Raw genomic sequence first — 121,896 nt, forward strand, 5'->3', positions numbered from 1 at the left:
TATGAAAGATCAAATACATTTTTTTTTATCCACATTTGCTCAACTTAATCACTACATGGATTATTAAAATAAACCAGTCTCCAATTAGGCCTCTCAGTAATAATTAGAGGCTGGTGGTTTAGCAGATGATTAGGGTAGACAACCTCAACAGGATATAAATTTTAACTTAATAAGCGCACACTTGGGTTGGTGGCCACTGGAGGGCGACAAATCACCAGATCCAGATGCAGGTCTCTCGTTAAAATGGCCGAATGAATTTAAGCCTGACATTGACGGACTAATAAATCTACTCTAACGACATACACTTTATCACACGGAGTGCTTAAACGCATTTTCAACACGCGCTAATAAATACACATCACACTTTAACAATGTTATGCCCTTTAAGATATTGTAATAAATCAACATTTGTACGCATGGCAGCTGTGAAGTACATGCACACATTCAGATGGTTGGAGTTAGAATAAGTTAATGCTTATACACACATTTACTGCCGCTGTATTAAACAAAGAAAGTAAGACAGAGCAACACAAGTTTAATGTTAACTACACAGGCCTTAAAATGGTATTATATAAATAATATATACTTTTTCCGAGTGGCTAACTTATGTACAAAGGAACTGGACCAGCCAGGTGTCAGATAGTGTAATCATTCACAGTTTGCATTACGTTATGCTACGTTCAAGTCGAGCCAGCAGGTGTTGAGGAAGCTTCTGGTAAAGTGCTTGAAACAAATGTTATCATTCCTAGCTAATGGCTGTCATGGCGACGGGTTTCAAGGGGGCACGGTGAGCTACAGAGAGAAAGGCGAAGGACGTAACGTTAGTTAATTCTCAATAAAACACCCTCACGTCTTTGCATAAGCCATGTAACGTTAGCGCATACAGCTAACATTAGCTAAACGCATGCAAGTCTTACCTGAATTGGCATTTTGACGACAGGAGAGGTGTGTAGCAGCCTTACGCACTGGACGACACGGCTGCTCTTGATGACAGCGGCTGTGATGGAAAGCATTGTAGCTGGCTATTTCACTAGCTAGCGTTAAGTAAGCTATTATCTTGCGACAACTTTGTAGGATGTGGTGTGTCGTCTGTTGCGTTTCTGCTTTCTGACGCACCTCAACCTACTTAACTGTCACTGTAATTTACAACACTGTTACGTTCAGTAGTGTCCCACATTGAGTTTGGCTGTTGGGAGTTAATCTAGCATCCAGATTTGGGCCTGCTAAATCTTTATTTACTGCGCCATCTGCTAGCAAGAAGCCACATGTCTAATGTAATATTTGTGAGACTGATTGATACAATTGTGGACTGAAGCCAAACCGGTTTTCTCATTTGAAAGCTGCAGGCAGACATGACAGTTCTGATAAAGAAATTAACTTGCTAAGTCCTCTATTAATATATATATATAGTTCGGGAAACCTACATTAAGGTGGAGGAAATGTAAAAGCACATATATATATTGTCACAACTATAGTAAAGTTAGTGCTATTTGCAAACCCTTGTTGGCTAATTCTGAGCCCATGCAGCTCAAACACACTCTGGCAATCCTACAGGATAATGTTGCCGCAGAGGGTAAAGCTTCCTGTGTTGTTTCACAAAACGGACAGAGGTGATGCTGAGCTGCAAAAATTAACACACAAACACATGAAGGCAAATAGTTTATAATGGTGGTATGGTCAGGTATACAATCAACTACTACCATCTATGGATTGTTTTTATTCTTGAGTATTCATTTCTCATGCTCAGTAACTGCATGTGAAGTCTGTCCAGCATTTATGTTTTGCACAACCTTTGAAGGACTGTCCCTCATCATCACTTATGAGTGATGAGATATGTGCACTGCATTGTCAAAAATATGAATCATGAAGTTGAAAGTTTCAACAGTAGTCTTCGTCACACTACCCCCATCTAATACACACACAAATACACATACAGTACATAAATATACACAGGGAGAGATGAGACCAGTGATATGTGGTGGTGGTGTGTCCATTTATTACACAACACAAAGCACCTACAATAATCCACTCCCTGTTGCGTCAGATAGTGGAAGAGCTCACTTTTTTCACAGTGATTTTTATGTGGACATGTATAGACAAGGACATCAAACTGTTTTATCTAAATGAAACAAAAAATAGCCTACACACAGAAATTCACAGCCAATATCACACACAAAAATAAAGCAGTGTCAACAAACAGTAAATTGAGTAAAAAATAGAATTTAATCATTTAAATAGTCTTTCAAAATACAAACATTGATTTTAACTTCTAAATAATATAACGTTTAGTAGCTATTCTTCATTATAACTGGCAATGTTAAATGTACACTGTGGCTATACAAGGAAATGTGAGATTTGGTAATTTATTGTATTGCTCATTTGTATTAATGCGCACATATTTAATAAAACTGCAAATGGCTGTATAATTATAACAGTGACACTGCAAATGACCCTGTCTTCACCCTAACCCACCGTACCTAAAACATTTGTATGCTTGTGAAAAATCTACCTTTGTGTAAATGTTAAAGTTAATTTGAAGATACCTGAACAGCTTTAAGTCTACCCAGGCGTCGATATTTATGTCTGCTTCAGAATTCTGATTACTATTTGAGAAATTAGGTTAGTAAACAAATCAGAACAAAACTGTTTTAGATCACAAGAATATGTCAGCTGTAACCTATGAAAACAAAACCAAACAGGTGAGGTCAGAGTCAGTCGCTGCTCCACAGTGCTAGCTGTTGCTAATATAACATCTGTGTGTTACAAGTTGAACTGTTTTCAATTTAAAATTGCTGTAAATGACCTCCAGTGTTTTCGAGCTGCACCATTATTCCTGTGAAACACTTTGTACCATGGCGCATCTTATAAAGCACGATTAATGAGCCATATACACCTTAAAGTTAGGAAAACAGAAACAAATGATTTCAGGTGTTCGCAGAACTGCAAGACATTCAATAAACCCAATATTTAAATTTAAGTTGACAAATCAAAAGATCAAGAATTACATTTGTCTCCACAGTTATTTGGCCGTCTGGCTTACTCTGCCTGCTGAGGTAGCCCTCTGTAGCCTCACCGTGCCACTAAATCTATAGAGCCATGTAAATTGATCCCTAAAATGACAATCAGCTTCAGAAAACACACAACTGCTTACATTAAAAAAAACAATTAGTATTTATAATATCCTGAATAGAAAGCTTCATTTCAGTACCAAACCCACAACAGTGTCACAATGTAAATAAAATACCCTTAAATCCTGGAAAGGAAAATTTATGTTTCAAGTCTTTACAAATTTCAGAACACTGTAAGCTGCACAAATATAATTATAATGGGGAATTTGTATCACATTTGCTGGCTTTATTATCTTCCACTATAAATTGCATGTTTCTGTTTATTTAAATGGAACTGTACATGGCTAAATTAATGGCCCTTTGGCCACCAAATATTATTTTTAGGAATCTAATTTTGTCAACAGATACTGTAGCTTTGCATTGCATGTGAAGCTTACTATAATGATCATTTCTACTGTAAGTATACAAACCTGCTGAACAATGAGTAGGACTTTCAGGATGTTGCCAGACAAGATTTCAACATCCAAAAGGAAGATGTTGTGTATGTTGCATTTCTTGTTGTCCTGAGCCCATTACGGGCACTTGCAAGTTAAAGTTCAACAGCTGTACGCACACAAAGGAGGGATCTCACATTGAAACAATTGAGATCTTTTATGCAACGTTCTTCACTACTGCAGAAAATGCAGCAAAATCTCATTATACACCTATCAATCATGTGGGTTAGTGTTAGACATTATAACCCACAAATCAAACAGGTAAAATAGGTCAGACCGTTATTTTTGAACAGCACAGCTGCTGCAGTCAAAAATAGTGGTTAGATCTAGTGGAGGAGGACAGTATAAAAAAGCAGATGAGGCATATGCATTTCTTTTCTAACCACTGTTGTTGCCACACTGGCTTTAATGTCAAAGAGTTGTGTTCTTCCCTGATCTCAGTGTAGCTCATTGTTTTAGACTGCACAGGAACGCACACGCTTGCTTGTCTGGAAGCCAGTTTTTTGTGTGTCAATAGGATTTACATACAACACTAAATATATTACCTTCCAAGTAGAGCATTTTATGAGCACACAATCTTCATATGCACTTCTCCTGGACAAATCAATTGCACAACCTTTTATAAAGAATCCTGCACCCACTATGTACACCAGTGGTTCCCAACTCCAGTATTTAACCCCAAAAGTGCTGCTGGTCTTACCAGGTTTTTAAATCTACTCACCTGGCATCCCCGACTCAAACCAGTCTCTACTAGAAGCTATAACTTGTTTTGTTTTTTGTTTTTGTTTTTAAATCAACACTTGGGGTCCTGAGAGTGGCGAACTACTGATATACACACACAACTAGATGTCTCACCATTTTATCCAGATTTTAAATGTGACAGACAATAATCGAGTCATTATATTGCTTTTAACATATTGCAAGTAATTCCTATGAATTTGCCTACAACGGCACACTAAACTATAGTAAATACAAGCACTCCGTGTGCATGTCAGTCTGACCCTATACTGGACCCTCAAGTCTTTCGGTGAATATGTTGTTATGGCTTTCATGAGTAGATGTTGCATTATTTTAAAAAGTTCAAAAGCCACATGACTGCAGTCTGTTCTTGGGTACCTAAATGTTGTTCTTCAGTGGTTATGCAACTGCAGACCGATGCTGTGATGGAACACGCCATGAAAATAGTTGAAAGGTTTTCTGGCATTCATGTTAAATGTTTTCATTCTTAGATCTTGGAGCCTTTTACTGAAGCTTGGCAGTTACATCTTACTGTAAATAACCAATTCCCACTTAAGGACATGAATACATGAGGTTTTTCTTTTCTCATATTCTTTTCCTTTCTTCATGTAGCCAAGGGGAAAAGGACCATTTTCCTCATTATTAATTCTCTAATAAAATCTTTCATTCCTCACAAACCACTCATCCACTCTTGAAGACTAGATCTCTGTTGGGTCTTTCTCCGCATCCTCTTTACTTCCGCTGCTTTCCGCTCTAGGGAGAGTCCATCATGGCTTCCAGCATCTCCAGGAATAGTTTGTGCATGGGTACACCACCACGCGTCTTGATACTGTAGAAGGTGGTAAGAGCACGACCAGCAGTCTGTCGGAGGAGAGGCAATGTTAAAAGGAGGCGTCCTGCACGCTGGGGGTCGTCTGGGCGCCGCTGACATTCCAGCTCCAGCAGGGCCTGGTGGAGGAGGTCCCGCAGCTTCTGCACAGCCTCCATGTCCTCGATGTAAACAGAGTCTGACAGAACAGCAGGGAGTACATGGTAAGACACTGTGTAGGGTGTCTACATTTTCTCAGCTTTTGCCACAGAAAGAAAGCCTGTGTTGCCCAGTAACTTACCACAGATACAAACTAATGGCAGCCTTTGTTTACAAAACAAGCAGTGGATTTGTAGTGCGAGCAGGACATGCTAGATGATCTGCTGTTGACGGTAATCTTGAGTGAATCTCTAAGAGATGTCTACATAAAGGGTATGACTGCCACAACTAATTTCAGTGTAGACTAATTTCTACTCTACGCTGTTTGTTTCTGTGATGGTAGATCTGCCTGCCAAAGACTAGACTATTTTGCAGCAGTCAACGCCTAACAGCTGAAACAAAACAAAAAAACACTCACTGCACCTAACACTGGCAATAAAGGATCTGTTGTTATGGGCCTCTGGCTGCTGACATGCACATAATCCCATCGAGCTAAAACACTGGACAACCGACATCATCTGCACTGCTTCCAGCTAATACACTGTTTCTGTTGCTACCAATGCCACACTTAGTAGTTAGATGGGGACTGATGACATTGATTAGCCAGCTACTTACATATGGAAGAACATATAATCCCACAATTGTAGACCATACTAATACAAGAAATTGTATTGCACCAATAAAATTGGTTTAAAGCCCAAAATAGTTCTGTGTGTGCCACCATGATTAAGACAGGAAAACATACACTTACAGTAGTTCCCAGTTTATTAGGTACACCTTGCTAAAACTAATGCAATATAACAACAACCCTGCAATAAATCCAACCTTTACCAAGATTGTGTTTTTCGTAAAAGTATTGTAGAAAGGTGTTGATTCGATGTTTTGGCAAGTTTGGTGGCTGTGGTGCTGTTGAACTGCATTGAATTATGCTGAGATAATATCAATGAGGGTATACTAAATGAGAAAAACCTCTCTGTATAACAATACAGTTCAGTAGCACCACAAATTCCAGCCTCCAAAATGATCATCAGTTGAACCAATGCCTCTCTATAACAGTTTAAACAAAAACTGAACATCATAACCTTCATGAAGGTCAAATGTATTGCAGGCCTGTTGTAATAGACTGCATTAGGTTTAGCTAATTAACTACCTAATAATGTACCTAATAAACTGGAACCTAAGTGCAGGTTTTGTTATATGAATATTCCATTTAGTTTCCCAAGAAATGTCTTAGCGGATGTGGTGAGCACTGCCTTTAATAAGCCTTATACTATATTTCATAAAAATGTAATCATTTCCTTGCGGGAAACCCTGATGTGTTCAATAATACCACTAGAGAACACTTTGAGGCAGTTTCAGTTAGGTCTAATCATGGCAAGTGATAGGAAAATCTACAGCAAAAAGTATATCACTGTTAATAGTTCTATATTATTAGTTTAATACTGGTTCTTTAAGATGCAAATGTTGGTTTGCCAAAATACTGAGTAAAATCTATATGTCTGCATAACTGTTCAACTACACAAGTACCTGAATTAGTGAGTGCGATGGCTTTCAGCATGACAAATTCCTCCCGGTCCACGTTTAGTGCACGGAAACGGCGAGCAAGTTGACTAATTGCTGCATTTAGTTCTGTCAGTCCAGCAACACGTGACATCTCCTCATCAAGGACAAAATCCTCTGCGAACACCACCTCGTCCTCACAGCCAAGAGAGCGGTACGCTACACCCAGCACCAGCACCTCCAGCCACACTGACTGCAGCACGGACATCTGGTCTGCTAGGGACAGCGACAGGAAGCCTGCAGGGAAACAGACAGCTTGTAATACAGTTGAGCACTGTGCCAGTTCAGTTGAACTGTCAGCAGAAAATCAGCCTCTCCTCTTCTAAACACACCACGCACACCAATAAATTATATATTTTGTTTCAGACATTTTGTTTTACCTATTAATTTTGTTGCACCTATCAATTAGGCTGTTCAGCCATCAGAATCAGGTTCACACAGGCCATTTATAATGGTCAGTATTCTAGTTCTGTGAAAATAAATCCAGAAGTCATGGCCTGAGTGAAACATGACACAGCAAGTCTCTTCCTAGTCAGTGACATTGAATCATTACATCTCTTCCACTGCTGCCATGCCATCACTGCCTCTCCTTCACTATTTTATCACCTCTGCATCTCTTACCAGGAATGTGTTTGGCCCAGCCAATGATGACAACCAGCTCACGGTCAGCAAGGTCACAAAGGGTGGTGAGCGTGCGCTGGGCTGTGTCGGGCTGCAGAGGGTCAGGCATGGCAAATAACTTTTCTGGTTCTGCCACTAGAAGGTGGGACACAATGATGTTGGAGGAACCTATGTCACAAAATAGACACAAAACAATGGATTAATATGATGCACAAATAAAACTTGCAGTCTACATTTATAGACACGCTGATACCCAAAATATTAACTCTGTCATTATCTAAACTAATACATAACATTTTGCTTTAAACAACATGCTGCCCTGTACTGGTGTTAACTGTACTATATACTGCACTATATTCATGCTTTAGACCTGCCAATTGACTTATTAACGGACACGTATTCTTACTTCTATGATTTCAGATCAGAGTTTTGCTTTAAACTTGCTCAACTCGTCAGTCAGATTGATGTGAATCAAAAACTCCAAGTTATGTCATCTAAATGTGTGCAAAGGAGCGCATTTGCAGTATTTCACTCTTGTATTGCTGACTGAAGAAGTAACTGAACAATTTTTTGGCAGTAGAGGGCGCCATTTTCTAATCAGTTCCAATGGGTTTGAAGTGTTGTGTGTGTTGCTTGTATGCTCTGGGCACTTTGTGTTTTACCCACCCAGCATATCAGCATTTTTTAGAGGAGCACTCTGAGTGTCTCAAGTTTTAAAAAAAAAAAGAGCAGATGAACTCTCTATTGCTATCTCTGAATCAGACGAGCGTAGGGGGGACCTCCCAACTGAACTGTTGCAGACAACCCTAAGCTTAGATTTGTTTGTCTGTGATGACGTGTGATGTGTTTTTAATTGCCTGAACATAGCTGCTGTTGGTAGTTACATTTACTTTGCCTGCACACAATCGATCGACAGCTGATAATGCGTTGCCTAGCAACAGCAAGACGCCTTTCTCTTCAAAAAAAAAAATCTAAAACCATTCCCAGACATTAATGAGAGCCCAATATCATATATAGTTAACGTGGGGGCTGATTGCACCTTTATAGTTTGCTACACTAACATGGCACCCGCAGTCTTTTAGCTGCCATTTGATAGTTAAACCAAACAAATATGCTGTGTTATTGAACCACTTTACATCTAATTTTCCCATGTTCTGTGTTTTAGAACAAAAAGCTAATGAGAAGACAAGGATATAAATCCCACCTTTTTCACTCTCCTTTGTCAGTGGTAGTGGAGCACTCTGGTATGTTGCATTCTCCACTTCTGGGCGCCTTTTGTACTTCTGCCTTCCACCTCTGACCCTGTCAAGACGAACTCCTAAATTGTGAACAAAATAAATATACCGTATTTAAAAGATTAGCATAAAGACCCTTTAGATATAACATAAAATACTGGCTACAGAGCTTCTGCACACCATGAACACTCACCCTCTTTCAGCATGCCTACTTTGAGGCACTTGGTGAAGCGGCATGCCTGACAAGCCTTTCTGCGCCTTTTGGTGATCTCGCACTCGTTCGATGCTGGACAGCTGTATTCAATGTTACCTTTATGGAAAAACAGAAAATATTAATTTACTGTTAAGAAAATGATTAAGAAATACAAATATCAATGAGCATTTGATATGAATGAAAAACACATTTAATTTCTCCAATCTTTCTGATCTCTTAAACATAATCTACTCAGGGTGGAAATCGCACAACAGACTTGGGATGCCCCAAGCTGTTCCAGATTGGTACTGGAGCTGATGAAAGGATATTTTAATTGGTCGGTACCAGCTATATTAAACCTAATAAATTTATGTTTAATTTAATGCCCTACGCTCCAGCTATACCAGTCCTCACACGGGTGTAATAAACATCCTATTTCTCTCCATGAAAATACATAGAATGTATGTATTGAGTTCACAGGTCACCAAGACAAGTAACACTACAAGATATTTTCAAAATATGCCAGAGACTTGTTACTATGATAAAATAAAAAAAATATTCAATATCTGCACTTCTTGCTATATCTTAATAGTTTTAACTAGTTTAACTAACTATGAAAGCCTTTAATGGAATACTAGAATACTGGCAGTGTGCTTTTTTATGTGGAAAAATATAAATATTGCAAAAAGACTCTTTTCTAAAATAATAAGGTAATCAATAGCGGCCAGTGCCATACAAAACACGATTTAAGTACTTCAAATGTAAAACCCGTCAACTTGTTACATTACAGAAGGTGTCAGGAAAACATTAACTGTTCACTGCTAGTTCTACTAAAGAAACACTTCACCACAACACACACCTTGGATGGTTCTCTTGAAGAATGCTTTGCAGGCCTCACATGACGCCACGCCATAGTGGTAACCCGAGGCCACATCCCCACATACTAAACACAGCCTCTTCGGTAGCGTGCTCAGGGCGTACTTGCACCGCCCTGCTCCGTTTCCAGTTGAGCCTTCCTCTGCTCCATCACCACCCTCGTCTTTGAAGTGGCAACGCAGAGCTGGTGTGTAGAGTGGCGGAGAGTAACGTTTAGCACCGTCTCCTCTGGTTCCTCCACCTCCACTGTGAGAGGAGTCTGAGGAGGCCCCGCCAGGGCTGATCCGACCTCCCCCACCTCCCTCTGGACTGCTCGGTTCTGCCTTTATGTAGACATCTGACCGACGCTCCCTGGAAGACATGATGTCTAGAGAGAAAAAAATATACAACAAAGCAAAGTAAATAAAGGCATACAACCTTTTACCTCACATCTTTGTCTTTTAAACTACCTTCTTGCCACCAGGTTAAAAAAAAAAAAAGACCAAAATCTGACTTTTTCTAACACGTGGCACTGGTCAGATTATGAACATGCAATCTGATATTATCACATTGTTGTTGAATCTCTTTTCTCTACAGAGTGGTACTTTCATAATCACAATCACTGCAATTCTGTGTCTATTTTTTCTCCCTTTGTCAAGTCAGTGTTATTTATATAGCCGAATATCAGAAATCACAAATTTGCCTCAAGGGGCTTTACAATCTGTACAGTATACAACACCCTCTATCCTTAGACCTTTGTGGCACCTTCCAACTAAAAGAGAGGGTGGAAACGTGCCAGTAGTGCCCCATCATGAGCTACAGGACCCTGACACTGTCTAAGACACGGTCTCCAAGGATTTACACCAAACATTAGTAATCATTACTGTTTGCACCTACGGCTTTAGTTCATCCATGTGGGATGGTTTGAGTGTAAACACAGGAATCGTAAGGAAGCGCAGCCAAAAAGCAAAATGGATACATTCTGAACTGGGTGCATGTTCTGAATGTACCAGTGAATTTAGACCAACTTCTAAGCTCAGTTAAAGCCCAACTAACTTAAGCTAAACTACCCTGAGTGACTACTAAACAAGTAACCTGTGGTTACTTCACATTAAGATCATGGTCAGTTTTCTTTGCTTGAAGCATGGACTGTGTAAAGCACCTGGATTTTGCAATATCAGCATGCTAACATCGCAAAAGGCCTGCTAGTTCCCTTGTTCTTTAGCAGCACTTAGTCCCTGTGTTGTTTGTGTTATTTTTTGCTCAGGTAGGCTTTTAAGCCATCAGAAACACCTTAGATTCACCAAACCAGAACCGTTCACACCTATAATAAAACTTTACAGTCCTCGAATCATCCCCACAGTGTTTAGTCTTTATCTGTGACATTTCTAGACATTAAAATAGCCAAGGTGACTAGATGAAGGTCGCTATGCTTATGAGCAATGGCCGCTCTTCCCTATTCAGACACATAACTTATGTTCAAGTAAGGCAGTAAGAATACTGCAGCAACCTACTTGACTGCCAAAGGCTGTCTGTAGTTCTCCATTTAATTACAGGAACAAGCATGGCAAATACTTCATGTTTGCAATGAAATTAAATATGTTTATGAATCCAAATACAGGCACACAGAAGGCCAAAATTATAGTTAAGCAGCCACTTTCCCATGTTTATCATTAAACCTGTTGTACACCATTGCAATGTCCTCCTCCATCTCAAAAAAAGTGACAACAACAAACACATATTCCTCAAAATCATGAAAATACACACACACTCACTCTCATACACTACAGATTCCTCAGCTGAGTATCTAAGGTCAAGATTGCCACAAATGTGAAAATCAAACAGCAACCTTATGACAATTATAAGAAGAGATTTCATTTCTTGAGTGAGTGTACAGTCCTGACCTTTCACAACCAAATGCAAACCGGTTAGAGAGCAATGTGAATGGTTAGATCACCGTGAGTAATTTTGTTTCATGCTTTTAAGCTGTGATTCAACTTCCAGTAACTTAGTTCTAATACCATCTGTCAGGGTTCTTAATATCAATCATACATTGCATCAATTATAAATAAGACAATTAGCTTAAAAGCATTCTGATCTCTTTGACACATAATGTAGTAATAGCAAATGGGCATCTGTGTCAGTAGGTTTCTTGCATTCAAGTAACTTAACAAGTGGGTGAATATTTGTGTGACCAAGGTGACCACTACTCTGCCCTGCCCAAATTATGTTAATAATTAATTCAGACTCCTGTAATTACACCTCTATAAGGAGACCCAGTCAGTATACTGTATAGCCAAACAATGACTAATATTTCATTATGCTGTCTGAAATTTACTTCTTATCAAAGGATGATAGAAATGTAGATAGGACTTCAAGGATCAGAAAAAATGGAAAAGGGGATCAATAGGGTAGAAGCATTAACTGTAGTGTGTGCCATGTCTGTCTCTGGGCTTCAACTCATCAGTGGATACATTAATGCAGAGCCTTACTTGAACAATTGTGCTCTTTTTCCAATTTAATATATCACTGTGTGAGGACGATGAGATGGGATCTCTGCAGCCTAAATAGCCTCAATCCAGTTAAAACCCAAAAGTGACTTGTGATTTTCTGATGTATACATACTGGCACTGGCAATCCACTGCTATTACCAACCATTTTTTCCTCTTGTTTATCAGTTGGGCTGATAATCCAGTGGCAGCTTGTATGTTTAAAAAGTGTTGCAATATGCATTGCTTATGGTCGGTTCAATGCTCCAATCCCTCGCCCTGCCCACAATGACAACATTACATGCAGTTCTATGTTCGGTACACACTAGTATGGGTTACTCGCCCAAAAACGTATGGGTGTTTAGCATAATTAATAAAAGGCTCTTGGTATTTACTTTATGGTACATAATGTATACTAGAGATAAGATTAAATTGCAGGTGTTTTTGATAATTATAAGTAATAATCATCCATTTTCTGTTTTATCTACATTTCTGCAGCTAAAGGTAAACACTGACATGCAGTCTCTGAAAACTATCACCCTGACAACAAAAATATCAGTCAACAGCATATAATCAATGAGAGCTCAGTCCTGACCTGCGATGTATGCTGTTTATCTATGTCAATCTGCAGAATTATGAATATGTTAGATGTTACTCATTTACAGACATCTATAATGAACAAGCCTCTACTGACAACTTTACATCCTGATACACTTCACGTCACAGAGTGAATTTATTGGAAACGACTCTTAGAAAAACATGATTTCTGGGCTTCATTACATAAACGTACTACTAATAAGACACTATCTTTCAGCTTATCTGTTAAATACTTATGCCTCTAAACATTCAGTCAGCGCATGAACATGAAAATGTGATTTAAAGGTGATCAAAGATTTTCAATATCAGGCATATAAAGTGGGCTCTCATTGCATTGATGCCATGCTGAAGACTGAGTCAGTTCCTGGACTTGCAAACAAAATCTCACAGTATGTGCTTTACATATACACAATACAAGATGTAATACAGGGCAGTATGGTTGTAGATAAAGACTTGCCATCCTGGGTTCAAGACACTGAGAGAGGAACTTAATCCACATATCACTCATTGCAAACCAACTATGCCTTTATCATATTTATTGCTACAGCAGATAATTCAATCCTATAGTAGCTGGCAGTCGACACTTTAGTTGGAGTTTGCCCCCTCTGGATTGTAGGACTGTTTGGCAAGCAGCAAGAGGGTCACAGCAAACCTAGCCTGTTTAAAGTTTAGCTACTTGAACTAAGTTTACAAGCTCAGTGAGTGGATCAGCCAATAACATCAGGACTAGTACGTGAGCCCTGATAATCAACAATGTGATTCAGTTTTGCTCAGACTTTAAGCAGACCAACAAGTATCCCTCTACCATGTGCACCGCTGGCCAGGTCCACATCTGCTTTGGCAAAGGAGAAACGTCGGTTTCAGTCACGAAAATGTTCAAAGGCAACCGGTAATAGCTGTATGGTTACTGTTCGTGTGATTAAAGCCGATTAAACAGCCCGTAAACCCAGCTGAGGTTGGCCAAATTGCTGTGTTATCTATTTAACTCACCACAGAAACGTGTCGTGTGTACTGTAAACTAATGTACCAGCATGTTTGGAGTAGCGTTAGCATTAGCTTCAACAACAGCGAACACATTATGATAACTGTAGATTAGCTGCCCTTAGCTAACTAAGCTAGCAGTAGCTAGCGTTAATCCTGACTGACCAGCTCTCTCCTCCTGGGGCTGAGATTTATTTTTGCCACTCTGACCCGGACTAGGCTGCATCTTACCTGATAACGGTGACTAGTACAGCACTTAAGTCCCTCCACGGTGTGATATCATGGCACAGGTTTGACACAAAAAAAAAATCGGTTTAGAGACTGCCAGCGTCTGCTAGCTCGTGTTGGTTGTGTGTTGAGATGGGCCGGGCTACAATCGGCTTTCTCTAACAGCTGGTAGATGGTAATGGATGGATATAATGTAGCTAAAACACATTAGATCAAGGAGCACTCGGGAAACACTTTGACTCTGTGTCATGATTATTTAACTGCCAAATGAGCTAAATGCTAGAAGACATGTATTTTTACATAGGCTTGAATGTCATAGGCCTATACTAACTTCCCATTACACACACAGAAATTTAAAGAAAACTCATATACTCTCATATGATGGAGGAATAGCACATAAACTCGTTGTTAAGAGGTGACATTAGAGAAATATGTTCAGTCCTAATTGTAAACTTACAACAAGCTGACTGGCTAGGTCAGAAATGAACTATGCAGAAAGCTTCTTTTCCCCCCAGGCTGCATACAGCATCCCAAAAACACACAAACTTTGGGCCCCTCACACTGATACCTTGGTTTCTCCTCACACAGGGTTTTGGACATTCTCACATTTATTTATACTTTGATCTGATTTATACTTAATCCTCTCTCCCCTTCCTACACCACTTGTGCCTCATTTATCCTTTTTGGGGGTTGCAGGGCAATCACACCCCACCCTTTCAACATGCTCTATGAGATGCTTGATTGCAACAGAACAATACACACTAGCCACTCGTAATATTTTGGATGTGAAATGAGAAGCCGACACCTTCACCATCGTTCTCTGTTGTTTTTGCTGCATTTCTACTTCCACACCCCTCCTTTGTTTGTGTGTTTTCTAAAGAAGACGTTAACATTGCAAGCTAAAAGTCCATCACAGCCTTACAAGAATGAACTGTGAGGCAGGTGAGGGACTTGGCTACAGGACACAAATAGCAGACATAATCCTAGTTGAAGCACAGCATAATATTTCATCTGATGTGAAAACAGATTACCTGTTTGCTGAGCTGGAGTTCGAAGCCTATATATTTGTGAATCCCGGTGGTAGCTCAATGAAGTGCTATTGCTTTGAGTTGAAGTCTGCAGTTCTCAGGACACCTGCAAAGTAAGCAAAGGTTTATGAGTACCATCCCAGAACTTACAGCCAATCACTTTTCATGTTCCCACCTGCCATTTGTAATTTTAATGGTCACACATTGTTCCAGCCTCATAATAACCATGATGTCTGAGAACAAGTTGTACGCATTAGATTATTAAAAGGCTCTTAACAGTAATAGCTGTGCCAATCTTCACATGTACCAGAGAAAACCTCTATTATTGGCAATAGTTTTGTTTCCTCTGTGGTAAGTCATGTGTATAATCGTAACACTGACTTTTCCTTCCTAAAATACATATTCCACTGTATCTATCCAGATTTCTGCACGCTACTCAAGTACCCTCCCCCTTACGCTGTGTGACACACTCCAAAGGTCATAGTCACAGGAATGCTTGAAGGACAGACAGAGTGAAGCCAACACCTTGTCCCTCACTCATACAAAGTCATAAGCTGAAGTTTGGTGATAACTCTCTGTAAATAATTAAAGAGACCAGTTTTAATGAACATTAATAAATAAAACATTACATGAAACATAATTTAAGTTACTCTTTAAAGTGTGTAAATATGACTCTGGATTTGGAAGTGATCAGAACTGACAACTTTATCTTTATAAAGTGACATTTAAAAAAAAAAGACGATTAATTAAAATTAAAGATGTAGATTTAGATTATAATCATAGCAGGCAATTAAACAAGTTAGTAACTGGCATGCACCCAAATAATTTCTTGTTCTAAATGTTATTTCTGAATACACCTTTTCCCCATGAATGAAAAGTCAAATGTCATAGCACATAAACCGGTCCTTCCTTTGTCTTTAATGGTTTTAAAGCTCTCTTTTAATACTTTTGTTAGGGGACATCGGCGGTCTTTGACACTAATATTGCATCGTATTGACTGTACATAAAACTCAATTTGAGGGTTTTAAATGCGGCGCACTTTGGAGACGGCGAGAACAGCACCCAGGGGTGACCTTGCCTACTGATCTCGGACCGGTGACAGGTTAATTGCCATAGTGGATTATGCCTTAAGATCAGTGACCTCAATCCTGGTTCAGCAGGCACTGTGACTTGCAGAGTTCAGTGTGTTAAGACAGAAAGAAGAATAACTCAGGGGGGCTTAAAACACACATCTGAAAAAAAAGCTAAAGTGTGTACAGTTGAAGAAGTGCGGACTGTTATTTGCCAACGCAGGACTCGCCTTTTAAGTGAGGACGGCATGCGGTGAGCCATACGAGGACATTATCCGCTGCATCTTATTCAACCACAGCGCTGCATTCTTCATTTACTTAATAACTGACCATGCATCCCATTTATTAAGACATTCTGTGGGAGGGGGGGTTACCGGCATTGAGAGCATTACATGGACTGTTATAGCATTTATTTACGTGTGAATTAGTCAGGGGATAGTCTATACGTGTGGTGTAACCTGGACAGGAAGGATGTACTGCAAATTGTTACACAATGTAAGCTACTAAATATTTATTCAGCGGCTCGCGCTCCTACCCCCAATAACGTGACCACGCGAACTTAGCTCTGCCAGGCGAATCGTGCATGCACACCAGGCTACCGTTAAGACAGCTGACATCTCCGCACAAAGATTAATAATAGCCTACACCCACCGTGTGCTCTATCTCTGCAGTGAAGGGTAAGTAAAGCTACTTACTGGGAAATGTAAAAACATCGTAGGGTTGCTTTTTATCTGAAGTCTGTCAAGTCTTCGCGGCTGACAAGTCGGTTTAACCGGTTTAACGGCGCTGTCCAAGCCTCGCAGGGTTTCTCACATCGCATCACTACGTTACGGTAGAATAAGGTGATAACATCAACCGGCGACACACTGTCTTATCCGTCCGTTCGGTCCAGTACGCTGGTGTTATAAATTCTCGTCTTCTGCTACAACAACCGATGTTGTAATTGGACATCAAGACTTCAAGAAGGAACACCGAATGTCCGGTTAAAGATTTTCACAGTAAAACTTTGTCGACTCGCATAGCTTTTCTCGAGCCAGACAACGTCCCAAAGCGAAACGGGGTCTAATATGAGAGAGTCATTATCTACTACCCGAATATGCAAAACACTCCCCAGAATCATACAACTATCAATATTACTAAAATGAACACAAATTACGGCTTTATTTTTACAAGCTCAAACTAGGTAACTTCCGGTTCCCTCCTAGCTTTTTTTGCTAGCTTGACACAGCTCAGTGACGTAGGCCTCTATCCCGTGTCTTTTCTCCTCCCTCTGCCCAATTTGCGTCCGCTGTGTCTCCGTTACGTCCCTACGCACCTTCCACCAGCGTCATCAGCATTATAATAAAGGCCTGCAACTCGTGAAAAAAATATGACCCAGTCTACGTTAATCCTAATGCAGTCCAGGTATGGCTATTTTTTTTTTTTAGATCCGCTGCTTAAAGAGTGTTGATTTCAGATCAACTGTCTACAAATCAGTAGTGTCGTGCCACTGGAGATGTGCTTGCAGCAGCAAATTTCCCCCACTGAAAATGAAGCACTTAAATACTGTTTCATACATTTAAATGTACATTTCTGTTGGCCTTATTGTCCCTTATTACCCTTTGTCTTCATGTAGCCTAGTAGTTTTGTTGTAGTATTTGTAACCTAAAATGCCATACGATTCAATATTGGAATACTTGTTAGGGAGCTTTATGGGGCTGCTGCAGAAAGAATCAAAAGAACTGGCTGCATGTCTCTTACAGCATACCTCTATGGAAAATTTAGTCATGCTGTCGGTCTTGTGACACTGACCCGGCACACTCCACCACTACACTATTTGGACAGGAGCCAAGGAAGAGGAGTTCAGGAGATCACTGCAATAGGGTGAGAAAGGGAAATGGGCTCATCAAGAGATAGTAGTTTGAAAAAAAACAGTAGCCTGCGATACAGTTTGCCAGATGCGTTATCAAAAAAGGTATATCATCATGTGTGATGATATACCTTTTTTGGTTTCTCAGAGATCTCTCGTGTGTGCTCTCTCTTATGCTTACTGTAGCCGAGTACAATAATTAAATGATTTTTCTGTCTAACTTTGTATCCTGCTGCTTCTCGAAATAGCTGCCCCATGTCTCCAACATGCCTGGTAACAGCTGGCACAGAGCGGAGAGAGGTTGTCACAGTAAAGTTGACAACCGAGTCCACAAATAATTTGAACCCCACAAAGAATAAGAAAAACGGGACGTTGGATAAAAAGAAAGTGTAGTAGCCCACGGTTTACTTGGAATAAGTGAGTATTTCCCAACCCCAGCACTGTCTGGCTATAATTAGAGACCAATAAACGTTAGTCTGGTCGGTTTAAACCAATAAGCGCTAAAGCCACACTTGTATTCCCCTCGTTGTGTCAGAAGTGCAAGACAGCAGTGTGTATGCGTCTTGACGTGGTCACACGTATGCAGCGGGCTCGGGGCTCGGACAGGGTTTTCGTGTTGCGCGCTTCAGAGGAAAAACTGACGGCAGTGTCATTGCGACCTTGAAGCAAGGTCATTCAGTCTCTGCTGCAGACACTGCAATTCTGCGGGGCTGCATCATACTGGTGCAGAGTCTGCATTATCATCCTGTTAGAGGCGAAGTCGGTCATGCTATATTCATTAGATTCACTCAAAAACCGGAAAATTGGATTTGATGGAAACAGTTTATGTTTTGAGATTTACTGCATTATAATGAGTAGCTACTACTGTCTTACGCACGACAGTGTGTAGTCGCTGGGGATATGTGTTCAAACTATGAAGAGTGGAGGAGTAGAGACACATTATGAATGCCAGCTGGGGTCCCAAGGGTGCTCCTTACAGCAGATCATGACCTCAGACAGGTGTCAGCAGACTACATAAACACCAAGAAACCATTGTGCCTGTAGTACATCAAATCACTGGGCACTGCATCAGTGAGTCTTACACAACTGATAGAGAACAGACTCCACCTATACTATAAACACCTTGATCAGTGTATAATCATTATTAGCAGCCTACTGGACTGGATACAGAGTGGGTTTAAGGATTTAACTAGAACCACAACGGTGGTTTTCAGTTTGTCCATATCTGAACAATCAGAAGACTTGACAAATGGATGGCATGGTGACATGAGTAAACCATGACAGGGAATAAAGTGAACACAAGGGAAACAAAAGCTTAATGTCTGTGTTGCTACATTTATACATGCTCTTATTACTTACTGCATTTATATTAAAGTTAAAAGGAAAAGTCACCCTAAAACAGGATTTACATTGTGCTATATTATAATGATTATCAGTATCTACAAATATGGACAATTGTTTCGCTAGGATGATCAGAGCAACATGACTTGATAATGTCAACAGGTTACACATAATGTCAGACAGGAATCACTGTCTCTGACTGTCTCTCACTGATGTCTCATCCAACTGAGTGTACAGCGCCCATGTGAATTAGAAAATGTCCCCATTGTATAGCAGCTCTAGGATTTGTCTCTAAATGACATGATCATTGCAGTCTGTGTCTCTGTCGTTCAGCTGAGGGAAATACTTGTGCAAACCTGGAATGTGCAAAATTGTAGAAATAACATGCTTGGATTCTAATTTAGGGTGGATTATCCCTTTAACGCCAGGTCAGGCGTGTAGCCTACAGCAGCACTACTGACACTACCCATTATTTGCCCTCTAGTGGCAGCACTGGGAAACTGCAGCAAAGGAAGTGATGACGTTGAGCAGCTGAGTGTGTGTCCTCCAGTAAAAGGTCACCCACTGCCACAGCACATCATCACTGCCTGCTGACTTCCTGATCGCAATGCCAGAACACTGCCTTTTCTTTTCACATATGCTGCAGGAAAGTGTCAGATTTCCAAAGGACAGATGAACATTCACCTGGTTTCTGCTCCTTTAAAACATTTTGCTTACTCACCATAAAAACATGACGGCACTGGGGACAAAAGGCAGATTGCAATTTGTCCCATTTCAAATCATGGTAACCAACAAACAAATGCAAATCAATTTCAGTCAAAAACCTTGGATGTATTAAGTATACTGTATAAGTTATTCTTGAGCTGTAATAGGGAGGGAAATGTGTCAGTGTATGCCATCTGCTGGTTGTTTTCAAAGACCAAAAAATCTGCAGTAATTTACTTAGAGAGGGTAATTGTAAGTTAGTAACAACTTCAACTTTTATGTATTAGATATTTTGTGACATTAAGGCACATCAGCTTTTCCTTTCAAAAAAATGTAAATACAGGCAACAAAATAACTGCAGCCACAAGTTTGCTGCTGCACTATGTTTGTCATTGGTGCCATTTTCAGACTGAAACACCAAGGTAGAGTTTCCAGCAGAGTATCACTTACATGGATCAACTGAGGAGCAACAGCACATGCTAAAAGGGCCATATTGACAACTTGAAGGGCATTTATACAGTACATCCACAATACAGTACTGCATGTATGCTATTCAAATCCTGCAGCACATGTCAGACCTGTCTCCACCAACTTAAACTGGTCTATAGTGAGCATTAAAGGTGGGGTATGCGATTCTGGAGAAATCCAATACCATGATATAGAGAGAACAACGACACAGCAAGTGCTGTAACTAACGTTAGCTAGGTTGTGGGTTAGCAAACTGTCCCTACAGTTGCTGCTGCTGCTGCAGCGGGAGAGGACGTGACGATTTCCCAGAGCCAGCAAACCACCTCCAGACAGCGATACTCACAACTCTGGGATTAGAATCGCATAACCCACCTTTAAAGCCATATGGATGTTTTCATCCTCGCCATAAAATTAAAATACACTTTCTTCCCTCTCTGTGCACAAAATAAGTCCTGTATTTCAGTTTACTGACAAAACCTTTAATATTGCCTGGAATCAATTTCAAACCTTGGCTTATATTTCTTTCTCTTGTTAGTGTTGTTTTTGGCCATGCTAGCGGTGTGGCTCTGCCAATGTTGGTCTGTCGGTGGTCGGTCCACCACTTTGGTCAGACTGAAATATTAAATTAGGTGAAGCCTCACAAAGCCACCAGCATGGCTGTAGACTCTTCATTTTGTTTTGCTAAATATGTTATTACTTTTTATCTGAACATACCAACTATTAATACCAAAAGTATTTTCAAAACAGCTCCCCAAATTAGAAAGTGATTCCTCTTCACCTTTTGCCAAACAAGTTGGTTTTTAGGTGGAAATCTTGTAGGTGTTAAGACATTAAATTAATAGACATATATAAAACATAGTGACTTGGGCATGCTATATGATGACAGAGTCAAGCCCTGTTTACACCTGGCATTAAAATGTGTCTCGAGTGATCCGATCATAGGTGGACAGCTCTAACTACAGGTGTGAATGCACCCAAGATGCATTGAGGGCGCCTTGAGATGGCTCAGACCACATTCGGAGGTGGTGTTTATACCGCTAGCACAGGAGCTTTGGACTACTGGGAGGAGGTTTAATAGAGCTAATAAAGCTTTATTTAAGCTTTAAAGGACCACTAGCTGTATGGCTAACTGAGCTAACTAGCTAACGGCAGCTACAGTTAGCGGTTACTTTAGCGGTTACTTTTTTCTCTCCATCAGGAAACTCCATAAATCACCAAAAGTTGAGGCAGAGCAGCTGGAGTACATCAGAGGGAAAACCAGAAAATATTTTCACCATAAAATATGATCCAGTTTCACCAAAATCAGTGAATAAAGTTATAAAGTTGTGTATTTGTACAGTAATCAGTGAGGCCCGGCCCCCAGAAACACTCCGCTCCGGCGGTGTCTATCGTTTTTCCAATAATAATTTTTCTCTCAAATTCAGGTTTAAAAACAACAATGCATTAGGTCTTTACAAACGGAAATGATGTATGTGTTTATTTGCATATAGAGTGGGGAAGTGAGATCCGATCACAAGTGGTCACACGAGGCGCATGTGGAGACGCATTCTAATGCCAGGTGCGAACTGACGTACTTGGAGCTGTCCACTTGTGATCAGATCACCCAAGACGCATGTTAATGCTAGTTGTAAACAGGGCCTCAGGGTCCTTGGTTTCATCTTAGAAGAGGCTCACGCTGCCACCAAGAGGTGTGGGACAACAGCTTGTTCAACAGCTATTATCATGTTTCCCAGAGAAGCTTATGGGCTGGAACAGCATCTTTAGAAATAAAGTACTTGTAATAATGTGCTAAACATGCTTATAAGACACAGTGCTACTCTCATTTAAAAAAATCTTTATTACATATATGCAGTGCAGCAGGATTAATGCATTTGGCCATCAAAATGCAAATATTATGGTTGTACACAGTATTTAAAAAACGTTTTGTTACATACCAAAGATGTACAAGAGCCTGTTTGGTACCCGTTTAATTGTTGGCAGGATTCAAGAGTAACTGTCTCAGACCAAAGCAACCGCTCTTTAACATAAACGCCACACTACTGTGGCAAGTTTCTGACCACGTGGTTTTTGGTTGCTCTTTCTTGTTTCTTGTATTATTTGGATTAGTAAAAGGCGGGAACCCTCATGTTGAGAGAATGGTAGTGCATTTCTGTCTTGGCCCAGCAGAGAGCAGTAACTCCGCAGAAAGTATTGGGAACATTGCCATAAAAATCACTTCATCATCTTTGATTGAGACATATACACTCAGCATGCTAAAAGCATTAAATGCAAACTACAAGTGGCTAAGGCTTCTGCAACACGTTTTCATCTTAAGTTTTAATTAAGCAGTACATATACACAAATAAATTGCTACATTGAGAACTTCTCTGTCAGACTATGATATCTCATATCTCTCAAGTCTATACTTGTGCTAGCAGCTTCAATCTTAAGGCTTCACTGGTAGATCTGGAACTGGTTTGGGGTTTCCATTGGGCTCCTTCTTGTCAGGATTGGAGCAGTTGATTTTGGGGCTTCTCTGTGGAACAGGCCTTCTGTGGCGTCTCCTCTTGGGCTGACGAGAGTGTGCAGAATTGGGTTGTGTTCTATCCAGCAGAGGATCCAAGTGTAGTTTACCACTCTGAGCATCTGAAGACTCATCAATAAAGGCAAGGTTCTCCCCAAAGTAGTCCAGAGGCTGAGACAGGTGGGGATCTGGAGGAGTCTCTGCAGTTTTTTCTTCAGGCACTCGCTCCGTCTGAGTGGCCTGAGAGTCTGTTTCTGATCCAGACCCTGATTCGTTAGAGGAAGAGGAAGAAGTGTAAGATCCAGACCCTGTCTGACTCTCATGCGGCTCTTCTTTCCCCTCAGGGCCAGGGGCCCCGGTAGCTGACACACTGTGACCATGGCTGCGAGAGCCGTGGCGGCGCTTTCGTCGACGGCGTTTGAAGGGGTCATCAATTTTTCCTGGAATGCGAAAATCTACCGACATATTCTGGATGTTTTGAGTCCAGTCAGTGGCGTGGGCTCGAAGTTCCTCCATCTAAGAGAAGGGGATGAAGCCAGAGATGATAGAAAGGAAGTGGTAGAGACAAGACATGATGAAACAGACATGAGAAAAGAAGAAATACCTCAGCTCTGGTCTTCTTCGATAGAACCCGAAGCCAGTTACCAATCATTGTCAGGATAGATGCAAAGTAGGCAAGTCCCAGCAAGATCCAGAACCACACCAAAGGCTTATACCAGTGGTCACTCCCCTCATTTCCAGAATCCCCTTTGAGAAGATACGAAGACACAGTTTCCTTTTTACAGAGTCAATAAAGATTTAAGATAGGAGATACTAAATAGCAGATTAGATAATCAATAATTAATCTCTTACATGACAAAAATCCTCAATAATTTATGCGGTAAATAAAAATTGTCTGTGCGGGAGTTATATTTATGGATGACTAATTAAGTCATACCAACAGATCAATAAATTAAACGAAAAAGCAAAAATATGCAAAAGCAAGCACAAGTCAAACAAGACACACGTACAAACAAATTAGACTGCAACGGAAACTATGTTTTCACTTCAGCTGCCTTGCACAAACAGGGGAACGTCCTGAGTAAAATGTTATTGATCTGTATATTAAAGCATGTCCAGGGATGACAAGCTATAAGCTATCAGTGTGCACAGGATGCTCTGAGTGTTGAAATGCCCTCTTTTTAAGAAAAACCTGTAAGCTATTTAATGGGATGTATCAGTGCGCTGATTAGACATTTTTATGCACCTTGGCCTCTGATTTGCCCCTCTGGTTAGCTCAAGTTCAGCTCTAACTTGCCCTCGGGGCAAAAATAAACCCTATTCTCATCTCTAGGCGCAGACATGGCAAGATATAGTGATTTGGGGGCTCCAGGCAAACCCAGCATGAGGCCTCCGTCGTGCCTTATTCTCACCCTTTCCCTGACTGAGAGTATTATTGGTATTAAGGAGGTTACTGACTTTCATGGATAAAATCATTTATCTTGGTTTTCTATAAATGGGCATAAATGATGACTCTGTTTCAGTGTTTGATGCTGTGTCTCAGCATTCTTAGCAACAAGTATGTTTAGGTGCACAGTGGAGAGTGTATAAATAGAAAGTATGTTAGAATGGGAACTTAATTGCAAGGAATTATTATTATTATTCCTCCAAATGAATCACATTTTTTCGGGGCTAAAGGTGCTCAAAAATTCACGAAACGTTGCACAAAATTCAAAGTGGTGAAAATTTACATTTGATATGGGTCTTGCGCATGGGTGTGGCAAAATGGATCGCAAGTGCCCCCTACAGAGCAGCTCCTGCGACACGTTTCACCTAAAAATCTGCAAGTCAATCTGCAGTCAAATCTGCCCCAGACTTCACATGTTTGATAAGAGTCCTGCCCTGAAGACATCTACATGTTAATATTCAGTCATACTCATAGCGCCACCTACTGGCAACAGGAAGTTACAGTCCCTATAGTTTTACAAAGTTTTTGTGGCGATGCATTATTCACTGTGAAATAGGAAGTTGTTGTAACTTGAGTGTACATGGTCCAATCTGCCCCAAATTTCACATGTTTGATAAGACTCCTGGCCTGAGGATATCTACAAGCCAATTAGGAGTTGTACTCATTGCGCCACCTACTGGTAACAGGAAGAATGCCTTGCGTGACAATCATCATTTCATTTACATGAAATTTTCAGGGTGTCATGTACATTTCATATACTGTAACATGACATATATTTAGTGGGTGTTTTTTAGCGCCACAGAGGGGACACAGGAAGTGACATTTAACTCCTTTGTGCAGTGTCCAGAACACCTGCAAATTCAGAGCCGCGTCGCTTGCACCCCGACGTGCGGTCAGGTGCGAGGGCCTGTTCATTGCTACTTGCAGCTTTAATTTGTTATATATCTAAACATTATGGGGCCTCTTATTCCGGGCCTCAGACAGTTGCCTACCTTGCCTAATAGTAAAGTCTGTTCCTGAAAAAGGTTGCCCCTTTATCATGTTCACCCTTTCGCTCAGAGAGACTGTGCACAACACTGTCAAGATATGTTAAGCAACACGTGGGTGGTTGATTAACTGTTGTTTACCTGCAACATAGTCTCCAAACCCCACTGTTGTCAGGGTGATAACTACAAAGTAGGCCGACTCCAAAAGAGTCCACTGCTCCACCTCTTGGAAAACCAGGATTGGCACTGCAACAAAGAGCAGGCAACCCAGCAGGATGGACAGGACAGCTGAGATCACTCGCACAATGGTTGGACTAACTCGCCATTTCTGTCGGCAGGGTGAAACAACATAGTGGGATGAGACAAATAAAGGGAAGTATGTGTACAGTGCAAGCTAAGAAGACATTGAAAGCTCTGTTTAGGGTCTGACCCGGAAGAGAGTCTCTATTTTGGCAACAGTTTTCCTCAGCCCAGTACCCAGATGGTCTCCGACTCCAGCGAGCAGGATACCAAACATCGGGATTCCTACCAAGGCATAGAAAATGCAGAACAGCTGCCCTCCTTCTGTCTTGGGGGAGATGTTTCCAAAACCTGGACATGTGGGGTCAGAGGTGGAAGTTGATTTGAAGACACAAAATGTAAAGGTCCAAAATGAAACAGATTCCAGTCACAAATATTTAATCAGATTTTGTTTTGGTGGTTCTACTGGACACCCACCGATGGTTGTGATGATTGTCCCTGAGAAAAAAAAGGCACTGGCCAGATCCCATTGGCTAACAAAGGTGATGTTGCTGCTGGGGTCCACACCCGCTCCGACGGCCTCCACCACTTCCTGGGATGGGACGGTGGAGAGGAGAAGAGTTTAGTGGTTAGTTTATGAAACCATACAAATTAGTAAATGAATCCATCAGTTAATTCAAGTTATTTACAAGATTCATTTCCGACATGTTGAAAGTTTCAAAAGGCACACATGAGCATGAGTTTCTTTTTATTGTCCAATTGAATATCAATCTATGTATTACTTAACAACCAGCTGCAGGGCTTTAGGCCCTTCAGTAATGTAAATGCTGTAGAAAATGCATTGTCATTGCATCAGCAGCAGGCAGCAGTGACAAAGAAGTGACTGGTGATTTACAACTGTGATGGCTCCATTCTGTCCCAAGTGCATCGAATCACTGCCAGCACACCTAATCTAATTCCCTGATCTGATTATCGGTTTTGTGTCCGTTGGTACTTGAAGCCATTTGTTAACTCTGAATATGATGAAGTTGTGATTGAACATGGTCTCTGCAGACATTGTTACTTCTAATAAATTAGAAGTTTATGATCACAGAGACAAGGCTGTGTCTGGTTGATCCTCTCTGTTGGACTGATGCCACTGCATATGTCTGTCCCAGCTCATTTGGGGAAATTGATTGATTTCTAATGTTTTCTTATTCCAGTTGTGCAATAATTTTAATCGCTGAAGCTTCTAATTAGTGTAAGAACGGCCAATAGTTTGCAAAGCTTCAGTTTTCCATGTTAACACTTTAATGGTCTTCTCTACCGTTTGGAAGAGCCCATTTTGAGTTGTGAAATTAGTTGTACTTCACTATTTTTTTTTAAACTTTTTTATTATTTTTATGTGACCATTAGTTAATTTTATATTAATTAATTTTGTTTATTCACCTTTGTAAAAATATGTAACATATGAATTTTTTTAATTCATTGGGTTTTACACAATGTACAAGTAGAAAAATGTAAGCAGCTGGTTAAAAGTGCACTTTTATTAGTATCTAAAGAAACTAAGAAATGCAAAATAAAAAAATAATTGCTTTCTACTGGGTGGAACCAGGCAGCCGCAGGGATCACATTGACTGTAACAGTAGGTAAAGACTTGATATTAGGGTCTTGGTTTTGTGGCTACAACTTACGTTAAAATGTTAAATTAAAAGAATTCAGGTCAAAGGGTAAATTATGAGGTTAGCAATGTGCACCCTAGCCTGTGTGCAGTCTGTTCGCCACAGCAGGGAATTTGTCTGAACTATTTGGAGAAAAACAATACTGTCTCACATTCTATTCTCTCAGACTGTTTAGCTGCATCTCAGAGCTTAAATATTATCAAACAACACAGGAAGTAAGATTGTAGAGAGAAATGCTTGCCACACATCAGAGCAGTGCACTTCAGCTTTGGATGGCTATACACTGACTGTGCAGCTCCAGTAACCACGTGACCATAGATTTAAGTATTTCAATCTGTACGTTTTTGAGTGCACCATGGAGGAACAAAACCATTAGAAAGATGATCTTTTGTATGGCAGTCAAATGAAAAATCATTCTTTACAAACAGAAAATGTACAATGACAATAGTGGCACTGGTCTTTCTTATGTTACAGATTGCTTGAAATAGATTTTAGGGCTGCAACTAATGATTATTTTCATTACTGATTAATCTGTATATTATTTTTTCAGATTGTTTAGTCAATAAAATGTCAGAAAATACTGACAAAAATGCCCACCACAAGTTCCCAGAGCACAAGATGACTTCTTAGTTGTCCAACCAACAGTCAAAAACTCAAATGTAGACAGTTTACAGTTACATAAAACAGAGAAAAGCAGCAAAACCTCACAATGGAGAAGCAAATGTTTATCTTTATTTCTTGATTAACAGCTTGACTTAGACAATGAATTGATTGTTTCAACTGTAATAGATTCTTCAGTTTCATTGGATTCACTTCCAAGGGAATCAGTTTTTAGGTTAGGGTTAGAAAAGTATCTACATTATTCTCTGACATACAGCAGGAGGACCAGCACTGAGGACTGGCTAGATCACATAGTCACACCTGCACGCCAGCTGCGCCACAGCCTCAATCACAATGATAGCCAGTGGTAAAAAATGTACCACTGTACAGGAGTGGCATCACTTGGTGTGTGACACCTCACATTACTTAAGTTGAGAACACATTGTAGTAGTAAGGAACTTTGAATCTATTGAAGACCTGTTCATCAGCTTACATTGGTTCAGTGAAACATGACCAACAATGCTGCTTGTTGAACAAAACAACATCTGAAGAAGAAGAATGACTTTGTAACAGCTGCCAGCTTCACTCATGAGGAAGATCACTTCAGTTGTCATGTAAGCTATCATTAAGTGCACATGTTCAGGGGTTTATAAGTGTGCTATAATGCCAGCTCATCTCAACTTTCCTAATGATTTCTACATTTTGACATTTTTTTCTGACAACACCTAACAATAGATACAATCGAATCATTAGGTTCTTATTGTGTGAGTGTATTTTTATTTTCTAATAATGTGGAAAATTGTACTGGAAGCTTTTTTTTTTTTTAGAAAGCTAACAGGCGCTTTGTATTAACCTTTTATTGGTTATTTACAAACAACACTTAGCCAAACAATACCTGGGAATTCAATCAAATATATATTGGCTAGATGTCCGAATAAGCAATATCTGGCCTCTGTGTCGGGTCACTGATCCATTTGGACGGGGGAACACTGAAGGGGCATGACGGCTGACCAATCAACCTTATTTTACTAAGGTATCGCGAATGTTCAGGTTCAGGCAAGGTAGCAAAATAACTATTAGACATGTCTATGAAACAAAGGTTTGTTAAACATGAAATGAATATAGACAAACTTGTCAAAATTGTAATCCAAACACAAGTCAAATTGCATTGACACCTATAGGATATTTGGTTTTCTATCCCCCAAAAAGGGGCGCGGCCATTATGTTTTACGAAGTGCCCGTATGTGCCGGTCTGGTCTATACCATGGATGTATTATTTGAACTGGTTACCGAACCCCAAGATGGCGCCTATTCAGTCCAATGAGAATTGCTCGCGTGGCACACACACCAAAAGAATTTTCTAGCTTCAGGTGTATGCGGCCCACTGAATATGTGCAGTAGTGTTTCTCCCGCTGGCCCCGCCCACGAATTTCCCGCTCGGCTTATAGACTTTAGATTGTGATGACGTCAGAGATTTTTAAATCACTTTACTCGGCTCAAGGAAAGTTTTACAAATCTAAAACCAAAACTTCATAATAGAAAGAGTCATAACTGACCTTGTTTGCAGTTTGAGGTGTCCTGTAAACAGTTTTACAGACGTCTCTTTTATAATAGTGATAAATAAAACTCATTTATATATTATGAACAATTTATTCATATGATTATTTCATGTCTTTTTTATTTATTTAATATTGAACACTTTGGGGTTCCATACAAGTCATCGGTTCACTGCTAATATTTTGAACCATTATCCTCATTATCCTTTCAGTCTTTTCATTAAATCAGTTAACAGGAATGTGCCAGATCTCTTATCATCTTCCTTTAAATAATCAAAAACAAAATGTGGCCTGCTTGACAAAAGGACCACACCGTTTACTTCTGTCATGCACCTTAGTCCCTTTAACTGTTTTGCAAATGTCAGCCACTGCATCTATAGATCACTTTGCAGGCTATAACAGAATTTACAACTTTCATTCTGGAGCGAGGACAAACATCTCAGGATCACTGCAAGGTTGCCGACCCAGCTCGTAACGCTCAACCTATGCATGGATCAGCTTTCATGCTCTTACACACACACACACACACACACACACACACACACACACACACACACACGCACCCTAGAGCTGGCCCATCCTTACATAGCTGCTCTGACCACACCTGTTCACTGGGCCACATTCATGCTGTACTGCTCCACAAGGTCACAGAGAGCTTCACTGACCAGCACCAAACACTATACAAATCTAAAGGGTCACCCTGAGGACCCACAAGAGTCAACCAAGTCAAATGAAAATAAAATGTCAGACACCAGGCCAAAATGTATTTTTAGCTACAAGAGTTGAAGTCAAGTCCTAAGCTTCTGATCCTCTTTAGAGTTTGTTTATATATAAACAACAACAACCTGTGACTTTGTTCGCTGACAGAGTCACTTTTGCATGCACAACTTGTAGCTTCAGTTACTGAGACCTTGTTGTGTGTTGGACAGAAGTAAATAACCAATAGTGAGAAAAAAGAAAAAGAATAAACACAAAATGTTACCTCACTATAATATTAAAGAAAATATTCCATTAAATTTTCCCATATTAATTTCATGGCATTTCAGCTTTTTTGAGTACACAAAGTACAGCTAAGTATTTTTGCATGACAATGAAAGGAAGAAATACTGCAGCATTTTAATCGGTCACAAGCTGTGTTTAGATTACTTTTCAGTGATTCTCCACCTGGGGGTCAGGACCCCCAAATGGCTCCCAAGATAAATCTATGGGGTCAGAAGATGATTTAAGCGATAAGACCGGGGGCAAAACACAAAATGTGAGGCATCGCAAACAGATATAGCTTAATTTGAAGGGGTCACATGCCAAAAAAGGTTGGAACTGCTGATTTAGGTTACAAAATTGACGCAAAGTTAGTTGTGGTGTGTCACTAATATGCTCAAACCCATTTATAGACTGATGCCATGATGCCCCACCCTCTGGAAACAGAGGGGAAGAGTAGCTTAGCTGTCCTAGAGAGACTACACCGTTGATATGTGCTTGTTTATCTGTTAAACACTTGAAAATATTCCAAACTAAAAGCTAGATAATGAGGGGCTCTTGTCATGAAAAGATCTGCTGTACCTCTATAAGGGTCTGTAGGTTGTCTGGGCCGACGCAGGTGAAGTTCAACAAGAAGTCTCGGCGCGTGTCCTGGAGCTGCATGTGCTTGTCCTCCTCTCGTGGAGCCTCCAGCGCGCGGAACACCACAGCTCCCAGCACCAAGTAGAGAAGCACCCCCGTGAGGATCCCAAGCAAGGTGGAGCAGCGCATGGCTGCACCTCCACTCAGTCCAAATGTAGGCTGCTGTTTTTCTCTGCCAGCCTCAGCGCTGTTGTGGCCTGGATCCCAGCTGCTGCAGCTGAAACATCAGCAACCAGACGAACACAAGGGTTTCGTACTGACCACAGCGCCTGACAGCTGTATACACGCCTGCAGCAGCCAGCCAATTAGCTGCACATAAGGCATTAAATTGACTCAGGCCTCACCACAGTGCTGACACACAGCAAATGTAACATCCCAAATAAAACGGCCGTCATGTGACCAGCCTGATACTTCGAGCAGATGTGATGTGAAACGTAAATGTCATGAATCCACAGACAGATGCACCCATAGTAGTTGAGTTTACCTGCTAATCCGCCTTAGTTGCCTTCGTCTTTTCCAGTCCCTCTTCGCACCAGGCCTGAGGATGGAGTCCCTGGATCCGTAACCACTGGGGAGCCCGTCCACCTCACACTCTGAAGGAGGGGACACTAGATAGAACCAGAGACACATATTTTCATATGCAGTTCAGGTTTCGCAGCATTTACGTCAATTATTCTAAATAAGAGAAGAAGAAACTTTCTCTCAAACACAAAAGCTGTCAATAGTGAGGATAATCCTCGATGACAGGCAGCAATCCACAGCAAGGAGTCGCATACAGAGTTGCTCATGTTGTAGTACTTAAGCCACCTGTTGTTTTTTGCCTTGATCGTTACACATTATCTGCACCCATCTTCTAACCATGTGAGCCTGTAGTTTGTGATGAGAGACAGCTCAGCTTTGTTATTCCATCCACAACTTTGGATGGAGGAAAGGGGGATTTCCCACTGTGGATATAAAACAATGCCTCATTGCAGATGAAGATGTATTTCCTTTAGGTGATGCCGATCAGAGAGGAAATACAGGAAGGTACCTCCAAACACAGCAGATACAAACTTCAGAGATCATTGTAAACGTTAGAAGAAACAGAAGCCTTAGATGAGTGATGTCCAGCTGGGAAACCTGGTTCGGTGTGATGACGTTGGTCATCACAAACCAAGGTTTTGGTCGGCTCAAACCAAGATGGCATTCTCACTTAAAACTGAAACTGGAGCCAAGGCTCTGCACTCTGATGCATCTTTACCTTGTTAAAGCAATGGAGTTGAGAAACTGATAGATGTGTCAGACATTCCCTTTGTCCCAGAAATTTCGGAAATGATTTAAGAGGGAAGGATTTTATCATTTGGACCAGTAGCCCTGCCACTTGCAATTCACTCTGCATCACTGGACTGCCAGAACAAAAAAATGCTCCCGTCTTCTAAAGATTGTAGTGACTGTAGCTCTTTAGTCAGCAGATCCACTGGTCTTGATCCAAAATTAGAGCAATAAACTGTCACATGGTGACAGCAAAATATACACTAGCTCCCCAAACAGTTCTGCAGCTGCTGGGAATACACAAAGAGACTGTCCACTTACTAAATTGAACACATTGCAGCCATAAATTAGCAGATTGACACAAGATTACTTTAACTTCCTGGTTCTTACATACTTTACATGTATATGTAAAACAACCATGAAAAAAATGGACAAATACTATACATGTGAGATTGTTCGTGTGAGAAACACTGTACTTATAGTTCATGAGTTACTTAAGGAACACCATGATCCATTTTTTTTTTAAACACCAAATACATTGTTGTGCAAACTGCTCATCCAACATTCATCAACATGTACCAAACAAGATGCATTACACTAAAGCATCTAATATGCAAGTTGATCTGCCTCAGACTGGAACACAGAATGCCAGACAGATTATAGACTACTAGACAAAAAGAAATTGTAATATGGCTTGCATTAAGTGCCAGCAGTGCTGCTGCAACGAGCCATAGCCGTAGTGATCCCATTTTATTACCACTTAGAGTCCCTCGGGGTCCCTAAGATGTATGGTACTGACCAATGCGCCAGACAGTCCAGCCTTACCTCAAAATGAAGGATCATAAGAGTCCAGAGTACCAGTCGCCTCATGCAGAGTGTTTCATGCGTTCAGGCAGCCGCATACAAGGTGCACGTGGGAGTGTGTGTGTGTGTCTGAGTGTGGGTGATGAGAGAAAAAGATACCCAATCAAACTGACTTTATATAGAGAGTGAGAGAGTTAAAGAGAGAGAGAGCAGCACAGATGACGGTGGAGACGATGAAGCTAGAGCCAAGTTTTGAATTTATTCAGTTTCTACAGTTAAATCAGTTTGTTTTTCATACAGAAGGTAAAGATGTCAGATGGAGCTAGGCTGCAATGATTTTTTTTTTTGGCAAACACATAATGCAGCTTAATTTGCTTCAGTCTGTAATTAGAGTTTTTCATATTCCTCGCAGTGGTGGCCGCAGTCATATTGCAGTCATATCTGTGCATAGCTGTTAATATCTCTGTGGGATCAATGTTTGAGATTCATCGAGGTCTGATAGTTGTTACACTGCCGACTCTGCAAGGGGGGAAGCCAGCTCAGCCACTCTTCACCCTGCTCTCAATATCCCATCTTCCTCGCAAGCTGCTTGACAGAACTGCTGCTGCTCTCTTTCTGTGTGTGTGTGTGTGTGTGTGTGTGTGTGTGTGTGTGTGTGTTTACAGGGGTGGGGATAGGTTTCTCAGGCAGATCCAGCAGACTGAAGTGAACTCTCAGACGTTCACATCATAAGTACCAGCAGATTTCTGATTCCTGGTTTCAAAGTTTAACAGTGTTAGATTAATTACATCAAATCGATGATTATCCTCAACTGTAGGGATTTTTGTTCCATTTTAACACTGTTTCACTGCACCGTCAGTGTCTACAGTCTGTTCAGCCCACTCAAATGTTCAAAATATATTTAGTTTTTTTTATTTCTCAAGTTTAAGCACATTTTACAAGAGTCTATAGCCATGCTAGCGGTTCTTTGAGGCTGTACTTCGGCACAGCGGTGCTTTGAGCTAAATGCTACTATCAGTATGCTAACATGCTCACAACGAAAATGCTAACATGCTGATGCAAAGCAGATATACTGTTTGCCGTGTTCATTTTGATCAGTCAGGACTAGTGGCGGAGTGACAGACCGACCGACTGACGGTGTCATTCCTGGGCCCATGATGCTAATAATAAAAATGTTTGATGCTAATTTTCTTCATAGCTTTGGCGCTGCACTAAACAGCTGACCACAAAAATGGGAATAGATGTTCTCCAATGACAAGGAAAGACTCTACTAAAACATTTTGCAGTAACTATATGACTAAATATAGCTGCGTTAATGTTTCATTATTATGAACACTGAGAATATTTTGCATATTTACTGTTATTGTATAAACAATGAGTAATAGCTTCACTGAACTGGCATAAAGACACTACTAAAGTTAGGCTATATCATATTTATAACTAGTACAAAAAAAAATAGAAATGTGGTAATGTTTTTCTTGTTTTTTGAAGGAGAGACAAACGGGCAGCAAAGACAGAAAACTAAGATTATAAGGCCAAGTGGGCGAATACCCAAGATGCTCAGTCAGGGCCGACCATCACTGCCTGTGGAGTTTAAATATATTAGTAACACTCAGCTAAACAAGCATTTTAAAGAAAAACACAAACAGGAACTTGATGCTGAGCAGCTCGCCACATCTTGTGAAAGCATTTAATCAACTAATGCACTGATCGGTGTAATCAATCATAAAAATAACTCTTGTTTCAGCATCAAAAGTTTGATTATAAATGGCTGCTTTTGTGGATAAGGCTTTTGTGTGTATTACCCACAGAAAACCCATGTTGCCTCCTGACAGAATCAATGTTGTTGCTTCTGACCACAAAGGAAATGAAGAGTCTTTCCCTATAGCTGCTGGGTGGGGAGTTGGGATGATGGTAATCAATCAATAATTAGCCAAACAATCCTAGATGTCTCCATTCAGTAAAGTTCATCCTAATGAGGAGTGGAAAGTAACTAATTATTACTCACAGACTCAGGTACTGGCTGGTTGCTGGGGCATATATAGAAGTGGTTACTGTCTGGATGCCACATTTAATCCTTTTATGGTGACCTTGTACTGTTAGTTGTACCAACTCCAATTCCAAGTCCACGTTCCTCTCTAGACAATAGCTCGGCTCATCCCGCTTAGCCTGATATATTGCCCTGGCACACTACCCTGGCAGCCACCACTGAGAGTAACTTTACAGTTTAAAGCCCAACTGAAATCAAACTTGTTATCCTTTTTTGTAGTCAAGAATAATGTCAACATGTTATTTATCAGTTTAAAAAAAAGTTCTTTATTACTAAAAGGAAGAAAAAAAGGTCTTTGGGTAAATATCATAAATACTCCTTTTCCTCTAAACCTCTGGAGGGGTGTGCCAGTGTTTGATTGACAGGCTGAGCCCCAGCATGAACAAGAGACAAATAAAGGAAATAAACTTGATCTGTAGCTTACAAGTCATGGGCAGATAGTGTGTTGTTAGCGGTGGTATTGAAGAGTAAGGACCACACCAGCATCTAAACAGACTGAAGTGACATTTGCAGGTGCATTTACATGCTGTTTAATGTGCTGCAGCTGAGCAGCTAATTAGCTAACTAGCCTGTACAGGACATGTGATTAACAGAGCAGATACGCATGCTACAGCAGACCAAAAACATGCAATTTAATTTCAGTAGGACTTTAAGTATTTATGAAGAAATCCTATATACTGCACCTGATGTACTGTATAGTGAAAACATATCAAAAGCCAATGTTAACCGATGTTAGTGTAGCATCTTTGTATTCAGATATGGTTATTAATTTCAAGCATGATTCAGTGAGCAAATTCAACCAAAATGGATTCTCTGAATATTTATTTTAATTAAAGAGATTCTCATTTTCTAGTTTTCCTCTGTTCATTGGATATACACATTTTCGCATATGTATTACTCACAACCACAGCCCTTTGGGAAGTGGGAAAAACATTTTTTGCACACTGACAGTCAGATACACACCATCGCACTATGTTGCGCTACTGATCAGCACATCTGCAGATCTATCCGTCACATCTGATTGGATGAAATGTTTGACACGCCCTCCTGAGCCTCCTGAGTTGGCAACTTTTAAAACATTTTTTTTACTCATTACGGGAACCTAAAGGGGTGGGATTTCAGCATAAAAATGTGGATAAATGCAGTTTTTACATATATGTGGCATGTAACAATAGATAGTGAAACTGTATGGCAGGTACCTTTAAGAAAGAAAAATACTAATAAACTAAACTAATAAAACAATGTACACACTACACTACATTCAAAATGTACAATATTTGACACACATTTAGTGCACACTGATATGTTGTTTACTAATAAGTAAGTAAGATGTGTACATGTAGCCTATTAACAATGTTTGGTGTCATAAACAGATGATCTCTTAACACTAATTAGTAATTGAGCAAGTACAATACTGTAGTTGGGTTATGAGTTTAAGTAACAAATGACAAGCAGACACAGGCATATATGAGCGTATGTGATATTTGAAGTACATTATGTTGTAATGTATTTAGATGATTTCTCAAATGAGTATATGTAATTCATAATGAGATAGAACTTGACACATCTTTCTCCATCTTTTCCTGCAAATACTTTGTACTTGATCTCTACTTGCTAAGCAGCAAAATTGGATTTATTTTATGCACTCACCAAAGAAACTGTAAAATACATTTAGCTCCTTCAATTCAATCTGTGTGAGAGCTGCTGTCTCCCTGTTCTTACGAAAACTGAACACAGTCCAACTGCAATGAAACAGGTGTCTTATTGCTCTGGCTACATAAGTCATGACAGTGCAGTATGAGGAAGGTTTACAGAAATGGATAAAGAAATTATTCTTTTTTCTGAGGAAAAATAAATGCAGTGATCAATGTTAATCAGAAAACTCTATGGAGTACACAGGGAGAGAATACTGCATGAAAAGCAATACCTTGGTAGTTTTTGCATTGCTCACACAAAACGTTTCCTTCCTATGGCATAAATCATCAGAAAAGCTCTTCTGACTCTTCATCATCGTGAATAATTCAAATATGAAAAAATAAAATCACATCACACCATATAAAACAAAATCAGCCTTGAAATCCATCAAGCTCTTGGTCACACATGCAAAAGAAATTAGAATTCTAAAGAGCCTTACTTCTTGTAGGTCGATGGCTTCAGTTCCAGGTGTCCTCTTAATTGTATGTGTGGTTTTGTAAGCAGTATGAAGATACATTAATTAAGGTCCATCCAGTGGAGAAAAACAAGAGACAGATTTTGGAAAGTGATCTGATCAGTGATGAACATTGAGAAGAAGCTGCACTTGAATAAAACGCTCAAATTGATTGACCTAGTGATAAATGTGCTTACAATTACAAGTAAAGGAAGGTTGTAGTAAATAAAAGAGAGGGAGGGAGGGGGACGACAGAAACGTGAGGAGGAGGAGGACTACACTGCTATTATGAGCACTTTATTTTCAATTAAGCCCTCTTGCATCTGTAAGCTCACTTTCTGCCATTTTTGATGATGCAGGGACTTCTTGGAATGGAAATTGACTGGTTAGCAAACGTCTGCAACTTTGCTCATTTAACGGAAGATGCACTTTCAACATAGTAGAAAAAACATCAGAAATGAATATATTATAGGGCAGCAGCAGAAAAAAGCAAGTCTTGTTATGAATGAAATTAAATGAGATGAAAAAGCTAAACAGCTAAATGATCTGCAGGTTCCTGTTTAAAGGGAAGAAAGGTATTTTGATTTGCACAGTATTTTCATATTTTTAACTTCTGTAAGTCTATTAGAATTTGTAGTAATTGCCTGTTAACTTGTATATTAACCTGTAAATTAATAATTCAAAAGCACATACAATCCATCAGGTTTTAAGAAGAATGCTGGATGCAGTGATGTATGGAGTCCCAAAGTGTTTAATGAAATGACATTATAAAATAAATACTAATTAGAGTAAATTAAATGAAAGAACCAATAAATTGTGAAATAATTTAATAAATTATTAAAACTCAACTTATTATTATGACAACTTAACCCATTATGATGAAATGTTTTTTTTTAATAATTCTTTAACAGTTTTATTAGAGTCTCCCAGCAGGTTTAACAACTGTCAGCAAGCTAGCAAGCTTTTGTTAGCTATAACAACCAAAGAAACAGTTTCGTCCTTGTCTTGCTCTGAGAATCACAACGCTGCCGAGTTAACTCTGAATTAACCAGCTAGCTACTGCCGTTAACACGTTAATCCGAGCTCCGAGCTAGGATTTAAAATCAGCCTTTTTAAAAAGGATATTAAAATAATGAAATAACATTTCATAATAATGAATTGAGTTTCAATATTTAATTTAATTATTTTAGAATTTATTGTTAATATATTTTACTAATTTATTTCATAATGTATTTATTTATTTAATATTGAACAGTTTCGGCTCCATATGATAACATATGGTGGATTATGGTGGAATACAGTTTGATGCAAACCTTCCTTTGACTTGGCTTCAACTTATCTGTTAAGCGTACATTATAACAAGGCAGTAGCTTACAAACGGACCTAAAAATATTCTAGGTTTATAACTTAAATTGAGCTACTATTTAAAATGTAAATCATGCATTACATTCATCATAAAAACACAAGCAAGGAAGACATTTCGATTGAATAGTTTTTTCTTATGACAAATGATCCAAAAGGCTTAAAGGCCCTACAATAATTTGGTATATTTTCAATTATTATTATTGTTTTACCTGATTAGACCTCTTCTCGGGTATGTGTGGACGTGTACAGACTGTGGTTGAGTGACATTTCCCTGACTGTCCCGGTAGTTTTGATACATGTGCAACAACTTTTTCAATCTTCGTTATTTTTATTTGTATCCAGGCTTTAATGACTCTTTGTAATTTCCGAGCATATCTCTGCCCAGCCTCAACCTGAGCCGAGGTCTAATCAGCCGGAATAGCTGAAAACACCTGTGTGGGTGTGCAGGGCCTTTAACGCATTAGAAAGACTGCATATCTGAGAAGCTCCAGTACACTGTTACACCTCTAATCGATTTGCCAAGCAATCCACTTTACACTTTAATCTAATCCCTCCTGGTCCTGAAAAGCTTTTAAATCATGAGAGGAAGTTAACATAACTAAGGAGGGTGTAAAGTAAGAAAGAGTGAGAGAAAAATATTCACGGCTGACTGGCTGAAAGGTGTGTGAAGGTGCTGGGGAGAGGAGAGCAGCGGTCTGTCCACTACATGCCTCCCTTTCAAAACCAACAAGTGATGTTTCTGCAGATGGATGCATGACAATTCAGTCACGGTTTGGGAGCTCTTTAAAATGTTCTCGTTATTAGGCCAATAAATCTGCCAGACTGATGGCTGACTTTTATCTTATTGCAGATGTATCAGTATTGGTTTATACGTATGTCAGCCTATGAGTAACAAAAAATGCAGTACAGAAATACCAAAGAAACAGTGTCCCCATTACATAGTTTGTCTAACAGAAAGCACTGACATATTTTTCAACTACAAAATGTCCTGCTCAGTACATATCTTGGACAAAATTTTAAGAAAATAAATAAATAAATAAAAATCTCAATATCACTTTTATTCTGAGTGATGGGGTCCTACTATTAATCTCTTGCTTGTAGGATCATGTTGATCAAAAGGGCATGAATTAAAAATGACTTTTAGCAGATTGGCAGATATTTTAATGCTTTCCTATCAGCCATGATGCTGAACAGCTTCCTTTAAACCTGCATTTACTGATTTTTTTTGGCCACCTTGGGGTAGCTGTAAACTGTAAACACAACTTTGGCATGTTATCACCTTGTGAAGTTGATGTAGCGAATGTGTTAGCGAACAGTTGACTATTTACACATTCAGCAGATATGGAGCAACATTAGAATTTGTATTTCTGGCCAACTGACAAATGTAAGTGCAATATTCACTCTCGTTTTGGCTCCTTTTGGTCTCCACTAACTCCTCAGGGAAGTTGTTCCCGCATCTTGAAACAATGCTGATGAGAGCAACGAGTGAACCAAAACAGTAAAGTTGTGGATCCTAAAACCCCAACAATAAACTGAAAGATGCTTAAAAAAATCCATAGACCTGAAGGGAAGTGCAGTCTGGTGATCATTCTCAGTGGGTTTATCACAAGCGACTCCTCTCATATTATGCATATTCATTTGACCCATCGCTCGATAAAATATTGATTTAAACTTGCTTAATCTGTTGTGGAGACATTCAGAGACGCAGCATAATGGTCCCTCTACACAGCCAGTGCAGTTTTTGTTAAAGGATAATGTGTGTAATTCATAATGAATAAGAGGGCAATGACCAGAAATGTGGTAATCATTTTGGTTGCCTTATTTTACACCTAAACCCCTAGAAGGACTGTAGAATATTAATATGATGAAAATAAAGTGTAGCTGTGCTTCAGGACCAGAAAACAATGTAAGGATTTCTCAAAAACATGTTTTCCAGACTCCGAAAGGCGTAGCTATTTACTAAAAGCTGAATAAAAATGACAAAATGAAAGAAACACTAAATGTTAGTTTCCTTTTATTGATAACAGCAAGCTGAGTTAAGAGTCTTTTACATTATTGAAAAAATTAATTAAATGGCATAGGACACATATTGAGATGCACTCTGGTACATTACTGCCCTCAGGCAATTTTCTTTACATTTACACAAACTGCTCAAATACCAGTCAGTCTTAATGTGGACGTGGAATTTCTACTTACTTTCCCTCAATTGTCATGAATACATCTATACAAACTCAAGTTTTTAGTGTTGATTTATCCGTCTTGAGGATGATTTAAAAAGCACAGTTTATTCCAACAAGCATCGTGAAAATGTTGCAACAAACTTAACTGAGATGCATTCATGTTTTTAAAGTGTTTTAAAATTGTTCAATAGAAAAGTTCACAATCGTACAGATCACGATGGCTTTCAATCATTTTTCCATCTCATTACAAAGCCTGAAAATAATCTCTTGCTTTATTGTGATGTCCTTTAATATGAAGGCTTCTACATCTGTTCATCAATGGCTCTCCAAATATATGTAAAAAAAAAACCAACAAAAAAAAAAAACAAAAACAAAAAAAAAAACTTAACTGATATTTTTTCACTATGTAAGGTTAATAAGCCTCAAATGCTAAAAAGATAAACTATGCTTTACTGTGGAATGGAATAAAGAATGATCGATCCATTTGCACCAGGTTTTAAAAATGAACACCCTAATAAATATAGAAAACATGTGCAATGCATACATTATATAGAAGAATTATTGTAGATGTGATGCACAAGTACAAACTAAAAGTTCACAAATAGCCTTGCTGGTGAAGTATTTCCTTTAGGATAGAGTTTGCATTTAAATTCCTCTGGTAATCCTATCAAAACCTGAAATTATTATCTGAGCTGTTGTTGAGGAGGACTACAGGTCCGCAGACAGATCAAAACAGTTTGACCATGCTCTCTCTGGACTTGCCGATTCCAACCCACTTCACTGAAATGAGAAAAAGAAAAAAAGAGAGAGAGACAATATGTGACTGGCAGGTTTGGCAAAGCGAAAAACAGTTTGGCTGCAGGCTCTCCATTAATGCAAAGTGCCTCTTTACGAACCTGGCACTTGCAGGAACTCCTCGATGAACTGAATGTAACTTTGTGCCTGTGACGGAAGCTCCTCGAAGCTCCGAGCTGCCTCGGTGCTGCAGCACCAGCCGGGCAACGTCTTGTACTCCACTGTCACCCGCGTCAAAACGTCCATGTTTGCTACAACACAAGCACAACAACACTGAGTGAAAGATGAAGTGTTTTGTGTTCTGGTTTACAGTTACTGATTTATCACGAGACTGTGGTCAAAACAACATTCTGGACACCTGTCTGGGATTTATGGTCCGTTAGCAAGAATGTTCTATTATCTGATACGGTGTGATGCTCCTAAGTGTAAATCTAATTGTACCAGAAAGTACTTGGAGAAACAAATCTGGATCAGGAAAAGAGCCACTTGACACATTAAAAATGATAAATGTATAAGGGAAACCAGTGTTAACATGCAGGCAGAAAGCAGCTGCAGTGTCAGATGAGGCAGAAAGAAAGTTGTGTTATCACGCTCTGGTTCATTAACTTAATATTTCAATTTGCTCCATTTGGCACCACTTCAAATCTGCTGCAAAATAGATTCTGAAAAACCCAAGATGTTGCAGTTTTCTGTGAGCAAAAGCTGACCCATGTAAAATAAGACATTAGGGAGCATAAAAGCCATGTTCATTCACCTGTAAACAAATTCAGTGTTTCTGGCATTAAAATCTTTGTGGACAGTCTTAAACAACAAATATTTTCAATCAAAGATTAGGACATCATGGTCAAATGTGAGCAAACATTTACACCTTGCATTGCAGTCATCTAGTGCAGACAGAAAATTAATCGACAATTTAGATCATTTATTTATTACATCAAAATGTCAAACATTCACTGGTTTCAGCTTCTCAAATGTGAGAATTTGAGCAGATCTATAAAGCATCTAAGTGGGAATGACCTACCAGGGAAACTTGGTAGAGGTTGTCCATCAACCTTGTAGGCCACGCCCACTTTAATCTCTGGCAGTGTATCCAAAATGTCCAGCTTGGTCAGGGCAATTCTGCAAGAAAAGAAGTCACACTGTTCAACTCTGATGACAATGAACAGTCAGAGTACATGATGAAGCTCATGTCTGAACTGTAACTCCAGTAATTACATCAGCAGGTGAGGATAATATTCTGAAAGGGTGTGATGGTTCCTTACGCAGTGAAGCCATTAACCATGTGGGCGTATCTGACCAAAATTAAGTCCAGCCAACCACAACGCCTCCTTCTGCCCGTCGTCACACCAAACTCTCTCCCTCTGGACTGTAACAGTTCCCCAATCTCCTAAAATACAACAAACAGGAAGCGCAAGCTGTCAGCTGTGAAAGACAAAGGAAAAACAACTGGTTTGAAAAATAAAACCATAGTATATTTACTTTCAAAATCCCCCAAATAACTCAGCAATTTTAAGGGATATCATGTTGATTCTGCCTGTTCTGACGCCTTTATTTATGTAGGGATAGTCAGCTGAGCACATGTTACTGTTTTCAGTAACATCCTGCTTCAGTTTCACACACTCGCATGTAGAAGCTGCCCAGTACAACCACACTCCTCTACTGTCAACCACTGAGCAGCTGGGAGGTGTCTGGAACTTTAATACTATTGCTAGAACTTAAATTTAATAGTTACTGAACAAGGACACACAGGTGAGATGATTTACTCACCATCTCTGCTGAGCTGTGCAGTACCTTTCACATCTATGAAAAGGTGCTCTATCTTGCGCCACAGGCCCTATTTAAACCATCTATAGCGCATGGTCTAAAGTGCATGGCGCAAAGGGGGAGTATTTAGTCTCTTAAGTAATCATAGGTGGGTTTTGGGCAAAACATGAATTAAACCAATCAGAGTGACGTAACTGCGTGTATGGCCAAACTTACGGTAGACAGAACTCAGGGGATGCTGGAATGACCCACTTGCAAAGAAATGCAGTGCAGCAGTGATTTTGCCAGCAATGGCGAGTGCGAAGGGACAGCTGGCATATCTCCAAATCATCTAACAGGAGATTACAGATGTCTGTTACAGCCTAGCGGGATAAGCGAAGTTTACAGGGGCACTCGTCTTCGCTGAGGGACAGGTATGTGGTCTTTGGCCGGTGGACCCTCAGGCTCCACCGTCTCATCAACAACTCCATTTGACTACATATGAGCAAACGCACCGATATTTAACTGAGGAGGATGAGCGCTGCTGTGCTCCCTTGTGTGTGTGTGTGTGTGTGTGTGTGTGTGTGTGTGTAACAAGCAGAGCATAAGCGCATTATGAACCCACCTATGTAGGTGCATCTTACGATCTGAATAATGCACCCTTTAAATGACAGGAAAATACTGTGCCATTGACTTCAGACCAGGTTTTTGGTTATGGTGCAATCGCTTTCTGCTGCCTCAAGATAGCAATGTGCCAACAATTCACCTGGCCACACCTTATTTTAAGACCAACACGCCCATGAGCGCACAGATGGGTACATTTGCTAATTACACAACGTGGGTGCTGGACGTGAACATGACAACTGCATAGGTCAGAAACTAGCAATGTCTTGAGCTGCGCTGTGCGCCGGGTGTAAGATAGGGCCCCATGTGTCCTTGTCCAGTTATATGTTGTTCCAAGTAAAAAAATACAGTGAATCTTCTGATTCTGAAGGGTATAGCATTCATTTTAGGATACTTTTGTAATAATGAGCTTTACTTTCCAGTTCACAATTGTTATTTCAGAATTAGGAAATAAAAAAATCTGTATCACCAATCACCCATATAGAAAAATATTTTATCATCAATAAGTTAAATGATGTTATACATTACTTGAACTAGTCATTTAGATTTTATTAGTATTTGTACTTCCCTGAATGTTGGTTCAGTATCTAAAATATTTCCATTACCACCATCTTAAAAGTAGAGGTGCTTGGCTGTTATGAGTGTTGTAATCTGACATTAACAACACATATCTCTTTCTACCCAGTGGAGTATGTTGGCTATTTTACAAAAAGCTGCTGCTGAGCGCCTGAGAAGCCAGTTTGATGAATTTGATTCTTTAAATCACAATATCGATGACTTTTCAGCTTGCTGATTAGCTAATGCTAATTAGAGCTAATATCTAATTAGTGGGATCTTTTTCACTAACGCATTGAAAAACAGACTTTTTTCAAATATGTCTTTACTCACATTATCCTGCTCTGTTGGGAATGCACCAACGCCCACTCGGGTGGTGTACGCTTTGACGACACCGTACACTCGGCCAACATATGATGGAGGCACGCCGAGACCTGTGCACACTCCTCCCACAGTGCAGTTGGAAGATGTCACGAAAGGATAGGTCCCTGAATAGAGAAATATCTGTTAACCTGGGGAGGCAAAACATCATCCATCTTCATAATTCATTCCACAAACCCTGTGTTGCTCACCAAAGTCAATATCCAGGAGAGCAGCATTGGCTCCCTCCACCAGGATTTTCTTACTGGGTCCAGTAAGAGCTTTGTGCATGAAGTAAACCCCATCAGTCACCAGAGGACGCAGTCTCTCTGCGTATCCCTGAAAAACAGTGACACCGAACAAATTCTTAGACCATCTCTAGATACACGGTTTGAAATCTACAACTTATTATGTGTGTGAAAAAGAAAACATTGAATACTGTTCTGCAATAAATACCAATTACAACTCTCACAGTCATCCATTCAAAGTGCAAGTGAGAGGCAATAGACACCCTTATCATATGAAACCAGTAAATAAACAATCAACTTGATTACTGTAATATCGCCATATTTTATGTTTTTATTTCTTCAGTCTTAAAAGCTAGATTACTGTGATACATTTATTTAAAACAAATATCAGCATTACAAATTCTGTTTTTTCCAAGAGAATATTTTAAATCAGCCCAAATGTAGATTAAATAATTGTTTCCGTTCACAAAATATAGGCCTTTCTCACAGCAGACATTTTAAATTGCCATTGTGGGAAAAGCAAGGGTGTTACTAAAAACATTAACAATGTTTCTGTTCTATTCAAGTGTCCCAGTAAGCCGTGACAGTGAGTTAGCATGCACATTACCAGGACCCTGAAACTGAAGCAGCTAAATGGAATTCAGCCATCATTAATTTTATTGTCTACACCTGTGCATTTCCTACAGTGACATGTCAAAATGTCTTCCATGAAAAAGGTCCTTTGTCACAATATCAATGAGCAACAGAGTCAAAAATATTGCTCTAAATGATAACCTGTCCTCACCTTCAGCTGCTCCAGTTCACTGTCAATGTCAACGTTAAGGTTTGGATACATCGTCAGGAAATGTTCTGCCAACATACGAAACCTGCGAGGAGGACAGAGTTTAAGGGTTTGCTGCAGGGTGCCAGCAGTTTTCACATGTGTACCACAACCAGGTGTTGCCACCTGGTGGCAGGAGAAAACACAGACACTACAATTACTGAAGCAATGCACTATGACAATAAATCTGCTCATTGTAATAAATTGTGGACACCCTAATGCCTATTAAGTCCTCTCACGAATGTAGAAAATTGTTTTGTCAAAATATGATTCAAATGCTCTCAAAATTTATTCCTGAACTCAAACTTGTATCTTGAGAAGTTCATTTATCACATTTAGGGATTTGATAAATTATCTCATTTTAGATCACTGATGATATGGAAAGATGAACAACAACTCACTTGTCCTCAAAAACCTTGAAATCTGAGACAAGGTCACAGACTCGCAGACCGTTCCGAGCAGCTTTGGAGGAGTAGGCAGGCCCGATACCCTTTTTAGTGGTTCCCAAACTGGAGAACAAATAAAAACATAGCATTAATAACCATAATAAACTATTTATTTAATAGAAAATAATCACTCTAACATGAGAACAGTGCACATTATAAATACACTACACCAAAGTAAAGATTTATACGGTATTTAAACTAATTAAGAGTAGATTTACTTTTTCCCTTCTTGTTGCTGCCGCTGCTGCTCCTGGATCCCATCAACCGCTTGATGGAAGTTGAACACTAGAGGCCAATAGAAGGGACTGTCAATAGGAGGACATTTCTAATTAAAAAACCTGAATGAGAAAATGCTTACTCACCAATGTGGGCACGATCAGAAATCTTTAATCTCTCCTCCCATCCTTGTAATCCTGCACACAACACAACAAATCCCACATTACATTTGCACTACAGCAAACATCTATATACCTCATCTATTTAGCTGGTATTAATACAGCCTACAAATTCATACTAAAATCCTACAATACATACTAAAAAAATTCAAATTGTCAGACAATACAATATACTTATTTCACAGCAGATATTGTAACCTGTCACATTAGGGAAAGCACAGATGTTGCTAAAAACATTAACTACGGCTCCGTTCTATTCAAGTGTCCCAGTAAGCCGTGACAGCGAGCCGACATGCACATTACCAGGACCCTGAAACTGAAGCAGCTAAATGGAATTCAGCCATCATTCATTTTATTATTTACACCTGTGCATTTCCTGCTGTAACATGTCAAAATATCTTCTGTGTAAAAGGCCCATTTACTGATACTGACACTGCTTTCTAAGGAAGACAATACGCAGATATCAATGCATCCTTCCTATTTAGAAAACATTACCTTTGCCTTTCTGCAGGTTCTTTTCCGCCTCCTCAAACAGACCTGGTAGGTGTATCACCACCCCGTTGCCTGTAATGTAAAATGAAACTTTAACAATTCTCATGAGAAATAACTTCTTGCACTATTGCATGAGATATTTCTTGTGAGTAACAAACTGCTAATGTTTTCATTGATATAAACACAAGTGATCGTGTTACCAATCCCTTCAACAAGTGTTTCTTTAATGTTTCCTCTTTTCTCATTTCATGGTTTCATTGTACTGGAAAAAAAAAGCTACCAAAAAGAAGAAATGCAAAAATCAAGAAAACAGATTTAAATGCTGATTATGGTACCAGAGCAATGTAGCAACACTGGGTTTATTAACATTGACAGTTTATTTCTTTTTTTTTTCTTTCCCAACTTTGGTTTAATTTAACTTTCAGTTACCCTTTGTGTAACTATGTACAGTCCCTGTAAGTGTTCTGTGCCCTGTGTGTTGATTTTTGTACCCATGCATACTCTCAGTTTATTAGCTACACCTAGCTAGAACTAACACAGTTTAATGCAACAGTGCTGCAATAAGTCCTACCTTCATGAAGGTTACAACGTTCAATTTGTGGACAAAATATTAGAAACAAAATGACCATAAAGAAGAATCAACACCACTCTAGATCAGTTTCAATGCAAACAAATACAATTACAAGCTTCAGGAAGGTTTAGTGCAGGACTGGCATTAGTTTTTAGCTAGGTGTATCTAATAAACTTTGTGTATACTAATATAACTAACAATTACTACAAAAACAGGGTCACAAATACATGACACATAAGTGATAAGGCTGACTGCTGTGGTTTTGATGTTCTCTCTGATGATGGTCATATACGTTTGTTTTATTGGGATCTTTATCTTCCTGCCAACTTCAAGTCTTTCAACATAAAACACAAGGATTGTCTCGTACCAATGAAGGAGACAGCCTTCTTGTTGAGCACCCCACTGGGCAGAAGGTGGAAGTCATACTCCACTGAGTCCACAACCACCGTGTGACCTGCATTGTTGCCTCCCTGCAAACAGTACAAACAGTCAACTTGCTAGAAGACAGTTTTCTGATGAGACACAACACTCGGGGAAAGTAAACAACAGAAACCACCAACACTGAGAACAGTTACAATGTTAAGTCTTCTCAGCCTGGGTTTAAATGAGAACGGGCTCAAATTATTCGCCTCCTGCAGTAACAGTGTTTCTAGTTGATTACAAGATTTAAAAAAAAAAAGACATTTCTGCTAAATGTCACTGGGTTGAGGGACGAACAGCTGGGTGACAACGGGCGGTCAGTGCCTTAGCTAGATAACGTTACATTCACTGGATACGGTTATCAGTATGTGGAGGTCATTAGCTGGGTTCAGTACACATTTTGCTACCACGGCAGCAGATAATAAAAACCAAGAGAAACAGCAGTCCTTGCTAGTATCAACTTAGCACTTCCACATCCGGGAGGTCGGGACAAGGTTGTTGACGTCGGAACCTGGTCATGAATATTTAACAGCAGCAAAACGGTAACGTTAACAACTTTCACCAACGTTTTCATAACAACGCCATTGTAAGAAGTAGTCAGTATGGATGTTAATGGTGACGTTAAATCGACAGTGTAGTTGGGTACCTGGCACCTGCATACAATATCCGCATCCATTGCGAGCAAGTCCACAACTTTCCCTTTGCCCTCGTCGCCCCACTGCGCTCCGAGCACAACGGTCACTTTGTTCTGCGGCTCCTTCGGGATACGGAGAGGACACTCCTGCGAGACACTCTCCCGTGGCCGCTTAACGACCGGCTCCCCGTTCAGGGAGACGGTCTCTCGTCCGTTAACGTTAGCCATGGTGCTGTCGGATGCCATGCTGCTACCCTCCGTTCACAAGCCGGATATATCGTTTTAGCGCGTTTCTCTGCGTCACGGGAAGTGCTCGTCTGTTGCTTCACCACTAGATGGCAGGGTTTCTTCTTACATCCTTGGTTCTTCTGAAATTTGTATCAGTTTATTCTCCCTATAAACCTGTTAGAATGAATATAATCGATTAACTGACACAACAACGTTGTATTTAACTCGGTTTCTTTGTTTTGTTGCTGTTGAAGAGATTGAAGAGACGTCACGATTCACGAAGCGTACGCGTACACAACATAATGTGATTCACTCCTCTCCACTTCCGTCTTCGTTTTAAACCTCTGGCCAGACTACACGGCTTGTTTTGTGCCTGGCAGTTAATGAGTTGTGTGCTTCTTAATAGCCTGAATAACCACATTGCAAAGTAATGAGTCTACTTTGCATTCCTGGGTGTGTTTTGGCCTTTGATGGTGTATTTTAATATTCTATTTAAAAGGAAGATCCTCAAAAATATGGAGTTTCCAAAACGTTTTGGAGTGCAATGGTTTAACTAATTGATACACTAGCTTTAATAAATTAATTGATCAGTTTATTAATTTGAAACATGAAGCAAAACCATCTTCCAAAGCAATTCATCAAACATCATGATTATTGATTAATGAGGTCTGATTAATTAATGAGTAAAAAAATAATTTATATGCATGCAATCATTTACTGTTCATATAGAGGAGGCACAGTCAACATCTGACTTACAATATTTTCATTTGTTTATTGATATTTAATATTTGATTTTTCCTTTCAACCAGCTCAAATCCAATGCTTTATACCTTCCTGACAAAGGAGGCAACTGCCTTGGTTCAGCATGTTGATTTGTTGTGATTTGATGAATTTGATTGGTATCGTGCACAATTTAAGCACATCGTCATTTAAAACGTGTCAAAATGTAGCGTTACAACGCCTCGCTGACCATAATGAGTTGAAGGTTTCAGGTCTGATTCCTTTCTGCATGATTGCACTGATTCAGTGCTGCAAAGTGTGCATCAAAGGCATCATTTTAAACATGTGTGTGTGTACTTGTAAGGCCCCCGCCATTCCAAGTCATGCTGTTTTTTTCCCCTGGTGCATATTCCAATACAAATTTACATTTAATCAAAACACAGCAAACAAAGAGACACAGACTGTACGCACGGCCAAGTAATGTTCCAGCACATGGCTGCTGGTTGGTTTTCTGGACCACAGCTCCTCACATCTGTCTGATCATACAGTTGTTGTATTTGTGTAGTAATTTGTGGTTTAATTAGTAAGCAAACAAAGTAATTTGTTCACCTAATTCATATGACAGGCTGTGCATGTCTGTGTGTGGCATAACTATGGCTGATTGTCTTCACCACTTCCACCCCATAATCCACTGAAGAAGATGTGGAGGACTGCACTAAAACTCAGGTCAGGTTACTGGATAAGTCGGCCCTTCTAACAGTTGCCTGCCACACGGTGACGCTTGAGTCATAGAGGTAAAAATATCATCACGTAGTCTAAATCGATATTTTCTGTTCATCACATTTTTTCGAAGCATTGATCAGATTAGCAGAGTAAAACATTGTATTATAAGGAACATCCCGCCAATATTAATGGCTGAGTCTTGTGCTGGATAGATTAAAGCGTGGCGATTAATGTTGATGCATATGAACACAAAAAGTAGCTGCTGAGAATGAATAATATTTAGTTTAATTATTAATCCTCAGTAGCATTTAAGATGTTTTTTTTCAAAATGGTAAATTACGAATAGAACAGAATGCAAAAGTGAAAGTTTGGTGGTCGTTATCAATCTTTGTTGTTTAAGGATGATTTTGTAAACACACTAGTGTTGTTTGCAGGCTGGACTTCAGTTGAGGGCACACTATACTGCCACATCATATATTGTGAAAACGTCAATTATTAAGTCAATTTCCATGTTAACAAATTGTAATTTGTCAGTTTTGTTTATTTTTTAGAGATATATTGGTAGATCAGTTTCATGTGAAAATAAATCAAATCATTGTGAGTTTGGGCCCTCCAAAATGTCAAGCAGACTGCGTCAACTTGTTTCCATGAGGCTGAAACAGCAGTCGAGAATGGCGTCGGCACCCATCTAGCCAGTCAGTTTAATTTAAATATTTCAAAATCTCTAGTGCTTCAGCATAACATGAGGTCAATAAATATTTGTATTGAGGTAACTTCGTCTTTGCTATTCCTTTAATGGTTCTTTAATTATAAGTATAAGTATAGTAATAATGTTTGCTTAACATTCTGGCATCTGTGTCATTGTTTCTTGTTAATCCAAGGTAAAATAATTATTACATGCATTGTTTTCCCAAACCCTTTCAAGCTAATTTGTGATTTTGGGTTGTATAAATAAAAGCGCCTTGGCTTTCTTTGGCAACACATATTAATCTTACACAGAATAAACGGCAGACTCATCCATTCACAAACCGACACATTCAGACTTTATTCATTGTAAAAGATGCTTCAAAAACAAGGAATGTAGAAGCCACAAAAGTCACAGTTGGCTCATTGATGCACCAGCTGTAGACACATCCATGAGACCTTCTTCTGGTTTGTATCTGTACACGTTCAGGAGGACAAACACAGCAGTGGCCTACAGAACTGACAGGCAGATGTTACAATCACTGGCTGTCAATTCATAGGTCATCACCTTGTGCCCCATCGCTCTTCAGCTACTTCAAAATAAAAATGACTAAATGTTTTATTAAACAGCGAGTTTTGTGATCTCTCAGCAAGAGTTAAAAGTCAGTTGAAGTAAAATACCCCCCCCCCCAAAAAAACAAAAAAAACAAAAGAGTTCAGGCTTCATGTTGTGTTCGGTGGCTCTCTACACGTAACAGCACCTCCACTGGAACAGACACAGCTTCCACATGGAGTTGCTGTTACATCCAGCAAGCACCAGAAGGCTCATCTCTGATAGCAAACTGCAGAGGAGAAAAGGAGCAAGAGAAAGCACCGAGGTTAACTCAGGATTTGGACTTGGAGGCAGTTGTTTTAGTAGGCGAGGCGTCCCCGCTTGCAAGTGACTTTGACCCAGCAATTTCCTCCTCCCAGTTTTATTGCCTATAGTAGACGGCATTGTTGCTCACGCTCTTCCAACAGCACGGCCAAAGGGCCAAGGCCTGTATAGATAACACAGATTTTATGGTTGCCGTCAACATGAGAGGGTGCTTTTCAATATGTGAATATATGGGTGTGTCTGAGTCTGACCTATGTACCTGCAGGCCCCGCATTTCCTGCTCATACTGTTTGTTCTCATAATTACTATAATATCGGCTTTATACATGGTCAATAGTCTATCAGTTTGAACCTAATGGAGTTATTTTCTTTTAAATTCTGCAATTTTTCTTTTCTTTTTCATCCTGTCTTGTTCAGCTTGCAGAGTAAGATCTCTGTAGACTTTGCCTTGTAGTAAAACTCTGCACAGAAAAAACAGAACAATAAAGCAATTAAATGATTAGCAGCTCTGTTAGACCATCTATGCTTGTACTTGTTTTTTTATTCTGTTAGATAGACCAATCAGACTGCATCCATCGCTTTCTGCCTCTTCAAAGAACATTCGTTAGAAAAATACTAGAATTACACCTAGTTTGTTTTACTCAGTAACTCTGCCAAAAAACTAATAATAATACTACCGGCCTGACAAACATATACAATATTTTAAACATTAGAAAAAAGCAGAAAACATAAGTACTTAGTTAAGGTCTTAAGCATATTAAAGTAAGGAAGATTTTGTCTTACAGTACATAATATACCCTTCAACATAGAGCCATTTCAATGCAGTAAAAAAATTATGGCAAAAATGTTTTTTTTTCTGGTTTACCACCTTGTCAGGTATTCTTTAGGAACAAAATAATTGGAGCTGTCTTTGCACATAGTTTTAATCCTGTAAATTTAACATAGAATACAGTTTTCAGTTTTCAGTTCAAGAGCTCCTACTCACCTTTAGATGCAACATGGCCCGGTAGCTTTCACAGGACGAGGCCAAAGGTTTGAAGAGCAGCAGGGTGTCATGACACGGGGAGCCGGGCCAGAGCAGCAGAGGGGAAATACAGAAAAGTAGAAACGGAGAAAACGAGACCAAGACAGATGAAGACACAGAGGGCGATACTGACAGTGAACTAAAAGAGGGCCGATTTGATGTAAATGTCAGCAATGACGGCGAAGCTATGGCAGCGAGGCAAAGCAGCCAGTTTAAGAGATCAGGGGTTGGTAGAAGGTTAATTATTACATTTGCAGTCAATATTTAACAGGCCCAGCGCCCTGCCCCTCTGTCCAACATCCTGATTCCACACTGAGTGACACAGAGGGTAGGGCCAGCATCAAGCACATCTCTTTTGTCCCCTGCACAAAATATGTATTTAACGCCTCACATGGCCTGCAGAAGAAACTCTGTGCACCACTTCAAAATGTGCTTTTCCTGAGTCTTACCTGTGATTTGAAAAACTTGAACTCAGTGTGATTTTTATATGGGGTTTATATGGTAAAAGAAACTCCCCTATCTGTCAACCATAATGGTCAAGACAAACTGAGAGGAAAGATACTCCCTTTGCTTTCTGCGTTTTAGCTGTAAACGCAGCATGACGTGAGCTACAGCAAGATGTACGGAAGTATCAGCACGTGAGCCCAGTCTACATTTACTGTTGCGTTCATCGTTCTCACATACACATACACACACCTCTGCACAATTACTGGCATGAGCAGATATGAAACTCAGGGCTATGAAGCAATAGGTGGAAGCAACAGACTGTGGACTGTATTCACAGAGCCAGAGTGAACAACAGCACAATAAAAGGCTGATTGAATGGTGTGTTAAAGATTGGTAGAGAGGAAGAGGGTGCAGAGTGCACTTTGATGCTTAAAAATAATTAATAGCGTAACAAATAATAAAACTTTTTTAATCATTGAATACAGAACATATTAAATTATGGTAAATGACCCTGAATGATAAACTCTTTAACTTTAGGGCAACTGTAAAATGACTCACATGTGACACAAGCTACTGGTAGTAAACTGTTGTACGATAACTTTAAAACATAAAACTTAAAGTTTACTGGAGCTCCTATCTCTTACCAAGACTCTGTTATATTTGACTCTTATGTACCTTGGATCCTCTCTGCCATGGATATTACTTTAATGTCTTTCCTTTCTGATCTGTCAGAGGAGTGCCTGGATAATAAAAGAGATGCAATCTGGTGATCTAACAGGGGCAAAAGTTGTTTAAGTCATTTTAACAGATTCATGATGAAACAGTATATCAACAGGAAAGGCTGTTGTTCCACTGTTTTTCTGTCCTCATGTAGACATTTCATATAACTGTTTTAAGGTCCTCACTATGCGACTGCAGCACAAACTCCTTTAATGTAGTTAAAAATATATAATTTGTGGTTAAAAATCGACATTTTTCTTCTAATAGCATTTTTTTTTTTACATGTTCTGCCTCTTCTTTTATTCATATGCTTGGGCTATCTTATCTAGAAGTTCAAGGGATTGGTGTGCCTGAGTGCAGAGTCCAGTGTCTCTACAAGAGAGAATATGTGCACAGCATTAATCTGCCACACAGATAAAGTTGTTTCTTGCTCCTTTGAATCGACGGTGCCTGCGGTCATAATAATTTCTGCTGCAATTTAGATCAGATAACAGCATCAATCTGCTGAGCATGAAATTATCCCGTGCACAAGGTCACACGCAGTCCTTAAATCTTAGCTGAGGTTGATCTCATTTCAGAAATGATTGACTCTATTAGGGTAGTTGATGTTGTTTTAATGGACATATTGTTCCGTTTTCTGAGCTCAATTGGCTTATTTAATGTTAAAACAATCTCTAGCTTCTGTATGTTACTCCTTTCTGTAATTTTTTTTGAGTCTGCTAATTATATTTATTTGAGTTTAAATGTGTACTGAGTTTTGATGAGAGGGCCGCTCACATGCTGCAAGCTGCCATTTGCCTCTGTTACACATTTCTTACTTTACTTTTTCCTCTTTCTATATTTTCTTCATAGTTTTACTCGACTTTGGTCCAGTCATGCTAAACTGAACTGGAAAGAAAAAGCAGTAATGTGCGAGAGTTTTCAAAGATATTATAAGACTGAGTCCAACATGTGGCAATACAAATACGTCCACTTTTCCAGCATGCTACTTCAAAGCTTCAAACACACTTCCATTCACACAGCCAGGCATCAGATATCTGATGACTAATGTTTCTGGGTTTTTTGTTCCTTTTTGGTTGACTGGTTTGAATTTTTTTAACACGAGAAATCCAGCAGTGTAACAGATCATATTTGAGTAATCCACTCGCATTTTCATCATGTGTTCATTTCCAGACATGTTGGCACCACCTGGGAGTCGTATTTGAAAACACGTCTTTCAGTAAGCTGCAGTAACAATAAGAGGACTGTGTTTAAAGGCTCTGAAAACGTATTTTCTCAATCAGCTTCTTACGATGAGTAATGGGATCCTAAATGAATAAGCTATTTTCTTTTACAGTTTTGATTATTTCACTTGAGAGATTTCTGTATTTTGCTGTGCTCGTCTTGCCGGTTTGGAGTGGGCGGAGCTCAGCTGGAAAAAGGTGATGTCATGTACTTCCATGTACCAATCAGGATTAAGCAATATTGTAATCAAAATCTGATGACTGTTGGGTTGTTTGATCATTGCCAATCTGATCAAACCACACCCACACATTCCTGATATAGCGTTAAACTCCTAAAAACATAATACCTTAAGATGTCGATTGCTTATTGAGTCATGAATATTTGATGTTGTAGAAAAAAAGATTTGAAGGTAAGCTTTTCAGGGGCATTAAAATATCTGTGTTGTTTTTTAGGCCTTAACATGGACCAGTACTTGTGCCTGCCCCATTATGGATTCACCCCATTTCTGTCCATCAGTGTTCAGCCTGCATCCTATTTCCTTTTCACCGGAGGAGCTCATCATGAGCTGGATGGAACACCTGCAAATATAACTCAATATTTTCATTGTGGTCCTTGATGAAGACATGCACATAAAGATAAAGATAATGTCATGAAGATCGTGAACTTACAAGTAGCGTTGGTTAGCTAAGTTAGTTAGCTTTAGCTTGCCACAGCAGAATGCAGTATATGGATGATTAGTATGATTATTAGTAGTTTTATGATGAGCATTAGCTTCAGCTGGGTATCTAGCTGAAAAGGCTGGTAAACAGTGTGTTTAGCCACCAATGCTTAAAGTTAACCTAGCTAGCCACCCTGTCCTCTGCACTCAGTGGGAAAGTTCATTTTTTTTACACTCCATTTTAATTATTTAACTAACAACATTATTTACTGATGTATTCAGTTGTATTTTTGACTTGTCTGATAACCTTTTACTATGACAATGACACACCGATTCATATATCATATCAATTTTAACAAAATAATTTTTTAAATATTCTTTATAAAATAAAACATTAGAAGCTGCACTTTGCTTTATTTGTGTTGTTCAGTCCACAGCAGATTATAATGCATATTTAAGCCTGAAAAAACAGTAACAAACATTTGCTCTGGAGTTTTAGTACACAGCCTGCTAATATCCAGGGCTGCATATTTGCACAATTTAAAATGCACACAGCGGCACAGAACTACAAACCTCTGTAAACTACATCTCTGTGGTCATGAGCTGTTTTTCTGTCTTTTTTGAAGGGGGGGAGTGAAAGTTTTTATCTTTTATGTGTGTGTATGTACTATGTGTATATGTGTAAATGCACATTTCATTATTGATCATGTTGCTTATGTTTTTAATCTTCTGTCTTTGGAAACACTTTGTGCTCATTGCTTGAAAGGTTCTCTGCAAATAAAATTATTATTTCTTAAACTGCCATAATTAATGAGGACACTGTTTAATCTTTAACATTAATCTTCATGCTTTTTTATTTCATTATAAATAATCTATGTACACATACTTTTCCTTTGGAGTAACCTTATTTCATCTGTCTGCAAATACAAGTACCCACAAGAAAAGTCAGCACTGCCCCCTCTCTTAAAACCACGATACTTATACATGTTGATTAGAAGTAGAAGCTGTCTAAGTATAAGATGTGAGCAGCCCCTTGAAAGACAAGAAGTAGAAATAGAATCAAAAGTATTTTTATTGTTTTTTACTCTATGCTAACATAACTTGGGTTGTTGCCACTGACAGAATGGCAATTACAAAGACATTTCTATAAGGAAAATACAGTCTGTTGCTCTAGGAGATATTAAGTTATAATTTCATATGCTTAAATGTACAGCACAGTAAGCCATGGACTCACTGTGAAAAGTAATAAATATTAAATACTGTACAAATGCAAAACCTCAGACACTTTTCCCCCTCCTTAAGTTAAAGTGAGAGTCAGTGAGGATCAAGCCTTCATCTCTGCTCCTCTCAAAGATATCCTCATTGCTGAAGTTGGACATGATCTCATTTCATATTCCTTTGCTCGAGTTTGGATTTGTAGATCCTGACACATAAAAACAATCGTAAAATGAGGGAAAGTTTGAGTCTTTGGGTTCCTGGGTGAGGACACCTCACCACACCGAGAGGTTACACCTGTCAAACTGGAGTGGATAGTGTTTGATACAGAGAGGCTCAGTCATGAGCTCATATACACAAGTAGAAATTAGCTTTGGTACTGAAACATCCACTGAGAAATAACATGGATTTTCATCGGGCCTTAAAAGATGTATTCTGACCTATATCGCCCTCTATTGGTGAGCACCACTGTACATAAGAAGGACCTTGCCTTTACAACTTTCTCAAATGATTTCTAAAATCCTAAACAAAGCCTTTGCCTCCTCAGCTCTCCTGGCTGAATGAGCAATTTTCATCAAATGGAAACGACCTCTCATTTCCCGTTGATCCCACCGTCAGAAATCTGATGCTGGTATGTAGACAAAATGAATATTTTCTGTATTCATGGAGGGAGCCCTCACAACCTATTTCCCTGAGGCCTGATGAAATCTCTCCCTTCTTAAACTAGATGTGCCTGTTTTCTCTGCTGGTTCACTTTCATGCAGGCTTACTCATACTCATCCTGTGGATTTCTTTTCTTGCCCGAATCTGTAATATGTCACTCATGTATTCCTCTGCCTTCATGTCCCTTTTTGGTATAATGTTTTTGCTGTTTTTGTTCACGTCTGAAAAAACAGTCAAACAATACTGCTTTGTCTTTCTTTTTTTCTTGGCCTGGGAAGCAGCCATCATGGCCAAAAATGTCCCTTGCTCCGAGCACTGTCGTCTGCTGTTGATCAGGTGAAAACGTTTGGGGAGTTCTGGGAGAAGAATTGGCAGTGATGTGAAGTGCCACCAGGTGGAGAGACTTTGTTCCAAAATAAAGTACAGGCTGGGTAGTGAGAGCTGAAGCCAGAAATGTCAACACCTCGTGAGACCTTTAATCATTGGGATTAATCAAAAAACTTCAGCCCCCTACAGGTAAATTAGGACCTAAAATCATACTAACTGCCACCTTAACTGCTTCCTAAATGACTTGTCAACCAATTGTAACTACTAACTATTAATCTGGCAAATAAAATGTCAGGAAATAGTCATATCACTCGATAAGTAACACAAAACTGCAGTACAGAAATGCCATAAATATGCAATCTAGAGACAGTATACCTTATAACATGACACCAATAAGGACTGACAAGTTTATTTTTTTAACTGTAAATTGTCCCAGTCTGCACATATCTTGGTCATAATTCTTTAATAATCAAGTTTAAAGGGATCTTCAACAAAAATGTTTGTTTTGTGAAAAAATATATTGATCTTTTTAAAACTCATTTATCTGCATTGACCTCAAAAACCCAGCATTGGTCAGGCTCTAGTGTGAAATTCCCATCACAAATGTAAAAAATCCCAAAGATATTAAATTGTAACAATTATAAAACAGAGCATCAGCAAATCATTAAACATTTAAGCTGGAACCATCAATTTTTTTCACTTGATAAAAAGACTGTCAATTCATTGGTTTCCAAAATGAAGTTGTTCTCTAAAAACATCTGATCTTAAACCATTTAATTATGTACAGACACAGCTCAGTTGTATATTAATTGCACTATTTTATTCAGCTGATACTAAAAACAATGTGGAACATATGCTCACCAAAATGTTATGAACAACTGATGAGACAATAAAACCTCAACACAAAAGCTAATAAGAGGCAGTGCACTGGATTGGACTCAAGATCTAAATAAATGCAAATTCTTGACACTTAAGGCTTCGCAGGCCTTGTAGAAACCACAGGATGGAAAGACAACATATCTTTTTAAGCAGCACAACAAGGAAAACGGCATTATATAAAAATACCAAAGACATAATGTGATTCTGTGTTGCTGAATTGCTGTTTATTTTGTTCTTCTGAGTGTTCGGGGGATTTGTGAGAAAGAAATGTGTGTGCTACTATTTACAGTGTAACTCAGTATGGGGCAAAAGTACAGTTCACTTTAATTTTTATTTTTTTAATTCAATGTCAAAAAACCTTTCCACTAAAGATTAACTGCTACTAAGAAACAGCAATGAAAGTGAGTCAAAAGTAAAACATTAATCATAACAGACCAATAAATGAAATAAATTATTTTCCATCAACTCGTGACGCTGAGATACACTGGTACGCATTCAGTTTGTTTAAAAACCACATTTGACTGTAAGACTTTATTCAGCTCTGGTACTAAAAGCACAGTTAAATACCTAAAGGTTGCTCCCCAAGACGTTGTGTTATAATGGTGTGTTGAATAGTACTCGTGTAAAACTGCTCGACTGTAAATTGGTGGACTACTGATTTTCCATATTAGCAAAGCGAATTTAGTCTTACTTTATTAGAAATATCAGGTAACACGTTAAACTAAAATATTATGTACAGGCTTCTTGATCATCTCATTGTGAATTCCAGTAAACGATTCAATGCTATTCATAGTCCTTTTGTTAACCTCTACAGAAAACAAAGTGTTTTAAAATCAACAGCTACTTTCAAGCTACAGTACACAACAGTTTAGTCACATTTAAAAAGACTGAATACACCTTGACAAAACATTTAACCAAACATATGGACACCTGCTGCAAAAAGCCCTGCCATGCACCGTCCTGATTAAGATTCCTCTCTGATTGGAGTGCATCCAGAGAAAAAACTATTCTGAAAACTCGTCAGGAGTCTTTTCTTCTTCTTGAGGAAGCTGACTGTTGTTCTGTCCTCCTTGTCATCGTCCTCCTCCACTTCCTCTAGCAAGACAGGTTTATTGACCAACTTTAGGTCTGCAGTGGCATGTCCCATGTCTCCGATTTCTTTTAGCACCTAAAATAGTACATATTAGTTCACCAGTGTTAGTTCTGCTTTACCTCCTTTAAAATTCCAGTGGAAACAAGCATTGTAGGCAAGATACTAAATGCCAAAATACACATAACTAAGAATGAATCAGAAACTGGTCAAATCTGTTTACACACAGCATCTTTTACCAAGTCTTAAGCATACCGTCTACATGCATGCCAATCATTCTCGAGGCCACCATATGGATGATTACTCCTTGTATTGCTAAGTCTTCAGAAGGAGCCAGCTTACCTTCTTAGTGGGCGTACAAGATGGCGGCTTGAAAAATGTGGTGTTGTCAGGGCTGACAGATGTGGGATCTTGAAGAGATGCCGAGTCTCTGGAAACACTTTCTGTCAGACTGGCATCCTGAAATGAGTACAAAGTCCAAAACTGAGAACAATGCTTATTGTTCTGCATTGTACTTTCATAAAAGAATCCAATATCTTCAACAAAGCAAATAAAAGGTATTCTTGCCAATAACAGCCAAATCTGAATCACGTCTGTGGCTGTGGTAATAAATGAAAAATGACGTAATATTCTGTTAAACTAATACTAGGTTATTACAGTTTAACTTCAGTTCTGAGTCTTATTCTCATTATTAGTCAATATTACATTAGTTAACAATATGTCCCAACTTCTAAGATAGTATACTGGTTGTTGTGATGTATGTGGTGTTAAAATGGGAATTTATTAAAAAAGGAACATTTTGCTCTGAGCTTTTTCTGTATGTTATCACACTAACGTTTGTCATAAAGAGTATTCAAAACACACATCCTGACAATCCAACTTGCAGATGTTTCAGCACAGATTGATTATCAAGAGTCTGATATACAAATACAAAAACAGAAAGTTGATAAATGAAACATTAGGGAAAATTTTGGTTCTTTTTTGCAATTACTGATTTGTAAAATTAAATATTTTTGAAAATATTCCTACCTAAAAAGTTAAGAAAGACTGGTGTGCTTCTCAAGCTGTGTGCAGGTGTAAAGAATGTGTGTGAAAGAGTGTGTTAACAGTTAAATATACCCACATCAGCAGGAGAAGGATAAGATGTTCAGGACAAAAGGTTTTCCTTTTGTCCCCAAATGTACATACTGCTTCACACAAATAGGATAAATTCTCGGTAGATAACTGAAAACCATCAGATAACTTACCTCAGCAGTTACCTGGTTATCCATATTTCGACATTTCTCATGATCACACTGGCAGTTCTCCCCACATGTCATCTTTCCTTTGCGGCACCTGCACTGCTTGTTGACGCAGCGACCTTTACACGCACACTGAAGAAAGAGAAACTACTGAGCATCATGACATTTATTTGCATCATAAGTACCCCAACTATCCTGATCCTGAAAAAAAGCATTTTTAATAACTTGTAAACTATAATAATGTAACACATATACAGATTTAGTATGCAGGTTCATTACTGGCTTTCCTTAAAAGAGGGATGTAACAAGCTGAGATTTACAACTTTTACTTAAACTCTCTCAACTGAACAAAAAGGTTTACTTTGGAAGGCCCCTCTGCTTTTCACTTATCTAGTGCGTATCTAGTGAATCGTGAAATTTTTCAATGAAATGAGATGACAGCCTTTTTCATTAGTAGGCTGATTATATATCCTGGACATGATTTGTTCACACCCTTCATGATCTTTCAGTGAGCACTGTGGACAGTCAGAGTCTGAGCTTACTGGTTTAATACACAAATTACCAGTTTGAAGATCACCCCAATCCTAATCCCAGTCTTACCCCTGTTGCTTTTGGTTTCTTTGAGATACTGCGTCCCTTCTCAGGTTTCTCAGGACGCCACTCATCCTCTTCATCCTCATCCTCACTGGAAGACATCAGCTCTTCAATGTTGATGGCCATACTCAGCGGTGCTTTAGCTGTGGTGAAGCGCTTCCCTTTAGGCTTTTGTTAGTAGAGAACACAAGCAAAGGAAATTGAACACACTTGGACTTTAAAATGAATATCCCCGAAGGAGAGTTCTGAATCAGAGAATTTAAGTCAATTAACGACCTAACTCGTTACATTTTTACATGATATCTATGAAGCCTTAGTCCTGTAAGTCACTTAAAATAATACATCTATATTAAAAAATAAACAAGGAAATTAAATTACATCTCAGTTCACAATCCCAGGCTGCTAGGCCTGTCTTACATTAAATCAGGAAAGGATACTGTTCAGAAGAATCATTCATTCTTGGTGCATGGCTTTCTTTCAGTTTAAACATTGGCCCTAACTAAACATTTTCAATAACCATGGGGAAATAAATCAAATAAAATTTGCCAACTTTGACATTAAAAACTGAAGTAACCTTGTATAAAAACACACAACGAACAGGAAGGTAAAACATCTGCAATAACTTACCTTTGGAGGAACGTACTCAAATGAGTCATCTGGGCTCTTTTCATTGTTGGTCGTAGGCACAAGGATTTTCTTTCCACTTGCCAGGTGGACCAATGAGAGTTTCTATGGAGGAAAAGAAAGCTAGCTGAAGTAAAGATAAATGCAGCACTTCACATTTTTATTCGTCTATTTAAAATGATTTGTCATCTGATCATTAGAGTCAACTGAAAATCCGTTATTCAGCTCTTGGCCTTAAGTCCCTGCTCTCATCAGTGTGGTATACACTAGTGTATGGTATTCATGTATAATTCAACTTAACATTAATATAATACAAAATAAAAACAGATGAAAACCAATAATGTCAGACTAAATTATAAAGTTACCTGTCTGTATTGCTCATTCTGCTCCACCAGTTTCTGGTTCTGCTCACTTAATTCTCGTAGCTTTTCAAGCTCTTCTTCCTAAAATGATGTTACAGATGAGCACATGATCAACTTTGTGATTATTCTGCACGGTTTCTCCTAAAAACAAGGAGAAATGTGGAGTCAAAGGTTGATTAAACACTCTTCAGCTAGTGGAGACAAACCTGAACTTTGAGGCGCTGGAGAAGCTCCTTTTCCTTTGAACTCTCATCTTTTTCGTCCGACTCTTCACATATGGGTTTGTTCTGTAGCTGGTTAAGGAGGTAAAGGACCTGTACAAAGAAAAACATAAATATATCTAGAACAGAAGATTTCATAAATATGCATGTCTCTAAAAAGAGCTGCAAATTGCTACATGAGTAAAAGCTATGAGCACCTTCTCTTGATGCCTCTGCTCTAGTTCCACCAGCTGCTGCTGGTGCTCCATGTCCATGGTTGACATCACATTTCTCTCGTCAGCCAGCAACTTCCTTAAATCTTGTGCATTCCCTTTCTCCTGATTGACTTCACTCTCCAGCTTGGCACTGGCTGTTTTAGCAGACACCAGCTAAATAAAAAAGGGAAAATTTGTTGTTTTTTGGAAATACAAATGGCAATAAATGAATGTACTATTACTAATTTAACACATAGGTTTGAATATAAAATAATGTATTAGCATTTACTCACCTCAGACATCAGGACCTTAAGTGCACACTTGGCATCGACTATGCTTGTGATGCTATCTATGCGTTGTTTCAAACGCCCCTCGCTGTCTGCAACAACAACTTTCTGCTGAAGGTCAGCTATCTGGGCATTCCTGTTAAGATAGAAATCACTCTGTAAATCTTAATAATTCCTGCAATAAGGTACAAAATCAATTCAGTGTCTCCTGTTGTAAAACTGGTATTGTGGTTTGAAAGAGTCACAAAATCTTTACAGCAATGACCTGAAATAAAAGCACATATAGCTGTTGTGTATGAGTAGCTATTGACTGGAAGGTAATTCCACCTATGGGGAGGCAGAGTATGATGAATGCTGGTCAAGTGTTAAGATCAAAAAACGGTTTAATCAGTGACTGAGCTGCTTTGTCGGACTCACCTGAGGCCCATCTCTGTCTCCAGGTTCTCCACCTGTTTGGTCAGAGGTGTTTCCAGCGCCCCATGGCTCTCCAGCTCAGAGATGATCAGTGTCCGACGCTACATGGAAGGACACCACAAAGCATACGGTTGATTCTTTGTAACATTTCTACTTTGCTGGTGCACTGGATGACTCACTTATTCTCAGTTTTGTGAATAAATGTGCATGCTTAATAGTAATAGAATTTACATCTCACCCTGATTTTGGCAGCGGGTCGATCCCCAGCCTCTATCTGCTGTTTGAGGTGGTTGATCTCCTGAGCCAAGACCTTTCTGTCCTCCAGCAGATCATTGAGGTGGCGCCGGGCCTCCTCTGTGCTAACCATCACCTCCACTTCATTGAGAAGCCAAGTCTGATCATAGGAATACAGTCACTGAGTTAAGGTAGCAAAATTCTCATTGTCTAATGTGGATCCCTTTTGGGTATATTTACATATGGACAACATTACTGTTGTGACTTTTGTTCAGGAAAATGAGTCATCATATTCTCAAAATACAAGTCTGTCTGTACTCTTGGATGAGCAGAAATGTTGGTTAACTTCTCCAGCTGGATATAATTAGAGATGCATCGATATGGAATTTCAGGGCCGATAACGATAAACAATCATGTTTGTTGTAGCCTGCAAAAAAAAAAAGCTACAAGTCTTTTACAGTCCTGTGGCCTCATTCATCCTCTCTTCTGTCATCCTCCCTCTGCTGCTGATTAGGGCTGGGACGATTCATCGACATCATCGATTACGGAAATACGTCAATGTGTCGCAATGAAGTATGGCTGCACCCGGTCAAAGCACGGATTCCCCCGGAGGACAAGCTGCAGCATTAAAACCTCGCCCACAATCTCCCCTCGCTCTACTGACAGTCGCACGTGCTCTCTCTCACACACACACACACACACACACACACACACACACAGTCTCAGTTTAATGTAGACTTACTTATGCCGGTGTTTTGTAAAAGCTTGTGAGTGCACCTGTTGGTGCCGATGTCATTCAGTAACACATTGGTTTCAATTTGATCGGCAACATCATTAACAACAAGCCTCCTCCACACGGGTGAAAAACGGGAGTTATGTTTTTTGGCTAACTTTATAAAACATAGTGCTGACGAAGAAAATCAACAGTGCAGACACATACAGGGAGAGATAAACAGAAAGAGGCGGGGCAAGCCAGTGTGTATGTGTGCAGAGACCAGAGGTGTAGGAGTGTGTGTGTGTGTGTGTGGGGGGGAGAACTGAAGGGAAAAGCAAGGTGTGCAGATTAAAGTAGTTTGTGAGTAAACACTAAAATAAGGTGGTGAATTAAGCAGAATTAAAATGGTAACGTATGATCTAACCTACTAGAAATAGAGTAATATATTAATTTATTCTTTCAAATATTATAATACTTTAAATAGACAAAAGACAAATATATTCTTTGTCGCAGAATAATGCACTGCAGTACTTTGTTTCTTGTTACATTTGTTTGTTTTTAAGAGAAAATAACTCTATAAAATAAAATAGAAATAAAAATATTTGGGTAAATTAATTGTTATATTAATCAAGTATTAAAAAAAACTATCTTTAGAATAATCGATAAATAGTCGTTAGATTAATTGACTAATCAAAGAAATAATCGTTAGGTGCAGCCCTACTGCTGATGTGAAAAGACTCTACTGGTAAAGGCTCTCAGCCTCAAAATCTGCAAGAATTCAGCTAATTTTCAGATGCATAGCCAACTAGGCTCAACCATTACATGCAATTGGCATTCGCTTTTAGCTGGTTCACAATTCACTATTAGCATAACAATCTTCATATGTCTGTGTAAAACATATTGGCTGTGGATTCAGACTCAGCCCCACCCTCGTGCAAACAAGCACCAACACCGAGCAGAGGAGAGGAGAGAAAAGGGAAAGGCAGAGAGGCCATTCTTTCTCAGAACCAGGTGGTGGCGCTAGTCCGCAGCATGCTCTGCATTATCGGACGTACTTATCGGCAGAAAAATTCCATCGAAACAATAATTACATTTTCTTAGTTATTGCCCTCCGATATATATCTCATGCATCCTGAGTAATAATAAATAACGCACTTTTTTGCACTTAGTTAAGTCTAGTAGACCAAATACAGGTCTTTGTGACTACAGAGAAACCCTAGAACCAAGTTTTACTACCTTAACTCGTGCAGCAGCTCCCTCCATTCCTCTGTTATGGACATCTTTGCGTTTCTCTGCTACCTCACTTCTCTTCTGTAGGGCATCTTTCAACCGCTTGTTTGCAGCTGCAGCCTGTCGGGAAAAAAAACTGCTGCTTTAAATAATTTCCAGTTACAGGGAGTGACTCAGAGGTTTGCAATCAGGTTAATGCAAATTAGTGACACATTTAAAATATACAATATGATATACAGTAAGTACTTGCTATGTTATATATGTTGAAATTTTAAATCCAGCATATTTAGTTATAGATCAGGTAAATGAAATTGCACAGACAACAGACCAAGAGGCCTCACCTCCTCAGTTTTACGACGCAGAACATTGGCCTGTTTCTGGAAATCCCTCTCAAGTTTAAGCAACTCATACTGGCGTTTACGATCCTGTAAAACAGATAGAAAATAAAATGTGGGGTTCATGAAGCCAGAGAACAACAATTAATAAGTATAAGGAAAAAAGGATTTAGCAGCAAGACCTGAGTGTATTTATGAATGAAATGTTGGTTAAAGAAAACGTCCAGCAGTGTGTCATGAAGAACATGATCTTCACATACCTTCTCCTTTAGCTGCAGCACCTCCCTGTCCTTCTTGCTCTTCCAGTGTCTGAATTTCTCAGAGTCCTCCCTCATCTGCCTCATCAGCTGTGTACGCTGGGTCTTCATAGCCTGTGAGAACACAGTGTTACTATGCTTGGATTTGGCATCTGTAGCTTACACATGACAGATATGTTGTCACTGCTACTTGTTTCACATGTAACATTAACGAAATAGATTAACAAGTACATTTTTAATATTATTGAGATGGCTTTTTGACTTAAGTAATCTTAGTATACATAGTTTTATAATGGTATCATTACGACAGTAACATTTGTTCATGTACAGTGTATGGCATCAGCTCTTTGAATACAATAACATCTGAAAACCTCACCTATTTAAGAACACTTGGTCAATAAATGTTAGACCTAAATAATACGTTTTTATGTGTATCTTCATGTAGTTTATAGCGCATTAACATACATTTCCCAACTGTGATGTAAACATTGAGGTGTTTTATAATCCCATGAGGGATGGGCCACGAGATGGCATGATAATCATGTGAAATTCATATAAAATTATTTTCTCTGTTGGTTAAAGGGTAAAAAAACTAAACTTCTATCAATAACTTTGGTATGAAAACACTCATACAGATACATAACTACATAATGCACCCCTAACCATCGAAGGAACTCAATAAAAGAAAATCATTGCTTACCTGTATCTCTTGATTGAGTTTGCTAACTTTCTGAACAGAGGACTCTTTGAGTTTCAGCAGTTTGGACTGCTCAAGAAGCTTCTTCTTCATGTCGTTGAGCTGGCCCTCAAGCTCCTGCAGTCTCTTCCTCCGTTGCTCACTAAGCCTACAAGAAGGTGGTTTATGTCAGATGAAGAAGGAAGTGAAGAGTGAAGGCTTATGAGATTACATTGCTTTTACGTCAAAACAAATGAACTTCGCAAAAATATTACTACAAGCACAACCAAGCCACAGCCAAAGAATCAAAGTGTTCGTACTTAGCCTGGTTAGTGTCTTTCTTTGCAGACTGAAGTGCCAAAACGAGTTCCTCTTTCTCCTTCTGCAGTGAATCCACTGCGGACTGTAGAGTGTGCACATTTTTCTGTAGGACAAAATGCCCAGAAGATTAAAACTTTCTCAACAATTAAAAAAAAGAAAAAAAAAAGACTCATAATTAATATTACCACACATAAAGATGTACATAGAAATGTAGTACCATAGGTGTTACCATGGGAATCACACTACACCGCTCATGTTAACTAGTGGAGGGTACAGAATTTTAACCAAAAACATGTACCCTTTTCAAATACACTCACATGTCAAATCAATGTGTCAGTAGTTAAAAAAGGTCATAAACAACATAAATACAACAATTTAGAATTGATAGAGAGCTTCAAAATGACAAAATCAAATAAAGTATCTAATTAAATAACAAAGTTGAGGGATTTTAAAATTATTGTCTGAATCAAAATGGGATACAAAATCCTCTTACCTGGTGCTCTGATTGCATCGGCTCCAACTGGGTGTCATTCTGGCACATTTTCTTCACGAAAGCTTCCTTCAAGGTCAACACTTTGTTCAGCTCAATCAATTCCTTGGAGAGCTGAGCCTGCCGCAGTGCATGATGGGCTGTAAAAGCCTCTGGGGAGTCCTTACCAACAATGGCAGTGACATCCTGTTTAATGTGTTAGAGGTGGGAAACATCTTCATTTACATTTGGCTCAGAAAGAAAATGAGAGCTGAGGAGAAAGATAGTCTTTATTCTTTGATCAATCAATTTGTGCAAGAGAGGAAATGCTAGATGTTACTAGAGTACATTTGATTAAAAAAATAAAATATATATAATGTATCATCATCTCAACTGTACACGTTGAGTGTTATGGAAAGCACAACACTGCAGAATTCTCAATTTGTAAAGTATCTTTGATATTAACCATCATTTAATGAAAACATTGAGAATAAAATGGTCAACGTACTGATGGGGACTCATGTGCTGCATTTTTACTGCCATTCCCAGACAGCTCAGGCCCATCCTCTCCTGCAGCCATAGCATCGATGGAGGCGGCGATGCCTGCACTCTCATTCTTAGAAAAACCAACAAACAGCAAACAATGACATTTTTCTACTTGCTACATAAGTTCTGATAAAAAACAAAGACAAAAAAAAATTTGTTACATTAATTATATTTAAATGAATCAAAAATGTCTATAAAAAGTCAAATATAATGTCCAATACAAATTTCAGCATTGCTATACACTGTGGTCTTTTGGTGGATTATAAAGTAAGATGACTTGTGTACCTTGAGCTCCAAGATGACGTCTTGCAGGTTCCTCATCACCTCAACGTTCTCCTTCAACTCCTGGTCCTCCAGTGTCTCCAACACTTTCTCAAGATCCACTGTACATCTGAAATAAAGGTAAATAAAGACTGTGGCTCAATATGATCATTGTGGCAGTGGTCAACAAGAAATAGCTGAAATGATGAACAAAACTGCTTTAGGCCATTAAATTATTATTATTATTATTATTTTTAAATCAAACAAAGCTTGTAACAAGAATAGCTTAAGTATTCTGTGTCCTCTTTAAGCTTTGTCAGACCCATCCTGAAGCCCTCCTGGCTTCATGCCTTTGTAAACGTACGCTGCATGGTGCCGCAGTTGTTCCAGTTTGCTCTGTAGTTTCTCATTTGCTTGTTCTGTCTATAAAATAAAGCAAACACAATGTGATTAACAGGATGGATGCAAAAGTTTTTTTTTTTATTACCAGTTCATGTTTTATTTTAATGCCAATTTCAATTGTCTTGGCTTTTTTCTACCCCATGAGTACAAATCAACACATTATCACTCCTAGTAACAGTTTCCCCATCAGCTTTCAACAATGACTTTGGAGGAAGGATTAGTAAATACTGCTAAGGTCTGGCTCACCATAATGATCTTCTCAAACATGAAGGCAGTCTGTCCAGCTGCCTCACTCAGCTCCCTGCTTAGCTTGCTGTTCTCGTCCTGCAGAGCGCGGTTCCTTTCCAACAGCTTAGTCACCTTTTCCGTTGACTCTGGCCTGTGACAGAGGGACTGAGTAACCGTTATGGCCTTTTGTTATGGGTAATACGTACCCTGGGATGCATTTATCTGACATCCTGGTAGGTTTATTGGGAAATGTTATGTCTTACCCAGAGAGCACCGGAGCTACTCCTCCACGGGCATGAAGTAGCATCACCTGCAGCTCCTGAACCTAAACAAGTACATGAATCAAGACATTATATTTTAAATGAAAGAAGGTGTTTATCATACACTTTCTGTCCTATTAATCTTTGATCTCTTTCCTAAACAGTAGTCTATGAAAACAAAGATGTCCAACTTGTAAACATGTAACTGAACTGCATTTAACTGGCAGCATTGTTACTTGAGCAAATGGCAGTTTGTTTTCTGATTGTGAGGTCAACTCCACAAAAGAGTCCCCCCCAATTTCTGTACCTGTTGTTTCAAACGGTTCATTTCTGCAGCTCTGGGGTCAACATTGACTATGGGTTTGTTTTTAATTTTGCGAGCTCTGTCAGCATATCGCAGCGTATTGATGGTCTCCTCCATGTTTGAGTCTGCAGGACTCACACATGCAATCATCAAAGTGTGGCTATTGCCTCCCAAAGAATCTGATGAAACAAAAAGAAAACAGTTCTCAGAAGTGCTTAGTAAAATTATTCTGCAGTCATATACCATGTTGCATCTGAGACTGCCCTAATGACCATTACGTTGCTTTTGGACATCTAAATCAAAGCTTACCTTGTAGCAAGCGGGTGAGCTTGGAGTCTCTGTAAGGAACAAAGGCATTTTTCTTGCTTTCATCCCCCAAGGCACTGATCACATTACCCAAAGACAAAAGGCCGCGATTGATGCTGATACCTGAAGATGAAAATGAATAGTATCAAAACAGGAATGCTGTTATTAAGGACATTTTTTTTTTTTTTTTTTTTTTTACAAAGAGACAAAACCAAAATGTCATACTACACTATATATCATTGGAGAATGACAAATTAAGGGTTGACAACCTTTAACCGAGCAAATCTAAAGAAAAACATATACAGTTTACCTTCCTTTAAACGATCTCCCTCCGCTTTGGTTTTCTTTTGCCTTTCTGAACCAGCCAGATCCACAAGGTGCAATTTTGAAACAATTGAGTCGACTCTGCAACAAAAGATTCAAAAGACAGTGTTTTCAGTATGTTGCTTTGTGTGTGGACGTGGACCTGCACATACACACTAACCTAGTTCAGGGGCAATGCCATATGCAGGGTTCCCACTCTTTTCTAGAGATCATTTTTCAAGACATTTTCAGTGATGATCTAGCTGGCATGACAGACAGGGATCGCGCCATATACTAATGTGTTCCTCTCTGTGGAAGTCTGATTTAAAAGACGTGCAGTCTATGGCTAGAGGACAAGTGTAGAAACATTTCAGTATACGGGCATAACCTTAATGTTTTAATGTCACTACTTTTACTATCTCCTCTTACTGTTTTTTCAAATTTCTTGCCTTGTTTTAATGCTCTGTTTTAATATATATCCCTTTTTCCTTGTGAATTATATCACCAATAACTCAGATAGTAGCCTACTATTTTGCCTACTGACAAATCTAGACTGAATTAAAACATACCTAAATGTACAATTCAAAGTTAGTCAAGTTTGCTAGGATTATTAACTGCCACTGACTCTTATCAGTTTATCACACCATACTTTAGCCCCTTTACTAGTAATGCTAAGCGGAGTCTTTAACAAGGGTAATCACACCCACTGTGAGCTGCCGCTACAGAAGTTAAACATTTGATGTTATGGTCCATTTTACCTTCACAATGCAGCATTGCGTTTGAAGAGACAATGCTAGCAAAGTAAAAAAGTACTGTTAGCCATTATTTAGCCGGTGTTTGACTCACATACAGTTGGGTTCCCATTCATTGTTTTGACATCGGCTTCCCATTTGTTATTATGCAACTCTCTCAACAGTGCCCAACACGCATTTGAAACCATTGCTCCTAGCCAGAGTTGAATCACAAGCCTTAAACCTTTGCAGGCAAAAAGGCTAGCAAGCACATCAACTTTAACAACTGACCCAAACATGCTAACCAATTTAATAACATTATTCAACCATTTAGAACAAGATGGGAAGAAAACAACGTTCATCTATAAATCTAAGACAAAATACCCCCGTTACCAGCCAGCAATGACTAATATTTACATTTGAAGGATAATGTAATTGACATTATTCAGAGTTTCGCCACTTAAGTTCACAGCGTTTCCACAACATAACAGAGAGCAGGTTATTCAAAATACTCTCGTCCATAAACTACCATTTGAACGTTAATATGATCCTGCACATAACTTAGCCCTTTCAGATGGCAATGTTATCTGTTTTGGAGAGCTCTGATAGATAACCTAGTAGTTCATTCTCAGCTAAAGGAAAATAGGAGGATGTTGAAATAATTTTCCAGGACAACACAAGATTTTCCAGGACATTTGACTTTTTCTTTCATTTTCCATGTGTTTTCCATGACTGGGAAATTGATCAACTGTTTTCCAGGTTTTCCAGGATGCATTGGAACCCTGATATGGTGTCTTTATGTAAAACAGCAGCATAAACACTAAAATCAAAATCAGTTTTGGTCACAATTAAATAATACTATTTTTCAGACTAGCTAAAAATGTTCTATTTTTTCCTACATTATTTACATAACACATATTGTATTGATTACAGTTCAGATTCATTTATTGCAGTTCACCCTTTAGAAAACATCCAACCCTTCCTCTGGACTTCACTATCTAATGATGAGGATAGATAACTTATTTTAAAGCTGGTTCCAGTGAATCCAAATCTGATAATATACATTAAAATTATTATGTCTAGCAATTCAGTTGTCCCTAAATATCTGTGTAAAACTTCTTTCATCACTTATCATATACTACAAATGCATCAACTGTTAATCATCAGTGATTAACCTGAAGCATATATTCATACATATACAATGCAATACAAAGCAGTTTTAACACATTACAGAAAGCAGTCAACATGCCTTTTGTGTGCATGTCACTGTCAACTCAAATAGTTGTGTGTTAAAGAGTAAGATAATTTTTGTTTAACCAGAAACAGAAGTCTCGCTCAAGGAGAAGTCACACTTTGAAATCTCGCGAGATGAGTTGTTACAGGAAGATAGTGGAAACGTGAGTCAGTAAGTCATCTTACTCTTTAACAAAAATGGTCTCTCTCTGTAGCGATCCTTTAAGCGATAATGTTGTCAGACACTTAGAATAACAATCTGAATCTGTCAGTGGCAAAAACAAGCACTTTTAGTGGAGGTACTTTTGACGGGCGCAATTGCCCCCAAGGATTACGTTGCAGCCCGTATCGCAGCTGTCGGCAAAGGCGATCCCAAAACTTTCTGTACCTATTAGTCACTTAGACCCCAAAATATGTTTTTTTTAAAAAAGAAAGAAAGAAGAAAAGAAATAGGGCTTAGGTTTAAAAATACCGGAAATACCAAAATAGCCAAAATGATAATGACAGAAAACACCACCAAACTGACTTGTCTGTCCCTCTGCGCTGCTCCAGTGTAATGGTGAAGATAGCATGTGAGCGTGAAGAAGCGGCGTTCATCGCTGTGGAACCCACAGTGCGAGCAGAATTTCCAAGCTCCAGACAACCCACCATCTCATGGGCAGAGAACACCTGCCTCTCAGTTAAACCCACAATCTGGAAAACAGGATATTTTCTATAAAAAGCTGACACTATATTATATTTAAACATGTACCAATTTAAAAAAGGTGTCACCAAGGTATAGAATTAGACATGGATGCAGTTTAGTGAGGTTTATCTTTCTATCTACTAAAAGCTTCAAAAGAAATGTGACAATATGCTGCGCGTTCTTCTTGTAAACATGTCAGTCACTCACCTTAATGCCGTCTTTAGGGTCTTCCCGAATGCTGATGGCAGGTCTATCTTTAGATGCACACAGCAAGTCCAATATATCTTCATTATAGATCTACAATCAAAAGGAAAAAGCTTAACTAAATATTTTAAAAAGGATATTGAGCAATGAAATAACATTTGCTGGATGCCAAGGAGCACAATACATTTCTAAAAAGTATTTACAGTGTTAACAACATGTCCACCAACCTCCAGGTAAGATACTGTCAGACAGAAATCACAGTCTGTCCTTTTCTCCTTTTCCTCAAAGATCCGTCTGATAACTCGTGGAATAACTCCGACTGAAGGATCATTTTCTTGAGCTGATGTGTATGTTCCTCCCATGGAGAAGGTCTTTCCTGATCCTGTCTGTCCGTATGCAAGAACTGTAGCATGGTAGCCTACAAAAAGGACAATTTAGTGAGAACACTAAATGGTTCAAAAGATAAGACGAAAAAAGAACACATTTTTTATAAATTATTTCACATTTTAGCTCATTTAATTCTAGATTTTTCCAATGTATCTAATGTGATTTTCATTTGTGTGCAGTTGATTGCAAGTACAGTCCCCATTTAAGTGTTTTCTAACAAAACTATGACTCCCAAACAGTTTTTATGTTGCAGAACCTGCACTGTCAGGAAGTGGGTAACAGAGCTTTCCATAAGCACCGGCTGCAGGCCAAATAGCCGACTACTCATTTAAGTCAAGCCAGCTACTTTATTATATTAATTTTTGATTCTAATAAAATAGTTTTGATTAACAAGTTGTGATTCATTTTGCACATACATTTTACGACCACTAGCCTCTGCTTCAAAACAACGCGAGCACGATGATCTGTCTGTATCAGTCCCGCCCGGATGTCAAAGTCATCTTTAGTGTTTGACAAATATTAGCAAAATAACTAATGACAAAACACATTAAGAATTGCATTGACTGCACAGACAGGGGGCATCCTCATTACACGGGCTACTTCGGGAAACACTGATGGCAGCAACTTGACGATTGCACAGTAAGCATTAAAAAGTCACTGAAAGCACTGCATTTTCCACAGACGTTTATGGGCTTAACGAATTATCTTTATTTACATTGCACTTCTTACAGCAAAGCAATCTCTAAGACGCATTGCAAACACACACTAAAACAATGTTGTCAAAATAACAGACCTATGTCATATGTTTTTCCACATCATGCATTTTATCCATGGTTTACATTTTTGGTTATCCTGTCATTGAGTAATTTTCTCCTGCTTTGTGTGTAAGAAAGGCAATGTTCATTCTTAATGGGGCTGGCTACTCCATATCCTTGTGGAAAACCCTGGGGTAAAAACAAACTTACTGAATTCAATAAATCATAATGAGAAAAGATAAAGATACCTTTGAAAAGCCCACACAATAAGGAGGACACAGCCGTATTGAAGACTTCTTCTTGTTCAGCAGTGGGATCGAATACATAATCATAGGTGAATGCTTTCTCTGTGCCAACGACCACCTGAAAACAACAATTTAGCAGTTTTTACACATACTGCGAAGTGTAGTTGCACAAGATTTTAAAAAAACACATCATATCCACATGGATATAATGGACTTGATCCATTACTCTGACACAGACATTAGTATTTTCCTAAACTGTTGTTGAGCACAGACCTGTGGCTCCCCAGGCACAAAAGTGAGACAGCACTGACATCCCTCATTGATTTCTTTAGGTACCAACGGGCGACATCGCAAGGCAACCCGCACTGGGATCACCTTATCATCCTCATTTGTCATGTTGCAAGACTTCAATATATATATATCTAGTAATAAAAGAAACAGAAGAGGTTATCACAATTAAGCCAAGAAATATCAGTCCAATGTGGCAACATGTCATCAAATATTTTAAATGGACAGAAGATTGATGAACCTTCATTTTCAATAAGAGACAACACTAAAACAGACAATGTGATATTCCAATTATTTCGAAGCTTAACGTCAGTATCTACACATGTGGATAACTGTCTCCACATTTAATAAAGTCAAAGACAGTTAGATAGTTCACTATCGCCCAACACTGCCATCATTTTTGTTTGAGACATTACATCCAAATCAGTTTTATTTGGGAGTATGGCTTCCAGTGTGGAATCAGAAAATGTCACCATGTCTCAGTAAAATCATCATAGGTGTTGTCATGATCTCCAAAGACTCCATTATTCGCCATCTATGGAGCATCTCCATGATTTGTCTGAGGATGACATCATAGCCTACAGTCCATCCTCCGTTCAGACAGATCAAAACCGAGCTGTGCAATAAGATATCGTTTTTATAAAAAAATACTTTTAGGATGGATTATCTCTTTAACTGTAACGTTTCTCAATCGATCTGTCACCAGGATACATAAAACAGTTAACTAGCTGAATATAACGTTAACTGTTAACTTACCTAACGTTCAATTCAATAAAGACATACTGCAAAGCAAGCTACCAACTTGATGGTTAACTGTTAGCGGTCGTTAAAGTGCAATTTTTATTGAATTGAAAACATTACAGACACACATAATAAACCAAGCTAACGGATGATAATTAAGTTAAGTTAAAGTTAGCGTCAATTTTCCGTTAACTAGCTAGCTGCATTTACTAGCAAGACGTTGACATTAACGTTACCTTTTCACGTTTCCTCCAGTGCCAACGTTTAAATATCACGAAAACTGCATTCAGCGTTCTGGCTGATACTGGATAGCACTAATATCGCACACTCTTAATAAAACGTTACTTGTTGCGGCTAACTCGATTTACTTTTGTCCTTTGCCCGTGTGTACTTAACGTTACACCAATATCCATGAGATTAATAATACTGCCCGCCACTTTCAAACACACAGCTCCTCCTTGTTCTTCTTCTACTCATAGTTTTATGGCAGCGTGAACGCAACTCGGCAGCGTCACTGACCTCTATAGGATAAAAGTAAAAACACAGTATTTGTACAACCTCAGCAAAGATTAAAAACAAAAAACGAAAGAAACACTCATTCCATTCTTTCACCTTGACCATTTTTACTCTACACACATGAAACACACATGCAGCTTCCAATTTAGTTATTTGTTATATATTTTCCTTCCCTCTTCTCTGTAATTGAACCAATGTGTTCTTCACAGTGCAATTCCTGATTTTCTACCATATGTTTTTTGGTGCATTCGGAATACTGGATGTATTTGAAGGAGCTGGCAGTAAACAAATTCATCAAGACTTTGAGGTTCAAAAACTGAAAGGGGTTCCATTAATTCTGACTGTTGAAACAAATCATCCAGTCTGTAAATGAGTCAGCATTCAGATGCTTGTCCCAGTGAGCTGAGCACATATCCCATAATCTCTTAATAATTATTTCATGAACCGAATGGAAATACTTTGTATGGCTTTGAGAGTGATACAATTTCAGTGTACTATGGTGTTAATCAAATGAACCAAATGAAGTGAAGAGAGTGAGCATCAAAACCGTGCTGCCCGGGCAACAGCATGTGACTCGATAATTGTGTAATTGTGAGATTTTTTTCTTTTCACTTCAAGATGAGTGCAAATAGAGGAGGAAGATAAGGCAGAAGGGAAGCTGAGTGGGTGACATGACATCCCTCTTGATGAGATGAGTTTTGAGCCTACAATAGAAAAGGGGGAGTGGCTCTTCTGTTCTGGCTGGAAGAGAAAGGTCATTACACTGGGAGCCAGAGGGGAAAACAGCTGAGTCCAGATAAAATGACGACAAGGTTTCTACAGGGAGGAGAGAGCTAAGCAGGCAATGTAGTGCCATAAGTCAGTGCATGGACTCGTGCTGCATTTGTGTGCTTCTGATAAGCTGCATTAATATGTCCAGAAATTCCACAATGCTGTACATAAGTCTCACCAAATTGGTTCTCCTGCATCCAGAGTTTGTCCTACCAATACACCAGAGGATTTAGTAAATGTTCAGGAGAACAGAGCACTCACAGCGCTGTTGTAATTTGCCCCCAATCTATGTCCTTTATCAACCTTGTGATCAGTGGGAACTGCAACAACATTGATAGAGCTTATCCTCTCCAACACAGATGTCTGGCTCAGCCTCCACCCCTCCTGTGACAGATGCTGTTGACCCCACATACAAACAATGAAGTCACATTTTCACAGTATGAATGAATTAGCCATGGGAGCATATCCAATAGTGGTATTTAGTGGACATGTCCTACATCATGTTGCAAAATGTGATAAAATGGCTTTTGATGCTGGTTGCTGGCTTGTGTAACCATTGTATTGATTATTTATCATCCATTACTGAGCAGTTGAAACCATAAAGATAATATTACACAAGGTAGGGGGGCTTCAGAGTGCCTTGAAACTACAGTGGATGGAGAGATTTTGTGCTAAAACACTAGACTGGCCAAGTTGTTTTGATATCCAGAAATCTCAGCAGGAGACTGGAGAAGTAATAAGTGGGTCATTGTTATTGACCAAACCCCTGCTGATATACTATAGTCATTATATGCCACAAAAATATCAGTTATATTCCCTTTAGTCCCATTAAATAGATTTTTATTCAACCAGGGGTGTAGTATAGGCTGCAATGTTATTTTGTGTTTTTTGACTTTTTGAAGAACCTGTGAAGTTTCACAGAACGTTCTTTTTATTTGAATTATCATTAGTATGGCTCACTATCTATCTTCAGTCAGCTACTGTACACGTAGTCTGAGAGGTGGGTGAGTCCTGCCGCTGTGGGAAATTCCACCACAAGGCCTAATAACAACATGCCAGATTGTCTCTGCTCCCAAGAATAGAACAGACAGTGAAAGAATGGAACAAACTAGTCTATTCTCTCCATATACAGTACATTCACTAAATGACAATAGTGCAACTGTGGATTTTTCTTAAATAGGAAGATTACAATGGCAACAATAATGCTCTCAGCTCGGCCATATTGGGCTCACTTAAAGCCACTTTGGCCTTGAACAGCAGTGCCCACTCTTATACTGTAGCTGGAATGGGAGGAAATTCAGCCTGCTTCCCCCTTTCCTGTTGTAGTTTCAAAAGATAATCTGCATGGGGTGGATTGCATTGCAGTGACATCACGCATGCCTAAAATCCAATGGTTGCATGGATGGGGTTTTGAAGAGGATACACTCTGCTCAGCTGCACTAAGCCATGTGTACATACCAGATCCATGCTCTACTAAGCTTAGCATTCTATAATGGAGTTTCCCTTTAACTGTGGAAAATGTAAAAGATGATCAAGGAATTACAATCTAAGTAAAGTAGCTAACATAATAATTAAGCCTGCTGACTCTCAGTTAATTAGAGTGAATTTGAGTTTTGAGTTGCTGCGGAAATTTATCAGTGAAATATTAGCAAGATTACCGCATACATTGCTCAAATTCCATCAGAGCTGATTAATCTATAGACTTCATGACTTTAGAGCGCTGAATGTGATGATAAAGCTATCGTATCACATCATATTATACTTCCACGACTGAGGACATTTTCCACATTAGTCTGTTGACTTATATTCTGAAGTAGAATGACATTCCAGCTTTGGCAGTTTCTGTTATCATAAAATGAATGAATGGGATAGTCACTATTTTAGTCTACACAGTAAAACAACATTGTTTTTTTACAGTTGAAATAATCTCAAAATAACCTTCACAGATAAGGAAAGTCATGTGAGTACTGACCCCACTGCAACATCATTTACATGAATATTGCTCAAATAAGATGACAATAAGATGTGGTATGCAATGATTTTCAAGGGCTTTGCTATCATTTGCATTTGTCATTTCTTTAGAAATGTTATGATGGGCACCTCATTTACAATACAAATTCAATGAAAACCAAAAACAGTCTAAAACAAGTAAATCCACATCAGGTAATCAGTTATCACAACAGTTTCTGTAAGCCCTGCGTTTTCCAGATTCATTTTCCAAGAAAGTTAAACAGAAAATATGGAAGTCATTCATGCAGGAGAATGATGGTTACACTCAAACCCTTGCTCAAACTAAAGTTATTTAGCCAAATATGTACTTTAGTGGGCAAATGCTCAGTCAATATCCACAAGAACCAACAATAATTAGTTGTACCTTTTAAAACAGACTTGAAGCCTTATGCTGAGTCAGTCATGGGGCACTTGTCTGTGGGTTACTGCTTACTGCTCTGGCCCAGATGATAAACTCAAATTAAATATGTCTGTACTTGACAGCAAATGGGGGTAAAGACAAAGCAAATGGATGCTGAACGCACAAAAACCTTAAGATAAGTTTAATATAAGCACAAGCACTTTTTTGGCACTGCAATATTGCAGACATTTACAGTTTCATCAGCACTGGTCCTGTTATGAGAATCAACACCACACAAAAAGCAAATAGCACTGAGGATATTACAGGCCACTCTAAAATGTAACATATTCTCCATGTTCTCTACTATCAGCCAGGCTTTAAATGCTGAGCAACACGGAGCAACTTCCTCTGAGATGATTTGCTCTGAGAGGTTTGGAGATTGTTTGGACACTATAAACTGTCTTGGGCTAATCCATTTTTTCTTCTCCAAAGTATGCAGCTTTGACTACTTTAAAAAAAATCTATTTTGGACCATAAACCTTGAAGAAGGATGACTTATAAACAAATATATCTCTCCTGACAGATTTCCCGTAAGTTCAATTGAAAAATAAGTATGAAAAAGCAACTGTCAAAGACATTTGTGCCTTGAATCTGTATTACTGTTTCCAGATTGGCTTCAGTAGTCAGTAGTCTTATTGCTTGAAATGTAGTTCAGCCTAAATGTAGGTATAGGTATGTAGCTGATTTCAAATAGGTATTGTGAATGCATAGGAAAGGAGGAAAACACATGCTCAAATGAATTTAATAATTTCAATGTCTATATGTTTTATTTAGTTTTATCCAGAGATCAAGATCTCAGACCTGCCCCCATGTCACCCACCCAGGCCATATTTCACTCTGTCGGGCATATAGTGTTTTCATTTTCCAGCACACTCTGCCCAGCATCATGAGTCAGGGCATGGTCATCATCAGCTGACCCTACAATGTGTAATAATCACTGACATTTAGACCACTGCTCTGGTCACTGCTCTTTTTACTGATAGCATACATTTATTTCTGACTAAAAGGTAGGGGGCTGAATGGGGGTGGAGCTGGAGAATGATTCAGGGGGTCCAGAACTGGACAGGAGACATTTATGACAGAATTAATTCATATTAATTCATATTTATATGTATTTACTGATTCAGGACCCCAGATAAGCTATGATATGTACACAGATTTCATGTTAGCCATTCGGAATAAAACCAAAATGACGAACTACTTTAACAGTAAATGTTTAAAAAGAAAGCACCTTAGTCTATATAACCTTTATCCCTTGAGACGCTTGCTTGAATAATAAATCACCTCAGTGAAATACAAAGACACTGACAAATCAATTCTCTTTACAGCATTCATACTTAAAGAATTAGTAGAGAATCCAGAGAATAGGCCCAGAGAAGAAAGACCACTCAGACTGTATGCCTTTTATAGCTTAGGGATACCGATACTTTTACATGAACGCACGCATACACGCGTATGCACGTCGTGAGCGCGCAAGCTTCCACAGCACCGTACATTTCTTCTGAATTGCAAATTTGATACCCCCAGAAGCTACGCATAATGTGTAGCAACTGGGCGCAACACATTTTCTGAATCCGGTTCCGGAGTGCCGACGACACCGATGCCTGTGCCCACAGACTGATCACAGGGCTTTTACCCGAACAGCACTGAATGGTAGCAGCTGAGAGACGGGTGCGGAGCGAGGGTTGCCAAACCCGGAGGATTTCTCACGGCTCACGGACTAGAATGCTCTTCTATATGTATCCCCATAAACGGATGACAACCTCCAAACAAACCTATACTGAAAACTTTCAGCTCTACATTTGACGCGGGGGTGTTATTGAGATTTTTTTAAACCAGGTCCAAGAACAGACATCATGCAGGTGCAAACTGTGGGCTAGCGTTACTGAAATGACTTGCTCGGCGCTGACGCGTTGCATTGTGCCATGCCAACCCTGCATTATCAGATGCCATTTTACTCTGCGTTATCCCAGCGTCTGGAATTCCAACATACTGGGCCTGTTGTGTAATTAGAAGTTCGTGAGGCAGTGGCAAACAAGCTGGTGCAATGAGAAGCTACGCTGTCCAAGACATTGTACGCAATTTGTGCTGAAGCTTATGGGTCCTGCGTACTCAAGCTCCCAGCTTCCACTTGGAGAGGTGTGCTGCGGGGCTACAGCGCACTGGCTGTCGGCTTCACATCTGGACCGCCTGGATACTGTCATCTGCGGCCTGTTCGGACTGTGCACTCCCTGAACTTGTATGTTTACGGGGAACTGAGTGAGATAGCCTCGGATGGTGTCGTGTTAGGGAGAAGGGTGAATATTTGTCTGGGACTTGACGTTATCGGTGATCCACTGGAACACCGTGGTCCAAAGCTGGACTGGCTAACTACTCATGGAAAAAACGTTTATCCAGCTATGGATTTTGCGTAGCGAAGTCACGCATTTTTAAAGGCAACGCTAGGGTGACATTGCAGTCTTTTCGCCACATCGGTTATTTCGTCGTCCGACAAAAAAATAAAAGAGTGAAAGTGGAGTATTGTCCGTCATACGTATCAACGCAGTGGGATTTCTACGTCTGGTCGGCGTTCCCCCCCACCCTTCCCGCGGTGACGGTTATGGGTCGGAAGCGGTGTGTCGGTGCAGATTGTTCCAAGATGGCGGCCGGGTGCTGCGGGGTGAAGAAGCAGAAACTGTCGGGATCGCCCGGGTCGGGGGGTCCCGGCGGGGTGGGGGCGGGAAGCGGGGTTGCAGGAACCGGACATTGTGGCTCGGAGTTGGGGATTGGCTCCTCCGCGACCGTTGCAGCAGCGGCGAACGTGAGCAGAACCAACGGCCTGGGGGGACCCGGGGGTAACGTTAGCGGCAGTAGTAGTAGTGGTAGCAGCGGCACAAACGCTCTGTCCCCGGCCCCGGCTGGTTACACTTCATCCGGCCTATCCCCGAATATCAGCTCGGGACCTGGTTCGGGAAGTGGAGGCAGAAAAATGGTCGTCTCAGCGGAGATGTGCTGTTTCTGCTTTGACGTGCTTTATTGCCATCTGTACGGCTACCAACCTCCGAGAACACCCAGGTTTACAAATGATCCCTTGTGAGTATTTTTGTCTTTTGTTGTTTTGCTGCATGTCAAAGCTCATTGGTGTTTTCTCTCAACAAATGTCTGTTGCGGCACACTTGATGGGTTTACCTCTGGATTCTGCTTCAGTGTTAAGGGCACAACTGTCACATCTAAACAATATTTTACGTCTAATGAAATTAACGTGAAAACCTCGCGATCATAGCTTAATTTGGAATTTGGGCCTTGGCGAAGAGACTGTCTGCTGTGGCCTGCAGCTACACTAGTCTAACATTAACGTTACAATGAATGATTTGATGTGATGTTATCAAGCTATGTTACCTATCACTGAATGATGTACATTTAGTATTTCTAGATTCCCCGTCGCTACTCGGCGAAATAAACATTTTGCGATACTGTTTGTCCAACTCGAATAACACTGGCTGACGTTAGCTATAAGCCTTTTTGCTACTAGCTAATATTAGCTAGCCACTAACACTTAAGCTAAAAGTGAGCGTGGACCGAGTAAGATAACATCGCTTATTTTTCAGTTTAAAAGGAGCAGTTTTGCTAGTAATGATATATCATAAACTGCTAAAATACAAAACATCAAAAGTTAAACGTTAATGTTAATATTCTTGATCTTCTAAATTGCCCTCAATGAACTCTGGATTGCCACATACTAGGTTTAGCTTTGTTAGCTATAAGCTACATTAGAGTAGCAACGAAGCACTAATGAGCTTGTAGTCATTAATTTCATGGTAAATGTATTAAAGTCTTCACGGTATCAGGGTCAGATAACCGGTCATATTACTCACTGGTTTTACAGCAGGTTTTAGCTGGTAAGTGTACTGTCGAATCAAAGGAAACAAACGGTAACAACCGAGTTTAGCATCAACCAACAAAGAAAAGGTGGTTCTTGCTAAGTACTAAGCATACCTAAGCATTCCTTATGGCAAAATGTAACTAAAAATAGCATTGACCTTGTTAAATAAATATAACAACCAAACGGAATGTGTAACCATTTGAAGCATTCACTGAACATGAGGCTATTTGTGATATGACCAAATTAGCCACAAGATTGATAAATGTATATCATCTGCCCTTAACCGCACTCCTGCGCCCTCTACTGAAACATTTTAACCTCACCTTATACAACGTTGTAATGTGATAGCAATTGGGGGCGTTTTACTTACATTTTGAGGTTATAAAGGGATTGTTTACAATTGCAGCCATAGTTGTCTATTCCAGTGTATTGGCCTGAAATGGGTGAAGAAACTTGGGAGTGACTTATTGACAGGGACACACGTTTAAATATTTGAAAATAGTCAAAGGAATTGCAGCATTTAAAATGTGTATTCTACTGTCATATGACAAGTTTAAAGTGTAACAGTGAAAGGCAGTCTTGCACTTCATCATGCAGACACTAAAATACAATGTTGCATACATTTGAAATGCATATGATGAGTTGTGAATGGTGTGTATTTATGTAAACAGTTCAAACACCCCCAATGTGTTTGCTGGTAATCATTGTCTATTATGTTATTATATTATCTATAACAGTCCCTCATACACATTGTATATGTATACAATAAACAAATTCCCTTTCTCTTCTTACTCTGCATTTTCACATCAAAAGGCTCTTTTGCAATTATAGTTGACACTGTATTGAATGATGAATATGCTGAAATGCTGATTTTGGCATGTTGACCTTTGAAAGAAAATCCAACATGTTGGAGCCTAAATTGTACTAGAGTATCCTCAAAATCTAACACACTAACGTCTCTATCTAGAGTCTATCTCAAAATCACCTCAGCAATCTCCAGTTAAAAGGCTTTACACATTCAAATATCAGAACCAATCAAAACTCACAGTGGTGTGGCAAACACTGAACAATGAATTGATATGTCCCAGACAGTGGATACAGCTCACTGTATCATGCCTTTGGTGTTAACTTGACTAACCAAATACATATCAAATAAATGCAAATCTAACACTATTACATTTTTTTTTGTGAATTAATTTCAGACATTCCTGATTCCATGTACGGTTGCATCTATACATTTGCACGTCCACACTTTGACATTTCTCCCAGTGTTGCGCCAAACTAACCTGGCAAGCCAGATTAGTGTTGCCATTGATAATACACAAAAAAAATAATCCGTTGTCAGTCTGTTAATCTAAAAAATGCCCTCCTAGGCCCAGTCCCAATATCCACTATAAGCATTAAACCTTCATATACATTAACTGATGTCATCTGTGTAATCAAGATACACAGATGAGGGGTGTGAGTGACTTAAAATGCCTGATTAGGAATGGGACATGTTTTGTCAAGTCCCATGTTGGTAGTTTTCTCATATATCATATATAGTTTAATAAAATTGAGTGTTTGCTGCTGACTTTCTGAATAATATAATAATAGCTGACAAAGTCACTGATCTGAGCATGCAAGATTTAAACTTCCCCTGAGCTTAAGGCTGTCAGCCTTAAAGGGTGAACATTGGGATTCAGCCTAACCTTAACCACGTGTTACCAAGGTCTGAACTCAACCAGGCAATAACGACTAGGAATGTAGTAGGCTAATGCCCTCCAATGTGAAAACTCCCACAGGTTTGAGAAACTCTGCGGTCTGCGGTGTCCTCGTCATGTCCTTCACTTGGGGCCATTGTCAGACTGAATTATTGAAATGCTCAAAACAACTACAACATTTGACATAGACACAGTGCTCTGCAGAGGTAGCCAGTAAACAATGCAGGGCCTCAGATCGTGAACATTTTGTCACATTTTGTGATAATTTTTTGGAGACAGTGGTACTAAAACTTTGAAATGGGAAGCCTTGCTTATTGCGAATGTGCCCTTTTTTTTCATGATTTAAATGTCATGACCTTAAAACAGTGTGTTTTTGCTGTCTAGACTGGTGACCGACTGTCTACTAGCTTACATGTTGTTAGTATTTAGTAAAAACAGCAAGTTTCCTCCAAATGGAGGGTCACATGCTGAGAGTGGTGCACAAAGGTAGCTGCTTCAAGGACTGCCAACACAGCATACATTTTAAAACAGTTTGCTTCATTTTGACTACAAGAAGACCTATGGACCACACAGCAATGAGCACTGCTACAGGTACGTTAGCATAACTGGTCAGCTAATTTTTTGTTGTCTCCAAATTAAGTGAAAACACCTATGTGGGTACACCATTGTTTTGTAGGGGTTTCCTTTTTTGAATTAAAAAAAATTAATTGAAGATTTATCACTTATTACAGACACTTGTTCCCATACCGCCCTCTCCCTCCCACCTTCCCACCCTCCAAGCCATTAATGACTAGTCAGCTAATTTAGCTAGCTAACTTTAGTTGACTTGATATGGCCATTGTAGCTAATTGGTGGGGTAATATTAACTGAAATCTGTGAAATGTTTGTTAGCTAACATAGATATGTATATCGTAAGCTACTTTAATTTTTTACCTATAGTAAGCTAAAGCAACAACTGAAATGTAAGCTTACAATTCAAAAGTCATAACTAGCTAGGAAACATGTTATCTTGTTAATTCGTGTGTGTATCCATTGTGCTACCAAATGGTGAACACTAGCAATCTTTTTCTTTTCTTCATCAACCTTTGCCCCCGCCAATCCCTCGTTTGAGGACAGCACCAGAAGACACCAGCCTTTCCTCACTAGCAGAGGAGGGGGGGGGGAGATGATCCAGGAAAGGTAAAATGAAGCCAAAGGATGGTAACCATGCAGTGGTTTTCTGAGGAACTGCTGGGTGAAACGTCTGTAAGACATCAAAGTCTACAGTAGTGACCATTAGACACCACTTTGTTTTTCATTAGACTATTTGCACCTACGTGCTGTAGCTGTAATGTTTTGTTGCTTTGTAATTTTTTTGTTTTTAATTACTGGTACTTCATTGAATCTGAACTTGAAATTTTGGTTTTGATTTTGTAAAACAGCTGTTTAATATGTGAAGAAGCTAAAAATAAAAATTAAGAATTGTTCAGAGTAACTGTCTCATGTTTCTTTTTTAAAAATTGGACTTTTAAAGCCTTTTTAACTTCATAGAGTATAGGACTTCTAGCTCAAGATTTTCTGCATTGAACAAAAAAAAAATATTGCGTACGAACCAGTCAAAGTTGAAGTACCAGTATTGGTTCTGGTATTGAAAATTTCTTCACAGGGGAAACACTCAGTTCATTTTGTCCTTTTTCTCCTTTCTCTTTACACAGTTTCACTTACACATGTTCAGTTTTCATGAGTAAAGTGATAGGGTAGGGGGAATTCACCAAGCTTTGCTGTATCAGTAGTTACAACTATAGAAAACATAAAGGCTCCATACTGGTCCATAAAAAAGGTGGGAAATAAATAAGAAAAAGATAAATAACAAAAGTCTCTCTGCACTTATCGCCAGTGTCTTCTGTAAAATAATCATTGTTACCAAATAATTCATTAGTGACACAAGTAATATTGCTAAAGTATGAAATTGAGTTAAATGACATCTTCCATTTACTTTTGAGTAACGGGAGCAGAAGCAGTCCTCTGTCAGTGTCACAGTGGATCTGATCAGCCACAGTACTGCCCTGCATTCAGAGGTGTCTTGACAGTGCTCACAACACAATACACAATCAATGTAGTTTTGCGGAAGAGAATACACAGAAGCATAAAAAGACACTTTTGGTTGCAATAAAGCTTGATTGAAGCATGAGCAGTTATGTGGCCAGTGGACCGCTATATTGATTTAAAACTGAAGTGTATATGTTCCATCATACACACATTTGAGAGGTGACTGGAAAACACGACTGAAAGGTGTCCGCTGTAGAAAGGGTGTTGGTCTTTATTTACATAATACTGCATGGCAATCATGCCCTGTTTTGCACAATTTTGGTTCTGATCCACTGCAATACCTACCAGTAATGTCACAACATTGAGTATTGTTCTCTGAAGTGCTTAATTCAAAGAACATTACTTATGCAAACCCAGATGAGATACCTTTTTAAACTGTTATGATCATAAACTCTGCTGAAGCACTGTTGAGTCCTGTTATGCAGTATTTAATTGGGTCCTTCATTGTCATTAACACGTTTTGTTCATGAATCGGACAAGTGAGAATTTCTTGCATGATCAGATACATATTTGATCTATCAGAAGCAGTTCCCCCCCATAAAAAAAGTTGGAAAATCCCTATAACTTCATGAAATGTAGAAAGTTATTGTTTAAAAAAAAAAAGAGTATGTTATCCAGTCACAGGTGGACAGATGGCCCAATGCTATGAACAAAAGCCTGCAAAACTGATCCATCATGGTGTAAAAGACAATAGTGACAATTTTACCTAATGTGAATAACAGCTGTGGCATACTAAAGCAGAATTAACTGATGATGTGTGCCGTTAACCAGCGTTTATACAGTACAGAAATGTACAACTGGTGTGCACGTTATTAAAGTTCAACTGCTTTAACATGGTCTCTTGTCCTTTCTTGTTTTTCAGCCCGCTGTTTGTCACATGGAAAATAGGTCTCTTGTTCTTTCTTGTTTTTCAGCCCGCTGTTTGTCACATGGAAAATAGGCAGAGACAAGCGGTTGAGGGGTTGTATAGGTACATTTTCTGCCATGAATCTGCACTCAGGACTCAGGGAGTACACCCTTACCAGGTAAGCAACAATGCAAAGTTATTTTCTGTGTTTCCAAGCTGTAGACCAAATGTTGTGACAGAGCACGATTGTGGAGAAATAGAGTGACACTGTAGTAAATTATAGTGAACAACGAGCGCATTGGAATCACAACCCTAACATGGGCGACTTTGTAAGAATAGTAGTAGTAAATGACCCCCAGAACTGATAGTTGGCCTTTGCATGACAGCAAATAACATAATTTCTGTTTATTATAGTATTTCCTTTTGTTCTTTGTTTCTTTTTACGTAGCTTGCTGTAACGGTGTGTGGCGCGTGTATCTCGTAGATCCCAGGCCCTGGGGATTAAAAAAAAAAAAAGTTAGAAATGTCCTTAGGTCAGTTTTTCCATGAAGGTTTTGCGTTGGTGTTTATTATTTAAAAAAAGACGGGGTACTGAGATCAACAGGATAGGCAGTGACACAAATGAAATGTATTGATAACTTTACTATCACTGTAATGTATGGACTGTTAAAGACATTAAAAGATGTTTTAATTAAAAAATGTAAAGTTGTGATAATAAAGAGTCCTTGTGTAGTTGTACTGGGCAGTCGTCTACCCTTTCCAGATGAACACAGTGACGTGGGTTAAACTCACATTGGTGGTTGATCTGAATGCATCAATGGATCACCCGCCCGGTGGGTTAAACGCTGGTTGGGCACTTCTTGGCTTTGGTGGACACATGTTACAATTAGAAATCTGAATTCAATCTTTATGTTACTGATATTTGTTATGTAACACATTACATGACACATCTAACAAATGAGAGAGACCCAGAGGGTAGGTGTGTGTAGAGAACTGAAATTGAAACTTTAGTGACATTGTTTTAAAATAATCTATGTAAGAAAGGAGTCTTACAATGTAAACAGGGCCCTCTGTAAATACCTGAGCTGAGCTGTCAAGTACATGTAAACACACACAGCTTCTTAGTGGTATTGTGTACACACACTTTACAAACAGCACTGAGCTGCTGTGAGCAGTCATGATCAGAGTCCATGATGCGAACACGCTTCTGTATGTCCATAGGTCATCTACATTAGACAACAGGCCCTGCTAATCCTTCATCACATGCCTGTGGTAATTATTTTCTGAATCACCTCTCGTAATAGTATTTTCTTTGTGCTTTTATGTCTGCAGTGCCCTTAAAGACAGCCGCTTCCCCCCTATGACAAGGGATGAGCTGCCTCGCCTCTTCTGCTCAGTGTCTCTTCTCACCAACTTTGAAGACGTCGGTGATTACCTTGACTGGGAGGTAAGAGACATGGTTTGCTAAAACATTTGCACTGAGAATTGTGGTGCGTCACAGCTTAAATGCTCATTCATAGGTGTCTCACTCTTTCTGCTATTAATACACAGCAGCTCCTCCGCAGTTTTTGAGGGTGTTAATTTGTTTCTAACAAGACTAAAGCTAAAGGAATGGAGGAAATAAATTGAAATTCCACCCATGCTGTAACCTGTTTGAACATTGCATTTGGTTGTAAAATGTAACAGTTCTCCATATTGGCTTTATGAACAGTTACAACAGAACTGTTCTTTGACTTTGTCAGAGCAATTTATGGGTTTAAAATGACATTGCTTCATTGTCATGCCTGTCTTGAATTCTAGGTGGGTGTTCACGGTATTAGGATAGAGTTTTTCAATGAAAAAGGATCAAAGCGCACCGCCACCTACCTACCGGAGGTTGCAAAGGAGCAAGGTGAGATCTTTTTGTGCCCCAAAGAATCTAGCCTCATCTTCTTTTTACAAAGACAACGTATGTATGTATGTTGTGCTGGATGTAGTTTTTCAGGAATGTGTAAAGCGATTTAACTCTCATTTTAGGTTGGGACCACATTCAAACCATAGATTCCTTACTACGAAAGGGAGGTTACAAAGCTCCCATCACAAATGACTTCAGGAAGACCATTAAGTTAACCAGGTAACATTACACTTGCTGTATTAAATTACCTACAGACATGCTGATATATGAATATTTTACTGATAGACTCTTTGTTTGCCACATACTTTCATTTACATCCATGTTCCCAAACATAAGACAAAATACTTAAAGTCCCTCTCTACTCAAAAATATGTTTTTCTTCTTGTTCCTACAGTTGGATGTTTGAGCTTCACTGTGCAGAATGATGTATGTGCAGAGTTTGATACTAGAAGGCTGTTTTCACATTTATCTGCTGAAAGTGGAAAGTTTCTCTGTGCTCACAGAAAATCTGATTTTAAGGGGTGGGGCCTACAAGCATGATTTGTGACATCACAAATAGTTTGTAATTCAATCCTGGTCCAATTTGCAACTTATACAAGTGTGATGTAGAAACTTGAAGCTGCCAGTGCACACACACTGAGAATGGACTTTACAGTCAAGTAGGAGACATCTTGTGTCCAGCAGGAAAACTTAAATTAACAAAATTTGCATATTCATAGATTCTGGAATTTGTAATGCGCAAGAAGGAGTAGATGCCTTTTTAAGGATTTTAATGTGGAAATTACACTTTTTTTGTGGAAAAACACACCAGACACACATTACTGTTCCAAGCAGACTATTTGAATATATGTCTGAATACATGTCTGGATGGGATCTTTAAATTTCACCTGTTGAGACCAAAGTCTATGATTAATGCAATCTAATGTTAGAGTTTTGCGAGCCAAGCAGAATTGGTAGAACTGAACCTTTTTATAAAGCATACACAAATTTTAAAAGGACAAATGTATGATCAGACATGGGATCTAAATCAGCGTTGTCCTCCTTTTGAGATACAGTATATCATCAACTTACCATTCAAGTTGTTTAAAGGGGAACTCCACCAATTTTACACACCAAATTTTGTTTACAGGTTTTGAGGAGTACTGCTGAATTTGTGAAAAGTTGTATAAGGCCTTTTGTGGCTCCAGAGGGAGCTGATAAATCTGCGAAATCTGATAAATGTCCTCAAGTGAGCGTTGGTTGAGGCTGAAGACTACAAGTTTGAAAATAAAAAAAGTGTGGAGTTAGAAAAGAAGTGAACTTACCAGATCTCTGTAGCCCACTCCTCATCTCTGCTTGAGGCTAGCAGCTGGAGGCTACATTAGCCACTACTACTGTTGTCTCTAGACGGTAACCCTAGATTTGCGAAACTCTTGCACATGCTCACTTGATTCACCACAGTAGCGCTTGACTTTGCCCGCACTAGCAATGGCAGCTAACCGGGAGCCACTTTAAAATATTCTTTAATGATGGCGGAGGGGACTTATTAACTTACATTATACTTATATTAATATTGTTGCTGTATTGTAATAATGTATGTCTCTAAATTACTTTAAAGTACTTTACGTAGTATAAAGAGCTACAAAGTCTGCACAGGGAAGAGGTCTCTGTAGATGAATGGGTCAAACACAGGACTTTCACGCAGGAGACCTAGGTTCGTGTCCTGTGTGAAACCAAAAGTCAGCGTTGACTTATTAATTTTAGACTTATTATTTTCATTTGTTTGTTTTTAAATGATTTTCTGTTTTCAGTTGCAGTTTGGTTAGATTTAGGCAACAAAACTATTTAGGAAAAAATTGTGGTTTGGGTTAAAATAATAAGTCAAGGTTAACTTTTGGTTTCACGCAGGACACAAACAGTGGCCTCCTGGGTGAAAGTCCTGTGTTTGTGTAAAAGGCTTTATGGTAGAAAACCCTGAAGAAACAACACGTACAAATCTCGCAAGAGTTTCGCAAATCTAGGGTTACCATCTAGACACGACCACCCAAATCTCCAAATGAACTGTTGGTGGTCGAGTTTCATTGTGGGTAATGTTGGAGGCGGGTTTTGACAATGAAGAAGAATGCGTTGAATACTAAAGACAATTTCTCTGGTTCTGCTGCATTGATTTTTGATACTTTAAAAAAAAAAAACTGTCCATTGTGAGTCTGACAATGTGCAATGCTAAATCAGTGGAGTACTCTTTTAAGAAAAAAATGCTTAAAAATATTTGTTGTTCTGACTGAGACTTCATAAGTCTAGTATTGACTCATCTGTGTTAAACAAATTGTACAGGGTCACAGTAGGTGCAGTTTTGTGTTTCAGTGCAGACTGTGGCTGATCATAGCTTTCCTAACATGACATGGGGGTCAGCTAGCCTTTACCAACACATCTTTTCTCATTCCTAGGTACCGTAGCGAGAAGATGACAATGGGTTATGCAGAGTACATCGCTCACCGCCAGCACCATCACTACCAGAATGGCATTGGGCACCCTCTACCACCCTACAACCATTATTCCTGACAGCGAGCCGCATGACCAATCATTGGACCTCTCCGCGGACCTTTTTCCAGGAGAGCCTGCCCCCTCCTGGTCTAGCTATTTCTACTACTGTACCATTTTATGATGATTGTTTCCGTTGCCATGCTGGCCGTCTCCTAGACGTTGACATGGCAACGGGTGGCAACGAAGCATCATTTGATTATGGCAAGAAATCCATGTTTCTTTTTCTTTGCCTGTGGTTAAGTTTTTGCAGCATATGTATACCTGTATCTATAACCCCCTTCATTCATATTTTTGAAAATTAAACAAATACTAGATTTTATTAATCTTATGTATTTTCAGCAAACCTAATCAGGTGTTTGATTCTGTGGATGGAAGGAAGTCTCTTAAGGTGGATTACTCTCACGCTTATATTTTTTAGGCTTTGCTACAATTTTACATTTACTAAGAACATTTTTCTTTTTTCCTTCTTTTCGTTATCTTACTATCCAGACATGTGTACCATGTAGCAAGGCAACTGCAGTTCTCAAAGGCTGTGTCGTCTCTATTCCAATTCCTCTCAAAAAAAAACACTGACTGTTGAGGTTGTTTTAGCCTTGTAAACTCTTGTAGTGTTGTAGTTGGAACTATATATTGGGATTTGTATACTCCAAAGTATAGATAGTAGGATTGTGATGCCCTTTGACCAGCCTGTGCTGGTAGTGTTTATTGTTTGAGCTCACAATTGTGTGTGTATTTCTGTGTGTGGATATAGCTATTGGTCTGCCACCAGATGAAAACCAGTAGAGTAAATTAGAAATTGGATTTATACCTAAAGATTCCCTACAGTGATTTTTGGAAACCTCCCCCTGAGTATTTGTACTGTTTTGTGGTGGAACCTGTAAACCTTGAACTGCGTTTGTTTGGCTAGAGCTTACAGCTATGTTCCCTCTTTTTTGTTTAACTTTTTCAAATTTAAGGTGATTGTGGAGGAAGCCATTTTGTCTGAGGATAATCATGTCCGTGCAGGTGATTTGTTAATTATCGATGTAAAATGGGCTACAAGTGGGTCTGATTTCCTGTATTGGAGAGGGGGAGCAGGCGTAACTACAGGTCCCTAGAAAAAAAAAAAGCGTGTGCATGAACAATGCTTTAATTTAAATTTACCATGTCTGTTGGTTTCTGAGTTTACTGGCAGGGAGTCACTTGACAGGGACATGCTATAACTACTTAAAGCCATATTCTCTTTTTATTCCACACTTTGTAAGAGTTGTCTGTTGTTTGGCTTGAAGCGTTTGTATTCGGCAACCTCTAATGTATTGGGTCTTCAACCTCTGAATGCACACTTACACCAGCCAGCCTCAGGCAAGGCTGCATCACTGAATACTAGTCAAATCCGGCGGTTTCAGTCATTAGTCGGATGTCTTGTATATTACCCGTGTTGTTGTGGAAACATTGTCTTGCCTTTTCAGATCATAGCTAACCATTGTCACTCGTCCACCAAGTATGATGTATTAAAATTGTCATTTTGAATGAAGACAAGCCACTTGACGCACAAAGGAAGTAACGTGTGTGTCATTTAGCCGTGCATGTCATTGTGCTCTTTAGATTCTGAAGCAGTTGCAGTAATGCACCTAGTTGATTTAGTTGTTGAAACCGCACTAACACTGTTCTCCTGTAATACTCTGCTGTTCAGTGAGATCCCGCTGATCTGTGTGTTCATGGCACAGGAAATGTTGAGATTTGTGGTCTGTTTTGTCAGCTGTTTGGCAGTAGGTTAGAGCAAACACAGTTGAATTAGTTAGAGCTGAATCTCTGCATGGGGCCAGGCGGCTTGCAGTTAAGGTCTACAAATAAAAAGCCAGGGCTTTGTAAGGACTAAAGAAGCCATTTCCCATCCAAATATCACTCGTTGTGAGTCACATCCACACACACTAGTGTAGTTTGATGTACTTTCCAGAATGTTTGAACTGTTGAGGATCATCGTGTGATCCGCTTGCTTTGGGTTTGGTTTTAGTTTTGCTAACTGGAATTTTTGAGAGGTTCTTGTTACTTGACCAACATCTTTCTATGTAACAGCCTTTACTAACTGACAGGTTATTTTTCTTTATGCAAAATGTCAAGGGCTTTTGGCACTCCATCCACAGTAACCTGAAATGACCCAGATTTAAGTTGTGTTGCCTTAAATGAATGATTTAATCAATGATGGAGCAGTAGATGATGCTCTGAGTGTTCCTCTATTCCATGGTTTGCTCTTTCCCAGCTCCATATTCACACCACAGTGAAGGAAAGGGCCTCAGATGATCTTTTCCCCACTTGAATGCTATTGCTAGAACATTCTTAGACATATGGGGGCTCCTGTATGCCTGCAGTCTCCTGTTAGCTATCGTCTTACCCAGCTGCTGGTTCTCAATTTTTTCATTTTTTAAAGCACCACATACACATTCTCTAAAAATCCTGTTGGGCACTGTGGTGTTGTTACCTAAATGTTTAAACCATGGGAAGACAGTTTCATGCCTCTAGTTAAATGTATGCTTTTATGATAAACACTACACTACATCAAAAGTTTCAAAGAGGAACAGTCAGGCATACGTTTCCTGGTCCATTTAGTACAGCACAACCTGAATTTTTCTGCTGCAAAACCAAATTGACCATGCTCTTTTACATATGTCTTTGTATACACATGCAATGTATTTTGTTGCATGTATGTATGAGTATGAGACCTATGGTTTTATCCATGATGTGCTTGATCTATGGCTTAGACACTCTTATTAACCATTAAGAGATTTAAAAGACAATATGGTGCTATCGGACCTCATATTGGGGTGGTCACAGCTTGTGACTGGTCATGCGGACTCATTGATCATATCATCCTTAAAGATGCTACACTTAAGATTTTCTCTTTAGTATATTGCTGTGAAATGAGTTCTGACGGCCCATTTTAAAACTGAAGGATGTGACTGTCACCGATACAAACAGTAGCCCCAAGAATCTGTGCTTTCATGAAGTCCAATGTGGGTGATTTTGGGATCAATTCCCTATGGGAAAAACAGACTGATATTCTTACGCATATAATGAAGAAGGAAAAGTCCCTGCAGCAAACCCGTCATAGGGGCTATGGAATGTACTGTTAATGGCCGTTATTACAATTTAACGGTGATATATTAAGAGAAAATCCTACATGTGTTACCTTTACTATCCTTGATATATGCAGATCTGTTCAACAGGTGTTTTTTTGTTTTTCCTACCAGTGCAAGTCAACACCCCTGCAGGTTTGAAAGGACAAGAAGTCACACGTAGCCTCCTTCCCCTCGATTACTCCCCACACTGTGGCCCGACCTCATGGCCTAGTTTGTCAAGGTGTGATGTGTCGTTCGGTAGATGGTGGCAGTAGTAGTGGTCGTTGCCTCTCTTGGAAGATTGGATGCTGCTTTTCTCTCAGCACATCCTCTGTTTTCCTTTAGCTGCTGAATCGTTTGACCTCTGCTAAAAAGGCAAGGTTTGATTTATTGACTAGTGAAAAGGTCCTGTTGAGGCTCTCACAGCCTCTCAAACTATGTTGAAGGTAAGCATCTCCTATAATGGGACATAGAGTTAATGTTTTACGTAGAACACGCAGAAAATAGTCCTGCTTCTGTACTGATTAACTGTTTAAAGCATTGATACCTCATGGGATATTATGGAACGACGTGTAGTTTGTTGTAGCAGATTGTGTTTCGGTTCCGTACCAGGGTTAGAGTTCAGCCTCAGCATTCCTTGTGTGGTCATTCTCATATTTCGCGGAATGCTCAAGCTCATGTTACCTTCGTATGTTTGACTGAACCAAAGATGCCAGCGGCCATGCCCAAATGCTGCTCTTCAGGCCTGGCTTCCTGTCCTTCCAAAAGACACCCCTGCAATTGACAAAATGTTCTTTGTCTTTTTTTTGTGCGATTTCTCAACTGTCTTGACTTATTAAGCAATCCAATTTTTCAATGAATTTTCATTGAGTCTATCTCTGAAGCCGTTTATGGCATCAAGGATGGTTAAAAATGGTTGCAAATTGTTGTTACTTGTTTTGTTTATTATTATTATTAGTATTATTATTGCTATAATTTACAAAAATGAAAATCCCATGGTGTGCCTCCTAGCTTTATGGGTTTATAAATGTTTTTTTCCCTAAAGACCAGCAGTTATACTTTGTATAAAAGATGGATTTTTCCTTATTTTTTATGCCATTAAAGATGAAAAGGCCTGTTTTCTTTACTCTGGACCCAGTAGCTGCACTGGTATACAATCGCACTGATAGATGAATAAATAAAATTAAAAAAAAGAATAAATAATAATAATAATAATAATAATAATAATGACAAATGAAATAAAAACTACAATAAACTTGTGTTTGAAACTTTTATAAAAAAAACAATTTAAAAGAAAATAAAAAGAAAATGACTGTTTTTGTACATCAAAATAAATTCTTTTCAAAATAATATTTTGGATCTAGTTTCAAAATTATTTTAGTGGTTTTCTATGTTCAGAATTTTTGAGACACTGACTTCAGAGACGTGTCGCTGTAAAAACTGACTTCTTCTGTTGCAGTGGCCTGATGGGCTGGGAGGGTTGCCTGGTGTAACTCCTCATACCAACTTTTATTTCTTTTCCTCTCGATTTTTGGATCTTTTTTTTCTGCTTTAGTAAATTGAAAAATGTTGATGGAATAACATGAACTGGGAACTTCAAATCCATCCCCTGTAGAGCTAGACCCTTCCTCCTTTCCTATTGAATTGCTGTTAGTGTGATGCGACTTGAAATGGGCATTTATTATGATAGTATGACCCCAAAAGAAAAAACACAAAAAATAAACAAACACAAAAAAATAAAAGAAAAGAAAAAGAAACTAGCAAAAAAATTGCAAAACACGTGGGGAGGGTTGAAAGAATATATATAGATGGGTTATCGGAGTATGTAAGCAATGGCTGTGAAGATAATGTAGTTTTAAACATTGTTATTACCTTTTAAAATCATTTATTCAATAAAAAATACAAAATCAACTGAAAAGAGAGTGTCATTGTATTTCCTTTCAGCGCATACATCCACAGATACATTGAATATATAATTTATGCTGAAGAAAAAGCCTCTTAGATTGTCATTTCAACGTTTGATACTATGATATAATGTGAATAGTGTGAGTGGGTCACATTTAGATCCAGATAACATCAACACCAAATCACTATGTTCAATTGTTGACAAAAGGTGTATGGATTATGTTACTTGGTCAGCTACAGTTCACACTTCCTTGATTAATATCCATATTCTGTGTTTTGTAGTCTTGCTCAGCTCCATGCTGATCAATTAGCTCTAACTGATCAGGGTGCAGTTTAATGCTGGTTGGACAAGATTTCAGGTATACTGTATGGCCTCAAATGATAGAACAGGACAATGTTTGATTTGATTGGATTGCTTTTTTGCATGCAAAACTTGCTGTCAGCAGTTTTCATTGGAACTATGTTCTACTAAAGAAGCTGTCCACAGTGAGGTCTGTGGATTATCCTGGCTAACCTGCACATTGTTTTCTGGAAAGAAAAAATTTCCTTCACACCTACTGTACTGGTTTGGTGGCAGAAATTTCAGAGACAAATGTATCAAAACCTGGGCAAAAACACAACAAACCATCTTCATGTATACCAATGGGGTTAACTGACAACATTAGTGAACTGATCCTTTGAATTTAATGAAGTTGTCCAAGTCCTGCTGGCAACGTTGATAGTGTGCATTGATGTAGCAGTGCCTTTTCTACAATTATGTGAAATGACTTCAGCCTTCACACACTTTAATGATGTTTGGACTAGCAGTAGAGCATGCAGAGCACATGCCGTGGCTGTGGGCTGAATGAGGATTTTCTGGCTCCAGTAACAGATAAAGATGGCACTGAGTACTCAACCCTTATTCAAGCTATAAAACATCCTTTCACAAACCAATGGCATAAACTAAACAAGGGAGCTCTTAATTCCTGAAAAAATATGAGTTCTTCATTTGATATATTATTTTGCCTTTTCACGACAACTCTGCAAACTCATGTGATATGATCGAAAGCTGTAGAAATGGAGCTTGAGGTGAGATTGTTTTGTCTAATATGAAAATTGTTATTATAGCTGATTCTGGCCACTGTGATTCAGTGGAAGTGATGTCACACTGTACCGTGTACAATGCTACATCACTGCTGGGGTCACAGGTGCAACATACCATATACGACCCAAGAATGGTGGGTGTGGTCAAAACCACAACCGTGCACCCATACAGGTCAAGGATACAATGTTTTCATGATATAAAACATTGTGTGGAATTACAGTTAAGGTGTTTATCATCAGACGGTGCCAGCAGGACTGTAACAACTTCATCAAATTTGAAGTGTTGACATTTTTCTCTCTTATTCCTTGTGGTATCTAGAAATGCAGATGGTTTGTTTTTTAGGTGCCCAGGTTTTGAGATATCCGTCTCTTACTTTTATTACTTTTATTTGAATACTTTTGTTTATGACCGAATACCTGCCAAACAAATGACATTCCCATCAGCCTCAGCTGCGCTTTGGGTTTAGTGCTAATAAGCAAATTGCTAACAAGCTAAACTATGATGGTAAACATTCTACCTGCTGAACATAAGCATGTTGTCATCGTGAGCATGTTAGCATACTTATGTTAGCATTTAGCTCAAAGCAATGCTCTGTCTACAGCCTCACAGAGCTGCTAGTGTGGCTGTAGACTGTTGATTTAAAATGTATGTGGAAATGACACATAACAAATGTTCATTTTGATATTTATTGTTTCAGTACTGAACAGACCACTATGGAGGTTTATAGTAATAACCAGTAGTAAAAATAGGTACAAGCCAGTAGTTGATTGTCTATGCAACCTTGTTGTAAAACACATTTGGAATCTAGTGTGTCTAATTCATAATGTGGGTGCTTCACCTGTATAGATTTAACATTTTAGGATTTGTTCTAAATTCCTTTTGCTATTGGATTTTTAATAGTGCTTTTTGGACCATCGCTGTTTACTTTCCTTACTTTTGTTCTGGTACTAAGTGCCTTCAGCATTTCAAGTGTTAATTGTGAAAAAAAAAAAAAAATTCTGTCAACTATGGCCACGTTGAGGTGCACACGTACAGAAGCTTGTGTGGAGCCGTGGCTGTAAAAAGGAGAAGGATCCTCACATGCTTGGTCTGCCTGTCTGCCAGTTTCTACACCGAAACCACTCAGCACCAAGTCAGGAGAAGTCTGGGCAGGTGTATCTGAAAATACTTTGCTGCTTGTTACATGATATTCAGCATTAAGTGCTCCGAGATCTGCCGCCTGTGTGTAACCACACATGAACCCAGTGCTGGCCTGAGATCAAATCCAACCAGCTTTTTAATTTCTCTCCTGAGTCTGCCTCTGGGCCTCCATCTGTCTGAATAAATGTTACTGATGAGTGAATGGACTTAAAACTGGTGTTAAAAGCAACAACTCCATGAAGTCCATTTTCAATTTCCATTCAATTCACTTTGTTTCACTAGGGATTTATATTGTCTTATGTGCCATTCGTGTTACAAAATGTGTCAACCTTATCAATTCCATTACCTGCTGTCACCAAGTACTCTTCATTTCCTCTGTGTTGACCAAGAGACTGGCTGTTTGTCACGCTGAAGCTGAGAAAACTACTTGAACACCAAGTAAGTGACAAAGATGCTTTTCTGTTGCCTTTCCTCTACTCTCAAATAACAATAGAACATAGTCAAGTTTATTTTATGAAAGCGACGCCATAAAACCCGAGATTTCCTACAGCCACTGTGCTGTATATTTCTGCATCGACAACAAGCACTTGAAGAGCAGCATATTTTAACATATTTCTTCTCTTAATCCACAGTCACCTTGAGGCCTCTTTGCCGCCACTGTGGTGGTATTAGATCGACCTCCTCTCTTGACTGTCTGTAATGATGAAGTGCTACAGGCCTGTAAAAAGTCTCTTGCAGCTCAGTTCAGTCGATGCGCTGCACTTAAAGCTTTTTACCCTGTCTGGCCTTACAGAGAACAGTGAACCCAAACACACAGGACAAAAGCATTTTTATGAGTCAGGCAGCAACTTGGCATCAGTGGAGTTTTGTGGTGTGCTGAGAGGCCCTATCATTTAAGGAACAGTTTGACATTTTGGGAAATACGCTTATTCGCTTTCTTGCCGAGTTAGATGAGGAGATTAACACCACTCTCGTGTCTGTCCGTTAAATATGAAGCTGGTCTCTATGCTAAACTAAGCTAACTGCTTAGCTTAGCTGCGTGCTCATTTCATATCAAATGGACAAACACGAGAGGTATCATTCTTCTCATCTAAAAATGCAAATAAGTGTATTTCCCAAAATGTCAAACTATTCAGTGACTTCCAATTCATTTTTAACAGTCACTTCTAAAGTTAAGAATACTGTCCACTGTACTATAAAGACACAGTAGTAAGATTCCTTGGCAGTTTAAAGTGCAAAGTAATAGAGATTTAAGTATTCAAAATGCACAAAATTTAAAATCCCAAAATAAGTGTTTCAAAATATATGAATATATATATGAACATATATATGAACATGGTTAGAAAAGAAGAAATGCTAAATATACACAATGAGAACTGTGGTCAACTGAAATCGCTTTTATTGTCGATACAGCACATACACTCAAACCCATAAAAATACAAAAGTTTGTCTTATTCCCTTCTTTACAGTGAAGTACAGTATATGCTACAGTAAAACACACCCCTAACACTTGAAATGATATATACCATGACAGACATAGTCCAACTATAATTCGATTAGCTAGTCAGTTCCTTCTTTCGAATAGGTAGTCAGTAAATGACCCAAAGTGACTTCATGCAGATCATCTGATGGATTTTTTATACAAAACCGAGACTGTGACTTGTTACAGTTGTAATGGTGGAGTGAATTCGGGATGCCCTGTAAGATTAACTTAATGATCAAGCAACAAATTCTATTCAAGTGTCGTGATGCATGATTCAAGCCCAGATACATATTTGGTCACAATAAAATAACAGACTAAAACATAACCTCCTTGGCAGAGGTAATAACATCCCAGTGTAGATCCATAAGTCCTCATTCATCACTTTGAATCTCAGCACGCAGTACATCCTCATGTCCCCCGATTATCACAACTGGAATGATCTGAACGGGCTGGAGACAGAAACGCAAAAGAGGCCACTTACAATGATTCGTTCATACCCTGTACATGTGTGTAGTAAAGTGGGAACAAAGGGACGCCATTTCTATTTTCAGTCATGACAACACCACATCATACATGACAAACAAAACTCAGACTATGAACAAGCAATAACTTTTACAACAGCTCACATTCACAATCTTTTTCAAAACGCACTTGAGACAAATAAAATGGTAGCTTTACCCACTAACATATGATCTAGCATAACTATCACATAAAGAACTGAAAGTGTAATAACTGCAGATCAGTAGTGACATTTGGGTGACTCCTATTTTCTGTCCTTAAAACTTTACATTTACAAAAAGGCAGCTTGAGAAATCGTCCACAAATTCACTTACATATTTCTGGAAATTGTATTCCAACAAAAAGCTAAATTTGTCAAACTCCACAATGCTAACTATCAGCCTTAAAATGCCTATTATGTTTGTGCATGCAAGCCAACTACAACACTAAAAGAATGACACATTGATTCACTGGCCCTGAAATGCTCACATGTTTCAGTAAAACAGATGGTAAGTCTTAAAAGATGCATTAAAATGTTGATTTAAAAAAAAAAAAATCTCCATGAAAGGAGCAGGCATTTAGAATGAAAGGCTAGGTCTGCGTGCATCCTCGTGGACATTCAGTCAACTTTCTTGTTGCGCAGTCGGAGTGTGTCCAGCAGGTATCTGCAGATGGAGCCTGTGTGTTGCGAGAGGAGTGTGAGGACCTTCCCGTGCATGAGGGTCAGCAGGGTCTGGTGGCCCGTCGCCCACACCCGGTACCAAGGCCCGTAAAAGGGATCGGACACAGCCGGGCACAGCATGTTGTTCAGGTTGACCTCAGTCGCCTGGAGGGCAACAGAGACAGACAGGTTGAGTAAGCACAAGTCCTAATATGATGCTAATACCAATCAGAATAATAAGCACTACCCAGTTGGATAATGAGGTTTTGGCAAATGGCATGGTTGACTTCACTGTATATATCTTCATAATCACTCATTTCTGCTCCAAAACACTGACTGAAGGATGAGTTTATAGCCTGTAAATCAGCTCATTATTTGACTGCCGAATGATTCATTCCATTTAGTTAGACTTATATAGATTTACAATGTTTTTATGATTGTTTAATGTCTGCAGAGGGTGGAACAAAAAGGACAAACACCGTCCAACATTATGCAATCCAATGCAGTAGCACTGCAGTAAAAACGGACTTTAATAATGTTCACTCAGTGATGGGAAGAGTGACCACTGCTGACCACTGTTTCTCTTTGCTAATGCAGAGTTCGGTCTTTCTCGTCATGATAGTTTAGATTAGTCTGTTTACTACCATGCATAATTTTGCAATCAGGCAGCCACTATTTGCCTACTATTATTTTTTTTTTTTTTTTTTTTTTTTTTAAATATATCTCTATTAACCTCAGAAGTCCGCTTTTAAACTAAAGCTGATTCATACTTCGAATTGGTATTCAACTCAGTATGACTCACTCGTGCTTCTGTCTCTCATTTCAATGTACTGTGAGTGGACAAAATAATAAGTGCTACAAAACAGGATATTCATTTTGAACTAACTAGCTGCAGAAATGAGACTGAGTTCTTAAAAATCATGAGAATATATAAGCAGAACACAGGAAAACTGACTTAGCCGTGGTCACAAGTATACCCTTACCAAGAGTCAATGAAAGGGACTTAACACTGGCCTAAAATTTTATACCTAAACCTGCATCTTATATAAAAAGGTGGGATGTTCCTTAACCGATAGAAGGGCGTTGCAGTGTATGTTATTTATCTGTAAGGCTCTACTACAAAAACTGCCTCATTACCTCTGCTGGTCTCTATCTAAATACATCACTTACGTCAGGTCACAGGATATTTTAACATTAGCTGTAGCACATGTTCAAACTGAGCTTGGAAGAACTGGTTTCTAACACTACGCTCCTCACAAATGGAATGAGCTGCAAACAACTTTGAAACTAAAATCTCTCATTTCACTTGATTTTAAAAGCCTACCATTAAGTATTTGCACTTCCGCTTGTAATTGCTTTTCTTAATGTGAAACTAATGTAACGTGTGTGAATCTAAACTGCATATGTTTATTCTTGTACACAGGTCTTCTTGGAAAAGAGATCATGATCTCGATGAAACTACCTGTTTAAATAAAGGATTACATAAATATTCAAAGCATGTGTGCATGAGAGTATGTATGTATGTATGTATGTATGTGTAATAAACAATAAGATATTTTCATAATACGCAATTAGTGTTTGTTGAAGCACCATTGTATTGCATTCCATTATATTTCAATGTATTCCTGTTGACACATGTTTATGGTTGAATAAATGACGTATCATTCTCCCTGGAAATGAAACCAGTGACACAAGTGATGGCGTGATCACTACTAGCATGTACTTTGCACAGTGAAATATCACGTAAAGCCCAGCAGGGGGCTCCATCTTACCAGGCCAAGGACCTGCAGGAAGAGGAAGTGATAGAGGAACAGGACGCCATTGGAGAGCAGCGCCCACCACACGTCCCCCAGAGGTTCAGGCTTGTACACACCTGCAAAAAGAAATGCTCGTAAAATAAAAATCCGAACCAGTTTGTGGAATAAAGAGAGCGAGCACATGGAATGTATCTTCTGTGCTGACTCTGGCAACCAGGCAAAATACTAATGAAGCAATGCTAATTTCCATTCTCTTCCCTGTTGGTGTGTTTGTAACACGTCAGTCGAGTCAACAGATAGAACACCCTGCAACCCCAGTAAAACCAGTCACAGGATGTGGTGTCAAACTGGCTTTTCCTGTTTCCTCACTGCTGGCATTTACTAGAGTAATACTATGTTTAACAAGAACCATGAGTATTTCCTTTTGTGTGGCTCCAGTGTCACGTTACTAATGAAAAATGAGGCACTGAAGGCAGAGGGTTGATTACTGTGCTCCACTCTAGATAAATCTATCTGACATTTACCTGACTTCTACCAATTAAATGTAGTTTTTTTTTTTTTTTTAAAGAAAGCTCCAACCCTTGTGGATGTGACCAGTTATTGGAATCTTACCTGCCATTGTGTTTATAGTTTGTCTTCATTATAGTTTAGGTCTTTTTAAGCTTTCTGTACACCTTTAATAGTTCAGGAAGTCAATGGAGCAAGTGGTTTCTTTTCCACCATTTCTTGCTTCACATTTATACTTTTTCCACACATTTACAACTGGGAGCTGCCCAGTACAACTTCTGTCTTCTAGCATTTGCCACTAAGTGACTCTGAGGGCACAGTGACAGCAGTTTATGGGGGAAATACTGTAAATGCATCTCCAAGCTGCAGAATTTGGTTCCCAGTTTATGCAGATATGCCTTAATGTTGTTACAGTCTGAATTTCGTTTTAGTTCATAAGAAAAGGTGAAATACTGCAGTGTGAGTTGCTGTTGGTTATATCTGAAGGTTAAGTGAGCTGTATTAGTCATAACCACAGGAGGGGTGGGATCCCTCCCTGACAATCCAAGTCATCTTTCGACCTTTGGAAGACACAGTGGAGCAACATGAAAATAATACTGTCTATATGGCTCTCTTCCCACTTCCCAGAATTTTCACATTTGCTCTTCAGTAGCATGCACATCTTTATAGCAGAAGGTGGAAAAGAATGTAAGTATTATACAAGAAGCAGCAACAGGTGTCTGTTTAGAATAAACAGATTAACTGCGTAGCTGACGTGAGCAGCATTAGCCACCATGGTTGATCAGACAAAAGAAAAAGCTGTACCTATACCAACTCAAACGTCATCAACAATAAGGGAATCCATCCAAGGATAAAAGATGTCATGGTATTATAACCTTGCATGGTTGGCGTGTGCAAGGTATTTTATCATGGCTGTCAATGTGAATGGAGAGAACACGGAAGTAGTTACTAAAGATCAACACCTACCTCCTTTCCTGAAAAGGTAAAGAGGCACCAGGTACAGCATGAAGTGCTGGATGTAGTAGATCTCCTTCTCAAACGGTAGCTGTGGAGAAAATGACCTATTTTAATTGTTTACAACGCACATTAACGTTGCCATACAGACAGAGCCGCCCCTGATCTTCTGCAGGCTCTAAGCAGAAATTTCATTTGCTTAGATCCCTGCAGTATTGTTTAGATGTTTTATTGTTTTTACTATGAGATACAGAAGAAGTACCTGAACATTTGGGGAATGATATTTGTATATAGTCTTAAACTTAAGGGGGCGTGATGATAACAGAGAGCCAAAGCTAACCTAGGATCAGCAGACACCTCAGCCTCTTCAAAGATGGAGAAGAAAATGATCGTAAGGTGCACAATATGGATAACAAAATGAAAATAAGAAGACAGTGGACATATACTGTATAATTTAATGTTTTTACAAGAATATTATAAGATTATTATTATTATTATTATTATTATTATGAGGGTATGATGTAAATTGCCTCTTCAGTTGAGTCTATTTAATGTTAAAACTGATTAGTGTCCACTCATCACACTTCTGTTGAGTATATCTGTTATGAAAACTATTATAAAGGGCTAGCTGATCAATGACATCAGTGTACACTGATGCTTAAAAAAAGGCCCCACCTTTACACACCTTAACAGTTCTGTGAAGGCATACTTCCCTTGTTCAACAAAACAAGTTCATTACCTAATAGGGAATGGCATCATGGCAGAAAACCATTTTTACTTTACTCTGGTTAGAATTGTTCTCTAGTAGGAGCATTTGATCCTCACAGGGATCATGTTAGAATTAGACTTTTTTTAAAGTTCAAACAGTCAAAACTTAGAATTTGAAGTTAGTGCATTATCTACTGCATCTGGTCTTCGTCTGCAGCTGTTAGTCAAAGCCTTTCAAGCAGGCAGTGTAGCCGGATCTGAACTGATTCCCTCAGATTTCCATCATCAATCAAGCTCCTACTTTCTGCCACTTGGGTCCGACAGTGTGTCTTCTGCATTTTGGAATTCATTCTTCAGATTCAGGCTCTAGTAGAGGAACTACGTTTATTGGAGCATCACATTCATATAAACGTCACATTTTTGAAGAGGAGATAAAATGTCACCAAGTAGTCATCCTAATCAACGCTAAGGGATAAAACTTGCTCTCCTGTTGAGCTTTCATAAAAGATTAAATATATGGACTATGAACAAGACACCTATCCATAACCTCGGAGGCAGAACAAGAGCTTGCAGGATGAGAGCAGCAGCCTTTCTGAATGAGATCAAGGCTTTGATGAAGATTTTTCAGTACTGGTTACTTACCAGTCTAGTGTTGACTACAGGGAACATTAAAGCCAGTAATGCACCGTTCAACATGTGGACCTGCAGCCTGAAAACACACAGGGAAAAATAATAAGCCAACAATAACAACAACATTGAAATTTCAAAATATCTGATAAACCTCATGTTTTCCATCACATCTGCCTCAGACTTCCAGGAATTTTTTTAACAATAATTTCCACATTGCATGCATCATTGCATTACAGACATATTAGTTTGAATCGATCAGTGCTGATATAAGCACAGAGGAACAGGTGGAGGAGAGCGTAGATTATGTTCTAGTTTGCTGAAAACCAATCAGAGTCCTCACTGATGCTGTTAGCGGCAGCTGTCTCTCATTCTTTGGCAGGATCAGTTCCTAGTGGGAGTGTTGATTGTGAGAAGTCAGGTCACTAATGGCTCACGCAATTTCACTCTGTATGTCATAGAGACTTGACATTTCTAGGATCCATTAAGAAATCACACAAAGTTGCTGTCATGATTCTGACAAATCACTAACTAACTATTCATTCACTATTAGTATAGATTTAGACATAATCCAGTCTTCAGTTAGCACTCATCCTTCAGCTGCTTCCGTCTCACTCACCATGCAGTACACACACAGCCTGTCTGCTCCTGCAGACAGAGGGAGTGTGATGCTTGTTCAGTTAACTTCTGCACATCCAACACGAGGAGAAATGTTTCTATTAACCAACAATTATTCTAAGAGCCAACGTATACAAAAGCCCAGGAGCTTATGTGTCAAAGTGTGGAGCTACAGCTATATCCACTGACTGCTCTTTTTGTCAAATGAGCCAAAATAACTGTTGTGACAGCCAAGGTCACTGGGAAAACAGCAGGGCTGTAGGAATGTCAGTTCAAATGAGCCCAGCTGTCACTCTGGGGGGCCTCCAGACCGTTTTGGAAAAACAGTCTGCTTCCTTCAAATTCAAATTCTCCACATTTATTGATCATTAGCAACCTTTGCTCAGTATTCCCCCCCCCCCACCCCCCCCCCTTTCACTGAATATGTTTGAAAATGTATTTTAAAATAATGTATTTATATAGAAGCTTTGGTATGTGTAAGTGCCACTCTCTGTCATGCTTCTATAGGCATTTACCTTCATATATTAATCACTATATATTAATTATTACATTATCATCACTTTTCAATATCTGTAAATGTATCTGCATGTTTATAGTCATCAATATTCACAAAGTCTCCAATGTTATTTTGCTGTCACAAGATAATGGTATGTGTTTGCTTCACATGCAATGCTTTGTCTGCCTAGCAAATAAAAAGGAGCTGAAACCAAGCAGAAGGGAGGCTACTTGGGTCTTTAGACAGAGGTGGTCTCTCATTCTTGAATACAGACGCTGGTACTGTATGTTTGTTCTACACAAGCTGTTCATTTCCATGATAAGGTCACACTGACATAAAAGCTGGAGCTGCATTTACGCATGAAGAGGAGGCAGAGATTATGAACTCAAGTGGCAAAATAAAACATTGTTTGATCTTCTCTGAAAAAGTCTTAACAGTCAGTCAAATCTTCAGACACTGTCTGAAAGACACCAGCAAATGTATTACAATGCCTTTGATGGAAAAAATTTTTCTTAAAAGTTTTAATGCTTAAGATTCTCATGAAATCAAACCCCATTTTGCTACTATTTTTGGTTGGCCAATCAATGTATTGACATTATGTAATTACCTCTCTATGTAGCAGTTTTCATTGTTACTGGTGGGGTCCGCCAATCCTGCGCAGGATTCAAATTGTCAGCCTATATCAGCCTCTGTTTACTGTGCACTCTCTGAACATTGTATCAGCTGTATGAAGTTACTTCTAATGCAAACTTCCGCTGCTTCACATTAAAAGCGTTCAACTGGTGAAACACACGAGAGCTTTTATTGTGAAGCAGTCACAATGTATTGCGTTTTCTGTCACTGAAGTTAGCGCAAACAGTGATTGTTCATCAAAAATGCAACAGTCTTTTTTGCTATTTCTTTGACAGCAGGATCAGTTTTAGATATTGCAGAGAGTAATGGAACAAGGAGGAACACCCCTTAGATGCAGAATTCCAACATCTCATCAAGGTAACAAACTCCTTTTACTGTGCCCTGCCGGAAAACGTGGTTGCTCATGGCATGACAGAAAAAGGCAGATTATTGACTGACTTCTTTATTAAAACATGACTTTGTGTTGTTGCATTGTAAACAGATACACCAGTTGCTCTTCTCTTGTATTTCTGTAGCTGCTCATGGAGTGTTTGCTGTAGTATTAAACCGCACTTGCTGTTGCCATGGTAACCACAGGTGTAGCCAAATCAACCAGGACTGAAATCTTACAAGGATTACAACTTTAAGCATTCCTTATTTAAAATCATTTTTCATGCTATCATCTTAGGCATTGATGGCATTTATGGTACAAACACTGTGAAGTTCCACTTCTTATCAAGGTACATATAAAATGCCATGTCTACACAAACTACAATTGTCAATGTCCTGAACCAGGATAGAAATCAGTAAAAACATTTCTCAAGGGAAATACCCATGAAATGTCTGGTAAGCTGATGCAGTATTATATAAATAGTCTACTACGTGAAAGAACATCTTGGCCTGATGGATAAATAACATTTTTCTGAACTGACTTACTTATTTATATTAGTATTTTGTTTTCCAAAGATGACACACTTGTTGGAAAGTGTTTCATAAAGCTTCTCAAACTCCCAATTTTATTTTTAGTAGGCTAATTTATGGTCATGTCAGGTATGACATGACCATATGACAAACAAGATTGCTTTAATAAAACTGCTACCACTCACTGCAGCTGTTCACTGTGCGACTCCCAAGGGCTAAGGCAACAGAAAGTGACCCTGCTTGTATTTATGTCTGAGTAAATTCAACTTTGTAAACCCACTGGCAAAAACAAAGTCATTGCTCCTGAATAATTAACTGCCCAGACCAGAGCAGTTGTTGAGACTATAAACCCCAACACATTCATTACAATAAAACACTGTGAAAACCCAATTTACTCTTTGGAAGCCTACAAGTAATTAAAATCAACATGGAAATTGCTTTTATATCAAAATAAAATGTTTAATTTGGGTCTTTCTGCCCAATCATTTTATATTACATTCAAGATTTGCATTCACGACAGGTACATCATATGGCAGGTTGAAATGGAGGGTGGATGTGAGTTGTGGCCCTTTTACATTTAGCACTAAACACACTTAGCACAACTAGAGAACTATATTGCCAAAATACATTGTTAATTTTACTGAATAGAACAAGAGTAAAACACAGACACAGACAGACATGAGCCAGGGGTAAATATACTCACCTAAACACAACCATTGCTGTTTTACATGGCGGGCAGGCCAGGAGGAAGATCTGTTGAGGAAAGCACAGAGAGAGATGAGAAATCGCATCATGTTATTATGGAACAGCCCGAATGCTTCAAGAGCGTCCAGCTCTCAGTGCTGTAAGTAATGAAAAAGAACAAATTGCTTTAACAAGTTTTTATTAATATAATAAGAGCAGGAGCCTTGAACGGAGCATCCTACAGGCAATTGTAAAGTGTTTCTTGCTTCAAATACGAAAAACAAAATGCAGAGTTAAGATGGGACCCAGGAGGATGGTCAAACAATTAGGGTAGAATTTGAAAGCATTAAAATGGCTGCCAGGTATTGGCATCAATGTATTTTATTGCACGATTTCAAACAGGACTATCGACTGAAACAATCTACAACTCATTGCTCATGGAACAGGGAAAAGGAAAATAATCAATTTCTGTTTGAGAACAGCAGGACCATGGATGAGTAAATATTCTGGACTGTTTGGTCCCCAACCGCTTTGTGTTAACAACACTGATGTGCTTTTGTCAGGCTTTTTGAAATATATGGTAATGACTGTGTTACAAATGCAAACCTTGGCCTAATGAGTTCAGGTTAAATTCACAGCCGAATCCCCAATGATTTACCAAAAGCTTCACAGCTCCAAGTGAAGGCTGCTGATATTTTGTTAACACGTATTTTATACATTTGAGAAGGAAAGTAAACAAAGGAAAAGATTTCTAATTGGTAATCTAAATGGTTTCTAATTCCTTGATTTCCTGTCAAAAGCATTCATATCAATATGCTGGCTTTATAATTGAATGAGAATATAGGTTACAATGTGGATTCTCGTCTCATCTATGCTCAGCGACTGTGGTATTGGGGCCTGGAGGATACTGCTAACATGGATTGGTTTATACTCCATCTGATGCAAGAAAGAGTTGGTTTGCCTAGAAGTCAAAGGCTGGAAACAGCATTACAAGAAAGCAATTTACTTGAGATCTGTTGTACAACTACCCACTGGCCAGGGTATATCTTGGGGATTGATCTGCAGCACACCTATCAACTCATATTAACCTGCATTGTGAACAGAAGTGAAATTTATTTCCACAAGTACGTTTTGCAGACACCATAAGACACATCAATTCATTATTAGGAAACTTTATTTCATTATTCTTGGTGTCACAACCTAGCTCGAACTTAATCAGGTATATACCAGAACACCAAAAGATATGGGATGATGTGTACATCAGTGGTGTCAGTAGTGTAGGGTGTGCATGGGGGATGAGAATGGTGTGTGACTGTTGTAAAGTGCATAAAATAAACTAAAGGGAACCGAGGAGGAACTACTGTCACGACTTAGCCAGAGGCTGGGAACACCAGGCCAGGTGTTACCAGAAGGAACTGATGACCAACCTATCAACCAACAGTGAGCTGAATTGTAAGAACAGTTTTATTGGATCTCTTTTTTATTTCAGTATAGAAATGCCTACCATAGTTATTCAATTTTTTTTAAATTTCATGTCAAGTTTAATTTCATAACGTCACTTTTCATGAGTTGTCACCGCCCTCTCACCTTTCAGCCATTCACATGCCCCCTGCCTCAAGCACTTGTTAGCGAGAGCAACGGGTTCTGAATCATAGAAACAGTCTCTTTACTTTGCTGAATAATAAACCAAGCTCAGAACCCCGCCTAGCTAGTTAGCAGGCTAGGTAGGTAGCATGTGCAGCCTTGTTAAGCTAAATAAATAAAAGGAGACGTTAGTTTCTGAGACTGTGTACCAGGGATGCTGGGAGTCAGTCAGAGTTCGGGGTGCTCAGAGGAACTCAGTCTATTTAATGACGTCATACAAAATGCTGTGCGACACTCATGGTTTTTGCATTCACTTGAATGGCCAGGATATAGACATATATAACAATTTTAGAGTGTTTCACAAGCAGACAGCAAACATAAACACCAACATACTGTATGTCGAAGCAGCCACAGCAACTACAGGAACACTGAACTAATGCATGCAACTGCAAGGACAGGAAGAGGGAGTGAGACAGCACCTGGATACGTGGATCTATTGATGCCCATTCAACCAGCAATGGGACATGAGACAGCTGTCACTCTGTTTGCTGTTAACAGAGTGACAGCTCTTAAATGATCAGTTTTTGTTTCGTGTCTCCACTTCTGCCCATATGCATGACCTCTTTTTCTCTCTCCTTCTCTCACTCTCTGTACTTCCTGGTAAACATTATTAAATTAATACTCTGCCAAACCTCAAAAAGATTTGCGCAAGCTCTAGTTACCAGATATATTTCATCCGGATCTATAACCAAATCACACATCCTGTTGTACTAATGACCAACATGTGTCACTGTAGAGTGGCAGTAATTGCAGTTACTTTATGTACTCTAGCTGTAGCTGACTGGATTAAACTCTCTGTCTGACCATGTGCCCTGACGTCTTTGGTTACTTTGATTCAGTGGGACACTCTAAACTCCCTAGCACACCTCAATGTGTGTTAGGGAGATCCGACATGCCTTGCCCTGGTTGGAAATGAGGTTGTTTCTGTATTATAGACTAATACATATTAATGATAAACAATGATAAATAAAAAGGGACAAATGTCAGTATGAAATAAATACTTTTGAAAAAGAAATTTCTATTTCAAAATGCCCTATTATGAACTAAAAATAAGAACGATGAAATAACATTTCATAATAATGAGTTGAGTTTTAATAATTTCTTAAATAATGTACATTTAATACAATTTATTCATGTCATTATTTATCTCATAATTAATTACTTATTTATTTAAAGGAACAAGATTGTAAGAGTTAAGGGGATCTATTGGCAGAAATCATTAGTGAAAATAAGAATCTGTGGTTTCTTTACCTTAGAATAAGCCCTTTATATCTACAGAGGGAGCGGGTCCTCTTCCACGGAGTCCGCCATGTTGCATTGCTTGATGCCACTAAATCATACACACTGGTCCTTTAATATTGAACACTTTGGGACTCCATACTCAGAGCATGAACAAGCCCACAAAATAAGTTGACAGTAAATATTTTGCAGATATTTCTAATATGAACATACTGTTAAAAGGGAATTTGGGCAATATGGAAAACATATTCTGCTAATGGAAACAGTTGCATATGCATACAATTCTTAGAAGTGTGTACATGCCTTCCTGTTTATGATAGCAACACAAGTCTGGGCTCCTGCAGTGTCATCATCTATACTGCATTTTCACTCTAAAAGAGAGAATAGACTCAGAAATGGATTTCATGCAAATTACTGAGCAAGTTGTTTCTGTCAATAAGGACTTGTCTGACTGGTGGTGCTTCCACAACGAAACCAAATAATCCATGTGTCACTGTTGACACTCTGTTGTCCTGGACTAACTACTATGCTAAATCGAGGGCCTATTCCAAAAAAAATGTCTGGGAAAGCCAATTTGATCTGACTCAAAAGGCCCCTTCAGCAACTAGAACTAGGATTAATCCTTGTCTGGGACGCTGGCCTGTGAAGTCATTATCTTATTTATAGGTGAGAAGAACTACTTAAGTATAATCCAGCGCTGTATATAATGGAAGAGGAGATTCTGGACTATCACTAGATAGACAGCACGTCTTATCTGATCCACTGTGTTGCATATTAAATATGCAGACTCCAAACATTGAGATTCTAACAATATCTTGTCAAAGTTAATGCATTGTGTGCATATGTTTTTATATTTGGTTCCTTCCTTTAACTGCCAAACTGGACAATGTTGTTATTTCATGAAAGTTTCTTTACTTAAATTTTATCCTCTTTATTTTCGGTGGGTTTTGAAATAGCCGGGCAGTGTTTTGTTAAAAAAGGCAAATAGGGAACAGTGCTCTCACCTGGTCGTCACCTTTGATGTGTGGTAGTTAACAGTCATTAGGCTAATTAGCGTTGACAGGAGTTGACTTCCTGACTTCTGTGAAGTGCTAAACACGCGATTACAGGTGAAACATGGACATTTGGCTGATTTTTCACCATAAAACTTCCAAGGACCTTATTCCAAGTGACAAAGAAAAAGAATATTTGTGTGCAACACACATTTTTTGGCTGAACTGGAGACTCAACAAACTGAGCTGGTAAACTATTTAGTGCAGGACGCACTGAAGGTCAACAACAGATGAGTTTTCCCATAATTAATATGAGAGCCTGTTTTGTCTGTTTTATTCTTGGAGTTGTTGAATCGATTTGATGTGTGTGAGGCACAAGCCAGTCTATTCCTCAGGTATACTGATACTCCGTCAGTGTCCAGCAAAAACTTTTAATTTGGTTTGTCCTTGGGATGAACTTGGTGAAGCTGCTCGTTGGTATTTTCAGTTCTGGTCATTAGGGGCTGTGGGATTCTTGTTACCTTGCCATCAACCTATGCCTTTGTTGATCCACAGTGCCCTTGACTTTATTTGCATCTAAGGGCTCCAGTGAAATAAGTACATGATAAAGTAATTTACACTATCTGGATAGTTACTTGTGGACTTAAAACATCATAAAACAATGGGGGAAAAAATATAGAATTGATTGATAATTGAAAAAAATACATTGATTGAATCAAGTATACGACTCAAGAGGAGTCACCATTTCAATGGTAAACCAAATTTGTCATTACTGTACACGAGCTTCTGCAGCTCCGATAAACAATCCGGCCCGGACTATATCCACATGCATGATCACATTTATGAGAGTCAAACCAGCCTTAAAGACACAATTACCTCCAACGGTCGTTTCTCCCTATTAATTTTACAACGGAAATATAAACTTATCTGGGAGGTACAGCAAGCTGAGGCATAATGCCATCATCTTTCCTGTTTCCTGATGCTGGTCTGCTTACAGTTGACTGGGAAAAGACATGACATACGAAGAAGACCTTGATTTCATAATCTTACAGGTGATGGCAGCTGGTTGCAAAATGAGCGGCCATTCAAAGAGACACGAATCTAACTAGACGCAACTGATGGTGACAATCTCAAAACCAAGAAATCTCACAATTTCAGCCTCCAGAAAAATAGTGGAAAGACTGGAACTGAAAATGCAGTTCAAGGTGACTTAGTTTGTAATGTTGGCTATTTTTTGGTCAATTTGAGCTACCTCCACAACATGTACATCTACAGTGCAAATATAGTACAGCTGTGGCTGTATAATAATCTTTCAAGCTTTTAAGGAAAACTGCTGAAAAAGAAAAGGTCAATGGCCCATTTATAGATTGACAGAACTCATTATTGATAAGCCATACTTCCTTTTGACAAGTGTAGTCATTAAGTAATACAGTCTAGTGCTTTGCAATCTGAATGACAGAGTCAATCTGTTCTGCTGGATATTATTGCTACAGCTGATAAATGTGGCTACATTTAAAGATAATGCTGATACTGTAGTCTGTTATACTGACAGTGAATATTTGTTGCACAGTTGTGCATGGTACTTTTACAGGCAAGCTCTGAACCTATGGCTGTGTGTCTGACAGGAGCTTACCTATCATGGTTTAAAAAGGAAACTCCCAGCTCACTGGAGAATCCTGTAGGAGCTAATGAGTCATTTAAACACCACAAACACTTAAGAGAAATTCAATTTCCTTAACCTATTCTCTCATCCCGGAACATCCACACCCACAACATTGGACAGCATTTTTACAGTAATGACAAATTCAACCATTCCAGATAGCGATTGAGTCAGTCATGATTATGATTATTATATTTGCAGTGGGCTTCAATAATAGCCTTTGTAGCATCTAAAATCCAATTCCTGGGATATGAAGATAAGATTTTTGTTTCCTAACTGGAGTCCTAACCTTACCATGTTACACCAGCTATTGGTTGTATTGTACCTTGAACAAGCTGACACTCTGCAGCACCAGAAATCTAATCAACTGCACAGCAAAATATCTTGGTATTGTACATTATCACCTATCAATACTCCCATACAGACGGTCTAAATGTCACAGGAGGATCCTCCAGCTCTGGTCTCTCATTTGTGTTTGCCATTCGGAGGCAGCGACACTACAGGAGCTCGACTAACCGGGCTAAGCCGACTAGCATGCTACAGCTGATAGACTGGTGCTCTGTCAGAATGTTTTGGGTAAAACTCGCACTCTAGAACTTCTGCTCCGTGCGAGTAGTCAACATAAACAGACTATTTTGACAGTAACAGTTTGGGTCACAGGGCGTACCGATCAGAGGAAGTCAAATACTGAATGTCCTGTGCCGAATGGATTCGGGACGACTACACGTACCGTTACAACCCTAAAACAGAGCAAGGGTAAGAACACTATACCCTGATTTATCCATCACATCTATACTAAATGGTATGTGCTATTTTTGTTTGTTTATGGAGCCCGAACCACATCCATTGGACTCCTGAAAATGCATGACAGTAAACTGATCAGTCAGCGATCAGTCGGATGTCTGTCAGTGTGGCAATGTGACGGCTCTTGTTCCATGTGGAGGAAAACGTAACAGACATCTGTGTTGTCAGATATGAAGCATCAACTCATCAGACACTGAACTCTCCACCCCCAGTGGGGCTCTCTAACCTTGTTCTGAGTGATGCTCGCTCGCCGGACGTTTTTAATGTGTGTGTGAACTCTGCAACTGACACAGCCACTCTATGCACGACGAAGCATTGTTTTTCAGCAACAAATATTTTAATTACAACTACACTGAGCTAGGACAGCAGCTTTGCTTAAAAAGGTGTTACCTTTCCTCCCATTCAATATTTATATTTTTGTAGTAAGCAGGAAGGTTTCCCAAAATTAGGCTGGTGTTTGTGTGCAGTAAGCATCATCATTCTATGTAAGTATTTAGTAATAACATTAACACTGATCTTCAAACCAATTCAGAATATGTAGAATTCAGCCAATGCTAATGAAGCGTTCTACCAAACAAGACTGCTGTATAATGACACTGCAGGGCAAGCAACCTGCAGCAGCATAGCAACACTGACAAGTGGTTATATTCTAACACGTAGATGCAAGTAGATGCCCGTGCTGATTACTCAAGGACTGTGATAAATTCAACCACAAGACTTGACTCTGCACACCTCACTAGGGACCATGGGAGCTTTACAGGAGCCTACATTTGTCAGCATATAAAATGTATTCATAATTCTGGACTTCTCACTCATTTCCAGATGCAGTGTTTTTATGCAAAGTTGCTGGGTTAACAAGCTAAAAGGAGATGGGAAAGGGGGCCAGTTGAGGATCTTTGCAATCTTTCTGAGAGAAGGGATTAAATAAGGTACCGCACCCATATACTGTAAATCCACCAACTCTAATGAAGACCTGGTGGGTGGAATCCAATCATAAGATGAGTCAATAAAAGCACACTTATACAGTCAAGCAAAGAAACATCCTCATAACAATCACCACTGCTAAGCTGTCAAATATTCAACAAGTATCAAATCTCCTTCCTGCCCTCTCGTTGCGAGTGCGGGACAACAGTGCACCATTGAGCCCACAAACATCCCCTTCTACAAAGTAAGAACGCAATTCCTGTTCCACCTATTTTTCTGATATCATACAGTTAAGCCCCCTGGCCCTATTCCCTGCAACAAATAAACTCCTGGAGGCCATCCCTGCAGAGCCATCCCTTTGATAGAAACAACTCCTTCCTGTTATCCTGTTTCAAAAATAAAATGTTACAACAATCAGGTAACTTCGACCCTTCAGTGTACCACTTCCGTTTTTAAAACCATATCGTTTATTTTCTTTAACTTCCTCTTCTGATCACACTCAGGTGTCAACAAGCATGAGGAATACCTACAGTGGATTGCCTTCACCTTGGTCACCATACATCAAGGACATTTTGCTACCATCAGTCAATTCTTCATCACGGTAAGCAATTCATCAATGTCCACTAGCTATCACACTACCATGCCTGCCTGCCATGTAATCTGAAATAACCACAATACATCAATATTACTTGTTCTCCATATTTCATGTGTATGACAAATACATTCAAAAAGACAGTTGGCAGTGACCCGTTGCCATGACCCATGGTGTGCAATCAAAAACCATGAAGGTCAGCCAACCAGGAAGCATAAAAGAAAACCATGCAGGTACTGTATATTCTCATGGCAGCAGTGAGGACTGAGAACCTTTGTTTTGTTTTGAACCATTACCTCTGATTCAAACTGAGGGCGTTGCCTGGCTTGGGCGTCCGGGGCTGTGGCCCCGAAGATTTTTTTTTAATTTAGCCCTGAATAATTCTCCCTTTTCTCTAATAACCCTCTTCTAATTGAGCGGCTTGTAACTAAAGAAGATGACAGCGTTGTAGTGTTGTATCTTCAGTGAACGCAACAGAGGCAAGGGTTTAAAGGGAAATACGTGGAAATACTCATGTCTTATTGGTTGACAGGTCTGTCAGTTCTTCAGCTGATATGCCAAATGCTCACAAAGCGTGAGGAAAAAATGGGCATAGGAAGGTTTTTCAAATTTCAATTTTTCAATGTTTAAGACACTTGGAATGTAAATAAGGTGCCAGAGTGCATAAAGAAGCATCAAAATAGAGCTTGTTTATCAATTTTTTTTTTTCTGGGGGAGGAAACCTGGCTCAGGCTGGACTGCTCCTCCTCAGTAGCTTTAAAGCTGTTATAAACTGGGTGCAAATCAGATGACGCTCAGCTCCTGTTGCATACCTCAAGGGCTGAACTTGGGACAACAGGTCTTTTTTCACGGCAGCACTTCTGGACCCCCCCCCCAACACAGATGAGATGAACGCCCCTTTTTTGATTGTAATTGCTTACTGCGATTATTATTCATTTGTTATTCTGTCAAGTTTTTGAGCACCTTTAAACGAGCTATATAAATTTAATAGTATACATTTTTTCCTTCTTCTTCTTAATAATGGTAGTGCTAGGATAGTCAGGTTTTAACTGAACAGTACTTCACACCCCATGTACATGCTGTACATAAAGAAAAACATAACCATATGTCTGCCACTCAAAATTTGTCATACAGCAGTTTCAAGTTCTGCAGGGCTCAAATGAAATGCCTGGTGATAAGGAAGCAAAAAGTACTTAGGTAACACTGTCTAGGGAAAAACCCCAACCTTGGTGTTTCACCATACTGTAGATGAGTGAGGTCAGGCCAATACGTGGTTGATGAAACCAGTGCCATCAAAGTCAACTAACATATTACAGTGCAGATCATAAGCCGTCAATCAACTCTGTCACTCTGTTTGGAAGAAAAGGAGATACATGCAAGTCTGTCTTCAAATTTGATGCGTGTTGCTTTCACGAGTGCGCACAAAAATACACGTAGTAACAAAACACACATCAGCCACCACGGCCCCGGCGTCCTCCTTACCTGAACCATGGTCATCACATGGCAGGGATTCAGCAGATAAATCACAGTCTTGGTCGCGAATTTGAACCCAACCTCCACTCCAAAAGTCATGCAAAGGGCAACAAGCAACAGGTTCTTGCCCAGACTATCCTCCTTTGTCCTTGTGCAGTCTTTTGCAACCACTTTGAGCTCTTTTGAGATGTTTATTTTCTTCAGCGCCACGCAAATCTCTACTAGGGAGATGAGGACGATGACCAGACTTTCACTGATGCGCTGCTGGGGCGCGAGAAAGGCGGCACACTCGGGGCCCCCGTTGCCCTCAAACTTCGGATCCACCCCGCCGTAGATCCAGTCTAACAGGCTGTATATATTATATCTGGACATATTCCTCTTCTCGTGTTGGAAAAGATACGAACAAGATGGAATCAAAGACGTCACACTGACTTCTTGGCGAAACATGAACTGCAAGATTTCCCTTTCGTAATTGGTCTCGTGGTTGAGAGGTAGACATGTATCCACCGCCTTGGTGTGTTTTAACAAGCCAAATCGCCAAACTACCTCATCCACAGACGGAGGATGAACTTCAGCTGTTAGCAGCAGGAGGCAGCTGTAGTCAAGACGACCCGTAGCAGCTGCTGGTGGTAGTGGGTAGTGGCAAGGCTGTCTCTTCTTTCACGTCCCTCACACAATTACAAAGTAAGCTAGCTAACGTTGACAATCAAATTGGCATCATATGAAACAACCATTCGTGCTGGCTACGGGCTCTCTTAGTCATACCAAGGTAGGAAGCAGTTTGCTGGAGGTTGGGTTAGCGTGTGTTAGCGTGTGTTAGCAACAGCGCAAACACCGGATGGTCAGCTAGCTTAGCTACCAACGCTACCTTGCTGAACTGAAGCGGTATATTCCTTTTCCCCGAGCTTAGCCTCTCAGGCTAAACACAAATCTCTTCTTCGTAAAGATTTTTGGCGGTTGGCAATCAACGAATCTCATTGGTACATAGCATAATTTAGGTGCTGCGTTCGGCGGCCCTTGTTAAGTGGGAAAATGATCGGGTGTGTCAAGAAACCGGACAAATAACTACAAGAACTGAGTAAAGGAGGCTAGTGCTGCTTGCTGATTTTCCTGGGTAACGATAATTACTCGCTGGATGCAGACTGTGATATTCACAGATGGTATATACGAGTTTTGTCGAATGATCAAATGCAATTTATTGGTAGTAGATTTTTTTTTTTACTTAAAGGAGCACCTTAACCTAACATAGTATACTCTGCCTGGGAGCCAAATCTGAGGGCATAAAATAATCTGACGGCGCACTCAACACACGTGATGCTCGGGGGATGGTGCGTTCATAAAAAATCCGGAAACTTCCAATGTCCTTGTTGCATCTGAGAAATAAATTGCCATTGAATGCAGACATGATGTTTCTATTCTAAACCTCCATTGCATCACCAGCATAGGGCTAATTTCACCACACATTGGAGTAATGAGAAACTGTATAATAACAATTGTTGTGTTAATAGGGTTCCTTCTCCACAGGGAAACATCTATGGTAAAGACAGTTATTCAATTCAATGGTATCCATAAAAAGGATTCTCAGATGGGGTTCTTGGGACCTATTATCAGCAAGAGGAGTTCTGTAGAATTATTTTCATCCTGTATTTAGCTACCCCTCATTTACAAAGT

The 121,896-nt window shown here is 39.2% G+C and overlaps 7 protein-coding genes and 2 long non-coding RNA genes across 13 annotated transcripts in view; 2 read left to right on the forward strand and 7 right to left on the reverse strand.

Moving 5' to 3' along the window:
- prdx5 (peroxiredoxin 5) overlaps nucleotides 1-1,242 on the reverse strand; it is a 3,925-nt gene extending 2,683 nt beyond the window's left edge. Inside the window, exon 1 of the mRNA XM_044222218.1 lies at nucleotides 918-1,242. Within this exon, the coding sequence (XP_044078153.1) occupies nucleotides 918-1,013 (96 nt within the window). The 5' untranslated portion in view covers nucleotides 1,014-1,242. The remainder of the gene's footprint in view (nucleotides 1-917) is intronic.
- A 732-nt stretch (nucleotides 1,243-1,974) lies between these two features.
- esrra (estrogen-related receptor alpha) lies at nucleotides 1,975-17,082 on the reverse strand. Of its 2 annotated transcripts, XM_044222216.1 has the most exons (8): nucleotides 16,820-17,082; nucleotides 15,058-15,160; nucleotides 9,736-10,119; nucleotides 8,877-8,993; nucleotides 8,653-8,766; nucleotides 7,449-7,616; nucleotides 6,795-7,064; nucleotides 1,975-5,307 (listed from the first exon to the last, which is right to left on the reverse strand). In XM_044222216.1, exons 3-8 carry the CDS (start codon nucleotides 10,112-10,114, stop codon nucleotides 5,054-5,056), a joined length of 1,302 nt encoding a protein of 433 aa, XP_044078151.1. In that variant the 5' UTR covers nucleotides 10,115-10,119; nucleotides 15,058-15,160; nucleotides 16,820-17,082; the 3' UTR covers nucleotides 1,975-5,053. The 2 variants fall into 2 exon arrangements, with proteins under 2 accessions (XP_044078151.1, XP_044078152.1); XM_044222217.1 differs by lacking the exons at nucleotides 15,058-15,160; nucleotides 16,820-17,082 and adding an exon at nucleotides 14,030-14,463.
- Nucleotides 17,083-22,304: 5,222 nt separating this feature from the next.
- Nucleotides 22,305-33,307, reverse strand: LOC122888159 (potassium channel subfamily K member 4). Its single transcript, XM_044222215.1, has 8 exons — nucleotides 33,177-33,307; nucleotides 31,585-31,708; nucleotides 31,041-31,317; nucleotides 26,141-26,255; nucleotides 25,854-26,014; nucleotides 25,565-25,751; nucleotides 23,595-23,737; nucleotides 22,305-23,506 (listed from the first exon to the last, which is right to left on the reverse strand). The coding sequence occupies exons 3-8, from the start codon at nucleotides 31,227-31,229 to the stop codon at nucleotides 22,913-22,915; spliced, it is 1,389 nt and encodes a 462-aa protein (XP_044078150.1). The 5' UTR covers nucleotides 31,230-31,317; nucleotides 31,585-31,708; nucleotides 33,177-33,307; the 3' UTR covers nucleotides 22,305-22,912.
- Nucleotides 33,308-40,716: 7,409 nt separating this feature from the next.
- Nucleotides 40,717-49,563, reverse strand: adssl (adenylosuccinate synthase, like). The gene is made up of 13 exons (XM_044222214.1): nucleotides 49,015-49,563; nucleotides 48,316-48,418; nucleotides 47,381-47,449; nucleotides 46,853-46,903; nucleotides 46,709-46,775; nucleotides 46,446-46,553; nucleotides 46,009-46,090; nucleotides 45,189-45,315; nucleotides 44,950-45,104; nucleotides 42,957-43,081; nucleotides 42,716-42,813; nucleotides 41,796-41,945; nucleotides 40,717-41,679 (listed from the first exon to the last, which is right to left on the reverse strand). Exons 1-13 carry the CDS (start codon nucleotides 49,246-49,248, stop codon nucleotides 41,627-41,629), a joined length of 1,422 nt encoding a protein of 473 aa, XP_044078149.1. The 5' UTR covers nucleotides 49,249-49,563; the 3' UTR covers nucleotides 40,717-41,626.
- A 2,130-nt stretch (nucleotides 49,564-51,693) lies between these two features.
- On the reverse strand, nucleotides 51,694-54,827 carry LOC122888163. Its single transcript, XR_006380658.1, has 2 exons — nucleotides 53,219-54,827; nucleotides 51,694-52,199 (listed from the first exon to the last, which is right to left on the reverse strand). It is a non-coding gene; the product is annotated as an uncharacterized LOC122888163 (long non-coding RNA).
- A 2,636-nt stretch (nucleotides 54,828-57,463) lies between these two features.
- On the forward strand, nucleotides 57,464-59,740 carry LOC122888165. The gene is made up of 2 exons (XR_006380659.1): nucleotides 57,464-58,152; nucleotides 58,466-59,740. It is a non-coding gene; the product is annotated as an uncharacterized LOC122888165 (long non-coding RNA).
- Nucleotides 59,310-76,960, reverse strand: kif4 (kinesin family member 4). 2 transcript variants are annotated; one of them, XM_044222219.1, is made up of 31 exons: nucleotides 76,770-76,960; nucleotides 75,778-75,926; nucleotides 75,508-75,622; nucleotides 74,345-74,535; nucleotides 74,121-74,210; nucleotides 73,755-73,921; nucleotides 71,272-71,366; nucleotides 70,965-71,084; nucleotides 70,659-70,834; nucleotides 70,355-70,416; nucleotides 70,110-70,242; nucleotides 69,826-69,884; nucleotides 69,486-69,591; nucleotides 69,163-69,270; nucleotides 68,679-68,861; nucleotides 68,185-68,288; nucleotides 67,889-68,033; nucleotides 67,192-67,302; nucleotides 66,938-67,021; nucleotides 66,603-66,716; nucleotides 64,656-64,811; nucleotides 64,421-64,518; nucleotides 64,010-64,139; nucleotides 63,720-63,890; nucleotides 63,508-63,615; nucleotides 63,305-63,382; nucleotides 62,943-63,044; nucleotides 62,322-62,483; nucleotides 61,728-61,853; nucleotides 60,823-60,939; nucleotides 59,310-60,558 (listed from the first exon to the last, which is right to left on the reverse strand). In XM_044222219.1, the coding sequence occupies exons 2-31, from the start codon at nucleotides 75,898-75,900 to the stop codon at nucleotides 60,355-60,357; spliced, it is 3,738 nt and encodes a 1,245-aa protein (XP_044078154.1). In that variant the 5' UTR covers nucleotides 75,901-75,926; nucleotides 76,770-76,960; the 3' UTR covers nucleotides 59,310-60,354. The 2 variants fall into 2 exon arrangements, with proteins under 2 accessions (XP_044078154.1, XP_044078155.1); XM_044222220.1 differs by having other exon boundaries at nucleotides 61,740-61,853; nucleotides 76,770-76,927.
- Nucleotides 76,961-81,711: 4,751 nt separating this feature from the next.
- Nucleotides 81,712-98,160, forward strand: ammecr1 (AMMECR nuclear protein 1). Of its 3 annotated transcripts, XM_044221568.1 has the most exons (7): nucleotides 81,712-83,302; nucleotides 88,798-88,908; nucleotides 90,063-90,177; nucleotides 90,531-90,621; nucleotides 90,747-90,843; nucleotides 91,019-91,050; nucleotides 93,051-93,180. In XM_044221568.1, the coding sequence occupies exons 1-6, from the start codon at nucleotides 82,830-82,832 to the stop codon at nucleotides 91,047-91,049; spliced, it is 918 nt and encodes a 305-aa protein (XP_044077503.1). In that variant the 5' UTR covers nucleotides 81,712-82,829; the 3' UTR covers nucleotide 91,050; nucleotides 93,051-93,180. The 3 variants fall into 3 exon arrangements, with proteins under 3 accessions (XP_044077503.1, XP_044077504.1, XP_044077502.1); XM_044221567.1 differs by lacking the exon at nucleotides 91,019-91,050 and having other exon boundaries at nucleotides 81,721-83,302; nucleotides 93,051-98,160; XM_044221569.1 differs by lacking the exons at nucleotides 88,798-88,908; nucleotides 91,019-91,050 and having other exon boundaries at nucleotides 81,713-83,302; nucleotides 93,051-98,160.
- Nucleotides 98,161-101,753: 3,593 nt separating this feature from the next.
- LOC122888468 (transmembrane protein 164) lies at nucleotides 101,754-121,524 on the reverse strand. The gene is made up of 6 exons (XM_044222943.1): nucleotides 120,235-121,524; nucleotides 110,917-110,966; nucleotides 107,582-107,648; nucleotides 106,244-106,322; nucleotides 104,786-104,886; nucleotides 101,754-103,178 (listed from the first exon to the last, which is right to left on the reverse strand). The coding sequence occupies exons 1-6, from the start codon at nucleotides 120,670-120,672 to the stop codon at nucleotides 102,972-102,974; spliced, it is 942 nt and encodes a 313-aa protein (XP_044078878.1). The 5' UTR covers nucleotides 120,673-121,524; the 3' UTR covers nucleotides 101,754-102,971.
- Between the last annotated feature and the right edge of the window lie 372 nt (nucleotides 121,525-121,896).

This window comes from Siniperca chuatsi, linkage group LG14 (assembly GCF_020085105.1).
Source record: "Siniperca chuatsi isolate FFG_IHB_CAS linkage group LG14, ASM2008510v1, whole genome shotgun sequence".
Taxonomy (NCBI): domain Eukaryota; kingdom Metazoa; phylum Chordata; class Actinopteri; order Centrarchiformes; family Sinipercidae; genus Siniperca; species Siniperca chuatsi.

What these genes read in the sequence shown, in the direction of transcription:
- esrra (XM_044222216.1), bottom strand. Translation starts at nt 10,114, where the DNA reads ATGTCTTCCAGGGAGCGTCGGTCAGATGTCTACATAAAGGCAGAACCG. An exon ending in AGTAGGCATGCTGAAAGAGG is followed by an intron (nt 8,767 to 8,876) that starts GTGAGTGTTCAT and finishes TTCACAATTTAG; the next exon opens with GAGTTCGTCTTGACAGGGTC. An exon ending in GACAAAGGAGAGTGAAAAAG is followed by an intron (nt 7,617 to 8,652) that starts GTGGGATTTATA and finishes TTTGTGACATAG; the next exon opens with GTTCCTCCAACATCATTGTG.
- LOC122888468 (XM_044222943.1), bottom strand. Translation starts at nt 120,672, where the DNA reads ATGTTTCGCCAAGAAGTCAGTGTGACGTCTTTGATTCCATCTTGTTCG. An exon ending in CTGTAGTCAACACTAGACTG is followed by an intron (nt 106,323 to 107,581) that starts GTAAGTAACCAG and finishes TTTTCTCCACAG; the next exon opens with CTACCGTTTGAGAAGGAGAT. An exon ending in TCCTGCAGGTCCTTGGCCTG is followed by an intron (nt 103,179 to 104,785) that starts GTAAGATGGAGC and finishes GTTGCCCTCCAG; the next exon opens with GCGACTGAGGTCAACCTGAA.
- ammecr1 (XM_044221567.1), top strand. Translation starts at nt 82,830, where the DNA reads ATGGGTCGGAAGCGGTGTGTCGGTGCAGATTGTTCCAAGATGGCGGCC. An exon ending in AGGGAGTACACCCTTACCAG is followed by an intron (nt 88,909 to 90,062) that starts GTAAGCAACAAT and finishes TTATGTCTGCAG; the next exon opens with TGCCCTTAAAGACAGCCGCT. An exon ending in GTGATTACCTTGACTGGGAG is followed by an intron (nt 90,178 to 90,530) that starts GTAAGAGACATG and finishes CTTGAATTCTAG; the next exon opens with GTGGGTGTTCACGGTATTAG.
- LOC122888159 (XM_044222215.1), bottom strand. Translation starts at nt 31,229, where the DNA reads ATGCGCTGCTCCACCTTGCTTGGGATCCTCACGGGGGTGCTTCTCTAC. An exon ending in ACCTACAGACCCTTATAGAG is followed by an intron (nt 26,256 to 31,040) that starts GTACAGCAGATC and finishes GTCCCATCCCAG; the next exon opens with GAAGTGGTGGAGGCCGTCGG. An exon ending in AAATAGAGACTCTCTTCCGG is followed by an intron (nt 25,752 to 25,853) that starts GTCAGACCCTAA and finishes CCCTGCCGACAG; the next exon opens with AAATGGCGAGTTAGTCCAAC.
- adssl (XM_044222214.1), bottom strand. Translation starts at nt 49,248, where the DNA reads ATGGCATCCGACAGCACCATGGCTAACGTTAACGGACGAGAGACCGTC. An exon ending in GAAGGCTGTCTCCTTCATTG is followed by an intron (nt 47,450 to 48,315) that starts GTACGAGACAAT and finishes TTTACATTACAG; the next exon opens with GCAACGGGGTGGTGATACAC. An exon ending in TTCAAGGTTTTTGAGGACAA is followed by an intron (nt 46,091 to 46,445) that starts GTGAGTTGTTGT and finishes TCCTCCTCGCAG; the next exon opens with GTTTCGTATGTTGGCAGAAC.
- kif4 (XM_044222219.1), bottom strand. Translation starts at nt 75,900, where the DNA reads ATGACAAATGAGGATGATAAGGTGATCCCAGTGCGGGTTGCCTTGCGA. An exon ending in TGCGTCGTAAAACTGAGGAG is followed by an intron (nt 66,717 to 66,937) that starts GTGAGGCCTCTT and finishes TTTTCCCGACAG; the next exon opens with GCTGCAGCTGCAAACAAGCG. An exon ending in CTTGTACGCCCACTAAGAAG is followed by an intron (nt 60,559 to 60,822) that starts GTAAGCTGGCTC and finishes GTACTATTTTAG; the next exon opens with GTGCTAAAAGAAATCGGAGA.